Here is a 130,333-nt window from a genome sequence, read left to right as displayed (position 1 = left end):
TACAACAATTTTGGAGTAGTCGGCGGATGCTCCAGAAAGCGCAGAACTTCCCATGGGCAGGAGAGACGGTCAGCGCTCACATTACTAAGAGGTAAGGACTCCTCTTGTCTCTCTGACTGATTGGGAAATCTCTGCTCCCTGTGAGAATCGCCCGAGATGACGGAGTAAACGTGAGTTCCAGAATTCCTCTGACCCGGGGAAGACACCGGTGTATGTAATGGGTGGTTTGCTGTAAGCCCAGAAGTTGGTCTGTTAGGCGGTGATTCGCGGTATTGTGTACAGGCGTTCGAAACTGGTGTATGCCTTAATTGCTAGTGGAGTTTACCGCGAAGTTCAGGACTGGTGTGGGCCTTAATTGCGCCCGGGGTTCTGAAGCCGAGTGGTGCATTAAATGCACGGAATTCAGGACTGGTGTGGGCCTTAATTGCGCCTGGAGTTCTGAGGCTCAGGATCGGTGTGGGCCTTAATTGCGCCCGAGGTTCTGAAGCCGAGTGGTACATTAAATGCACGTAATTCAGGACTGGTGTGGGCCTTAATTGCTCCCGGAGTTCTGAGGCTCTGGATTGGTGTGGGCCTTAATTGTGCCCGGAGTTCTGAAGCTGAGTGGTGCATTAAATGCACGTATATACCAGGATTTGTCTGGGCCTTAATTGCGCCCGGGGTCCTGAGATTAGCTACGCCTTGATCGTGCACGGATTGGTGTGGCGTGGTTTTTTGTTTCAAAGGGAACAGGAGAGAAGTAGAAAATATAAATGTATGTTTCTGGGGTTTTCCTTGTTTGTGAATACATATACACACGCATGACACTAACATAAACACACCTCATAATTAAAGAGCAAAGCACTAAGTAGCAGGATCTAAAGGACGCTGAGATCCGAGAATCGCCCTGATTGAGCTCAGTGCTTAAATCCACCCCGGGGCAAAAGCAGCGATGCTGGCGTTCTGGGGATGGTGAATTACTGATCAAGAAAGGGGGTTTTCGAGGTCTCGTTACTTGCCTGTGAACAGTGCTGTGTCCTCTCTAAAGACTCTCTAAAGACTCTGAGAGGCATTTAGATCTGGAGGTAACAGACGTCTTAGCTGAATGAGTGCAGGAATGTGCAGGATATCCAAAGTGAAAGCATCCCCCTACTGTATGAGCTGTTACCTCACACACGACAAAAGTAAACCGAACATGTGTGCTAACTGATGGTTTGAGAAAGTGGTGGAAGGGTCCGTTTATATATCGGAAAAGTGTAAGTTGACGGAAAAGAAGGAGAAAAATATGGGAAAAGCTGAGTTTGTCAGAGGGAGTTTGGGGCGAAGACGCCTGTAAAGAAAGCATATGAGTATTGATTGGCAAAACCACAAGCATGTAGCTGCCACCCTGGTGCACGGCCGGCACCAGTGGTGGCAGATACATGAGAAAAAAAAAGAAATTGGGATGTGACTTCTTAAAAGTGTGTTTACGAGAAAAACAAAAACCCGAAAGAAAAGATACTTTACTCGCTACGAAAGAGTATGAACAAAAGCGAAAAGAGGCAGTGCAGGAGAATCAGAAACTAAAGGAAGAATTAGTTCCTGGTCGCACTGCTCCAGTTTATGTGTTACAACCGTCAACTAAATTATATCCTGCTCTCCCATAGGGGAACAGACAGGCAGGAAATGAAAATAATTGGGATTAAAATTCCCACAGTGACCATATGGAAACAGGGGGTCTGAGTGGGATGACACCTGGTACAAGTGTGATAGAGATGGAACAGGGACTCCCCTCTTAAAGGGAGGACGGCCGCAGACGTGTACTCTCACCCGAAGTGGGAAAGGACTTGATGTAGCGGGGGCTGGCGCTGTTGATGACAGCGTCACTCTAACTGTCTCGCACCCCGTCGAGGGGGTCTGCACTCGCACCTACCTTCCCTGATTCCCCCATACGATCAAATCCAAAACCGGAAGATATTGACTGCTGGGCTAAAATACCGCATCCGAAATTAGGAATGCAGCGAACCTGGAGTGCGTTTCAGGAATTAAAAGGATTCATGTACTGTAGAAGTGAAACAAGAATACAGCACATTGTAGTACGAAGAGAAAAATATATTCTCGATGTGTATGTGTGTTTTATGAATTTGTGTGCCGGCATGTATGTGTGTAACTGTGAGTTTTGGTATACTAAATGACAGTGCGAGTGTGTTTAGCCAGCGGGACTGGCTAGAGACGTAACTAAAGAGACTTGACGAAAATCTATTTAAGGAGATTGGAAAATATAAGAGCGTCTGAAACGTATAAGTACAGTACAGGTGGACGTAAAAGTAGTTCGATAAACAGTTTTTGTATGTATATACAATTAGTTGCAATAGTGGAAACAATTTGGATTTATTCGAATGTCTCGAAACCAGACATGCTGAAACGCTGTAGGTTTAGAATCGAGACTGGGGAGAATAAAGTCTTGTGAGAAGATCTGTTTACCTAACGATTAGATCCTGTAAATCCCTTGTAGCTTCCCTAAGTCTGTCCCAATCCAGTGGATAAAAATGTACTGTTAATGGGGTGTTGGTTTCTCTGTTAGGGGATACTGGAGCACTACTGTCATGCTTGTTTCACTCCTCTGTTCAACAGTGTGCTATAGAGTAATGTATATGGGGAGACGGCAGGAGGCCACAGGAGTATTGGGGCAGCAAGTTTTACTTGCTGAGTACCAGATTTTAACATTCACGTGCACTTATCACGTGAATGTGGGTGGTTTTATCCCAGATCTATTAGGTTGGAATATTATGCATTACAAAGAATGACTATCCAGAACAGGGTATCACGTGGCTTCAACTGACTGTGATCACTCAGTATGTTGATGGTATTCTGAGTGCTTCCCCTGACGAGGAAACCCACAAGTCTGAGCTGCTTCAGGTTTAGAGTGTCTAATATTAAGCAGTTATGATAAGGCCCTTTAGTGTCTAGCATTGTGTAATTTTAACAGGGCCTGGGTGCAATGTTTTTACGGGGTGCGCACAACTTTTAACAGATCTGCTTAAGGGGGGAGTGCAGTACAAGGACAAGATTGCCTTGGTTCCAGCAGCAAAAGCCGCCTGTAATAATTTGAAACAAGCTCTCTTACAGGTGCTGAGACTGGGGTTTCCTCAGATGGATCAACCATTCCTTTGTATGTAAGTGTGGACAAAGGGTTCTGGGTAGCTGTGCTGACGCAGGAGCATGGAGGTAGGCACTATTATACCATTAGATACTGTAGCCAAAGGGTGGGGGACCGTGAAAATTTAAGCAAATGTAATACTGTTTACTGATGGGTCCTCTCTGATGCATGAGGGAGAACAGAGAACAGGCTGAGCCGTTACAACAGAATTCAAGGTGCTAACAATTGGAAAAATGCCCCCCCACTGCCTCAGCGCAGCAAGCCAGTTAAGAGCACTGATGGAAGATTGTAAAAAGAATGATGTTAAAGGGTTACTGTATATGTATATAATGTATGTATTTGTTGCAGGTAGGCCACAATTCTGGTGGCTATGGCGAAATAGGATTCTCTCACAATGGCAAGGACTCCAGTTAAGAATATTGGGCTTGTCTCTGAACTGATTTGTAGTTTTACAGCTGCCGACAGAAGCAGCTGTAGTAAGGTGTAAATAACACAATAAATAAAGAATTCCAGTAACTCAAGGTAACAACCATGCAAATGCAGATGCCAGGCAAGCGACACTGGGAGAGCGGGAGTCTAAGACCCCTGTGAAACCTCTACTGGGGAAAAGGGAGAATTCAGGTTAAGGCCTTTAATAGATGTTTAATAGTGGTTAGAACAAATGTGTAAAGAATGTGGGGTTGTATGATGATGGGATGTGGACTGGCACATACCCAAGTGTATGACAAAGATGATCCCATGGTACGGACTGCCCTGCCCCTTGGATACTGATCTAGGGGCAGACTACACTGGGAAGGTGTGCCAGGCTGTAATTGCCTCACTAGGGGTAAGTTGGAAGTCACATTGCCCCCATCACCCACAGTCTGAAAGACCAACTAAGGAAATATTAACTGAAGGAACACCGTGGGTAGATGCTCTACCAGCAGTCCTGTGCAGTTTGCGGGCTGGAGCAAACGGAACTGTGAGACTGAGCCCATTTGAGATCATCACGGGCAGCCAAAGAAACTCCCTGGAGGCCAAGTTTGGCTAATGGACTGTTGAATTTACTATTACCGTATTGTAGGTTTGTTAACTGAAGCGGTGCACAGGGCTCGTGAACAGGTGCTGGACACTTGGGGACCTCCAGTAGAGGGGAGACACGACCGGATACCTGGCGAGTGGGTGTAGGTGAAGAAGAGATACCCTGCCAGATGTTGCAATCCTGCTGGGAGGGACCATATCAAGTGCCTCTAACTACTGACTGTGCCATCTGAGTGACAAGATGAGATCGCTGGATCCGTGCATCGCACTTTCACCGACCCACGGCACCAGAGACTGAGTGAACAGAAAGAAGGATGTTGTTACCGTTTCTGTGTCTGATGCTTCCTAAGACCAACAGTGAGCTTGTTAGGCCTGAGGAGTGTTAGAACACTCCGGGTGTTGGCAAATCTATCAGCCAAAAAATGATAATCAGAGTCGGGTCAATATTGCTATTCCAAGATCCTGACGATAAATCTCCACATGGCTGAGGTCTGCGTTTGGGTCCTGGAGTAGGACTTTATGTATTTGTAGGATTAGGATTGTTTTATATGTATAATTGCAACTATCACTTGTACAAAAACATCAATAACATCTTGTAACCGTGGAACGCACAATGTCATGGTAATGCATGCCTGTACATCTAAAAAGGAAAGTTCTGCCCTGACATTGTATTTGTAAAAATAGGCAGTCCTGACGTATGCCATATTTTATAAGGGGGAAATGAAGTAAGAGACAAGATGTAAAAAGGATTAACTTAAGTCAGTTCTGCCTGAAAATTAGACTTCTAAGCAACAGGGGTTTATGGCAGGAAAGGGGGTTAACTGATAAGGATTCCAGATGCGAGCTAGGAACCCCCTGGGGGCATAATCTTAAACTGACCATTTGGCCAGGGTCTCTTAACTGGCCAAATACCATGACCCCCCATTACCATAACACCGAATGACGTCCGAAGCAGCAAGGAAGGACTATATAACCTAAAAGTTTATACCGGTACATCGAACAATACTTCAGTTTTGTTGTTTCTTGCGGGAAACAAGACTTCGGCTTTATTGTTCCTTGCATGCAATAAACTCATCTGTTTTACTTCATTTGGGATCCAGAACCTTATTCTTTCTGTTACAACACATACAACCTATGCATAAGACGCAATTCAATTTCACCAATAGTATGGTCAGAGCTGGGCAGTAGCTCTCTCCACCATCACTTCTCTTGAGGTGAAGATATAATTCAGGCGCCGTGCAATACCTGCCGTGTTCCTCCATGTAGCCACCACTGCTCCAGCCGTAACTCAGGAAAAACAATCCACCAGATCAAAACATGTTAACAGCACTCGCAGCTGTTTCACCCCAGCATCTTCCCGGTTACGAAGATCAACATTGAAATCTCCACCAATGACAAGTGTCTTGTTTGTAGCACACAGCAGGTATAGCTCTTTATAAAAATCTGCTCTCAAGGACCTGATTGCAGGGGCATACACAAATAAATATAATATTGTTGTTACCAAAGCAGACATCCACATTCAAGGCCCTTCCAGGCACTATTACATTGCATTCTTCCACAATCATACCATGACTACCAAATAAAATACCCACACCAGACGAATGGACTCCACCCACACTCCACCGAAACCCACCTTTGTCCCATTCACGTGTAAAAGTTGTGACATCCTTATCATTCTTTAAGTGCACCTCCTGTAAGAAGCACACCTCGAAATCCAAGCTTTTCGGGGAATGAAAAACAGCTGCTCTCTTCACTCTCACTTAACCCCCTCACATTAAGAGTAACTATCTTTATCTAGGGAATTAATTAGGTTTTCTCCTCCCATTTGCTAATAATATTCATAGCTGCTATATACACGTCTCTGACTTCAGACTCCTTGTGCCCATACACATATAGTTTAGTGACCTTTCTAGAATTACCCTCACTTTCGAATCTGACTTCCGGAAAAGCTCTTAAAACATTAAGTCCCCCAGCACGATTCAGAAACTTTACGTTTCCATTCATCCATTCACACCTTTTCAAGAAGCTAGAAGATGCTTCTAGCTTCTTTATTATTCTACCTTCTTTTCTGATTACTCCAGCCACACAAACCTCCCTAGCCATGCCTGCATTACTTCTCCACCTTTTCTCAATATCGGACAGAAGAATCTTTTTAGAGCCTATTTCTGCGTCTGTTTTCCCGTACAACAAGAAACGCTGAATCTCTTTCCATACATGCACACATTTATACCGAATCTCCTATAAAATCTCCTGCTCCTCAAAACTAGCTTGCCACAGAACCTTGTTGTTTCTATCATCCCATTTACATATTTCTACAAAATCTCAGGGAAGCTCCAAATCCAGCCAGAAGCTCTCCTCTTCTCCATGCCTCGGATCTGCACTGGCCTCCGACACTTAAGTAAGTATTTTGTCCATTCCCTCATGGGTGTCTTCAGTTTCGGGGACATATGGTGTTCCAAAGTATTCTGAGAAGCCGCTGCCACAAAACTCTTCAGACTCCTCTTCCCTAACCTCTCCTTCTTCTTCTCCCTCAACTGAAGAGAAAAAGGGGTCTAGGGCCTCAGACACTTGCCTGTCACCCCATGGTGGTTCCTCTGAATCTCCGCCTTCTTTGCGGATAGCTCCCCTGGTTCCGCTGATTTTTCTCTTGACTGTTTTCTTGGAGGTAGAAACGCTATCTTCCTCCTCCTCCTCCTCCTCTTCGTCCTCCTCCTCCTCCATTTTTTCCACCCAGCTCTTTCTTTGGGCATGTGGGGCCACGTGCACCGCCTCTTCCACCGCCTGTTTTAAGTAGTCTATTCCAGCCCAGGTGCATCAAAACTGCTTTCCTCCCCTGATTGGCTTGCCTACATCTCCTCATTTATCGTCTGCACACCATTGGCCACTGAAACACCTTCCCCAGCTGACCTCCACTCTGCCTGTGTCTCCCACCTCTCTCATCACATCCTTATGGCCAGTGGACACGGTTTCTGCAACCCCCTGTGGTCTGCTAATAACTGCAGAATAACTACCTGCCCTATTCGGACAGTCTTTGTAAGCATGGCCCTGTTTTTCACACAAATTACATTTAATGTCCTCTGTTCATGTACCTGTAGACGTGATGTGGCAAATAACATCGCACCCCTTACATACTTGGACCATACAATTAAGGGCTATATGACCCTCTTGCCCACAGAGCCTGCACGTGAGGGGCTGGCCTGGATAAAACAGATAACCCTTGTTCGAGCCTATAGTGAAAGATGCCGAAGGATGCAGCAAACCATCACTTGCCTGCGCGTTGAACCGGAATCGCACTCAGTATCTCCTTTTCCTGTTCCAGTACTTCCTTCTATCTAGTAATTTGACCCCTTTGTCCTGCACGTCCACAAAATGCCTAAAGAAGCTCAAAATGTCCTCCTCCACAGTATAAGGGTTAAACATATGAACAGTTAATTGCCACAGTTCTCTCGCAAATAGAGGCTCAATGTAAAAATTCTTAAATGGCTCCTCATTTCGGCATGCATTAACAACTGTTTAAACTTTCATACACCAAACATTAGAAATTAAAGGGAGGTCAAATACCTTTTTTCTGGGAAAATCCTGCAGGCAATAAGTGTCCACTGACCGTACTCCCAGAGCTTTTTCCAGAACCATGTCTTCAAAGGTATCCCTGTAGACAAACTCTTGGATCCCATCTTCCTCTCGCAAGACGAACAGGATGGTGTTCCTCAGCTTCTTCTCCCTGGTGTTCAGTTCGGTCCTCTCTCCATCCTCTTGAAATGGCCGGATCCTTCTCCGCCACATAGAAAAAAAGTTTAAAAAAAACTCCTGCCTAGCCTATAGGCAGGCCTAGGAAAAAGGTCCCTTCACCTTCTCTCCTTCTGACTGATCCCGCAGCCGTGGTCAAGCCATGTGCTGTGATCGCAGCCAAAAGGCAGAGAAGGAATTTTTTTTCTACAAAATATACTTTATTCTGAAAAAACATCTCAAAAGGAAACAATCTCACACAAATTATAAACACTGAATGCAAAAAAATGTTCGGAACAGCGGTGATTGTCCCTTATCGATCCGTGCAAGTGGGGGTGGATTTGCACAATTAAGAGAGTCCCTCCAAACCCTACCACTTGCTATTGTCCATTAGTCTCTGTACAGGGACCAAGTCCTTTCCAGCACTCCCTAGCCGTAGGGAATCCCAATTTGGCGATGTCCTGCTTCATCCTCCTCCTGAGGTCCGCCAGGATCCTTTCCTCCAGCTCCCTCACTCCCCACTTGATGTTGTGCTGGATGAGAGTGTTCCTCGCGTCCCACAGGCCTTTTTTTGAGGGACCGCAGCAGCCACACCAGGAACTGCGTCCCCTTGTCCAATCCGGTTGGTGCCAGCCCCAGCAGAATATACTGGCCACTGAATATAGAGGCCATTTTGGGCCTAGTATCCCACAAAGCCTGCTTCAATTAACATTGGCTGACACCCCACCTTAATCCTCCACCTCACCAAATCACATGACAAAACAATAGATGGACAAAAACACAATCCTTAAAAGCATGCCTCAAAGTCTCCAGAGCACAAACTTCCTCCAACAAAAACTAGGCAGAGATAACTTATGCCTATATAAAACCTCCCGCAAAGGTTATCGTCCACTAAATGAGATCCTTCAAACCATTGTCCAAAAACTTAGGGTGCACAATCCCCCGCTATATTCCACCTTCACAATCACAATACCATGCTCTGCCAAGTCATACAGTTCCCTGTGATCGCCACATACAGCCTTATACATACATGTTGAACACTTCCTCCTCAAGTTCAAGCCCCAAACTAATGAACCAGGGCTTTCTCATCATGTAACATCAAATTGGACCACTCAGTCTCCCCTCATGTAAGCCCTAAATTACAAATGAGAAAAATCAAACCTCACACAACTACTATTCAAAGTCCTACATAATAGAGTAAAGAGCAGACAATCCAGTTCAGGGAATGTCAGACATACCCCTTCCCCCATCTCTTACAGCCTTATACATCACTTCCCTCCTCATGTACCCACAGTCCTCCACCCCCTAGCATAAAATCAAACACCAAATGGGTCGATAGCCACTGAAACGAGAATGTGATGGCTAAAAACATTGACAACGCACCCAACTTCAAAACCTGCACCTTGCCAAAAAATATGTCAACTTCCAGAGGCCTGCTTAATCAAAATTATAGTTTTGAGTAAAAAGCTTTTATGTTTCCTTGTTGGCTATTTGCAAACATCTGAAATTCCTGCTTTTGGCATTTCACAGTCTTCATGCTTAACAGATCATTAGTTCTACCCAACCACTCCCTAGGATACACTGCTCTCTCACCGGGGCACAGACTTTGTCAGCTCAAAGCCCAATGCCCATAAATGTAGTAATAGATAGTAAACCTTTACAATAGATGAATAGTTACAACTTTAGATTAGGTACTGCAGGAGATCTACCACTCATGAATAAATTATATGTAAAGATATAAAATGTTAAAGCTTCCATTCTTTCTGTTAAATTCTTTCAATGTTACAAAGCAGGCAGAAACATGAAATCGTTTAACAGACTGTACAACTCATGAACAACAAACTTTATTATTTAAAAACACATGACCTTAAATATAAATGATCATTTAATGACATTTATAACTATGTGAATGTACATGAACTAATGATCTGTTAAGCATTATATGTTTGTTAATGACTCATTAATGAAAGTTATTATAAAGTGTTACCGATATTTTTAACTGCCAAAATTTTTTAGTTGTGTGGTCCAATGTTAATATTCCCTATCATGTGGTGTAAGAGGACCAGGGGAAGGGTCATTTATAACCGGTATTTCCGTAACGAAACACTGGATATACTAGATATAGACCTGGGCAAGATGGCTGCCAAGGATAACTAGCTGACCCGCTGTTGGAAAAGATCTGTGCGGCGAAACAATGAGACGCAGGTGAGCTGCGTCAGGAAACAGAATATAAATGCCCCAGAAGCGGTGAGCCGGTGTGGAAGCTGAGAGGGTTGGAATTGTGCTGGAAGGTATTAAAGAAGGACAGACTATTGGATACGGTATATGACAAAGATTTACAGATTATGAGTTGGATACGGTGCGGGTTGGTGTGGTTATACGGGCTCGGAAATTTGGATCGTTTAAGGATACTGGTAACGGATTACGGAACGGATTTGGGAAGCATACGGACGAAGGACAAAGAAGATCAGTGTGGTGTGAGTTACATCTTTTACATTTGTTTTCCCCGGGCGATACCACAGTGGTATGAAGTCGGTATTACACTTTTTTTTTGCAAAACTTTATGTATTGTAACGTTTACGGCCGACAGGTACTGTGTAAGAGCCGGTTTGCCAGAGCAGGTGACGTCACCGCCCTTCCCAGTAATAGCAGGACCACAGACCCTGGGCTGTGGAGAGATCTCTGGCTAACCGGGCTGGGTCCCTGTTGAGTGACGTGGGAGTCCCGGGTCGAGCCCCCGACGGTGGGGGGCCGGCCTAATGCGGCAAGGGCGCCCGCCTGAGCCCCTGTTGCGTTACAGTATTTTTAGAAAAGGATAAAGCCATTCTTTTAACGAAATTTCTAGACTTCATATAGTTAAAACGAGCACAAATGTTTTCAAAATATCCACTGTAAATTGCAGAGTTGAAAACTTTTATGGAGATGGTGGAATACGGTGTGTGCTTTGTTTTTATGTTTAGCCACCACTACCATTTACTGTATGTACATTAGGTATGTTATGTATAAGACCATATGGCTTTAAAGCCACTACAATACAGCATGTGTGAAATATTTTTCATGATCAAAATTAAGTTGGAATGTTCTCCTATTCCTTTGCTGAAACTTGGATTACATTGTGGAATATATTATGCTATACTTCTGTTTTTATTTTCAGCTTCCAAATTTTTCCCTTTAGTTGTAAAATTCCATATTAATATTCCAAGGGGATTTGAACATGTGCAGTAGAGAAAAAGAGTAAATGAAGCAATCATTTTACTTACACCTAATGTACCACATGTGACATCTATTGATTGTCTTTGGCCAGTGAACCACACTTCCCTGCTGTACTGCAGTGCTGTGTGGTACCACTAATGCAGTAATAGGAGTGGCTGCATCTATACAGGCTTATGAGTTACAGGTCTGTAGAATGTAGGCCTCTGAGATTTTTTTTTATATGCAGTGTAACATTGTATGATGTGTACATTCTTGCCTTGATTTTATTATTTTTAAATACATCTGTTTGTTTGCCCTAGTTTTCCTTGATTTTGTTGCACATCTGCCTGACCTGCACTAGTGAATGTTCTGAACTTGCAGGACAGAATGAGCCTCAGAATGGAATCAAACCCCAGAGCAAAAGATCTGAGTGACATGGTTCTAGAGGGTCTTCATTAACATTAAGTATTTGGTATAAGCAGCAGAGGAAGTTAAGATGTAATTGGAATTCAAGACTGGACAAACACCTGGCAAATAACTTAATGCAAAATTCTGCATATGGGAAGCAGAATTGCAAAGTACAGAAACATACTTCTATATACAGATGCAGCCATTCAAAATGCGTGGGTGATACCACCTTATTTTGCGGTGCGCTTTACGCAGTCTACTGTGAGTTACCATAAATTCTCCTATAATACTGCAAGTAAAATAATAGTATCCGGAATTTCCGCAAGGTGGAGCTAATAAAGCTCAACCTCTTATGTTTGAGCTGTCGCCATCAAAGTCTTAATGAAGATATTAATGAATGACCTTGGACAAGCTGTAAACTCAAAGTATTTCCCTGGTCCGCATTTTTTTTCATTGACCTTTGTAAAAGTAACACCACAGCATTTTGCAATCATGCATATGTTTCCAATCATGCAAAGTACAGTAATTTGAGTCTCCAATTCACCATGCCTTTCACATGCTCATAAGAGATTGACTTAGGAACATAAACATTACTGTATGCAGACTACTGTGTACAGTATGTATATTTTATGTCTTTACTGTGCCCATTGTAGTATTGAATATTTATATGGAATTTTACCACTGAAGGGAAATCTTAGTAGCTGAGCATAAAAAGAATAGGGGCATACTGTAATGTGTGTGAAGGCCATAAACGATATTATGTTTGGGACTTAAACATACAGTATATGGCTGGTCTCGGTACTTTCAAGAAAACATACACACCAGTATTCCATTTCTCCCTAAACATTTTAAGCCTTGAAGCCTTTAACTAATGTGACACCAGAGCCAACAAGCATACTTTTAGAATTATATTAAAAGGGAATATAATAAGGAATTGTGTATCTAAAGAAATTAATAATGATATAATTATATTCATGTACTGCAACACAAGAATAGTACACGCTGTACATTGTCTGTTGATAATGTTTCTGTAGTGCTTTTTCAACATTCTGCATGTGACCTTGCCGGTGGCGTAGTGGGTTAGGTTCCTGACTCCCACGTCACATGGTCTGTGATCAAATCCCGCTGGAGCCATGAATTTCCTTTAACAAACATTTCTTTGAAAAAATAAAACGTTTCCCTGAGTCGGATATTAAATAAAACCTCACTTGCACCAAACAAACTTATATTTCTAAATATCGCAACATGATTGAATTTAAGTCATTTTAATAATGAATAGACACCTAGGTGTTACAATATAAACACTTATATTGATTTCAATTGCAAATGTGAGTTTAAATGTGTTTTTTATTCACAATCAGACAAATGCAACATAAATTGATATCTTTGTCTTCTAAGTATCTTGCTAAACTTTCAGCATAGCTTTCTCCCTGTTTAGATTTATTTTTCTTGGGGTCAAATGTGGAAAGATTAGATTGTAATCATTTTTATTTTTTAAATACAATTTAGAAAAGTGTAATCTATACTAAAAAGCTGTACACCACCTGCTATAATGATACATATTGTAATACTTTTGAGTTCGGATAGGACAGACACGAGAACTCGGACTTGCGGAGTTAAAGCCTTGATTTTTATATATCACGTTGAAAAGTGGCATCTCAAAGCAAAGTAAATACCCAACACAGATTGTACCCATCTGTCATGCTAATAAAGCACCTTGAATTGGGGGTGGAGGGCGAGCGAGAGAGCCAGGACAGACGGGCAAATAAGATACACTCCAGAGACATTCACAACCGCAACATATCATAAAACGTTTGCACATATAGTTAAGTTGTTACTTGATGTTCAAAGTGCAATGAAATACAATGTTTTTATCCTGTAAGGCGTTTTGAGAAGCCACCTTTAAAAGCGCTAATTCTTATGGAATGTGTTCCGCCGGGGATTCAAAAAACTTTTTAATTGCATATCTAAGGAAATGGCAGTATAACCTTGTTCATGCACAAACAGTGGTATGTTACATTATTAATTTGGATGTCTCCTCTTGCCAGAAAGTTCTAAATTGCTTTTTTTTTTAAATGGCATCCCATAAATAAAGCTGATACCATTTAGACTTATTTTAAACTGTATTACAGCAGCACAATGGACAATGCAACGTAAATTGCAAAAATGCACTTGGAATCTGTCCAAGCCCTACTTTGTCAGGCATCTTCTTTTACTGCAATGGACATAAAAACTCCCTTGCTTTTAACAGAGTGTTTCATAATTTCTAACTACGAAAATTATTTAAACTCGGACACTTATTCAACTAGAGCTCAACATATCACAAGAATCCTCTAGAGCACAGCAAAGACTGTATTAAAAGAATCGCGTATCTAAAGAAATTAAGATATAATTATATTAGTGTACTGCGACAGGGCTGTGTAGGGCTGTTTCACCTCTCTTCATGTGACTCTATTAAAAAGCCATTTAGCAAAGAGGGGATGAGAAGAGTGCCAAACTAGTGTACTTTAGATCTTTTTTTCTGAACCGGGGAGAATCTGATCATGTTTCTCTATAACAATAATAAACATTATTTTACATATCGCCTCTATCATGTATCATATGGGGGGGGGGGGGGAAACGGTTAAAAGGACCAAAGTAAATACCAGACAAACGCAAATGTGTTTTTAATAAAATGCTTTTATTCATTCAGCAGAGAGAGAGACACACCGGTTTTCATTTGACAAAAAGGAATTGTTTTTTTACATTCCTCTTGTCTAATAGGGATGTTTTGTTGGTGGACAGACTGTTTAGACTAGAGGAAAAGAGCGCCTCCTTCTACGAAGCATTTTGTTGATCCGATCACGAATTCTTTTCTATTCGCATGAAGTAAGGGTTGAGAATCTCCGATTCACCATGCTACTAATGGTTTCCCGGAGATTGCAAGGCAAGGCACTTTTGCCTCTGGACCCATTGAAATTTACAGACGTGGTCCACCCCCAGTATCCTTCAAAAGTCACAAGATTTCGAGACACGAGGGCGGCGTAGTGGTCGGCTCTTGCTTTCCCGTCTATGCCGATGCACTGCAAGTACAACCCCCCCCCTCCATCGCCTGAGTGATGGGTCCCAGTTGGATATCTGGGAGAATTATTTGTCCCACTGTGAATTCCGCTCTGTAAACAGTGCTTCCTGGGGGGAGATAGAAGGCGGGGACAGCATCAACCAATTCCTGCGCGGTGGTGAGTGGAGAGGCCGGGATGGAATGTCCTGAGGCTGTGTGTGCTCTGCAGGGGGCAGAGCTTCTGCCAGGCATTGCAACCTGCACGGTGGGGAGAGGCACTTTTCGGGAGACAGATGCTCAACTGTTTGAACATACTGTGTCCTTCCTCTGCATCTTCAGGAGTGTCTCTAGCCTCCCAATCCTCCCCAGTAATGCGTCGTACTGCTGCCGAAAAGTCTCCACACAGGTGCTGCTTCTACAGGTTGGCACCCTGGCCAGTGGCCAAGAGCAGAGACCCACAGCCTGTGGCAAAATAACATAATTCATGTAAGAAATAGTCACACAGTAGTATTCATCAGTCGCGGAACAGACGTCAAAATAAACTTTTCTTTTTATCCATCTTACTACTTTTTTTTTTACTGTCCTGGTGGTAGATTTCGAAGATTGTTTTGCCCGTACAGTGTTTTCTTGAAGAACAGGCTATGGAGAAATATTTAAAATTCAAAACGGCAATAATACCTTGTAATATGCGCTGTAATCGCGTATTTCAGATGAAGTCTGCTGTATTTGCTTACCCTTCGCTCTTTGGAAGCTGGGGCGGCAGAAGCACCCCGTCTCTTCCCGTAAAAGGTCTTGGTCTCCATACTGTACTGTGGTCGCTGTAGTGCAGGTTCGCAGTTTTTTTTTTTGTGATGGGAGCTCACCCAATCCCTTGGTATATTTATGCTATATTCACATGTACGGCTAGAGTGTGTTCATTGTCTTCCAATGAAAGGCGGGTTACTTTTGCCGAAGTCGGGAGACTTTAGAGGCTTGCCACACCCGAACTGTTAAACCAACGCATTAGCATGTCAAAGCCCATTGAGGACCCGGGCGCAATAATTTTGTCCCTTGATTTACTGATCTGCATTAATTACAGAAATCGAGTTCCTGCTCTTTGCAGACGACCTGGTCCTGCTGTCGCCCACAGAACAGAGGCTGCGGCAGAACCTGTCGCTGCTGGAGCAGCACTGTCAGACCTGGGCGCTGACAGTCAATCTGGACAAGACCAGAGTTATGGTTTTCCAGAAAAAAAGCCAGACCTCAGGGAAACGGGTAGAAATTCACACTTAACAACACATTAACAGCTAACAATGGGAGCAGGGCCGGATTAGGCCAGTACCCACTATTGTTAATCATACAGAAAAGAATATTAAAGTATTGCCTTTAGTATTAGCCATACAGAACATTAAAGTGCCTCTTTCCATTCAGCGGGTGTCTGAGCCGCTGTGTCCTATCTTCTGACAGTCGCTGTTGTGAATGTCTGTAGAGTGTATCTTATTTTTAGTACTATATTTTTATATTATTCCCTATTAATCAAACTCTATGTATTGGCTTGTCCCCCCCCTCCCGCTCCTCTCTGTGTACAGTAGAGCCTCCTGTCCTGGATGGTGGAGCCCATACAGCTGTGTCTGGAGAGAATCCAGGGTATCGGCTTCAACCACACGGCTGGGCAGCTTGTTCCCCTCTCTGTACAGTAGAGCCTCCTGTCCAGCCAGTACAGGAGGCTCTACTGTGCACAAAGAGGGGCGGGAGGGGGGAACAAGCTGTCCAGCCATGTGGAATGCTACAGAACCCTAAACGGACAATACACACTAGCTGAATATTTGACCGAGATATCCAGGCACAACTGGATGAGCTCCACCAGTCAGGACAGACAAATAAGATACACCCCACAGACATTCACAACCACGATGTATCATAAAACATTTGCACATATTGTAAAATTACTATTTTTTCAGGAAGTTTAAAAAAACACTTGAATTACTTATCCAGTCTCTCGAAATAATAATTTTTTTCAAGCAATGTCTTTTAATCCAACATTGACAGCCACATCTTAAATCTTGTCATTCAGCTCTTTTTTTTTTTTCTCCATCACCTTAAGGACAGCACATACAAGGGTTAATTGCACAATGCACCGCGCAAAGAAATTTAAAATAGTCTTCTTTAGGTGTGAGGGCAGGAGTGGATCGCAGAAGGCATAATCCGCAAATCAGGAAAACGAAGAACAGGACAGGTGAGACATTTATCCAGAGAGCGAGTGATCGGGGGGAAAAACATCTACTGTATTACTTTGAGATGCCACTTTTAAAGGTGATATGTAAAATGTTTATTCATGTTATAGAGAAACATGATCAGATTTTCCCTGGTTCAGAAAAAAGACGATTAAAATCTGTAATCTTTCCACTTGTATGTCATCGGAAAATACAAGACGTTTCTGCTTTGTGTAAGGATGGTATCAAAAAGTAATCTAAGTGGTGGGAAGCGCTTTACAGGATAAAAACAATAACGCCAATAGTGTTAAGATGGGCAAATGATTTTTTTTTATGGAAATACAAAATGATATAATGTGTTCCGGCTAAGACCTTAACGAGTACAACCCTCCTCTCTGCGGGAGTGCTGGCTGTGACGAATTAAACCGGTTTCACAGGTATTTTCAAAGTAGAAGGGGGTGAGATTTCCAGTGAAAGACACCTCCCCCCTCCAAAGCCGAGGAAGTACAGTACTTACTAGTTAAGAAAGCTAGGCTCCTCAATGAAATCGCTTTAACATGCTAATGCGTTGGTGTAACAGTCCGGGCGTGGCAAGCTTCTAATGTCGACTTGATTGGAAGACCATGAACATATTCTAGCCCTAAATGAATGAATAGCAAACATGGTTTACATAAAATACATTTTTCCAAGAAAATTTAATACGATCTGTAGTTGAAATCTGAGCCTAAAGAAAAAGCATTTTCAGAGCACAATCACGCTGTGTTAATGTAGAAAAAGTGATTAGGTTTATGAGCAATCTAATTACTTATTCGTTTAAAACGCTGTATAAAATAAAGTTTTATTAATTTGCTGGACAGAGCGGTGAACATTATTATGGATAAGACAAAGATAATGATCCTGATCAGTTTAGAAATCTGTGTATGCTGTAAAGTTTTTACTTCTTAAACTTTTAAAATACACGTTTTGAATAGAAAGAAATCCTCTTCCTGGTACAGTATGTATAGCAAACCAGCACGGTTTTTTTTTTTTCTCCAATCAGAGGGGTTAGATGCTCGGTTAAAAGCAAAGGAGATTGTCTATTATAGTGGACATAAAAACAAGAGTTCGCTGGCATTATATCCTAGAAGACCCAGACCGGCACCAGACCGGGAGAATGCCCACAGCATAAAAGAAAATGCCTGATGAACTAGGGATTGGACAGTTTCCAAGTGCTTGTACAATCGATGGAAATGCACAAATAAATGTGCAAAAGAAATAAACAAAATCATGTATTTCTTTCATATTGGGTAGCTAATGTCCTCTCTTTGCTAGTTAGTGGCTGTGTTTCTTCGTTGGGTAGCAACGGGTGACTGTTCTCAGGCGGAAGATGTTAACAGCTAAATTTTTGTTAAACTTTTTTTAAATTAAAAATTATTCTATACAGCAATCGCATATTTGGGTACCGTTTCATTAAAACTTTCATGCTTAAAATGTTTAGGGAGAAATGGAAGACTGGTGTGTATTTTTTCTTTAAGCTACCAAGACCAGCCAAACACAGTACAGTTTACGTACATACAGTAATGTTCCTAAATTAATATCGTCTATGACCTTCAGATGCGTTATGCTCCTCTTCTTTTTATGCTCAGCTACTTAAATTTCCCTTTAGTGGTAAAATTCCATATAAATATTCAAAACGAAGGAGATTAAAATGAGCACAGTGAAGACATTAAATCTTTTCACTACCAACCAATGCGCCACAAGTGCCCCTGTCGGTCATTTTGGCCAGCCAATCGCTTACCGCGGTGGCTTGTGGGTAGATTGCCGTACTGTGGGTTTGTACCGTGCATTTTGAATGGCTGCATCTGTACTTCTCATACCCTTAAGTAACAAAAATAAATAAGCTTCTGGTGCAACCATGAAATTCAGTTTGTCAGCTGTTCGTGCTGACACTGAGAATAAGAGACTTGTGACGTCGGACACATTCAGATACACTTTAATAAGTCATCTTTTGTGTGAATAACTGCAGTCTGCTGCAGGGCAACACCTAACCCTGCCGTGTGCTGATCTGAAAAGGACTAGAGACCTACAGAATGGATAAAGTGATCATACTGGTCTGAATGCCGCTGTGCTGGTAAAAATGTATAACCACTCTAGAACTGTTGGAGAACTTTTTACAATTAGCTCACTTTTATCACTGACACCCTCTCTGTTCGTCCTGGTAATTGGCTGCTTACACTTTTACATAGTGCTGTAACGGAGAGAACTTGTAATGTTCAAGAGACTGATTTTGCTTTGGCACCTACTGGTGAAGATTCAGCTTGAAAGACTCCTTATACAAGACGTGCAAGGAGCTGAGACCTCTGAGCTGTACTGAAGTGTGTGCAGGTCCTGAGCCACACTCAGCTCTGCAGGAAGACCAGAACTGGCATCCAGGCTTCATCATCACAAAGGGAAGTGCTCAGCCTCCTCTTAAAGCCCTCCCACATCTGAAACTCTTTAACACAAACTTTGTTCAGGTGTGATCTCCTAGTAACCCTTACCTCTTAAAGAGGGGATTCCACACCCTGAGCGATATTACAATGTTATTTATTATTGTTGTTAATGACTTGATAAACATAGACCATTTAAAGCTCTAATTAAGGAGGAAGCAGCTTAGAAGCTTTGCTTATTCTTAAAAAAAAAAAAAAGAAATGGGATAAAATCTCTGGCTGTGTTTCTGGCCTGTAGTATCTCAGTCTTGCTCACAGTCTCACATTGGTCACTGATCTCTGATGGGGACCAGCTGATGGCCCATCATAATTCTTTTAATCTCTTACTGGAAGTCAAGCTTAAAACCTTTTTTTTTTTTGTTAAATTTTTGCCCGTGTTGGTGTCTTTTGAAAAAGACCTGTTCATTCTAAAATCTTGATTAATGATTTAACACAGGAAGTCTAATAGTTTTAACTGCCACACTTATACTTTATTAGAGACCAGGACATTTACTCATAAGAACTACTGTGATGTCCTAGTCATAGTGCTGTAAGGCCTGTGACCCCAATAAGAACTAAATGTTTCACCAAATTATCCATTTTGAAGTGAAACTGAGCAAATAGAGGCTTCTATTAGCTATATACTGAGGCTGTACTCAAACCAAAAATTAAAAGCATCTTTAACATTAAGGAGAAGTTAAAATTAATTATAGGAATGTAAACATCAAATTAAACTAACCTTTCACAGCCCTAGAAAATATTCTAATCCAGGAAGGCTTTTTCCTGATAAAAACACTTTATAAATCTGTTTCAGTGCTCAGAGTGGGCTGCGCCACTCTGATCCCCATTAATACTGTAGCGGTCAGTTTTGTCTGCAGCTGCACACATCCTAAACAACAATCGGAAATTTCTTAAATGATTATGGTTTCTAACACTGTGAAACACTCAGAACTCGTTTGTATTCACATTCCTTATTTTAGGTGAATTAATTGTTTCATTAAAATTGTGTGAATTCTGTAGCAATGTCTTACTGTTAGGCTGCTGTGCCAGTGAGGAAGATGTGAAACAGGGGCAAGAGGAAGGCTGGACAAGTCTCTCTTAAACACCCACATCCAGGATTGATAAATAAGCTGCAAATTTACAGACTATAAAATGAAAACAAAGATATAAATGAACACGGCATCACTAATACTCTCACTGCATTACCTGTTACTAAATGACAGATTGCATATCTAGTACCTGTTAGTGTCACTGAGGCAATTTCCAACTGGAATGAATTCCATCAAACATTTTGTAATATCTCTGGAAGTACAGATAGTAGAGATCTAGTCTTGGGCTTAAATTGAAGCTAACCCCTTGGGCATCAAATGTAAACCAAGTTCTAACATCTTACTGTGTCCACTCACCAGACAGAAATATCCAGAAGAAAAAGATGAAGAAACTTTTCTCCAAAGATCAATTTTTCTCGTTGTGGTCCTGGAAAAAAGATGAAATTCCTTGTATATCTTGGCCTAGATACAAAATTGAGACATTATATAAAATTAAACTTTTTTTTTTTATAAAGACAGGACCTGGAATGGTATTGCTCACATACCTGGAAATTTTGTAAAAGCTATTGAAAAAGCTCTAATAGCAATTTCAATTACTATTGAAGATAAGAGAGCCGCCCGGGAAGTGAGATAATGTTTTTTGCAAACTATGCAGTCTAGTGGCTTGATGTAGGCTTTGTGCTCAAATATATATATATATAAAGATGTTGCCTGACCTTGGTCGGCAAGATAAGGGCATGTATTTGGTAAGCTGGCTGTATGGCCAGAACATGAAAAGAACTAACTGTTGTCTAGTCTGCAACTTAAATATAATTAATTGGCATGTGTTGCGGTCTTATTTGTTTAGAATGTGTCATAGTAACTTTTTGTTTTAAGGTATAAAGGACCATCTTCAACTTCTTATTTTAAGTCTGGTGGTTGCAAGCCAGACTTCCATATGCATATGAATAAAGAGACTTCTGCTTCAGACACCTGAACTTTGTCATTTGTTTGACACTACACTATAGAAAGCCTCTAGACACTGCTAGAGAGGCAATACATCTTCAGGCAGTAGAAAAAATCCTACCTAGGGCTAAGGTTCTACCTTCCCTTCTGGTCAGAAACAAAATGAATTACTTCAATTTGATGCCATTAGACCAGCTTTGTCAGAGGTTTCTTCCTTCTTCAGATCAGTAGGTGTCAGTCCCTTTTTGTTTTCAGGTTGGTAGGTTGTGCTGCTGCTTGTGGGTGGGGCTATGCTAATATGTTAACAAATCCATAGATGTGGTCATTGTCAGGCCATTGACAGACGATCAGGGCCCCCGCCAGTGCATCAGGCTGGCAGCAGGTGACGGCAGGAGTGGAGGCCAGGTGGCCACCTGCTGTAGAGAAGCCATCAGCTGTGCCTTTGCAGGGCTCCAGAGGAAACGGCCTATACTTCAGTCCACTAGTGGGATGCCTGCACCTCATTGCAGGGTAGGCCTTCTGGTTTGTTTTTTGCTTGCTTGTCTGAGTCCTTTTTTGCCATAAGAAATGATTTACAGCATGAAGATCAATTATAAATAATGGGTTCATTAAAAGAAGTATCTTTTTGGATGAAGTACATTTTAGCACACTTGGTTTGGAGCCAGAGGATGTCTACTGCCTTCAGGTTTTTCCAGGTAAAAAGATCTTTGACCTTGCCTTGGTGTCTTCTGCTCAGTGTTCAAGAGTAGGGACTGTTACCACAGCAGAAAAGCATGAACCTCTAAAATGTTTTCATTGAGCCTTTATTTGCAAGAGAGTTTATGCCTCTGATTGTACATCTGTTCAACCTGTTTGTGTTGGAGGAAGATATCTTTAAAAGATTAGTTGATGTACAAGGAACTGTATGATTGGCTTCAATGGAGGCTGTTTGTATTATCTGGGGCAGCCACTTGTGCAGATGTCCCTCTGCTCCACAACATTTTGTTGTAGATTATTCTGCATACCTCTGCAGTGCAGGTTACTTGGTGTCTGCCTGTGCAGAGGCAATCAAATGGAATCTGTGTGTAAAACCTTTGCAGAGGGCAGAAGGTTTTGCAGTTGTAAGCAGCAGGGGCGTTGGCAGACCACAGTCAGGTGAGGCCGTCTTGTCTGCACACTGCAATGCATGTTTCCGCAGCAGAGTAAAAAGAGATGTAGGTACCTGAAGGTTTTTGAGGGAGTGTGAATAGGTGAATAAGTTTCTTAGCCAGGAAGAACTTAGTGTTGAGGAAAAATAATGGAGTATAAGAGAAATGGAAGAGGTTTTAGGTTCGTTTGTGAGCTGGTGGAGGTAAGAGATGTTTATATTGGATGATCTGCATATGGTGGGGAAATGAAGGAAAGTAGTCAATAAAAGAAGTGAAGAACTTAACATTGAAAGTAAAGAACAGCTGTTTAGCTACCTGTGGACTTTGGATTTTTCTGTATTTATTGCAGGAGGTGAGGTTTTTACTTGTGAAAGGGAGGATCAAGATCAGTATATGAGGGGCTCGCTCATCTGGAGTGGGGGTTTTATTTGGGAATTTTGACCTGATAAATGATGCCAGGTAGAGGTACCTGGGAGTGTTTAACACTTCCATTTGCTATGGAAACGGATGTTTCGGACTAGTGTGCATGTATGCTCCGGCTGTTGTGAGAGCAGACTTCTACAAAGATTTACACTTGGTTTGTATTGCTAATAAGTTAGTAATTTACAGAGTGAGATATTCATGTGGATTTGAGGGACAAAGATGATGCAGGAACAAGGCAGCTTGGCATTTTTTGTGGCAGTTTTATAGACTGCTTTTAGAGCCATGGGTGAGAAGGTCAGTTCTGCTTGGAGAAATGCAAAGGGTGCTGTAAAGCGTCTGGATTGTGTGTTTGTATCCCAAGAGGTGAAGGCAGGAGGAGCCTCTGTTCTGCGGGTCTTGTTCTCCGATCGTGACAAGGTAGAGGTTGATGTGCATGTACTTGGGAGAAAATTTGGAGCAGGTTATTGGAAGTTGAACCCTGAGATTTTGAAGGAGACCAATGACATAGACCTCATGAAGTTAGTTGAATAGCAAAAGTAGATGAGGAACTGAAGGAGTTTTCTGGAAAACATTACAATGCCAATCCCAGAGGAGCACAAAAGAGACTTGAGAAACCTTTTTCATTTAGAGGTGCTGAGAGCAGCTCTGGCAGGAATAGTCAGGTAAAGTGCTGGCTATTGATGGGCTGCCTACAGAGTTTTTCCAAGTGTTCTGGGACCTATTGGGACCGATACTGTTGCAGGTTATGGGGACATATTCTTTGTGAAAAACAAATGGGGGACCCTGTGTGAAGGTGTGGTAACCTTGCCTTTTAAAAAGGGACAGACAACTGACTTGAGAAACTGGAGACCATTGACAATGCTTTGTACAGATTATAAGAATAGCTAAGGTGTTGGTAAACCGTTTGAAAGAAATCGGGCTTGTGGGGTGAAAGGAAGAAAGATCAGTTGGACTTTGCAATAGTGAGGGATGTGATGGTGTGGCCAGAGCAAAGGGGTTTCCTTTTTAATGTTGGTAAATCTAGATCTGGAGGAAGCATTTTATAAGGTCTCAAGGTTTTTTGTGGCAACTGATGGAGTGAAGGGCGGTTTAGGTGTAACGTTTTATGCGGGAGTTGGTAGCAGAGAATGAATGGGTGCACAGATGCACTATTGAAACTGGAGAACTGTGAAGGTTCAATATGAGTTTTGGGTGTTTTCTATGGGACAAGGAGCAGCTCAACATAATTGGTGATGGAGATCAGAAAAGATGTGGATTAGTTTGGAGTTATGGGAGAAGAGCATTTGTCCTTTGCTGGGAAGGTTCTAATATTAAAGGTGGATATCCTACTGGTGTTGGTTTATTTGGTTGCTGTGTATCCAAGATACTGTAGATATTTGACAAGAGATTTCCCCACACAAATATTAAATATGAATACAGATCCAGCCATTCAAAACGCTCGGAGTCTGCTGCATTAAAACGCGGTAGGCGTGGCACATCACAACGCGTGTTAGGATAATAGTATCCTGAATCACTTTGTAAAACTGGCAGGTGGAGCTAATAAAGCTTAACCTTTCATGTACAGCATTTGAGCTGTCGCCAGAAAATGCAGTATTTCCAGTTCCAGTCACTGCTGAAGGACAATCTTTTGCCAATTAAGAATTTAAGTTGTGTACTCTTTAGACTTTTAATAATTTAAACTGTATTACAGCAAATTAATCCTTAAACATTAACAAGTTGGTATTTTATAAAAACTAGAGTGCTTAGTTGGACAAGAGTATACAACTTTCCACCTTCATTATAAATATTTTAATTATGCAGCATTATTTTATGCATCAAAGTCTTTATGGAAGATATTACTAATAGTATTAATAATGAATGACCTTGGACAAACTGTAAGCTCAAAGTATTAGTGTAACCATCTTCATCAGTTCAACTGTTGCAACACTAAAATACTTTTTTACAAATTACCACACTCTCATTTAAACTGATTGTTTTTTTGCTTCACAGACTGTTAATCCAGAGGAAAAGAGCGCCTCTTTGAAGCATTTAGTTGATCTGATCACATTTGTTTCCAATCGTACAAAGTAAGTTTTGAGAATCTCCAATTCGCCATGCCGATAATGGTTTCCCGGAGACTGCAAGACAAGGCACTTTTGCCTCTGGACCCATTGAAATTTATGCATGTGGTCCACTCCCAGCAAATCTCAAGAGACACAAGATTACAAAACGCAAGAGTGGCGTAGCGGTCGGCTCTGGCTTTCCCAGCTATTCCGATGCACTGCACAAACACTCTCCTTCTCTTGACTGATGGGCAACAGTTGGATATCTGGGAGAACTATACGTTGCATTGGCATGTGTGAATTCTGCTGTGTAGATGGTGCTTCCTGAGGGGAGATGGACAACAGGGACAGCATCAGCCAATTCCTGGGTGGTGGTGAGCAGAGAGGCTGGGATGGAGTGTCCTGATGCGGTGTGTGCTCTGCTGGGGGCAGAGGGCTGTGGAGATGCGCCTTCCGCCAGGTACAGCAACCTGTGCAGCGGGGAGAGGCACTTATCAGGAGGTGAAGGTCTGTTCGGAGACGGCTGACCTAGCATTTGACTGCCTGATCATACGTTCTGATTTCTGCATCTTGAGGAGTGTCTTCAACCTCCCACCCTTCCCAGTAATGAGTCGTACTGCTCCCGCTGTTGCAGAAAAGTCTTCACACTGGTGCTGCTTCTACAGGTTGGCACCCTGGCCAGTGGCCAAGAGCAGAGACCCACAGTCTGGCAAAATAATGTGTAAGAAATGTCATCCAGCAATATTCAGCAGTTGTGGAACAGATGTCATAAACTTGTTTTCATCCATCTTACTGCTATCTTTTTTTTTTTTTTTTTACCGTCCTGGTAGTCTTTGAAGATCATTTCGTGTGTGTGTAGTGTTTTCCTGAAGAACAGGCTGTGTAGAAATATTTCTAATAGAATGTTTAAATCAATACTGCAATATTACCTTGTAATATGCACTAAAATAGCATATTTCAGATGAAGCCCGCTGTATTTGCTTCACCCCTTCACACTTTGCAATCCGAGGCAGCTGAAGCAACACGTCTCTTCCCACGAAGTCTGTGTCCATACTATGGCTTTTGTAGTGCAGGCTCACGGATTTTTTTTTGTAATGGGAACTCAAATTAATCAAATCCGTTGGTGTATTTATATAATATTCTCGTGTACAAGTAGAATAGTTGAACCTTCCAATGAAAGACTGGCAGGAGACAGTGGGAACTCGCCACACCTGGACTGTTAACTCGATCAACCTTTTTTTAATAGCCTTGCAAATAAGCTCACACTGTAGGATATGCACTTGATGCTGCAGAGCTGTCACATTTTACTGTCCATGTCAAACTAGTTGCTTTCTGTTGCAGATGCGTTTCCGTAGTGATTTTTTTTTTCCTCCATAGCCTCTGCTTTATTTATACAGACTGCCTGTTCCAGAGACATTTTCATGTCTATTTGGGGAGAGCATGTAGATTCCAAAACACTCTACGGCAACAGAAGTAAGCAATTATCTGCTCAAAAATGAATGTTTTCATGAAATGGTCTGTAAATAAAATTGTTGCAATTTTGTTCCGTCAGTTCTTCCTCCCAGAACTCGCATTGATTTAATCCTAGCTTTGTGCTGGGTTTAGCAGTTTTACGAATGCATTCTTTCAGGGAATGCCATACCATCTCTATTGGATTTAACTCTGGGGATTCAGCTGGAGTTTTCACCTAGTTCACTCCCTCTGCTTTAAGCCTTGCCTTTACTGCTGTGAGTTTTGCATTGTTGTCCTGAAAGAAACAGTGCCTTGATCCAAAGTGCTCCCTAATGTATGGGACAGCATGCTGTTTGACCACGTCTTCCTCGAAGAATTAATGATCCATTATTTCTTCGAAAAGTGGTCCCAGACCTTTTCTAGATATCCCCCTAGATGTGAACCTTCAGTGGATGCTTTGGCTTGTTCACATATCTCCCCTTTTTGTAAAACGACATGGTTGAAAACTGTTCCAGAGCCACTGTTTCATCAGTGAAAAGTACATCATGAAATGCCTCTCCCTGCTCAATCTATTGAAGCGCTTGTTTGAGCCTTTCCTCTTTTTTTACCCCTATCATGGGGCATGTTGGTTTTTTATATCTCCATCTAAGCCCTCTGTGCACTCTTCTTATCGATCTCAACCCACAGCCATCTTTAAACTTGCACCGCTGATAGCTTATTTTCCTCTGTCAGTCTGTTAATGGCTCGCACAGTAGGACTTAAAATCAAGTTATTTAGCTATAAAATTAGTGTGTATTTGTACTTTTCCAAAGTTATATACCTTTGCATCATCCTTGGTTTAGATTCTCTTTGCCTCCTCTCCCCTTGATGGTGTCTCACTGTTTTCGCAAACGGTGATGTCAGCCAAAAGCTGTACAATGTCTCTTGTTGACTTCCCGTTTGTTTTCATCTTCATTATTTGATGTGAGAGTCTTCTTGATTTTGGCCATAGTCGGTCTTCTTACCAGAGCTATAGTGCAGTATGTTGTCTGTCCCGAAAAATGGTACAGATAAACATGTACTATACTGACTACCTAATATCTGGGAAACATTTCTTTCCTCAACTCAAGCACAGTATAAATTCCTGAAAATTAACACAATACACCAGGAAATGTGATGGATGCATTAGGAAGTCAATGCAATTCTATTAAAGCTGGGTGTGACTTTTTTTAGCAGCAGGCAGATCAGGCAAAAACTATCCCTGACATAGTTAACAGGGCTTAGCCACTTGTAAGAGCAAGGTGACTTTCTGCTTTCTAAACCATTTTCTAGCTTAAGTCATGCAATGTAATTTCACGTACATTATGATATTCTGCTCTTCAATAAACTGAGAAGAGCTGTGTCATGGACAAACTTAATGTCCACCTGTGTTTGCTTATGCAGTCATTGGTGTACAAAGTGCACAACAGAGGGGACAAGACAGCCCTGTGATGATCCAATTGAAGTGTAGCCAATGACAGATAAGCACTTTCCCAATTTGACCTGTTGGGAAGTTTAGTACCCACCTTGTCAGGTTTTCATTCACACTGAAGGGCTTTGAGAGTTTCTGTGCAAGCACCGGTGGTTGTATTGCGTTGAAAGCAGAGAAGTTGGCTAATAAAATCCTTACAAAGGTACCTGGCTGGTCCAGATGTTGATGACCAGATTTAACAATGTGTGTATTGCATCATCTACTCCCCTCCTTTCCCAGTATGCAAACTGCAGGGGGTCCATGAGGGGCTTGTGTGCTGTGTGAGGTGTTGCTTCACTATTCTCTCAAGAGTTTTCTTTGGGAGAGATGTAAGGCCTACGGGCCTTAACTACATTTTTAGGAATAGGAATAATGATCGATTCTTCCGCAGAGAGGGAATGATCTGTAAGCTTAAGGACATCTGGAAGGGAAAATTTAAAAATATTACAAAGCTGGTCTGCACAAGATTGTAGGACCCTACCACACACTATCTGGACCTGCACTTTTCCTAAAGTCTATGTACCTTTGCTCTGTCAATAAAGAAAACCCCTTCATATATAAGGTGACTAGCACTATGAACTGAGGTGGTTGTAGATTTCAACTCAAAGTGGGTATAAAACGCATTTAGGTCATTGGCCAGCTGTTGCCCATCCGTGCCATTTAAGAGGTATAGTGCTGTCACTACACTTCTGAGGGAAATGGCACTGAAACCAAACTATTAACATCTGGTCACTATTAATGATATTAATAACTTAATTTCAAACTATTTTGTTCAGGGTTGTTTTCATGACCTTTGCTTCTGAAACTCCTATTTTTGAGCAGGGATGCTCCAGATGTCAATAACTCTGCCAACAAATGACTGAGCCTTCAAACTACAGGCATTTTAAAGGCTGCAATTATTGAAAATGTCCACAGATTTTATTTAAACTATCTAGTACCTGGTTGCTGTTACACCATGGAAAACCAGGGACTGAAGTGGACAGATTTCACAGATGTCTGCTCTTCCTGTGTCAGTTACAAGTTATGCACAATACTGGTTAAAACCTGCCAAGGCACCCACATGCAGTAAAGCGGTGACCCCCCAAAACCCAAAGCATAACAGCATTATAAATCCCAAATAGACACTGTGCAGCATAACTTTCCCTGCCCCCTTCACAAAATGAAATAATCGCAGTTCTCAAAGCCTGTGAAAAGCATTGCTGGAAGTAGTGCTGGCAAGCAATAAACAAACAGTTCAGTCTTTAAGCCAGGCTGGTTGTGGAGAAGGGGCTATGGGCTGCTCTCCCACAGGAACCGATGGCTCTACCAGGACGTCCATCGCGCCTGGGGGGTCCAGGGGCATTTGTAGCTCTTGGCCAGTGTGACCTATCAGAGAGGAAGGTGGTGGGACCCAGCAGCTCTGTGACCTGTGAAGGAAAAGACCAAAAAGACTGGAGCTTGTCCTGCCGATTGGGCCTTCGGATCTGGACCCAATCCTGGACAGTGATCCCACGTGGCTTCACCCTGTGTAATCTGTCATACTGCCTTCTCATGTGATGCTGGTGTCTGGTCTCCCTGCTGTGGGTGCGCATTGGAGGGATTAGACCTGGGTACACTCCTGTCCAGGGGCATTTGTAGCTCACTGCTGAGCATAACAAAGGCTGAAGTGTTGCCAGTCTTGGCATGCTGTGTGGGCCTGTAGTGAAGGAGAGTGCAGAGCGGTGTGGCTGAGAAGGAACAGCCCTCGGAGAGGTGGGCTCTGAGGCTGTTTTTGAGAGTGTGGTTCAGGCGTTCCACACCCCTGTTCCCATTTGGGTTGTAGAAAGCCATGTGAAGATGTCGAATGCCTCGGTCAGCCAAGAAACCCACTCTAGACAAACTGTGCCCATTGTCAGTTGTGGTGATGGTTGGCAGCCCCCAGCAGGCAAAGACAGATTCCAGGAAGTCTGTGACAGCTTGAGTAGTGACTGATCATGTGGAGGCTACTTCTGCTCATTTTGAATGGAAGTCATAGGCCACTTTGAGGATGTGCTGATGGGGCAGGAAACCACGCAGCTCCCCACAGATGTCCAGCTGGAGGTGATCCCAGGGCTTGGCCGGCCAGTCTAGGGGAGGAGGCCTTCCTGTTTACCTGCTAAGGAAGCAGGCCTTGCGGTTTCTGACCAGTGCCTCTATATCCTGGTTGATTCCTGGCCACCACACCAGATTCTGGCACTATTGCTTGACCATAACGGTGGCCAGGTGTGCCATCTGGAGAGCATGTGCTTGGAGATGAGCTGGAACAACTGTGTAGGTCCCCTGTGCAACACAGGAGTTGTTCCAGCAAAAGCTCATCTTTGAGAAGGAAGGGAGAGAGACCATGGTCTGGAGTGGAGTGTAGAGCATTTGGATGAGGTCAGGTTGAGTGCGTCTGATTCAGGACCTCCAGGAAGGTTAGGAAAGGAGCGGGACAGTAGATCTGCAACTACCTTCTTGTGTCCTGGAGTGAACTTCAGTGCAACATTGTATTGCTGGAGTCCGAGTGGCAGCACGGTGAGGGCCTAGTTGTCTGTCCCCAATGTGAATCTACAACCATACAAATACATGTCACTTCTCACATGCCCAGACCTCTTGCTCCCCCCAAAGAGTACTTCTGTTTTGCTGGACTGAGAGCCTGGTAGGTGTCGTGAGTGATGAAGGTGGGGCTGGGGAGGTCAAAGTGTGCCAGGACAGGCAGTGAGGTGAGCTGAGCCTTCAGGAGATGGACGGCTTCAGAGCAAGCATGAGTCCAAACCCAAGGGGCATTCTTCTGCAGCTGATGAAGCGGAGCTGTAGTGGCTGAGTAGTGTGGCAGAAACTGGAGATGGTAGGTTGCTTCTTGCGCTGTCTATAGAGAATCCGAGGAAGGAAGTGACATGTGCTGGTGTGGTAAGCTCTGGGATGCACTGAATGGCCTCAATGTTGGTCTGCAGCTGGGTGAGGCTGGCACCTGCAAGATGAAAACCCACAAACTTGGTGTTCAGCAGAAAACATTTTCTCTCTGTAGAGGGTGAGGTGGTTGTGGTGATGCACCTTGAACACCCAGTGGAGGCACTCATCATGGCTGGCACGGGTTAGGCCACAAACCACAATGTCATCTTGACATTCCAGTGAAGTAAGCGATGTCCACTTTTTGGAAACAGATCTCAATCTGAAGGGTACCCTTGTTTAGCGGAAGACGGCTGTCAAGTTATGGTTGTCAGGATGGAGAGGAATCTGGAGGTATCCCTGATGAAGATTGAACTTCGTAAATACCGTGAAACCAGAGAACTGTGGGGAGGAGGTACTTGGCTGGTATGACGGCTTTGTTCACTGCCTTCAGGTCCACGCAGACTCGCAAGCCCCAGACTTCTTCGCAACCACCAGATTGGACACGTGTTTTCTCAGCCAAGGCCATGGAACACTGCAGGCCACTGGGACTGCCACGGAGGAATGATGGTGAAAATGGCTGAGCCACTGTTGTCAAGCAGAGAGAACCTGAGGTGTGTGAAAGGTACAGTCCCAGGAAGTTGGTGCCATGGCAAGACATGTGAAAATTAAAGGCAGAGATAGACCTGGAGCCAAAGTGTGCCAATAAGAACTGTGAACTGTGGTAGGAGCAGGGGATGGCGAAGCTGAAGAGGAGTGCTGCAGGGGGACTGGTGCTGAACGGCAGACTTCAGCAAAGTGATTATACTTGCAGCATGGTTGACATGGATGCCCTGGTGACATGAGAGGGTGAACCTCGATTCCTGCATTGGCTGGGAGGAGACTCGTGCAGCACGTCTGCATCTTGTGTGTGTCTGGGCTGCACGACTGCTGCTCCACATTGGCAGGCAGTGAGTGCGGGAGAAGAAGGGATGAACGCTAGTGAAGAGGACAAGGCAGCCGTGGCCTCCGTTTGAAACGCTATTTGAATAGCCTTGTTAAGCGCTTGGTCATCTAGTGCTGCGAACAATCTTTCTGACTTTCGCGTCATTTGTGTGCTCCACTGGCTGCTCTCTTATGAACTCGCCCTGCATCATGCCAAATTGGCAAGAGAAGGCCAGGGCGTGCAAGTCTGCAACAAACCGATGCACAGACTCACCCAGCTGCTGTTTGTGCTGTCTGAAGAGAATGACACTCTGGGGGCAGTGAAGTGTGTTTTCAGAAGCTCCATGGCTTCAGTTGCATGTTGCAGAAGAGCTGAAAATGTGCTGTCCCTCTGTCCCTAGCCAGTGTGCTATGGTTGCCTTTTTTTTTCCCAGGGTGACCGGCATGATTCTGAGTCAAGTGTCCCCCAGTGAGTCTCAAGAGTCCACCCAGTGAGTCCAGAGCACTGGCAAGGAATGGGGGAGGTGGTGGGAGTGAAAGCACTATCCTCGTCGCCAATGTTGCACTGCGGAAAACCAGGGACTGAGGTGGACAGATTTCACAGGCGTCTGCTCTTTATTGTGCATAACTCGTAACTGACACAGAAGGGGAAAAACCCGCCATGGCACCCAAGTGCCTTAAAGTGGTAGCCCCCAAAACCCAAAGCACAACCACGTTGTAAACCCCAAACAGATGCCGTGTGTGACATAAGTTGCATTTTTAGGAACCTTAGTTTGAATAAAGCAGGTCCCATGTGTCTAAATTACATTGCATGAGTTTAAAATCCATAAATGGGTTTAGTTAAAAACATTTATGCATGGGGAAAAATGGTTGATTTCTTCCATGCAATCAGCTTAGTCTTAGTAATTTTTTTTTTAGTTAAACATTTGCATTTTGTAAATGCAACATGCATACAGGGGAAAAAAAATAACCTTTTTTACAGGTTTAGTGGATCAGTAGGTTGCTGACAAAATACCGCCCACTACTGTAAAGACCACTCTGCAGCTTCTCTTTAAAAAAAATAGAAAAGTTTAATTGATTGAAATACCACAACTATTCTTGATTTGCATTTTTTCTGCATGTCGCACTTAGTTCAATATTTTATTTACATCTAATTAAAAATGGGAGGGAATGTTATGCCAGTCAGCACATTCTCCCACCAGGGGGAAAGGGAAAAAAGCTGATGGTGCTTGTCATTTGTCTCCTTCACTCGGCCCAAGCCGCCCATTCAAAAGGGTGCAGTGTGTTAACACAAACTCTCCTTAGCAGAGCAGCTTGTAAGAGCAAGGTGTCTTTCTGCTCACTTAAAGCTTTCTTATATAAACCCCTATTTTTGAGACGGTTCAGGTGGGTAGCTGTGTCAGCATGCATAGGGTGCTTTGACACGGCATCAGCCGTGGAGCCTTCTTCAGGTGTGAGAAGGACAGGTTAGTATGCAACGGTAATGTAGCAGGAGAACAAAAGCTGGGAGAGGAGGAGCGAGAGGCAGGAGCAGGGGACAGACCGAGTGGCCAATCAGACAGTGTGAAGTCAGGTCAGGTGAAGAGAGGTTTGAAATGGTCCATGGTAAAAATGTAGCAGTCGGGCCTCTGAAACTGGGTGGGTGGGGGAGTTGATTTATGAGGGAAGATCTTCAACCAGCAGTCTCATAAGGCTGCTGAGATTGGCCGAGATGTATTTAGTTGGACAGTAGCATGCTAATACGATGGGGTGTCTGATTGGTGGATTTTGGTTAGTCTGCAAAACAACTGACCATGTACTGTTTAGCTTTCAGTGTTTTGTGTATATTCCAATCGCAATGGGGGAAGGGAATGTGAGGGTATGGTTAGTCTGCAATTGAATTGGGGCTCTGTTCTTCACACCTGAAACATTTTCTCCAAAAGCATTTTTCTTCCCTCTTTGGTTGATCTTTTAAAGCCTATGCATCCTGACAAAGCTCCCTACGTGAGTTCTGTTCTTGACTGAGAATGCTTTAGAGAACTTTACAACCAATTTTATTTTCTTTATGATTGAAATGCAATGACAAATTAAACCTATTATGATGTTTATATTAGTGTTTTAAATTTTCACTTACTTAAATTAAGTGTCAGATGTGAAGGAGAGCTCCAGTAAATGTAGTTTATCACCTTCTGAAATGCTTCCAGTTTAGCAGGATTTGTGTGATAAGCTTATTGTTTAATGTGGGTGACATTACCCACATCTATATCTGTCCACCACAAGTGTTTAATAAAATGGAGCGCCCTCCATTAAATTTAGGAACTGTATGACTTTCTGTTTCAACTAAATGAGTGGAGTACAAAACCAGATCAGTCAGTATCTTGGAGTTTAATTAGTGAGCGCTTTGGTCTAAAATTGTCAGCATCTAGACGATGGACACTTACAGAGTCACTGGCTCAGTTAAATGTGCAGCACTTCAATGTGTGGTACAATGCAGTTTCATCCTGCATTCAGGGAAGAATTTTACAACCCCCAGATTAAGGAAGACGTGTTGCTGTGGAAACCACACCTGACCAGAATAAGTGGAGGAACAGCAGGTGTACAGGTGGTTTAGTAGGGGGAAGATCCAGCAGGACCTGAGATTTGCGGTCGTCTCAGTGGTGAGAGGACAAATACAGGGGCTCTGCTGTGAGAGCCGGGTTGAAGCAGGACAGTAGCAGGTGTGAGAAACTACTAGTTGGGGCAATGTTAGAAGGGTGTGCCGCTGTGTACAGTATAAGTGAGCAAAGACTTGATTAGCAGCTGTAGAAACCCCATGAGGGGCTGGAGAAGAACGACAATCCCGGAGGGGTTTGTGTGTAATAGTCTGTGTCACAGGGAGGGCAGGAGGGGTGCCCAAGTGAGTCCTTTTAAAACTAAATGATGGCTCAGCCACAATTGCACTTAGGTGCAAAGATGATGGTATATTATGACAATGCTCCCCACAGACTATTTATATATAGCAAAACAAAAAAAACAAAGTTGAACTAGTACACACACAAAAAACCCTTCTCTAAGAAAGGTCAGGAGTTCTAGCACACTTAGGTTCTATCAGCTCCACACTGTACCGATAGCGAGACTAAAAACCCCGTTAGATCTCTCCCCCCTTCCTAAATAGGTACCATATAGCCCTGCCCCCTTGGATTGTACCACTGTTACAAAATTATGGAGCTGCATTTCACTCCAGATAAACTAATTTCCCTAACATGGGATTTCCTTCTTTCTTTTAAAGAATAGTGTAAACAGAATGTACAAAAAAACACCAACCCTGAATATATTTCACTTTTTAACCTCCTGTAAAAATGGTACTTCCTTTACTGTAAGATGTGCGCATGCACCACTCCACGTTGACATTATAAAGCCGAGCTGAAAACGGGTATTGAGTTTGGACCCAAGAGGCCACCATACCAGGAAGTCGGACAGCAAGACGGAAGAGACAAACAGACATAGCGTGCTCTCACACAGATAAGTACAAATGAAGAGAAACCGAGTTTGTTTGTGTCTCTTCAGGTAACAGAAACTTCTTTTGAAATAAGAGGAGATAATGTATTGCGTGTATGAAAATAAGCCCCGAGTGTGCACCCTCATGAGCTAGCTATCCAACAGGAAAGTGTATGCGAAGTCGTGTGTAACTAAAAATGGATAACGAGTGTCTTGTAATGTACTGTCTGCGGACGGTGACAGAGATCCCTCTGTCACAGTCTGTGAGGAACAGAGTAAAAAAAATGTCCATCTGCCAGGAGACTGGAAGAAATGGAGCTTTGAGGTTTAAAGGGACAGCATCCCGCTAAAGTGCGGAAAGGGCTGTCTTGTCCGCTGTATGAGTGAGTTGTGAGTTAATTGAGTTAGTGTGTTGACCAGAGTGGGTTGTGTGGTAGAGGGACCCTCCCCTTGGCAATACGTTGGTATCAGGGAAGCAAGTGGGGTCAATCTACCTGCACTCTCTGGGAGATGGTACAGTGAGGTATGCTGGCAGCTGCGAGCTCACAACCTAAGGGTGCGCGAGTGAAATGCCAGAAACGTGTGTTAGAGAGGGACAGTTTTGGGTCTTGGCACAGTGTGTAGTGCAAAAGAGACTCGGTGATGTAGGTAGTGTTTGTGTAGGAGAGGACATCAGGGCTGAAGGTGGACCTGGGAGTTCGAGGCACTGGTTGAGTGTGAAATAGTGACCTAATGGAGTAGGAGCAGGGGGCTCTTTGTTGGGGGGGGGGGGTGTGGTCTGGGAGCAGGAGGTTCTTAGCAGTGAGGACAACAGGATGAACTTGGTGAACCTGAGACTCTGAAGGTAAAGGGCCCAGAAGTAACCGAATGTGGAGTCGTGTATCCTGTTACCCTGATGAGGGGGTCAGTGTGATCACCACTCTCGGAGGAGAGTGTGTAAGAAAGGAAAGGAACCTAAAAGATTATAAAGGGGCGTGACAGGTGAATGGGAGCCTGACCACACCCACTGTGGTGTCTACTTCCCCCATGGCACCACAAATGTTAGGGTACAGTTTCAGCATTGATAAACTGTTCTCCGATTACTGGCAAAATAACCCTTCTTCCCTCTGTTGTAACAGACAAAAACGTTCTGGCTCCCGAGATGAAGTTTGAACAGATGAGTTTTATTGCATGTAAGGAACAATAAAACCTAAGTATTGTTCCAAGTACCAGTACGAAACTTCCAGTCTATATAGCACTTTTCTGCCACTTCTGACGTAGTTAGTTTCCATGGTAATGGGGGGGAGGTCATAGTGTTCGGGCAGGTCAGCCTTTGGCCAAATGGTCAGTGTTAGGTTTCCTTCCTTGGGGTTCCTAATCGGTTATCCCCCTTTCCTGCCATAACTCTAAGCCTGGAATGTCTTGTCACAAGACGTCCAGTCCTTGTGTAGAAAGGACTGTTAATCCCTTCTTCACATCTTATCTTTCTTCACCTCCTTTGTTTAACTTAAAGATTTCCGTGAAAAAATCCACAATCATGAAACACTCTTATTCATCCAGACCCCACCTTATTTTTTCTCACTCCTTCACTAGGGGATGAAGGAGATGTGAACATAGAACATTAAGAAATAACAGTAGTTGATTTAATCACTGGGACCTGTTCCCTGGGGGCAGATATAGGGCAACAGGACAACTGGGGGTGACAGGTATTGGTTAATTTCTGTCATTTACCAAAACATATTATAATAGTGAGTCCCTGAAAAGAAAGCAAGCAGAACTACCTTGCCATAATGTTAAAAGTAAACCTAACTAACTCCTGGCCAGAAAATAAGTGGCAGAGCCAAAGGAAGGTGGCAAAAGGATAAAATGTTATTCCTTTTTGTGAAGTACAGGATATAAGCTTTATAGTAAAACTAGCACATTAAAGCCACAACTCACTGTAAGTTGCCCAGTTAGTCTTTGATGCATAAAGATGGATAGATACTTTATTGATCCCGTGAGGGAAATTGCAGTGCAACAGCAGCTTAACACACACAACACAGCCACAGTGTAACGAATTATATAATAATAATACAATACAAGAGTTACTCACAGTCCGGACACACAAGAGGAAACTAGAACAGTACACAGAAAATCGTATCACACGTATGAATATAAATATAGATGTGACGATAGATATAAATATACAGTGCCTTGCGAAAGTATTCGGCCCCCTTGAACTTTTCAACCTTTTGCCACATTTCAGGCTTCAAACATAAAGATATAAATTTTTTATTTTATGTGAAGAATCACCAACAAGTGGGACACAATTGTGAAGTGGAACGAAATCTATTGGATTTTTGAAACTTTTTTAACTAATAAAAAAATGAAAAGTGGGGCGTGCAAAATTATTCGGCCCCCTTTCGTTAATACTTTGTAGAGCCACCTTTTGCTGCGATTACAGCTGCAAGTCGCTTGGGGTATGTCTCTATCAGTTTTGCACATCGAGAGACTGAAATTCTTGCCCATTCTTCCTTGCAAAACAGCTCGAGCTCAGTGAGGTTGGATGGAGAGCGTTTGTGAACAGCAGTTTTCAGCTCTTTCCACAGATTCTCGATTGGATTCAGGTCTGGACTTTGACTTGGCCATTCAAACACCTGGATACGTTTATTTGTGAACCATTCCTTTGTAGATTTTGCTGTATGTTTGGGATCATTGTCTTGTTGGAAGATAAATCTCCGTCCCAGTTTCAGGTCTTTTGCAGACTCCAACAGGTTTTCATCCAGAATGGTCCTGTATTTGGCTGCATCCATCTTCCCCTCAATTTTAACCATCTTCCCTGTCCCTGCTGAAGAAAAGCAGGCCCAAACCATGATGCTGCCACCACCATGTTTGACAGTGGGGATGGTGTAATAATAATAATAATGTTTCTTTATTAGCCCTATACAATTTCTTGCATTAGGAATGCGTCTTTTCGCATACCCCAGCTTTTCTCCAGGGAGACAGACACAGAGACAGGGAGAGAAGCTTGGGGTCAGAGCGCAGGGTCTGCCATTGTACGGCGCCCCTGGAGCAGTTGGGGTTAAGGGCCTTGCTCAGGGGCCCAACGGAGTAGAATTCCTCTGCCGGCCGTGGGATTTGAACCGGCAACCTTCCGGTCATAGGCGCAGATCCTTAGCCACGGAGCCACCGCTCTGTGTTGAGGGTGATGAGCTGTGTTGCTTTTACGCCAAACATATCGTTTTGCATTGTGGCCAAAAAGTTCCATTTTGGTTTCATCTGACCAGAGCACCTTCTTCCACATGTTTGGGGTGTCTCCCAGGTGGCTTGTGGCAAACTTTAGACGAGACTTTTTATGGCTATCTCTGAGAAATGGCTTTCTTCTTGCCACTCTTCCATAAAGGCCAGATTTGTGCAGTGTAAGACTGATTGTTGTCCTATGGACAGACTCTCCCACCTCAGCTGTAGTTCTCTGCAGTTCAACCAGAGTGATCATGGGATCAGTCTTCTCCTTGTCTGAGCTGAAAGTTTAGAGGGACGGCCAGGTCTTGGTAGATTTGCAGTGGTCTGATACTCCTTCCATTTCAAGATGATCGCTTGCACAGTGCTCCTTGTAATGTTTGAAGTTTGGGAAATCTTTTTGTATCCAAATCCGGCTTTAAACTTCTCCACAACAGTATTACGGACCTGCCTGGTGTGTTCCTTGGCCTTCATGATGCTCTCTGCGCTTTCAACAGAACCTTGAGACTATCACAGAGCAGGTGCATTTATACAGAGACTTGATTACACACAGGTGGATTCTATTTATCACCATCAGTCATTTAGGACAACATTGGATCATTCAGAGATCCTCGCTGAACTTCTGGAGTGAGTTTGCTGCACTGAAAGTAAAGGGGCCGAATAATTTTGCACGCCCCACTTTTCATTTTTTTATTAGTTAAAGTTTCAAAAATCCAATAGATTTCGTTCCACTTCACAATTGTGTCCCACTTGTTGGTGATTCTTCACATAAAATAAAAAATTTATATCTTTATGTTTGAAGCCTGAAATGTGGCAAAAGGTTGAAAAGTTCAAGGGGGCCGAATACTTTCGCAAGGCACTGTAGATATAAATATAAATGTATTGCACAGGTCCCTGGCATATATTGCACAAAAGTGGTTGTAAACGGGGAAAAAGAAAGAGAACGGATGTAGCAGTAGATGTGTATATGCGTTTAGTCCAGAAACAGGTCACTGTTGCTGTTGCCTCTGCCAAGACGCAAGGTGGATGCGTTGTACAGTCTTATGGCAGACGGCAAGAATGACCTCCTGTAGCGCTCCCTGTCGCACCGTGGATGAATCGGTCTATTGCTGAACGTGCTCTTCGTTCCTGTAAGCCTGTCATAGAGGGGATGGGAGAAGTTGTCCATGATGGCCTCTAGTTTGGACATCATTCTCCTCTCAGCCACTACCTCCAAGGGGTCCAGGTCAGACCCAATGACAGAGCTTGCTCTCCTGATGAGCTTGTTCAGCCTTTTGGAATCTACTGCTCTAATCCCAGAGCCCCAGCACACCACTGCATAGAAAATGGCACTCGCTACCACCGACTGATAAAACGTGTAGCATCTTACTACACACATTGAAGGACCTGAGCCTCCTCAAGAAATAGTCGGCTCTGTCCGTTCTTATAGATGGCCTCGATGTTCTTAGACCATTCCAGTCTATCGTCGATGTGCACTCCCAGGTACTTGTACGAGTCCACGCCACTCCCATGGATGTAGACAGGAGTAGGTTTGACCTTTTTCCTCCTGAAATCTACCACCAGTTCCTTTGTCTTTGTAACATTCAGTTACAAGTGGTTCACCCCACACCACTCCTCAAAGCTGCTGACCAGTCCTCTGTACTCCTCCTCCTGCTCACCCTTGATACATCCCACAATTGCAGAGTCATCTGAGAACTTCTGCAGGTGGCATGACTTTGAGTTGTACTTAAAGTCCGAAGTATAGAGGGTGAAGAGGAATGGAGAAAGAACTGTCCCTTGAGGTGCCCCTGTGTTACTCACTACCAGTTCAGACACAGTTCTGAAGTCTCACAGACTGTGGTCTGCCCGTCAGGTAGTCAGTGATCCACGAGGTCATGGAGGCATCGACTTGCATCTCCTCCAGCTTCCTCCTTAGAAGTAAGGGCTGGATGGTATTGAAGGCACTGGAGAAGTCGAAAAACATGATCCTTACAGTGTTGCCAGCCCTGTCCAGGTGTGAGTAGGCCCTTTGCAGCATGTAGATGATCGCATCCTCCACACCAACACTGGGCTGGTAGGCAAACTGTAGGGTGTCCAGTGATGAGCTGACCAGGGGTCAACAGCCCAGATGCATCCCGTTTCAAATCCTAAATATTTGAAATGGGATGCAAAATAAAGTATTTACTTTATATTGTTTAACATGCGTAATACACTTAATTATTAAAAGTCTAAGCAGTATATTCTGTAACTGGGGGGATCCCTCAGCATTGACTAGGATTTGAAACGGGATGCATCTGGGCTGTTGTCAGAAAGCTGTACATGAGACATTAAGCTTTCCCATCTCCACCTGGTGGTTTTGCAAGGTATTGTACCCTATTAAAAAAATGAAGTATCATTCAGTATGTGTGACAGTTTACTGCAGCATCCCTCACACATTTTGAATGGCTGGATCTGCATTACTGCTAAAAACAGTAGCATTTTGAAATCGGACATTTACATCAACAAAAACAATCAGTATTGTTCTGGATGTGTCTGTCACTGTGGGAGCTGGTAGTTCAGCTCATAAGCCAGGTGCAGATGAGATTTTGGAGCTGCTGGATTTCTCCCAGCTTGGGGCTGCTGGTCTGGCCAGAGCTGCAGTATAGCTTTGTGGGAGGGGCTCGGTCCGGCTCTGCTGTTGTGCTGGGTGGGGGATGTGGGGTGGGGCACTGGTTCTGGTCCCGTTCGGTCGTTGGTTTGGGTTGGAGGGTGGTGCTGGTTCTGTTCTTTGGGTGTTGGGACGTTCCTCTGGTAGTCCTTCTGTTTTCTCTGGGTTGCTGTTTGGGTGTCTACCCAGCGTGGTGTCTTTCAGGGTTTTAGTGAAGAGTCCGATGGTCTGTTTGTTTTTGAGGTTTATGGTCGTATAAGTGCTGGAGTCCAAGGGTGCGGTGATGGGCTAGGTAGACCTTTGGGAGCAGGGTGCAGCACCATGAAATCTCAGCGTTGATTTTCTGGATGGTGTGGTACTGCTTGTCCTGTCTCGGCAGCAGGGTGGAGATGACTATTCGGGTGCTTGGGAGCTCCTGTATGGCCCCCTGCCACTCTCCTGATGGACTGGGCCACCTGCTCCCTCGGGATCCTCAGGTCATTGGTGCCAGTGTGGATGATGTGCCGTGGGGCTCCCAGGACCGACCTGGACAGCGGCTGCAGGGCCTTTTCTGTCATCGGACACCAGAGCTTTGCTGTTTTTAATCCTTCGAAGAACCTGTGCTCATCGATGTACCTCCCGTTGGAGTTGATGAGAAGGGCTACTTCCGTGCATCTACCTCTGGTGTCCAGTCTGCTGGAGGGGTGCTGTGCTGGCGGGGGGGGGGTGCAGTGTGTTGGGTGGGGCGATCTCTGGGGCTGGGTGTGTGTGTAGGTCACCCTGAGTGTTCGGCAAGGTGGATGTGCTTTTGGGCAGTGGTGTTGTGAGGGGCTTGGGGGTACAGTGGGTGTTATGTTAGTTTTGGTGGGGGTACTGGGTAGGTGGGAGTTGGTTGTGGGGGTGGGTGTTGTGTGTACTGAGCCTCAGGGCTGTTCTTTGGGGGTCTTGCTTGTCCTCTGTACTAGCTGCAGCTCCTCTCTTGACTGTAGCTTACTGTTGTCCTGCAGCAACTCTTCCATCTGTACCCTGAGCTATTTGTTGGAGGTTTTGCATTCGTTCCCGTGTTTAACCTAGTCTCTTAGCTGTTGTGCTGTCTGCCCCTCTGTGAGTCTCCCCAGCATCAGTTCCTTGAACTCGAAGTCCAAAGCAGAGTGTTTCCCTCTCAGGAGGCAAGCGGTGCTGTGGTCACAGGGGGGTTTGGTGTGGGCCGTGTGTGTCTGGGTGGTGTGTTTCAGTGTTGCCGAGGGCTACACTCTTGCTAGGCTGTTCTGTAGCTGTGTTCATGGACTCAGTCAGGTGGAGCTGAACTCTCCAGTGCTGTGGGTATCAGGCTGCTGGGTCTCTCTCCTGTTTCTGGGGGTGTTTTCAGGTCCATTAACTTTTCCTCCAGAGTGGCCTCACTGCCCTGTATGACTTTACCATTGTGGTAAGTGTTGACGGTCAGGACAGTGTCTTCTACCTCGCTGCCGCCCCCTATGGAGATTTGCCTACCTTTGCTGATGCCCCTTCTGGTGGTATTTGTATAAGTCTTGCTTATACAAATACAGCTGTGTGCCAGGCATTCGGATGCTCGGTAAAAAAGAGCAGGTTGGTTTTTTTTTCTCCTGCCTGGCAGTAATCAGCGATAAGGGTTTTGCATTGTTTCCTGGTCTTAATGGTTTTTGTGTCCTCAGGGTACTGGAGTACTGTGCTGAGGGGGCAGGGCTGCTCCAGTGGGGCTGTGTTCTGCTCTGTACTCATCTTGCTTCTTTTAAATACAATGGGCCCAGGTGAGAAGAGCAAACGGACAGCCTGGTGCGAGTGTTTTGAATACAATCAGCCCCACTGTTGCTTGGGAACAGGTTCTTCAGCTTTGGCCTTTTGAGTTTTATGTGCCCAAGTGGTGTTTTGTTTAAACTTTAAGGTAAACTTTTTTCTCAACTTTCTTTTATTTAGAAAAAACAGGGCTTACCAGTTGCTAGTGCTGGTGGCTGGGTTTTTGGCTTCTCTTGATGCTGCTTTTTTCCCCTGTTTCCTTTAGTGTACTTTCTTTTTCTTGTCTCCTTATCCTTATTTCCTTGTTTTAATTATTCCTTTTTTCTTTGTTCCTTTTCATCTCTGAGGATTTTTCTTTGGGGTTTTCCTCCGGTTGGTCTTCAGTTTTTCAGATGTTTGCTTTGTTTATTTTTTTAAATGACAAATTATTTCTTTACTACTTTAGTTTTTGTTTGTAGCCTTATTCCTAGACTACTTGTTCAGTTCCAGAAAACAATCTCAGAAATTAGGAGCTCATCTTCTGTGCTGCCTCCATCTGTGGTTCTCTCTCACTGCTTGCTTTTTCTGACCTTCCGATGCGGGGGGTCAGTCCTGCTTCTCTTCTCCCCCTTCCCCTTTCCCTTCTTAGTGGGTGTTTCCAGGGCCCTTCCTCCAGTGGGTTATCTTGTAGCTCTGCTGCGGCTGGAGGTGTGGCCTCAGTTTCTGTTCTCTGGAGGGGATGGGTGGGCTCTTTGTTCATGCCTTCCTCCGTCTTGTGACTGGTTTTGGCTGGCTGTCTTTTACCACCTGTCCAAATGAAGGTCTGCTTACCTTGCACTGGCGGAGGAGGTGTCCCTCAGCACCACATCCATTGCACGTCTTGGCAGCCTGGCAGTTTTTTGTTATGTGCCCTTCCTTCTTGCAATTGTGGCTTATGATGTCACAGGTGTTGTCCTTGGGGTAATAGAAGTACCCCCTGTTGGCTCAGAGGCTGAAACGCGCTGGAATTCTTTGACACCCTGTAGGTCCTCCCTCAGGAGGACTCGGTACTGGCATTTGCCAGTCCTGATGCCAAATCTGTTACAGTTCTGTTGGTACATAGGGCATGTACATGTGCACTGTGATGGTGTTCTGGTTTTCAGGCTCCGGCCTGAAATCGGAGAAACCAGGTTGCTAACCCATTTCCCTGATCCTCTTTGTCACCTTGTATGAGGTGTACGAGGCCGCGAAAGCCTTCAAGTACTTCTCTGCCTTGTTGCCCTGTATGCAGTAGGAATCCCCGGCTACCAGCTGGAAAATTCCCCTCAGGAAGGTCATGAAGAAAACCTCCCTGGTTGGCATTGCTTCTTCTGCCTTCGTCCATTGGAAGCAGATCAGGTTCCTCTTGTTCGCCATCTCTTGCTCCTGGAACAGAAGGGGGAAAGAAAGAGGCCCAGTGGGGGAGGGTAGAAGTGTGAGCTGCTGAAGGAGCAGCAAGGGAGACCTGGCCTTTGTCCCTGTGGACTAAGCCTGGCTAGGTGCAGGTGCAGCAGGAAGCTTTCATTCCTCTCGAGGAGGTAGAGGACTTCTGCCGGCAAGCCATACACAGTCCTGGCCAAGAGGCAGGAGAGGAAGAGAGAAAAGGGGGCTGATAAAGCTTCTGAGTCTCGAAGAGAGCGAGTGCTGCGGGCAGGCCATGAGCACCTACGCGCAGCCAAAGGAGAGAGGAAAGGAAACCAATAGATTCTACCTAGCTCAGCTGCTGCTTGGCCTTAACCCCCTAGGCTCAATCTAGAGCAATACCAGCTTAAGAACTTGATCTTAGCCAAAAGGCTGAGAAGCGATGCCCGACGCGGCCTTGGGCCCACGTGTGGGTGTCCGGTTGGTGCACAGCAGCGCAGGCCGACGCCTCTGGAGCCCAGAACTCGTGCAGCTGCCGGCCTCCCTGCAGCCAGCAGCTGGCCGCCTGGACTTCACTCCCCCCCTCCCTTGCCAACCCGCTTGCTCTGCCAGTCCAGGGTGTGGGCCCTGCTCTTTATTTTCTAATCATATTCAACCTTCCACATTATATCGGAACACAAACAGCAACACAAACTGATTCTGCCTCTGGGCCATCCCCTGCTCCTTTCTTCCCTGTCTGCCCTTCCTTGACAATACTTGCGTAACTCCTGACTTGTCCATCTCCCTCTCCTTCTGATGTTGCATCTTAGAATACATCGCCCTGGCTAGGCTCGGATGAGCTCATTAGCCCTACAGAACTGGGTGGACTTCTGCTCTCTGGGAAATCTGGACGCTCATCTGCCCTTGCCTGACTCAGCTCTTCCCCCTTCTTGTGTTCCAGCGGGTCTCGCTGACACATTTTAAATGGGCTGCCCTCTCCCGATGGCCTTTTTGTGTGCTCCCAAGTACCTGGTGCAGATGGTCCCTCCCCTTGTCCAGGGGGCAGTCTTGCTCCAGTATCTTCTGTCACCTGCTCACTCGCTTCTGAGCCTGTTTCTGCGTCCTCCTCCGTCGCCTCGGCGTCCGATGACTCCGTGACTTCTTCCCTTCTACTGGGGGCTGCTTCCCCTCACCTGCCCTCTGCCTTTTCTGGTGCTTCTTCCTTTCCAGAAATGAGAAATCCTCCTCCTCTGCTACCTCCATCTGTGTGGGTTTCACTTTTGGGCCTTTCCCTGCCCCTTTCTTCCCCGTCTTAATGTTCGCATAGCTTTGTATTTGCCCGTCTTCCACTCTTGCCACATTGCCACCCTCCTGGTCTTCCTCCTTGGCCTGTGCCTTGCCTGCATCATACCCATCCCTTCCAGCTGCTTCCACCACTGTGGCCTGTTTGTCTTGCGGTGCTTCATCCTCTTCACTGTCCTCCCCCGCTAGTTTTGCACAGTCCAGATATGCCTTGTTATACTCGGGGTTCCTTCGATTGTAGGCCCAGTACAGGTGCCCAGTAGCCCCACACAAGGAACATGCATGGTCATGACACTTCAGACACTCCAGAGCCGGGCATTCGGTTTCCTGATGCCCCACCTCATGGCATTTGCGGCAGAATGGCGGCTGATCCTGATAGTATAGGAACCCCTGTCTGTACCGATCCCAAAGGTCACCAGGGGGTGCCCAACTCTGGCCTTGGGCCCATGTGTTGAACAAGACTGTCTTCAAATTCATCCCATCCAGACATCTGTCTTCAGCTTCCATTGGTACTGTAAAGTCCATCGCAGGTTGGGGATCTCTCTGCTCCTCCTCGCTGCACCAGAATCCATAGCCATCGTAAGGCAGCCGAAGCAGCCTACTCACCGAAGTGCATGTTCTGGTGTCAAATCAGTCTGCAATCCAAAATCCAAGGCGTGGTCCTTGTGAAAATCCAGGAAATCCAACCAGTAATCCAGCGATTACCTAATCTTTAGGTAAAAAGGCCTCGACGCAATGCCCATCGCCAGCCTTGGGCCCATGCTTGGGCATCCAGCTGGCGCACAGCAGCGTAGGCCGGCCACCCGGACTCTGTTCCCTTGCTTGCTCGCCTGCCTGCCAGTCCCAGGCGGGGGCTCTGTTCTTTGATCTTCTGGTAACAGCCTGACCACAACCGCAGTCGAGGAGGGCGCCAGCCAGCTAGTTTCCTTAGCTTAGGCCCTTCCCACCAGCAGCAGCTGTGCTGACCAAGCCGCAAGGTGAAAGCAGACCGTCGACACCTGTGGACCAAAGGAAGGGGTACCCCCGTCTTGGTAGGGACATATACAAACCTGCCTCCCTAAAAAAAAAAGAGAGGGAGAATGCACAGGCGTTCAAAAGGGGCCTGCCTGCTTGCCGAGAAAGTCAAGATGCGAGAGTGCACAGAGGGAGGATGGGAACGGGGAGAGAGAGACTCAAAGAAGGAGCTCCAGTCCACCTCGCTTGCTTACTGGCTGGCTACGTCTCTTTCTACCTATAAGAGAAGGTAGTACACCGTTCCTGGAGACACTGCAATAATGGGCCGATGCATGAAGAGGATGGAGCAAGCTCCTGATCTAGAATATCGATCTTCACTACCATCAGGTAAGTGACCTCTTTTGAAATAAACCCAACTTCTGATTCACTTTCCATAATCTGTTGTCCTAATTAAGTCTTGCAGAATTTATGGTGTAATATTGAATCCCCAACACTTTCATTGGACCCACTGTTAACAAGTCCACCTGTCATATCCACTCTGTTCTTCCATGTTCCAAAGAACTTAATTCTACTCTTATTCAAGACAATTCCCCTACCCACTGAAAATTTATCCATAATACGCAGAACTCTCCCCAAACTTCCTTCTGTACATAAAACAATTATATTTCATCCGCATATGCTGTGACTTCTGCAGAAACAGGGGTCTCAGCTCCCCCAAAAACCTCATGGGACATAGTGCCCAGCCACCATTCCCGGTGTCACCTTATCAGCAGGCAGAGAAGTCATCTGGATGCTCTGCTTTCACCCCCCCAGGCTTCACCTGGAGTGATTTCGGCGGTAGTTTGAGGATCTTCTCTTACCACGACGTTCCTGCTGCATCCTGGCTTCTGGTCTCTCTCCACTCATCCTCCTTGTCACCTTTCTTTCTCTTGACTGTCCCCAGAGCTGCGGTAAGCCACATACTATGTTCACATCCAAAACACTGAGAAATGATACTTCCATTTTTTTGTGAAAATGGAAAAACCAAAAAGTTATCCATTACAAACTTCAACAAATTATCCAAAAATGTCATACATAACCATCACAAGAAGCCAATACCTCTTAAAGCAATACCTAACCCCTTCGACCACTCCCTAGCAGCATGATATCTCTATTTCCGTACATCTCTATTTGTGATCTGACGTCATGCAATACTCTCTGATAGATGCCATGTACCATCCTTGCTTTCCCCTTTTGGATCAAAATGTTCCATGCATCCCATACCTCTGATTTGACCATGCTTATGAGCAACCATAGAAATAAATGAATGCTACCAGGCCTAGAGCCTCCCTTTATCCCACCCTGCTCCATTTGTCTAATCATGTCCATGCGTTTGACGTACTCATATTTGCCCCCAGATGTTACCTGGCTTGGCCAAAACCTCGCCATGTACCTCCTCTTCCTGGTCCAGATGACCTCTTGGTCAAGGACCTTCTTTCCTTCACCCTGGCCATCGAACCTTTTCAGGAAGGTGATTGTCGGGCTCTGGCACACGGGGGTTAAACGTGAACTCTGACCTGTCACGGTTCACGAGCAAACAATTGTTCAATCGCAAATCTTGCTAGGGGCTCCATATCCCACCTTGCCTCAGCCCTATTCCACATCTTCTGACACTCCGGTTCAGATGTCAATGTAAGGTCGAAGATGTTCTTGCCTTGGAAGTCCTGGACGCACAGAATATCGGTCTTCTTGATATCTAGCACTTCATACACGATCTTCCGTTCGAAGTTTCCCCTGACCATCCACTCTTTCTGGTTTTCCTGTTTCTTCAATACGAAGCACACCATGTGCCTCATCTGCCTTTCACAGGACATAAGGCATCCGGTCGAAAAAGGCAACTCGGCAGCAACGACTGCGGCTATCTCGGAACCCCACCTTCACCCCCTGAGCTTAACTCAGAGTGATTCCAGTGGTGGCTCGTCATTCCTGGACACCACTATCTCCTCTGGAAATCCTACTCCTTGTTGCCTTCTTTGAAAAAGGTATCCCCTCCAAAAGGTTTTTCTGCCTCTTCTCCTCCTTTGCCCTTATAGTCCTCTGGGAAAGTCCTCTGACCACGGTCAGGCCACGCACCAGAGGATCTTGGCTGTCGCAGTATCCACAAACCCAGTTGCTGATGTACCGTACTCAACTTATGTCTGCCAACAAACTGAGCCAATACCAGCATCGAATAGAACACCTAAGATTTTCAGAGGGCCATCACATACAACCAGGCCACCGGAATTTTTATCATGCACACTCCATTCCCCAAAGTATTTAACAGGACTTTTCTGTTTATTTTAGATCCTGAATCCTGGGAGAATGAATTCACAACCTTCAGGGCAGCAGCTAAGCTGTAAGTACTGCTAAGGAAGAGGGTAATATCATTGGCGTACAATAAGATTTTTCAAGTGTCTACCACAGCTCCCGGGGATAAGAACCCCATCTATTCTCGGGTCACCTCTGATCATGGCAGCAAGGGGCTCAATGAAGAGGACATACAATAAAGGCGATAGGGGGCAGCCTTGCTGAACCCTGGCTTCCTGCTTCACGCCTTTCCCTAGATAACTGTTGACACAAGCTCTACTCTGTACCTTAAAATATAATAGCTGGACAAAAGATGAGCATGGGATCAAAACCAAAGCTGGCCAACATGGAAAATAAAGTGGTGATCAACCCTGTCAAAGGCTTTTTCTGGTCGAGTCCTATGATAACTATGGGGATCCTCCGCCCATGCAATTACATCCCTTACCAGCTGCAAGTTTTTCGTACAACTACGACCAGGAATACTGTAGGCCTGAACTCGACCTATCATGTCACCTAGAACCTTTTGCATCCTATTAGCTATGCACTTTGACACTATCTTATAGCTGATGGTAAGCATTGTGAGGGCATTGTGTGTCTCCAATTTGCTAAATTAGCAGTGTCCACTTTCTTAAACAGGAGTACCAATACTCTCATCTCCATTGACTCGCTCAACTCGCCCAAAAGGAAGGCTTCGTTGTAGACATCCAACAAGACTGGACCTAATAGATCCCAAAAGGAAACATAAAATTCCTTTGACAACCCGTCTAACCCTGGCACTTTCCCATTCTTCCTACCTTTAAGGGCAGATTCCATCTCCGTTAAAGAAACGGATAGACAAGTCTCCCATTTTGGGTGGTTTAGGTAAACCACTACAGAATTCTGAAGTTGCTGACCTTATTTCCCGTCTTTGAAACAACAAAGCATAATAGGATTCAACTGTATCAATCAGGTTTTCAAGCAATCTTACAAGCTTCATAATTCAGAAATTACCCTCTTTTCCTGTTGCTGCCTCACTTGACTGAAGTACGCAGAGCATGTCTCCTTCTCTCTATATTCGTCTTGAAGACGATGCGGGTACTTTCTCGCCTCTTGGATGTAAAAGTCTTTCAGTCTGGCTCTTGCTAGAGCTGCACCGATTACATCAAAACCTTTCCCCTTATTAAACAGAACATAGCACTCTAAGTTGCGCTGCAGTCTATGGTGTTCTTTTCTTTTCAGGCGGCTTTTATATTTCCTGTAAGCTATGGTAAAGGCCTTGATTTTAACCTTAAGGTCATCCCACCATGCTCTTAAATTTGTGTAGAGTGGTTTCAGATCAAACCAATTCTTGATCAGACCTCTTATTGCCAATATGGACACATTCAGTTTCCAATACCCAGGCCCGACAGAGGGGTTATCGTCCTCTATCTTTAACCAAAGCATAGTGGTCAGTGAGAAAAGGGACAATTCCCACATCTACTACTCAGGAGCTCTCCATGTTACCCCAGAAATCTTGGGGGGGGGGGGGGGGGAGGATCCTAAAGCCATCTGCCAGATTGAAATGTTTCAGCAGATCCAACAAAGCAGTGGTGGAGTCAACATTAGTCCCCACAAAGAAAAGTAAAATGATTAGTTACCCACAGAGGTTCAAGTGAGGCAAAAATCTTTCCTTTCAATTCTCTGCGTAGGGGCATAAATACAAATTTATATTTCTTGTCATATCTATCCACGTCTAGCACCAGCAACTTTCCAGGTATTCCCTCAAAGCTGTTCACCACACAAAAGCTATTTTCATTTAATAAGATACCCACAGCTGCAGAGTGCGCACTCCCAATTCCCCCATATTGATTGCCCACCATAAAAAAGATTTTATTCAGCACTGTCCCGTACATGCACTTCATACAGAAAAAGAATTGAACGCCGAAGGCTACGTAGGGATTGTAAAAAGTCAATCTTTTAGTGCGATTCCTCAGGCCTCTAACATTATCTGAACATACGGTAAAGGTCATGTGACCATATTGTTGTCACTAGCAGCCTGGGATCCTGCTAAGGGTATCTCATTTGGAAGCATGTCCACTGTTAAGTCTGGACCATAATAGTCAGGACCCTGTTCTAGTGAGGAAAAAGAGTCCACCAAAAAACCCCGAGATGTCCTGATCTCTGCTGCACGATGACCATTGGTAGTTGGCGCCTAGTGGGGTCACTCTCTGTTCTCTTGGGGCCTCCCTGCTCAATCTCCATATTGAGCGTGGGATCTTCTAACTTAGTTTAGTCTTCATTAGTCGAGATTACTTCTTGCTCCTGTTCTCGCTTTCTGCTTTTCTTTTTCTTCCTAGGACCCATCTCTCCTCTCCCCTTGTCCTCAGAAGAGTGGTCTACACGGGGTCTTTGGAGACCGGGTTCTTGCCTTGCACCTGTCCTTGGCGTATGTCTGTTACGGATTTAGGGGCAACTGGGAGATCCTCTTCTACGTCTACAGATGGCGCTGGGTCGATGTTCTCTGGCACTCCAGACTCCTGCAGTGATGTCCCCTCATCCATCAGGTAACTCGTATCCTTAACTGAGTCTTCCGCTTGTTCAGATGTCTGCTGACTCCCCAATTACAACTGCGTGTGCATAGTCGGTCTTAATGGCCAGAATTCTCTCAGGGTTCTGGGAGTAACAATTCTTCTAAGTGTGGCCTTCTTTGCCACAGAGTACATGTAACCTCTCTTATAGTATCTCATTAGATGCCCAAGTTCATTACAATTGCAGCATCTTACCTTAGTGCAAGTATCTGCAGTGTGGCCAGTCTCAGGCACCTTCTGCAAGTTTTGGGTTGACCAGCATAGAAAAGGTAGCCACGGTCAGATCCAAGGGCAAAGGTTGCATGGGGGTGACAGAAGCCATCTAAAGAAGAGGGATCATGACAAAGTGTCACTGTGTACTGTCTTCAGCCTGTCCATACGCCCAACCGGTCCACCACCTTGGTACAGTTGGAAACGACGACCATATAGCGGCTTAGGAACAAAACGATGTCATTCTTCACAAAGTGACCACGTGACAGGCTTTAGCCCAAAGACCTTCAATATCGTAATGTATAAGGGGAACATCTCTTGCCCTCTCTCTGCAACAACGCCAAACTGTAAAATAGTAGGATTCCTCGGCAAACGAAATATCTACAGATTTGGACGTAGTATACCCATGGACACAGTAAGTCTTTCACTGACGGCTCAAGACCCTTCCACAACACCGAGTTGATAAAAGAAATCCTGTCAGGCCCATTCAGAGTCAGCTCTTCCCTCAACTTGAACCTAACAGTATGCGGCAGCCCATAATTTGGCCAGCTGTGTTGACCTCCAAAGAACAAAAATCCAAAGTCGAGAGTAAAAACTTCCAAAGAAGGCTTCTCACCCCTCGATGTCCTGTCTTCCTTGTAGGCAGCCCTGGCTTCACCAAACTGGTAACTTTGCCAAACTGAAGGCTGACGCAAAGGGGAGTTGGCAGACTTTTTCCCTGGGGGATGAGACACTTGCATTTGAGATAATTGGGAGGTTTTCCAAAAGATGGCAATATGGAAATTCAGTCTCCTGTTGCTATTTGCATGTCATGTGAATGGATGAAAGACATTCTCTTTCTCCGTGATGATAAAATATTACACATGCAGTATATATAGAATGAAAGGAAGAAATGTGAAAAGGGATATAATTCATAAGACACATAAGCACTCCTTATCCATGTTATTGTAACCAAATGATTCATATGCATAAGCATAGACAAACCTGAAAAAGACTTATTGTATCAAGTAAAGAATTTTAAATGTGAGGTATTGTGTGTTTGTCAGCAGGCTCAGGCTGACACTTGCATTTGCGTCAGCCTTCAGTTTGGCAAAGTTACAGCATGCCAGCTGAATACTATATGATTTGACAGAACTTTTAACACCCAATGATTTAAAAAGGCAGCCATTTCTAACCTCATTTCAATTCCTTTCCAACAGGCCACTCATCTTTAGGCAGGAAATAACACCTGAGCCTGCTGACATAAAAGTATTGTGAATGGCTTGTATCTAAGGCAACAAGAATATGGTCATTTTGCATTTTCTTGCTTCACAGTAGTGTTTGGTTTAAAAAATCATTGCTATTGTGCTTTATTCCACAGTTTTGTTATACAGTCAATTTAATTAAAGAATACATTTCATTTAGACCATACATTCCATATTAAGCCAATGTGAGCATTGCTATAACAAGCAAATTTGTCAGGAGTGAATTAAATCAGTGAGTCTAATTTTTTTTTTTTTGATATAGTATGTTAAGGGCACTAGAAAAGTATGTGAATCTTGTATTTTAAGTAACTACTAACTACCAAGTGAGCCAAATAACCACCTCTTATTTACCACCTCTTATGTACATAAAAATTTAGAATAAAAGATACTGATGAACCACTGCAACGTGAAAATACAGAACAGTATTCACCTTTCGTCTATTCCATTATTCGTTTCACAAGACTGGAATTAATTTTGCCAAAGTTCATAACACTGACAAATCATCTAGTTTCTCACAATTTTTCAGACCTTGTTTTCACATTATGGTACTTTAAAGCTTGCAATCATGGCTTTGAAGTAGCAATTCATATTTGTACATACACAACTTACTTCACACATTCAAAGCAAAAAAATAAAAAGATAGGTAATCAACAGAAAAGAAAAATGGGAAAGTCAAGATTGCATAAGTATTCCAAGCCTTTTGGTTGTCAAAACTAATTTAATTCAGGTGCACAACAATACCGATTAGTTTAGTTGCTTCTGTCTGTGTGTAACAATATTGGTTTACATGATTTCAGAATAAGTGCACCGATCTCCATAAGGTCCCTCAGTCAGGCAGTGAATTTAATTGAAAATTGGAAACACAGCTTTTGTTTTTGTATTTCATCTGCTAATGAAGCTTGCTTTCTGTTTAAAAGTATGGTAATTAAAAACCATTAATACTTTCATTGGAGTTTGAATAAAGTTGGTTTTCTCTTTTGGCTAGACTTGACTATTTAGCCATGAGATATACAATAGATTGTCATTAAACAACCTTATGTTTATTAATCTTCCTTGTTATGCACAGTGAGAATGATAATGTAATGAGAATTAATTGAATCACAGAGTGCTCATAAATTGTGCTAGGAAGAAAACAGATAGGTGTTCTGAAAGGTCACATATAAACAGGTTTTCGATGGACAGAATGATAGATTAACATACTGTAGAGGAAAATAGTATTGCATCGTTGATATGAGGACTTTTGAAACCAAATTTCCCAAATTTAATATGTGCTTTTCTATATTGGTACAGTAGGACTAATAGGTTCTAGTAAAAACTTACAGTATTCAGAATTGGTAATGGTTAGAAATACCATTTTATGATAAGGGACTCTGGTCGTTATCCTAAACGAAAAGCAACTCAGTTCATACTATGGTATATTTCGCTTTGCTTGGTAAAATTTGCAGGGTCACTTGTTCTCAATATTTATAGATATCCATCAATACCACATCAATCAACGCTATTATCAGTTCAGGGAAAGATATTCTGCTTGCAATATGCATGAAGGTGTGGCTTTTAACAGCAATTGTAACAGTTCTTATCTGTTACTAAAGAGTGGAAATATTCTATTGTAACAAGGAAAGGAAGTAGATAGATTACATAGGTTTTTATATAATACATGCACTTAATTTATTGTCCTCATATGGCTGTTTATTTTCATTATGAGAGCTTGCTTTGTTAGAATTAGCTTGCTAATTCCAACTGAAACTTTTTTCCTCAAATTCCATATATTACAAATCCAAGCAGTTCTCATGGCCAGATTCAAATTTTTTTTCTTAATTTTTATGGGTATGCGGGCACCTTTTCAAGGGCATTTTGTGAAATAAAATTTGTAATCAGTGTTCAATAAATGTAATGTTAAGATTGAGTTTTTGTGAAATCCCTCAGGGACAGGACAGTGTCTTTCTGGGATATTGATTAGGCAGAGCTGCAGCAGGAGATGCTTGTCAGCTCTCCTTAACTCAGTAATGCTGTACCTCCATCTGTATTATTCTTTATCTTTTTCTACCAACCTCGTCAAGAACACACCGTCATGTTAAGTGGGGAAAAAAAAATAACAGAGACACTGCCTTAAACCCTAGAAAATGACAAGTTTTAATTTTAGTGTTTAGTTTATAAGCTTGTTATTTTAGTTGGTTTTGTTACATAACTAATTTGGGTGTCTCCTCTTGCCAGAAAGCGTTAAATTGCATTTTGAGTGTGGTTTTTGACTTTTTCAAAATTGCAGCCAATAAATAAAGCCATATGGATGTTTTTTTTATACACGTTATTTCACACGTTAGTTAAAGACTTCGATGCTTAAAATGTTTAGGAAGAAATGGAATACCGGTGTGTATTTGTTCTTTAAAGTACCGAGACCAGCCATATACAGTTAACATACTGTAATACTGTATGTTTATGTTCCAAAATTTAATATCGTTTATGGCCTTCACACATGTTATGCTCCTATTTGTTTTATGTTCAGCTACTAAAATTTCCCTTCAGTGGTAAAATTCCATTTAAATATTCAATACTTAAACGGGCACGGTAAAGACATGCTTGTTGACTCCGGTATCACGTTAGTTAAAGACTTCGATGCTTAAAATGTTTAGGGAGAAATGGAATACTGATGTGTATTTTTTATTTAAAGTACCAAGACCAGCCATATACTGTATGTTTAAGTTCCAAAATTAATATTGTTTATGGCCTTCACACGCGTTGCAGTATGCTCCTATTCTTTTTATGCTCATGCACTAAGATTTCCCTTCAGTGGTAAAATTCCATATAAATATTCAATACTTAAACGGGCACAGTAAAGACATTAAATATACATACTGTATACAGTACAGTTTGCATACGGTAATATGTTTGTTCCTAAATCAATCTTTTATGAGCATGTGAAAGGCATGGTGAATCGATTCTAAAAAATTACTGTACTTTGCATGATTGGAAACAAATGTGTGATTGCGAAATGCTGTGGTGTTACTTTTACAAAGACGGTCAATGAAAAAAGAATGTGGACTAGGGCAATACTTTGAGTTTACACTTACAGCTTGTCCAAGGTCATTCATTATTAATACTATTAGTAATATCTTCGTTAAAGACTTTGATGACGACAGCTCAAACATGAGAGGTTGAGCTTTATTAGCTCCACCTTGTGGAAATTCCAGATACTATTATTTTGCTTGACGTATTATAGGAGAATTTACGGTAACTAGCGGTATTTACTGGTAACTCGCGGTAGACTGCGTACAGCGCACCGGAAAATAATGCGGTATCACCCGCGCATGTTGAATGGCTGCATCTGTACTTTGTGAGAAAAGTGATAGTTTTAACCTTTTCTGCAATTATTACCAGAGTAAACAAAGCATACTTTTAGAATTTGATTAATAGGGAGAATAATATGGAATGGTTTATCTAAAGAAATTAAAAATAATATAATTATATTAATGTACTGTAGCTCAAACAATAGTATAAGACTTTCAATGAATATGTATGCTTCTGTTTCACTGCTCCCCATGTGATTACGTCTGTGGTATGATAGCTTAAGTATGTGCCTCATAAGCCTGAGGTCCATGGCTCAAGCCCTGTTGTCACCATCAGTTTTCTTTTAACAAATAAACATTTCTTTGAAAAACAAAAATAGCAAAAATTATGGACACTATATTGACACTTTTTATATTTCTAAGTATCCCAACATGTTTGAAGCTAAGTCACTTATTAATAACGAATAATTTCAAACCGCTACTGATAATAAATATTATCGACACTATTGAATTTGTTGGTATTTCTAAATATCACAAAACGTATTTTAAAGACCTCGACTTGTAAAAATGTTCACAGCCTCTACATAAAACTATCAGTGAGAGAATTATTTTTGTAAACCAAGTTTTTCATAGATGCGTAATGATGCACTACTGGAACACTGTGGGACCGCTGTGTACACATGTACACACATTGCAGTCTCCAATTACCCAGACTGTAAGCATGGGAATAAAGTTTTGTTTGATTTCTGAAACCCTTTCTTTATTTCCTGTTTTCACTCAGCAGGAAAATTCATATTTACTCAACAGCTTTTTAAAAACAGCACCCATGATCAAATCATGATGTTCATGATTTTTTTACACAGAAGCCTGACACAGCTATATTTGGCTAGTGTGTATTGTCGGTTTAGGGTTCTGTAGCATTCCAGTTTGTACTTGCAAGAATAGTGATTATAAACATTAAAAAACATACTTGCTTTATACTGTCCAACTGAACAATCTTGCTTTTATAAAATACCAACTTTTTCATGTTTAATGTGTAAGATGCTATAATACGGTTTAAAATGATTAAAAGTCTTAACAGTATCAACTTGAATTCTTATCTCTATTGATATAACTATCAAGTGGTATTAAATACAACTTTTTAGTATAGATAACACTTTTCTAAAATTTATTTAAAAAATAATTACAATCTAATCTTCCCACGTTTCTTCCCAAGAGGAAGTACAATACGCTCCGGCTTTGTTTAGCGATGGTATGAAAAATAAATCTAAATGGTGAGAAAGCTATGCTGAAAGTTGATTAATGGACTTTGAAGACAAAGATAACGATTTACTTTGCATTTTCAATAAAGGCATTTAATTAAACATGCGTTTGTCATTAAATCAAAATGGGGATAATGGGGACTCTATTTCTCTATTATCAAAACTCGTTCAATTGTGGGTCTTTTGGAAACATTTTGACATGTTCCTTGTAACTACATTGTTGTCGATAAAATGAAATGCTTGGAGTTTGTAATGTAGGGATTTCTATATTTCTTTATCTAGAGTGGTTTCATTAGAGACAAAGGCTAATCCGTGTTGCCTGCTGTCCTGAGGCTAGCTTGTCTGTGTGGAGACACACACCTCGGGATGGTTACGTCACTGCCTTGCATATGAATTCTTTCATATGGAAACATTTTGACGCTGCATTCAACAATCTTAGGAATAACACAAAACAGCCTGTTTTTTTTTTTTGCTTTACAAATCACGCCCAAGAAAGTGAAGTCACATTAACTAGCAAAGAGAGGACATTAGCTAGCCAATATGATAAAGGAATAAATTACTTGTATTTAATTTCTTTAGCATTCTTTCATTTAATTGAACATTGCAAAAATAAAAATGCATAGTTTTGCTTACAGTTCAGATGGGAAGTAGGTGAAGTTCTTTCATTTCAATAATAGCTTTCACAGAATTAATGGACTGCTGCCGTTTGAATTCTAAATAGTCTTTTTTGCAGGGGAGTTGATTGGAGTGGAGTACCTGTACAGTCGGGCTGGAGAAGTTCAAGACTATAGAGCAGTAATTGAGAAGCTGGAGGCCGATTCTGATCTGTTTGATGAAGGTTTTGATGACTGAGGAATTTCTGGACCTGGCCGTCCTGCTGCTGCATCAGTCTTTCCTGGAATAATAACACCCCTCACCATTCCCTCCCAGGCTGAGAGCAGAACTGCAATGGAGACTTCAACTCGGGAAGTATGTTTACTATAGAACAGTTTTCAATTAATTTTTGACAGTTTCTGTTGATGTGTGTGGTATTACCATGAACAATGAACACTGTGTATTCTATAGTTTTTAGTTGCACACACATCAATTAAGAAACCCATGCAGCAACTGATGACCTGGCAGCACTGTAAGAGACCCTTTCCTGCTTCACCACCCGAACTAATGGATACAGGGCTAAAGCAAGTTGCAGCAAATCATTCGCTGAAGTGACATCTGCTGAAGACCCCATTGCCAAGGATGTAAGTGCACATATAGCATTTCCTTCCACTTCCACTTGATTAACTAGATACATTTTAACACGTAAATAAAAACTGGGATCAATTGCTCCCTTACCTAATGTTTGCTATTCGAGAAGTACCGCAGGCCTCAACTGGGTTCTCCATTTGAGTTACTATATGCTCGGAGACCCCAGGGCTTATTAGATCTGGTCAAAGAGTCTTGGGAGCATCAACCTTAAACATTAGACTGTCATTGAACATTTGGAGAAGGCCCAGATGCAACAAAAGCAGATTTATAATAGGGGAGCTATTGTGCGGGAATTTCAGCCAGCGGACAAAGTAGTACTATTAGTCCCGACCTCAGAAATTAAATTCCCGGCCACCTGGCAGGGGCCTTATGAGGTGGTGGAAAAAGTAGGTCCGGTCACCTATAAAGTTAAGCAACCTGACAAACGACGACCGCATCAGATCTACCATGTGAATTTTAGAGATGGCATGGTGCAGAAGTTCTACTCACCCATTTCTCCCCTGACCCTTTGGAAGATGAAACTGGTACTGTCGCCGTGGGGGACCTGGCTCCGTCGCAGAAGCAGGAATTACAAGAGCTCCTATCGCAAAACAAATTGTTTTTTTCCCGAAGACCTGGTCGAACTCGCCTCATACGACTAATAAGATTATCACAGAACCAGGAAAAAGGGTAAGACAGCCCCCCTATCGAATTCCTGAAGCCAAAAGGAAATTAAGGAAGAGGTAGAAAAAATATTAAAAATGTGAATAGAAGAATCCCATAGCAAGTGGGCTAGTCCATTAGTTTTGATACCCAAACCGGACGGAACTATTAGGTTCTGTAATTTAAAAAGATTAAATGAGATCTTGCTATTTGATGCATACCCTATGCCCCGTATAGATGAGCTAATAGAGCGATTAGGTAACACCCGATACATCAGTATGCTAGATCTTACGAAGGGATATTGGCAAATACCCCTAACCAAAGAAGCTAAAGCCAAGACTGCTTTTGCCACCCTGGAGGGGTTATACCAGTACCAGGTCCTTCCGTTTGGTTTACACAGCGCTCCTGCTACGTTTCAGAGATTAATGGACAGAATACTCAGACCTCATCCATATTTTGCAGCTGCCTACTTAGATGTAATTCATAGCACGACATGGGAACAACACTTACAACACCTGGATGTAGTAATTGAAGATTTGAGAGAAGCAGGATTAACAGCTAATCTAAACAAATGTTGTCTAGGGACCCAGGAAGCCAATTATCTTGTCGATACAATTGGGAGAGGAATGATCATGCCACAAGAACAGAAGGTGCAGTTAATTAGAATCTCGCCTAAACCTTCTACAAAGAAGAAAATACGAACATTTTTGGGATTGGCGAGTTACTATCGCCATTTAATTTCAGGATTTGCCTCCATTGCTGCCCCAATAGAAAAGAATGTCTCGCGATAAAATGGGCCCTGGATTATTTAAGATATTATTTATTGGGAAGACGATTTATATTGTATACAGATCATCCTCCACTAACCTGGTTGTTTAGAAATATGGACAAAAAGGATCGAATTACACGATGGGGCCTTAGGCTCCAGAGGTTTCAGTTCCGAACGGTTTATAGACCCGGGAAGAAACAAGGTAATGTCTAGCCCTCTCACAAATGCATTTCTTTTTTTCTAGACAACCTGAGGACGGGGCTGGTGTCAGGGGGAGGGTCATCCAGGATATGTATTTCAGGAACGACCTGCTCAGTATACTTGACTTTGTCATCCACGTTGGATGATTTCACTGACTTTGTGTGAATTCGCTCATTGGTGTTGCAGCCTTGGCCTGGAACGTCTAGCTGGTTTGTAAGCAACCGTTACACCATTACACTGTTCTGTGGTGTCTGGGTCCGATTCAGAAGTCTTTTTTTTTTACATGCCAAGACAAAATTTGCACCCTGCCCTTTGGGATCAATAAAGCTTTATCTGTTATAGTGGTCGCTGTTTCCATATCCCGTTTGACAGGGAGATGCCGTGGGGGCAGGGTGGTCAGATCTGTCAGAAGGAGTGAGGGGATGTTTGAGGTTATCAAGTAGTTGAGTAGAGGAGTTTATGGCCATATGGACAAGAACGGTGGACCTCGTATTCGTGTGATCTCTCAGGACGTAAACAGTACAGCAGATGACACCACACAATGTAGGCAGTGCATGGCGACAAACTGTAATAAACCAGAACAATATGTAGTACTGAAAGAACACATTGTAGACCATGTAGAAAGTGTGTGGTGCAGATGTGTGTTGAGTCTGAGGCTGTTACGAGCACAGTCAGCACCAATTGACCCTAATTATTCGATCTGCGTTCCAAACCCTCTGCTCACTCCAAACCGACACTCAGTATGAGGAATCTTTCCGTCTCCTGAGCTCTCAGTACTTATGACCTTCAACATCTTGCTTGCCTATCGGCGACCCACTGCGGAATGGGCATACAGTCTGGGGAGATCACCCGGATTCTTGTAAATACTTCCCCGATTTTGCACCCCTGTTATACTTGTACTCAACTGCCACCCTATCCCTGTGTAACGACCCAACAGAGCCCAGTGTGTTGCTCTCTGGCGCTCGCTGATTCTCTCTCACTCTGCTGGCGCATGAGCACAGGGGTGCTGTGCTGGCTGTGCCGAAAAATAAAGCACCGTTTCTCAGCCAACGAGGGTCTGAGTCACTGTGTCCGTCCTCGCCGAACCCAAAAATACTGGTGTCGGAAGCAAGAGAATGGACAATGAGCAGCCGTTGATGTCAGACTCAAGAGAAGCGCCGGTACCCCCAGCAGTCGAGCGACCCCCTGAAGCGCTTTTTGGGGGCGAGCAGCAGCCGTCAGGGGCCGGAACGGTTCCTCAGCGCCACCAGTGGTCACAGCCCTCATCAGGGCTATCCAACGGCGGCCCTCTCGGCAGAGGGACCCTTTCCCATGTCTCCTCAGTCTATGTGGTGGGAAGGAGATGCCAGACCAGCAGGGTCCAGCCGGCGCTGGTGCAACTGAGCTGATGGGGCAAACGGCTGGTCTCAGGTGGAGTTGGCAGGCCACTTGGCCACTGTCCTGGAGGGGAAGGCCTTCCAGGCGCTGCTGGATATACCCGGGGACCAGCAGTACAACTACGCGGCGTTGGCGTCGGCCCTCCGGAGGCGTTTTGACGGGAGAGGCTGGGGGCCCCCGTCCTGGCCTTCCCGGATCCGACGCTGCCCTGTGTGCTGGATACAGACGCCAGTGAGACGGGGGTGGGCGCAGTGCTAGCACAGGAGGGGCCAGACGGGGAGAGGGTCGTCGCATACTTTAGCCGGGCGCTCGATAAGGCCGCTAGGAATTATTGCGTCACCTGGAGGGAGCACTGCTAGAGCACCACAACTTCTTCAACACTCGTTAGTTTGAGTCTTTGTTTAAGCTGTAAGTTAGTTTTACTTCTTAATTAAACATTTGAAACACTAATTTTGTAATCTTAACATGCATTCCGTACAGAAATAAAATAGTTTTCTACAGTTGTTAAGCAGATTAGCAGGTAACTGACAAAGTAGATCACTGTCCACCACTGCCCAGTGATAGAACTTTAATATAAACAAGATCTAGTACCTGGTGCAGTTTTTACAAAACTTTTAATCAATCGAATTCCAGGTGCGAGTTCATAAAGCCTGAATTACGTACTATGCATGTCTGTGAAACACCTCATCTACTATAAAGCTTTCAGTGCCTTGTGTATATTCTAATCTCAGCGTGGGCAGCGTGTAGGGACAGTTTTAGGCTGCAATTGAATTGGTGATCTGTATTCTTCACACCTGAAACATTGTTTTCTCTGAAAGCATTTTCTTCCCTGTTTAGCTGATCTTTTGCTGCCAACACCTTTTAACTGTGACTATATCCACGATATAGCACAGCCTCCCTTTAGGGAGGAAATGGAATACTGGTGTGTATTTTTTTCTTTAAACTACCAATACAAGCCATATAAAGTTTACATAATATATTTATGTTCCTAATTTAATATTGTTTATGAGCATGTGAAAGTCATGGTGAATCGGATTCTCAAAACTTACTTTGTATGATTGGAAACGAATACGTGATCGGATCAACGAAATGCTGTGAAGTTACTTTTTGTCAATGAAAAAAATAGTCTACGTTTACAAAGACGGTTACAAAGAAAGTGGACCACGGTAATACTTTGAGCTTACAGCCTGTCCAAGGTCATTCATTATAAATACTATTAGTAATATCTTCCGTAAAGACTTTGATGCATAAAATATTCCTGCATAATTAAAATATTTATGATAAAGGCGGTAGGTTGTGTACTTTTGTCCAACTAAGCAATCGTGCTTTTATAAAATATACCAAATTTTTAATGTTTAATGCTGTAATACAGTTTAAAATTAAGTCTAGAGAGTATACAACTTAAATTCTTAATTGGATAAAGATTGTCCCTCAGCAGTGATTGGGATTCAAAACCGGCGTTTTCTTGTGACAGCTCAAATGTTGAACATGAGGTTAAGGTTTATTAGCTCCTCCTGGCGGTTTTACACGGTGTTTCCGGATACTATTATCATAGCTGCGGTATTATGTGGCATATAACGATATGGCGTGATGTGATGCGACACGCCCGCTGCGTTGTACTGCAGCATACCTTGCTCGTTTTGAATGGCTGCATCTGTATCTCACATATTCAATGTCACATATCTCCGAAAATTCAAAAATGTTCACATGTCCACAAATGTTGTGAAATATACCCAAATGATCAATAACATCCCCAAAAGGTGTCCAAATATTCCACAAAGTTACCAAACATAACATGTCCCCAAATCTTTCAAAATGTCTCTGAATTGTATCCAAATTTAATTCCACGTTTTCCAAATGATTTATAAACACTCGTTAAAGTTCCCAAAAGATTCTGAATTGTAGCTGAATGTTCCAAAATGTCCATAAATATAATCAAATATTCCGACACGTCTCAAATGTTCAGTAACATTCCCAAATGTCACAAAGTGTTCCATAGTGTTGCCAAAAGGACACAAATTCCGTAATTATACCAATCATTCTCAAGAGGTTCCCCAACTTATCTATAACATTCCAAAATATTCCCCAAGAACTGTAATGTACTCAGATGAGCCCTAGAGGTTCCCAAATGTTGCAAAATGTAACCAAATACGTAGATAGTTACAAAGAAAGTGGAGTACAATCCTAATTTGATCCTTAAATATTTTATATCTGCAATTCCAAATCATATTCCCTATTAAAATGATTCTAAAAAGTATGCAGTTTTTTACTGCGCTCATGAGCACAAGTATTTATAGAAAAGGTTAAAATATAGCTTTTTTTTTAAAGTATATAAGCTTAATACAGTCAGAGCGAGCACATCTATTATCGCCCTGCTCCCCACCTCACAACCTCCGCTCTTCAAATTCTGCCCTCCTTACTGTCCCCCAAGCCCGTCTACATTGTATGGGCGACAGGGCCTTCTCCTGTTATCCCCCCAAGCTCTGGAACTCTTTGCCCAAGGATATCAGAGTCACCTTCTCTAAACTCCTTCAAATCCAGACTCAAAACCCTCTTTTTCAGAAAAGCCTTTACTTAACTGTTTCCATTCTTCACCCCTCTGCTCTTGTTAGTACCACCTTCCACGGTCTCCTCTATTGTTATTGTTGTATTGTTGAAATTGTTATTGTGTCTTATCTTGTGTATTCTTATTTATTGTTATTGTCATCCTGTAAAGCGCTTTGAGAAGCCACCTTTAAAGGCGCTATATAAAATAAAGTTTATTATAAAAACTTTTCAAAATAACCACAATACAGTAAGTACCTGAGTGAAATACTCTAATGCATAAAATGTTTATGAAGAAAGTGGAATACTATTGTGTATTTTTGCTTTTTATTAAGCAGATTCAAACATGCCCAGTAAAGAGATTAAATGAAGCAATCATTTCACTAACAACTAATGCACCACAAGTGCCACCTGTCGGTCATTTTGGCCAGCCAGTCACGTACTGGGTAACCCGCAGATGATTTGCCAGGGTTCAGGATTGGCTACATCTGTATTAGGTAGAACAATATTTACTTCTTACTGTGGGCCACTGAAATACACGGGTAAGATTAACTTTAACTTGTAACAACACAAGGATGTTTTCAGGAGGTTTTATTACCATTTTGAAAGGAGCAAAGACATTTGCAAAAATAAAAATGCATAGTTTTGCCTACAGTTCAGATGGGAAGTAGGTGAAGTTCTTTCATTTCAATAATAGCTTTCACAGAATTAATGGACTGCTGCCGTCTGAATTCTAAATAGTCTCTTTTTTGTAGGGGAGCTGATTGGAGTGGAGTACCTGTACAGTTGGGCTGGAGAAGTTCTTCAAGACTATAGAGCAGTAATTGAGAAGCTGGAGGCCGATTCTGATCTGTTTGTTGATGAAGGTTTTGATGACTCTGAGGAATTTCTGGACCTGGCCGTCCTGCTCCTGCATCAGTCTTTCCTGGAATAATAACACCCCTCACCATTCCCTCCCAGGCTGAGAGCAGAACTGCAATGGAGACTTCAACTCAGGAATGTATGTTTACTATAGAACAGTTTTCAATTGATTTCTGACAGTTTCAGTTGATGTGTGTGGTATTATCAAGAACAATGAACACTGTGTATTCTATAATTTTTAGTCGCACACGCATCAATTAAGAAACCCATGCAGCAACTGATGACCTGGCAGCACTGTAAGAGACCCTTTCCTGCTTCACCACCCGAACTAATGGATACAGGGCTAAAGCAAGTTGCAGCAAATCATTCGCTGAAGTGACACCATCTGCTGAAGACCCCATTGCCAAGGATGTAAGTGCACATATAGCATTTCCTTCCACTTCCACCTGATTAATTAGATTAACTAGATACATTTTAACATGTAAATAAAAATTGGGATCAATTGCTCCCTTATCTAATGTTTGCTACACTTACAACACCTGGATGCAGTAACTGAAGATTTGAGAGAAGCAGGATTAACAGCTAATCCAAACAAATGTTGTCTAGGGACCCAGGAAGCCAATTATCTCGTCTATACGATTGGGAGAGGAATGATCATGCCACAAGAACAGAAGGTGCAGTTAATTAGAATCTGGCCTAAACCTTCTACAAAGAAGCAAATACGAACATTTTTGGGATTGGCGAGTTACTATCGCCGTTTCATTTCAGGATTTGCCTCCATTGCCACCCCAATAGAAAATGTCTCGCGATAAAATGGGCCCTGGATTATTTAAGATACTATTTATTGGGAAGACGATTTATATTGTATACAGATCATCCTCCACTAACCTGGTTGTTAAGAAATATGGACAAAAAGGATCGAATTACACGATGGGGCCTTAGGCTCCAGAGGTTTCAGTTCCGAACGGTTTATAGACCCGGGAAGAAACAAGGTAATGTCGATGCCCTCTCACGAATGCATTTCTTTTTTTCCAGACAGCCTGAGGACGGGGCTGGTGTCAGGGGGAGGGTCATCCAGGATATGCATTTCAGGAACGACCTGCTCAGTATACTTGACTTTGTCATCCACGTTGGATGATTTCACTGACTTTGTGTGAATTCGCTCATTGGTGTTGCAGGCTTGGCCTGGAACGTCTAGCTGGTTTGTAAGCAACCGTTACACCATTACACTGTTCTGTGGTGTCTGGGTCCGATTCAGAAGTATTTTTTTTTTTACATGCCAAGACATAATTCGCACCCTGCCCTTTGGGATCAATAAAGCTTTATCTGTTATGGTGGTCGCTGTTTCCATATCCCGTTTGACGGGGAGATGCCGTGGGGGCAGGGTGGTCAGATCTGTCAGAAGGAGTGAGGGGATGTTTGAGGTTATCAAGTAGTTGAGTAGAGGAGTTTATGGCCATATGGACAAGAACATTGGACCTCGTATTCGTGTGATCTCTCAGGACGTAAACAGTACAGCAGATGACACCTCACAGTGTAGGCAGTGCATGGTGACAAACTGTAATAAATCTGAAAACCAGAACAATATGTAGTACTGAAAGAAAACACATTGTAGACCATGTAGAAAGTGTGTGGTGCAGATGTGTATGGAGGCTGTTACGAGTACAGTCAGCACCAATTGACCCTAATTATTCGATCTGCGTTCCACACCCTGTCCCTCACTATTCAAACCCTCTGCTCACTCCAAACCGACACTCGGTATGAGGAATCTTTCCGTCTCCTGAGCTCTCAGTACTTATGACCTTCAACATCTTGCTTGCCTATCGGCGACCCACTGCGGAATGGGCATACAGTCTGGGGAGATCACCTGGATTCTTGTAAATACTTCCCTGATTTTGCACCCCTGTTATACTTGTACTCAACTGCCACCCTATCCCTGTGTAACGACCCAACAGAGCCCAGTGTGTTGCTCTCTCTGGCGCTCGCTGGGGTGCTGTGCTGGCTGTGCCGAAAAATAAAGCGCCGTTTCTCAGCCAACGAGGGTCTGAGTCACTGTCCGTCCTCGCCGAACCCAAAAATACTGGTGTCAGAAGCAAGAGACTGGACAATGAGCAGCCGTTGATGTCAGACTCAAGAGAAGCGCCGGTACCCCCAGCAGCTGAGCGACCCCCTAAAGCACCTTTTGGGGGCGAGCAGCAGCCGTCAGGGGCCACAGCCCTCATCAGGGCTATCCAATGGCGGCCCTCTCGGCAGAGGGACCCTTCCCATGTCTCCTCAGTCTATGTGGTGGGAAGGAGATGCCAGACCAGCAGGGTCCAGCCGGCGCTGGTGCAACTGAGCTGATGGGGCAAACGGCTGGTCTCAGGTGGAGTTGGCAGGCCACTTGGCCACTGTCCTGGAGGGGAAGGCCTTCCAGGCGCTGCTGGATATACCCGGGGACCAGCAGTACAACTACGCGGCGTTGGCGTCGGCCCTCCGGAGGCGTTTTGACGGGAGAGGCTGGGGGCCCCCGTCCTGGCCTTCCCGGATCCGACGCTGCCCTGTGTGCTGGATACAGACGCCACTGAGACGGGGGTGGGCACAGTGCTAGCACAGGAGGGGCAAGACGGGGAGAGGGTCGTCACGCACATTAGCTGGGCGCTCGATAAGGCCGCTAGGAATTGTTGCGTCACCTGGAGGGAGCTGCTGGCTGTAGTCTCGGCGGTCCGCCACTTCAAGCCCCATCTGTTCGAGACCCAGTTTAAACTGGGGACAGACCATGCGTCCCTCACCTAGCTGCTCAATTTCAAGGAGCCAGAGGGTCAAATGGATTGAGTCCGTGCAGGAGTATGACTTCACGGTCATCTACCATATGCGAGGGACTATAACCTGGCCTCAAGTCCTAGAAGTTACCATTTTTAACATCGCTATCAAGCAGAAAAGGGTTATTAAGGTGATAAGTATACTTTTGAATTCAAGACAGTGGCTGCATTCATTTAGGGCTGCATCTTTTTTAACAAACGCAAGCTGAGCTTACTGTGACTAAAACGTACTACAAAAACTTAAGAGAATGTTTTGCAAAAACTGAAAGAATGTACTGTAAGATCAGAAAACCGAATGTTACAAAGGAAGATACAGGATGACTAAGTATTATAAAAATCAGATTTAATTAGAGGCTTACAACATAAAATTACTTCACTTACAACCCCCACAATAAAATACAGTATATTCTACCATTAGCCAGCATAGAACTGAAGCACAAAGCAAATGCAAATTATTTATTCTCTTACATGGGTGCATACAAAAGAAAAGCTTTTGTTTGTTCCCATAAGTTATATTTAAACTATAAAGAAAAAAAGCAGAAAATAACTAGATAAAACAAGCTTTCTGTGCAGCAAGGTTTGATGGTCTATGCAGGCAGAAATACTGAAAATCTGATGATACTCTGAAAAAGATAAGAAAAGCATTTGTAATATTCTTTTGAACAAAACCCTGTTTCAAGTCTTTGCTGCACTTGGGAACCATCACTATTTAATATAAACCAAAATAATCTTTTTAATTGCATTTCTACAAAAAAACTGATTTTTACAGCAATATTTAAAATCTTTTAAATGCAGTTGATAGAAATTGATTTAACAAATTTCACATCTTTCAACAGAACTCAAAATATTTTAAATTACATTTTAAGACATGTTTATGTATTATTCCTGAGTTAAATATTTGAATCAGTACCGGATATAAAACACATTAAAAATCAAATTAAAGCCAATAATGACGTGTTTAAATTGTTTTGAAGTGCCATTGTTATAAATTTACTAAATCAGGAACATTCCAACAGTGTACAATTAAAAACCATGATAGTTTAATCAAATTGACCACGCAATTCCTAAAACTAGTAGCAATAATACAGTTCAAGACAGTATTTCGACAAAAAAAAACTTTAGTTCACTTCAAAAGATACTTTACTTTTAGTACAAATTAAGCAACCGGAAGTAGATTACAAAATTTGTTCGTGTTGTTTGAAAGCTGCAGTATTTAAAGAAAAATGTTTGCTTTGGATGTTAATGCTTTTAAAACTTTTAAAATCCTGTTTAACTGTAGGTCACGTTTTTTTTAAATGTGGTTTTATGAAAGAACTGGAAAAAAGACAACCGTCATATTTAGAGGGAGACGCTTCATTTTCTGAGGCGAAAACCTTCCACATAAACTGGGATCACTTCAGAAAAAAAACGTCCGAAAATTCTCTAGATGAACGGTAAAATTTGCTACATTAGAAAATATATCTTTAAACAAATAACTGTATGTGCCATAAAAGGCAATTTAGTGGAAGAATTAAAAAAGTTTTGGATTTAAACCGAATCCTGAATAAAAATAACGATCTGTCTCCAAGTAACCCAATCACATATAAACATACTTTAAATCGTGGGAAAAATAACGCTAAACGTGTTTGTGCCCCTTCTCTTAATCCCATGATGTATTTGAGTTTTACAAGCTCTGGTCTGGAATCAATACTTTTAGACACTCGGGTATGGCAGAGACAGCCCGGTGTGAGGACAGCCCTATAAGAAATTTACCATGGTACATTTATGGTACCAGTACTATGGTACGGTACCCTGGAATTTTTGACAGTACCATAGTACATGTACCATGGTAGATGTACCATGGTACTTATACTGTATACCATGGTACTCTTAAGGTACATTGAGTATGTGGTACGCTGAAACCTGTTTTATCCTATGATGTTTTGACAGAAGTATGGTACAAGTATGTAGGGGTACCATGGTACATAACCCTAGTTATTAAAATATGATTGATAGATAAATAGGCCCACTTTATTCACCCTGAAGAAGATTGCAGAGAAACAAGAAAGCCAACATAAAACGTACAGGCTATTTAAAACATTTTAGGTTCTGGAATGAAACACAAAATTCATTAACCGGTTAACTCCAAATGTATTAATATGTGCATCAATACAGAATATGATCATAACAGTACAAATACAACAACAACAACAATAATAATAATTTCACAGCTGAAGTTAAAGGGAGCAGGACATTTAAATGGAGACTGGCTCGTGTTCATGATACTGGTTCTGCTGGCCCACACCACACTGACCTTTCAGGATCTTTGCTGCATTAGGTAGCTTCTGTCTCATAAAGGCTCTGATTTCTGCTTGGGTCTTCTCGGGGAACACAGCCTTTACTTCAGCTAATGAGAGAAAGAGAGCAGAAAAATATTATTTACCTGAACAAAACAGCCTAAACGATGATTTCAGAATATAACCTAAGCCATCAATACTCACCAATTATAGCTTCAGCCTCCTCTCGGGACAGGGGTGGCCTTGTTTCACCGTTGACAAAGAGCCCAGGACACAGTGAGGTGCCATTATGCCGTAGTGTACAAGCCACGCATCAGATTATTTGTGTATTTTGCTGCAGTTGCCTGAGAACAGCGATCCCTCAATGTGATGAGCTGGACATTTTATAGAGAAAGACAACATTTGGAGAACAGCCGTAAGGAAACAATTGAGCTACCTGTGTGCTTGCTTGTAGTACATGTGTGCTCCTTCTGCTCAATTATAAACCATTAGAACTGCAAATGGCTTTACACATACCCGAAAGTTCACTAAAAATGAGCCTATGTTAGGACTAAGTAGCGTTAACCTAGAGCTGTGGATACAAAGTAACGTTAGGTGTTACCTAATTACTGACTCTTAAGAGCACTTACCTCCTGTTGCAAGGACAGTGGCAGCGTGAGCCGTCTTCTTGCTGCTTTTAGGGTTTATCCACCACACCACGTATTTTCTGTTGTGGTCACCCGGATAATATTCTCCCTCTAGCATGTTTAGCTTGCCCACATCTGTGGCACCATCATTAAAATCAAAAAGTCCATACATATTGTTATGCTTCTGTAGGTACAAAGATGCTGGCTGTCACAGTAAATGTCAGTGATGTCAATTACTACTTGATCACGAGAGAACAGTTTAAATATTGACGCCAGTGTGTGAGTTCTGTACGTGTGGCTCTCTCGTTTTCGCTGGGAAGAAGTTTAAAAAAACGTATGCACACATGGCAAAATTAAAAAATCTATAAACAGTATCTGACATATGACAAACAGTGTGAAGTTCCAAGGACTACAAAGCTGCATTGAGCAGGAGCAGCACGTCACAAAACTCAAACCCAAAGGCTCTATGTGTCTTCAATATGGCGACAGTCAATCATCATTATCTTTTTAGAGAGGTTCATGACAATTTTTACAGATCATTCATTTGTATGTGTTTTGTCTACCACACTTTGCATTCTTGCAAAAGCTACAGTACGGTTCCCCCGTCTTTCAAAATTAAACGACCTTGGTGAAAAAGTGCATTTGATCTGACAAAAATTACATTAATTACATTAAAAAATACACATTACAAAATAAAAATGTTTTTATATTATTTTTAAAATTTTTCATATATATATATTTTCTAATATTTTAAAATTGGAGCAAAACTTCCCATAAGAAATTGATGGTACCAGTATTATGGTATGGTACCCTGGTATTTTTGACAGTACCATAGTACGTGTACCATGGTACTTTTAAGGTGCAGTGTGGTACGTTGAAACCTATTTTGTTTTGACAGCAGTATGGTACAAGTGTGGTACATTTAGGGGTACCATGGTACATAACACTAATTATTAAAATGTATCTATGATTGATAGATAAATAGACATAGGCCTACTGTATTCATTCTGAAGAACATTGCGGAGAAAATAGAAAGCCAAAATTAAATGTTCAGGCTATTTAAAACATTTTAGGTTTTGGAATGAAACACACGATTTATTAACCGGTTAACTCCAAATGTATTGATACATGCATTAAAAAAAACGTACGGAAATTCTCTAAATGAATGGTAAAATATTCCAAACGGAATAAAAAATACTTTAAAGTAAATATCTGGATGTGCGATTAGAGTGAATTTAGTGGACGAATTAAAAAAAGGTTTTGGATTCAAACAGAATCCAGAATAAAAATACCGCTCTGTCACCAAGTAACCCAATCGTATATAAACATACTTTAAATCGGGAAAAAATAACATGCTAAATGTGTTTGTGTCCTTTCTCCTAATCATCCCATTTTGTATCACAGTGAATGATACAACAATGATAACGTTTAATTTCCATTCTTGCAAAACCTACAGATGCAGCCATTCAAAGTGCGCAGTACAGACACGTACCGGAGGTAATTGGCTACGGCGTCGTGCATCGTGACGCGCGATGACACAAAATACCGCGGTGCGTGATTGGTTGACCGACAGGGCCACTCGTGGTCCGTTGATCTGTCGTAGAAAGACTTACTGTAAACGTCTTTACTGTGCCCATTATAGATATTGAATTTTACCACTGAAGGGAAATCTTAGTAGTATAAAAAGAATAGGAGCATACTGTAACGCGTGTGAAGGCCATAAACGATATTAATTTTGGAACATAAACATACAGTATATAGCTGGTCTTGGTACTTTAAAGAAAAAAAAACACCAGTATTCCATTTCTCCTTAAACATTGTAAGCTTCGAAGTCTTTAACTAACGTGATACCGGAGTCAACAAGCATACTTTTAGAATTTGATTAAAAGGGAATATAATATGGAATCGCGTATCTCAAGAATTTAATAACGGTATGATTATATCCGTGTACTGCGACAGGGCTGTGTAGGGCTGTTTCGCCTGCCTGTTCGTGCGAGCTGTCTTGTAGCCTACTGGTCTAGGTGCGTGACTACCAACTGGCAGGTTGTGTGTTCGAATCCAGCTGGTGCTGGACTTTTCATTTTTATTTATTTATTTTTTAATCGCGTAACATAAACATATTACCGTATGCAAACTGTACTGTATACAGTATGTATATGTATATTTAATGTCTTAACTGTGCCCGTTTAAGTATTGAATATTCATATCTAATTTTACCACTGAAGGGAAATCAAAGATTACACGTGTACAGAACCGTGAAATATTCTCTGTGGGATTTGGAAGTGTTGTATCACAGTGAATGTACTATGACACCTGCATAAAAACCTCTGAAATAGCGAATAATAACATTTAATTTGCATTCTTGCAAAACCCACAGTACGGTTCCCGTCTTTCGGGGGAACCGAAATGAAAGTAAAAAAACAAAGTTAAATCTTATTTTTTATTACATTACAAAATAAAAATGTTTCTAAAAATGTTATTTTAAAATTGGAACAAAACTTCCCATTAGAAAAATTGTACCATGGTACATTTATTGTACCAGTACTATGGTATGGTCCCTGGTATTTTTGACAGTACCATAGTACATGTACCATGGTAGAAGTACCGTTGAGTATGTGGTACGTTGAAACCTATTTTATCCTATGATGTTTTGACAGCGGTATGGTATAAGTATGGTACTTGTAGGGGTACCATGGTACATAAAACTAGTGTTATGCCCCAACGAGCTCCAGCACTGCTGCATTATCTCCACCAATTGCCAATGTGCATTCCGCACATGCTGGAGACTCATTGGGGCCATCCTCAACAAGATCAGGCCGGGGCTATCAGGCCAATTAGGGAACATCGCCCGTTTCAACACCTTGTTGGGCCTGGCGTAACAGAATGTCTGAGCCACTAAAGTCTAGAGCCAGGAGGCGGCAGAAGAAATTAGGACACAGCGCCGCTGATGCAGCACAATACCTCAGAACCCTGCTCCAGGAAATTCTTCCAGAGGCTTCACGGTTCACTCCTTCCACCTCTTCCATGGATACGATACCCTCTGCCTCAAGCCCTGGGCCTCCCCAGTTGCCAACCCAGCCTACAGGTCAGTGCTCACCTCAGGTGGTCTCAGCCTTTCCTCAGCGGCAGGTTCCTGGTTTTCAGATGCCGGGACCTCAGCCTCAGTCACACACTCGGAACCCGGGTCTCAGTTTTTTACCCCAGGGGGATTTGCTTCCCAGCCTCAGCCCCAGATTCCAGCTCAGACGCTGCCTCAGTCTCAGGATACAGGTCAGTGGCCATCTCTGACCAAGATTGCCACCTCCGAGCCCTTTCTCTGGGGCTCCAGACCAGTGTCGAGGCTTCCTCATGCAATGTGAGATGGCCATGTCTCTGCAGCCCTCGGCATTTCCGAGTGATGCCTCTCGGTTAGCCTTTATTTTTTCCTCTGCTCTTGGGAAGAGCTCCTGGCTATAAAGCTGGTACTGGAGGAGTGGAGGCATCTACTGGAAGGTGCTAAATACCCCTAACTCATGTTCACAGACCATAAGAATCTTGAGTATATTCGCCAAGCCAAGAGGCTAAGTCCGTGACAGGCACGCCGGGCACTCTTTTTCTCGCGTTTTGACTTCTCAGTTTCCTACAGACCTGGGAGTAAGAACGGAAAAGCGGATGCCCTGTCTCGAATGTTTCTACCTGAACACCTTCCAGAGCAACCCAAAACCATCATCCCGGTGGAGAAAGTAATAGGAGTTACCCTCCAACACGTGGAAAAGACTGTTAGGTACTCCATGGCACCACCCCTCCTCCTGAAACTCCACCAGGTAAAGTTTTTGTACCTCCACAGGCCAGGACGGAGGTACTGAAATGGGGGCACTCATCTAGGGTGGCTGGACACCCTGGGGTCAAACGGACGTTGGAACTCATCCAACGGAAGTTCTGGTGGCCTTCAATGCGCCTGGGCGTGCAGACCCTCATCTCCAACTGCACTCCTGCCAGATGTCGAAGGACCCCAGGCAAGCCCTAGCTGGACTCCTCCAATCCCTCCCACCCCTGTCCATGGATTTCATCACAGACCTTCCTAGATCCCGAGGACAGTCAGTCGTCCAAACAGTAGTGGATTGATTCTCCAAGGCAGCTCATTTTATCCCGCTTCTCGGATGGCGGACATTTTTATTAAGGAGATCTTCCGGCTAAACGGATTCCCTAACAACATCATCTCAGATCAGGACTGACCTGTCATCCAGATACCACCCGCAAACGAATGGACAAACAGAACGGGCGAACCAGGACTTGGAAACCTACGTCAGGTGCCACATCTGCCCTGGGCTGAGTTCTCGCTCAACAGCCTGGTATCTTGTACCTCCAGCAACCTTATTTACTGTATCTCTTGCAGTAAATGCCCAGCCATCTACATTGGAGAAACAGGAAGGAGACTCGGAGACCGCTTCAGAGAACAATGTCAGGGCTGTGAAAATTAAAGATATCTCCAAGCCCATTGTTTCTCATTTCACTTCTGAGAGCCATGACCACTCTAATCTCTCCGTCTGTGTTCTCAAAGATGGTTTTCCGAACTCATACATCAGAAAGACTACCAAAACCAAAATTATCCTGCAGCTACTGTAGAATCACACCTTCCCCCTTCTTCTAAATTTTCTCCATTCATTGGAAGTGATCTGGGTGATCAGGAATTGTCCTGAGGGGCCTTAAATGAGTGTGGTGTTAGATGTGTACTTGCAGGTGATACAGCGAGCTCTGTTGCAAGGGAAAGTGCCTAGTGTGGATGGTTGCTGAGGGTGGTCAAGGGAGCTGTGAACAAGAAGGCTGCGCAGATTAGGTGATTGGCGATAAGAGATGATGGGGTGGTCAGAAAAGAGGACCCCAGTGGAGGGATCATCCTGTAGGACGGAAAAGTTGTCGTTAATAGTCCTGGGGATAGGAAGTGTCTTGGGGTGGGGTGTACTGCATACATACAATATACTGTAGCCGAGTGTGGTAGATAAAACACATACAAATGAATGACCTGTAAAAATTGTCATGAACCTCTCTAAAAAGATACTGATGTTTTACTGTCGCCATATTGCAGACACACAGAGCCTGAGCACTGGTTCACACCTACCTCACAGGTTGGAACTGGGCTACAGAAACGGGTCTCAAAGATAATTATTGTAAGGTTTTCACTTAATAAATCATTTACAAACAAAAGAACATGGAAATATAAATAAGCTGCGTGATACAGATTTGTAGTTCTCTGTCATATGACAGATCTGGTTTAATTTTGTTTTACTTTTTGGCTACATTTTTGGCTACATTTTTGTAACTTGTTCCTGGTGTAAACGAGAGAGCTGCGCATATAGAAGTCACGTGCTGGCGTCAGTATTTTAGATGTAGCTAGCTAACAGCTAACGTTACTTTGTGTCCTCAGCTCTAGGTTAACGCTTCTTAGTCCCAACATAATTTTTAGTGAACTTTCGGGTTCTTCAAACATTGCTAACTTAGAGGAAATGGACCCACGTTAGTAAGGTTAAGCAGTAGTTGTCGATAATTATTGTAACTATTTTAATCAATTTCTAGCTTGAATAGAGTTCGCTACTGATCATTTCCTGTAACGTTAGCTAACTCTTTAGACTGCGACCCCTTAGTAGTAGTTTAAGGTTCATTGTGTAGGGTTAAGTGAGTTACAGAGTGTCGTCTCCTACAGATGACAAGGCTGAACACATTGAAATAAGGAACAGGCTGATAAGTACAAAGGAGACATCAGAGGAATTCGGAAAAAGACATCGTATTAATAAGAGAAAAGTGTTTCTAACAATGAGTCCACCGATGTACACTACGTAAAAAAAACACTTAACCTTAACTTAACGTCACCTACCACTTTATTAGGAACACCTACACTCACTGGCCACTTCATTAGGTAGGCAGATGAGCTAGAGTCTCTAACTGTGTACCTACAAGGTGTTTTTAATAGGTAGGTGTTTCTAATAAAGAGGTCAGTGAGCGTAAATCTAATGGCCTAATTCCAGTTTTGTTCTAGGAGTGCACCATCAACAAAGAAACAAATAAAGCCCACATCGAACTCTTTTCAGAACCATCCTGCAGAAGTACATATGCAGCCATACCAACCCGTACCGCGGGCAAATCCCTACATCATAGCGCGTCACAACGCGTCATACAGCAGTACGTGATTGGCTGGCAAAAATAACCGACAGGGGCACTTGTGGTGCGTTGGTCGGTCGTGGAAAGATTTAATCATTTAATCTCTTTACTGTGCATGTTTTAATCCGCTTAGTATTGAATATTTATATGGAATTTTACCACTAAAAGGACATTTTAGTAGCTGAGCATAAAAAGAAAAAGAGCATAACGCATCTAAAGGTCATAAACGATATTAATTTAGGAACATAAACATATTATGTAAACTGTATATTGCTGGTCTTTTTTCATTTCATTTCTCCCTAAACATTTTAAGCATCAGTCTTACATGTGGTTATTTCAAAAACGTTTTTACGTGCTCCTTGCTTCCTTTGTGGTGACCCAGTGGCCTAATGGATAAGGCATCAGCCTCCGGAGCTGGGGATTGTGGGTTCGAGTCCCATCTGGGTCGTGTGGGATCACATTTTTATGGCCAGCAGCCATATCACTCTGCAACTCACAACTAGTAACCCACTGAAGCTAAGCAGGTGTGAGCCTGGTCAGTACCTGGATGAGAGACCTCCTGGGAAAAACTAAGGTTGCTGCTGGAAGAGGTGTTAGTGGGGCCAGCAGGGGGTGCTCACCCTGCAGTCTATGTGGGTCCTAATGCCCCGGTATAGTGATGGGGACACTATACTGTAAACAGGCGCCGTCCTTCGGATGAGATGTAAAACCGAGGGACTGACTCTCTGTGGTCATTAAAAATCCCAGGGCATTTCTCGAAAAGAGTAGGGGTGTAACCCCTGTGTCCTGGCCAAATTTCCCATTGGCCCTTACCAATCATGGCTTCCTAATAATCCCCATCGATGAATTCTATGAATTGGATTCATTACTCTGCTCTCCTCCCCACTGATAGCTGATGTGTGGTGAGCGTTGTGGCGCACAATGGCTGCCGTCGCATCTTCCAGGTGGGGCTGCACACTGGTGGTGGTGGAGGGGAGTCCCCATTACCTGTAAAGCGCTTTGAGTGGAGTGTCCAGAAAAGCACTATATATAAGTATAAGCAATTATTATTATTCCGACCATGCTACTGTATGTTTATACAGTATTGTGAGAAAAGTGATAGTTTTAAGCTTTTCTGCGAATACGCTCGATATCGTAGTAAACAGAAGCATACTTTTAGAATTTTATTAATAGCGTACCAGCTACCAGTACACTGCACCGTGCCTGGCCACCACTGCATCACACAGCTGCCAGCGTACCTCACCGTGCCCGGCCACCACTACTTCACACCACACAGCTGCCCGGCCACCACTGCGTCACACCACACAGCTGCCAGCGTACCTATTAAATATGGGTCAATATTTAATATATTTTATGAGCACGTGAAAGGCATGGTGAATCCGAGATTCTCAAGAATTACTTTGCATGATTGGAAACAAATACGTGATTGGATCAACTAAATGCTGTGGTGTTACTTTTTGTCAATGAAAAAAAGTATTTTCGTTTACAAAGACAGTTACAAAGAATGTAGACCAGGGTAATACTTTGAGTTTACAGCTTGTCCAAGGTCATTCATTATTAATACTATTAGTAATATCTTCTAGACTTTGATGGCGACAGCTCAAACATGAGAGGTTGAGCTTTATTAGCTCCACCTTGCGGTTATTCTGGATACTATTATCTTTCTTGCAGTATTATGCGGTAACACGTGTTATACCGGGACATGCCCACCTCGTTTTACCACGGTATAACCCGCTCATTTTGAATGGCTGCATCTATATAAAGAAAGTCAACATCAGGTGATTGAATTGACCATAGGCTACATAATTGGTGAGAAATATTATGTTATTGTAATGGTCATTTGTCACAGGCCACTGAGTTAAGGCATATATTTTACCTAACAGGCCTGTGAACAAAAGAAGGATGAAGAGGAAGAAAACCTGATGGTGCAAAGTCTTAAAGTCAAAATAAAACAGCTTAATATGAACCTCAGACAGGCATGTTTAGAAGTATGTTTAGAAGTATGTTACTTTTTCATTTGTTTATTCAGAATCATATACAGTGGTGTGAAAAAGTGTTTGCCCCCTTCCTGATTTCTTTTTTTTTGCATGTTTGTCACACTGAAATGTTTCAGATAATCAAACAAACTGAAATATTAGACAAAGATAACACAAGTAAACACAAAATGCAGTTTTTAAATGAAGGTTTTTATTATTAAGGGAAATAAAATCCAAACCTACATGGCCCTGTGTGAAAAAGTGATTGCCCCCTAAACCTAATAACTGGTTGGGCCACCCTTAGCAGCAACAACTGCAATCAAGCGTTTGCGATAACTGGCAATAAGTCTTTTACAGTGCTTTTGGAATTTTGGCCAACTCATCTTTGCAGAATTGTTTTAATTCAGTCACATTGGAGGGTTTTCGAGCCTTGACCCCTTTTTTAAGGTCATGCCACAACATCTCAATCGGATTCAGGTCAATGGGACACACACCTTCCAAAAAGTTCAACTTTTGTCTCGTCAGTCCACAGAGTATTTTCCCAAAAGTCTTGGGGATCATCAAGATGTTTTCTGGCAAAACTGAGACAAGCCTTTATGTTCTTTTTGCTCAGCAGTGGTTTTCGTCTTGGAACTCTGCCATGCAGGCCATTTTTGCCCAGTCTCTTTCTTATGGTGGAGTCATGAACACTGACCTTAACTGAGGCAAGTGAAGCCTGCAGTTCTTTGAATGTTGTTGTGGGGTTTTTTTGTGACCTCTTGGATGAGTCATCGCTGCGCTCTTGAGGTAATTTTGGTCGGCAGGCCACTCCTGGGAAAGTTCACCACTGTTCCATGTTTTCGCCATTTGTGGATAATGGCTCTCACTGTGGTTTGCTGGAGTCCCAAAGCTTTAGAAATGGCTTTATAACCTTTTCCAGACTGATAAATCTCAATTACTCTGTTTCTCAGTCGTTCCTGAATTTCTTTGGCTCACAGCATGATGTCTAGCTTTTGAGGATCTTTTGGTCTACTTCACTTTGTCAGGCAGGTCCTATTTAAGTGATTTCTTGATTGAGAACAGGTGTGGCAGTAATCAGGCCTGGGTGTGGCTAGAGAAATTGAACTCAGCTTTCCAAAGATGTGATAAACCACAGTTGATTTATGTTTTAACAGGGGGGACAATCACTTTTTCACACAGGGCCATGTAGGTTTGGATTTTTTTTCCCTTAGTAATAAAAACCTTCATTTAAAAACTGCATTTTGTGTTTACTTGTGTTATCTTTGTCTAATATTTCAATTTGTTTGATGATCTGAAACATTTCAGTGTGACAAACATGCAAAAAAATAAGAAATCAGGAAGGGGGCAAACACTTTTTCACACCACTGTACGGTCGTAACCGAACCGAAAAAAAACAGAACGAAATATTTTAAGAAATAATATAAAAACATTTTTATTTTGTTATGTGTATTTTTTAATGTAATAAAAAATCATATTGAACATGAACGTTTTTACTTTCATTTAGTCAGATCAAATGCACTTTTTCACCAAGGTCGTTTAATTTTGAAAGACGGGGGAACCGTACTGTAGCTTTTGCAAGAATGCAAATTAAACGTTATTATTCGCTATTTCAGAGGTTTTTATGCAGGTGTCATAGTACATTCACTGTGACACAACACTTCCAAATCCCACAGAGAATATTTTACAGATGCAGCCATTCAAAATGGGTGAGGTATTTCGCGGCATACCCCGGTGGGCGTGTCACAGTATCACGCAGTATCACGCGGTATCACGTGTGTCACGTGTGTCACGTGACTAACTATCCGGCGTCGCCTTGTAAAACCGCCAGGGGGAGCTTAACCTCTCATGTACAGCATTTGAGCCTTTAATTTGGAACTGTGTATTACAGCATGTTAATCATCAGTCATTAAAATGTTGGTATATATTATGAAAGCAAGATTGCTCAGTTGGACAGAAGTACACAACCTACCTTTATCAGAAATATTTATGCATCAAAGCCTTTACTGAAGATATTACTAATAGTATTAATAATGGATGACTTTGGACAAGCTGTATACTCAAAGTATAATTTCTTTAGCACATTTGTACAAGCACTTGGAATCTGTCCAAGCCATACTTTGTCAGGCATTTTGTTTTACTTCAACGGGGCATAAAAACTTCCTTGCTTTTAACAGGGCGTTTCATAATTTCTAGCTACGAAAATGATTTAAAATGCGACACCTATCATTCAACTAGAGCTTAAAATATCACAAGGAAAAATACACACCGGTATTCCATTTCTCCCTAAACATTGTAAGCTTCGAAGTCTTTAACTAACGTGAAACCGGAGTCAACAAGCATACTTTTAGAATTTGATTAAAAGGGAATATAATATGGAATCGCATATCTCAATAATTTAATAACGGTATGATTATATCCGTGTACATAATGGTGGTGCTGGACCTTCCAGTTTTATTTATTTATTTTTTAATCGCGTAACATAAACATATTACCGTATGCAAACTGTACTGTATACAATATGTATATGTATATTTAATGTCTTAACTGTGCCCGTTTAAGTATTGAATATTCATATCTAATTTTACCACTGAAGGGAAATCTTAACATAAACATACAGTATATGGCTGGTCTCGGTACTTTAAAGAAAAAAATACGCACCAGTATTCCATTTCTCCCTAAACATTGTAAGCTTCGAATGAAACCACTAAATAAAGACATAAATATAGAAATCTTAAGATTTGTTTTATTTAATGTTGGTAGCAGGATGAACTGTCAGAGTGTATATTTTGTCGCAAAGTTGCTACAAGATGTTAACAGTGAAAAAGGTATTTAGAAATGAGTTATTTCAAGATGAAAAAGAAAACATACACGAAACATGGTTTCATTACGACCAGAATCGTTCTTGAGATATTTTTAACTTGATTTACAGTATTTGAGAGGTATGTCTTAACACCGATACTACAGTGCTTAAGTACTGCTCACGTATATGTTTCTAGGTTTATATTATGCATTTCATACGGTCAAATTACTTTTGAGCAACTAATAAGAAGCGCGAAACGGTATGCGTTTTACTTTCGTTTTGTGCTGGGACCCGTGGATTGATTAGAGATATCAAGTACATACAAGTCATTTTTTAAATGTTGTAGTTCGTCTTGAAAAAATGTTACGAGTACATCATCTATCAACAATTACACAGGTTCTGTTTCCATATTGCGGATTTTGGTTAGGTACAGTATTATCAAATCCACTGGCGCTGTGTGTTACTTTACTGAGTCCCAATCTGTGATTGAAACCTGTAAAACCGGTTTAATTCGTCACAGCCAGCACTCTTCAGGTGTGAGGGTCTTCTGCTCAGAATGAAACGCTAAAATGTTTGTGTATATTCTAATGGTAGTGGGGGCAGGGTGTGTGGGAACAGGTTTGTTCTTCACACCTGAAACATTTTCTCTGAAAGGATTTTCTTTGAAGTTTAACCGATCTTGTTACAGCATGTTACAGTTTACTATTATTAACCATATTAATTTTAAGTGCTTAATGTAAAATCTTGTAAAAATATATTTTCATTGTTCAAATATACATTAATATACATTAAGTCTGACTATCATATAATAAGTTAAATACAAAACTAAAGAAAAAATAGGGTTAAATATAATTCAAAATATTTTGCTAACAATGTTAACTGTTTATGAATAATAAAATGTATTAACTAAGGAGTAGGATGGCACAGTTGTTAGTATGTTTTTTGTTTTGTTTCTTTTTCATAAATACAACAGTAGTACCTGATGTCTCAGTGGCTTTCAAAATTAAATTATGCATGCAAACCTGTGAACTAGAAAGATAACTAAGATTTTAATACTAATTAAATGACCGCGGGCACTTCCCACCCCCCCCCCCTACATTCTCAGAGTAGAACAGACTAACCTTCTAATGAAAGACGGTCCACCCCCCACGGACAGGAAAAGTGCCCACAGGCACTTAAACTTAATATGGTCAGTAACGGTAAACAGTAACATGTTAAGAAGGAGCACGTACAAACGTTTTCGAAATAACCACATGTAAGACTCTGATCCTAAAAATGTTTAGGGAGAAAGTGGAATACTGGTGTGCTTCCAGAAGAATCAGTATGGCTCAGAGATTAAATAAAACTTCACAGACATTAACGAAGAGCATAACGCGTGTACTGTATACACTGCAAGTACAACCCAACTCTCTGCAGGAGTGCTGGCTGTGACGAATTGAACCGGTTTCACGGGTATTTTCAAAGTAGGAGGCGAGATTTCCAGCGAAAGACACCCCCCCCCCCCCCCTCAAAAACCCAGTAAATACAGTACTTACTAGTTAAAGGCTAGGCTCTCGACTACGGCGAAAGGAACCCTTCTTTCATTAGAAGACAATGAACATATTTTAGCCCTGAATGAATTAATAGCAAACATGGTTTACATAAAAGACATTTTTCCAAGAAAGTTTAGCCTTTGTCACTAATGAAACCACTAAATAAAGACATAAATATAAAAATCTTAAGATTTTTAAAATACATGACTTTGCTAAAATTTATTTGAAAATAAAAACAATTACAACCGCCAGGGGAGAGAGAGAACAGGGGAGGGATGTTGGTTTTGCATAAGGGGCGGGGCTATGGAAAGTAGGTATGTTTGGGAATGTGTAGTTACATGTTCTGGCTGTTTGTGAATTATCGTTGTTGAGTATGGAGTGTTGAGGTATTGATTTTGTGTAATGCTTTATGTTGAAAATTGAGGTGGATTTTGTTTATGATAAACAGGATAAACTGGGATGGGAGGAAGGTTTGGTTTTGCATAAGGGGCGGGATTATGATAATTGGATGACTTTGCGAGTGTAAAATGGTTTGATTATTTGATTTTGTATTGTGGTTGTTATCTATGTTTTTGGTTGGTATTATGTTTATATCGTTGTTTTTGTTGGTTGGTTGTTATTATGGTTATTAATAATACGATCTATAGTTGAAATCTGAGCCTAAATAAAAAGAAAAAGCAAGTGATTAGGTTTATGAGCAATCTAATTACTTATTCGTTTAAAAAGCTATATAAAATAAAGTTTATTATTAATTTGCTGGACAGAGCGGTGAACATTATTATGCATGAGACAAAGATAACGATCCTGATCAGTTTAGAAATCTGTGTACGCTGTAAGGTTTTTACTTCTTAAACTTTTAAAATACACGTTTTGAATGGAAAGAATCCTCTTCCTGGTATAGCACACCAGCACGTCTTTTTTCTCCAATCAGAGGGGTGTCAGATGGTGTCAGCCAATCACCATTCTGCGTTGGGTAGCAACGGGTGACTGTTCTCAGGCGGAAGATGTAAGCAGCTTAATGTTCGTGTTAAATATGTTTTTTAAATTCAATTAAACGGGCACAGTTAAGACATTAAATATACATATACATACTGTATACAGTACAGTTTGCATACGGTAATATGTTTATGTTACGCGATTAAAAAATAAATAAATAAAAATGAAAAGTCCAGTACCAGCTGGATTCGAACACCCAACCTACCAGCTGGTGGTCACACACCTAGACCAGTAGGCTACAAGAGAGCTCACATGATCAGGCAGGCGAAACAGCCCTACATAGCTCTGCCGCAGTACACGGATATAATCATACCGTTATTAAATTATTGAGATACGCGATTCCATATTATATTCCCTTTTAATCAAATTCTAAAAGTATGCTTGTTGACTCCGGTATCACGTTAGTTAAAGACTTCGAAGCTTACAATGTTTAGGGAGAAATGGAATACTGGTGCGTATTTTTTTCTTTAAAGTACCAAGACCAGCCATATACTGTATGTTTACGTTCCAAAATTAATATCGTTTATGGCCTTCACACGCGTTACAGTATGCTCCTATTCTTTTTATGCTCAGCTACTAAGATTTCCCTTCAGTGGTAAAATTCAATATCTACAACGGGCACAGTAAAGACGTTTACAGTACAGTAAGTCTTTCTACGACAGACCAACGGACCACGAGTGCCCCTGTCGGTCAACCAATCACGCACCGCGGTATCGCGTGTCATCTTACCTGCGGTATCTGTACTGCGGTGTCTTTACCGCGCACTTTGAATGGCTGCATCTGTACGGTTCTGTACACGTGTAATCCTTGCACCTATACTGTATCAGTACAGCTGTACAGCACATTCCCGGTTTGTTTTGCGGGGGTATCAGGAGACGACTCAAATTAATGGAGACTCTATAATACTGATGTTAAAGGGTGATTTAAGAACGCAAGTGAAAAAAACACTGTGTTCTGCCGTGTTGGCAGAAAGGTTCAGTTCAGAGATAAACGAGACCTCGGACCTTGTAAAACTCAAGTACATCATGGGGTGATTAGGAGAAAGGACACAAACACGTTTAGCTTGTTATTTTTTACGATTTAAAGTACTGTATGTTTATATATGGCGTCACGTCTGTGTATCTTGGAGACAGATCGGTATTTTTATTCTGGATTCTGTTTGAATCCAAAATTTTTAATTTTAATTCATCCACTAAATTCACTATAATCGCACATCCAGATATTTATTTTAAAAGTATTTTTTATTCAGTTTGGAATCTTTTACCGTTCATTTAGAGAATTTCCGTACTGTAACGCTTATGGCCGACAGGCACTGTGTAAGAGCCGGCGTACCAGAGCAGGTGACGTCACCGCCCTTCCCTGTGATAGCAGGACTACAGCTACTGGGCTGTGGAGAGATCTCTCTTTAGCTCACGGGGCTGGGTCGCTGCAGAGTGACGCGGGAGTCCCAGCTTCAAGTCCCCGATGGTGAGGGGCCGACCTAATGCGGCAAGGGCGCCCGCCTGAGCCCCCGTTGCCTTACAGTACATTTTTTTTCTGAAGTGATCCCAGTTTATTTGTGGAAGGTGTTTCCTCGCCTCAGAAATGAAGCGTCTCTCTCTAAATCTCCTCCCCACTGATAGCTGATGTGTGGTGAGCGTTCTGGCGCACTATGGCTGCCGTGGCAACATCCAGGTGGGGCTTCACATGCACATTGGTGGTGGTGGAGGGGATCCCCATTACCTGTAAAGCGCTTTGAGTGGAGTGTCCAGAAAAGCGCTATATAAGTGTAAGCAATTATTATTATCATTATTATTATTATTATAAATATGTGACGGTTGTCTTTTTTCAGTTCTTTTACAAAACCACGGTTATAAAAAGCGCGACCTACAGTTAAATGAGATTTTAAAATACGTTTTTAAAAGCATTAACATCCAAAGCGAACATTTTTCTTTAAATACTGCAGCTTTCAAACAAAAAGCTGCAGTAATCTGCATTTAGTAGACATTTTGTAATCTACTTCCGGGTGCTTAACTGATACTAAAAATAAAGTATATTTTAACTTAAAAATTTAAAATTTAAAGTGAAGTAAAGGACTTTTTCAGAGCTGCTTATACTTTGTCTAAATAAATACAGTTTTGAACTGTATTATTGCTACTAGTGGTAGAAATTAAGGGAAGCGTTTTCCTTCAATATATCGTTAATGATTAAAACACTTTATAGAGACGTGGTTAATTTGATTAAACTATTACGTTTTTAATTTCTTAATTATACACTGTTGGAATGGTCCTGTTTTAGTAAATATACAAATAGTAAATAATATATTGTTAAATATTTGTTTTATATCGGGTACTGATTCAAGACTATCAAGACTACCACTCTGGAATAATACATCAACACGTATTAAAATGTAATTTAAAATATTTAGTTCTGTGGAAAGATGTGCGTTTTGTTTTTGTATTTGTTAAATCACAATTTCTATAAGCTGCATTTCAAAGAATATTGCTGTAAAAATCATTTATTTAAAGAAATGAAATAAAAAGATTATTTTCCTTTATATTGAGAAGTGATGGCTCCCAAGTGCAGAGAGGACTTGAAACAGGGTTTTGTACAAAATAATATTACAAATGCTTTTTCATATCTCTTTCAGACTAACATCAGATTTGCAGTATTTCTGCCTGCATAGACATCAGACCTTGCTGCACAGAAAGCTTTAGTTTTATATAATTATTTTCTGCTTCTTGCTTTCAGCAACAGGGGAAGCACAACTGGGCATTTGTTGACAACATACTGAAAGTTAAATACCCAGGTAGACATTTGTTTTGATGGAGGGAGTAAAGAAAAAAATATTTAAGAGATCTGTAAAAAAGATTTGCTATCCAAGGTCTTGGCTTTAAATTGTATTTAAAACTTAAAATCCAAGATTTGATTAAAAAAACTTCACTTTGTTATAGGATTGGATTATATTAGCAGTGTTTACTTTTCAGTGCCCAGTCAGGGGGTGGTGTGGGTTGGCAGTGGGACAGCCTTTCCCCTGCAGGCTTCTGTCAATCAATCAATCAAGGTTTATTTATCAAATGCACAACAATACAGCATGCAGCAGTAGTTGAGGGTGTAACGAATACGAATCCCTGTGTATACCAGGGATCTCAGCCTCCCGGGCTGGGGGAGGTCTACTTTAGCTCAGATGGCAAGTTCGCTGCTGTGTGATTCCGGAGACCTGGGTTCAAGCCTAGGCAGGAGCAGCGAGGGTGGAAACCCCAAGAACCGTTACAATGCCGTTACCAGAGTAACGGAGACACGTGATGCTTACAGTACTCAATTGAACACATACCCCTGCACAGTGGAATGTTAATAAGATCCTATTGGTTATAAATCCATTTCTTTTCAGGGCAACTAAAATATCGCTCACCTCTACAGTTCAGAAGGTATGGACTGAGGTTTGCGATGATTAAGTAGTGCAGTGTGCCCAATACAATGAAAACTGTGTGTCCATGTAGCCATTACGGGTGATTTGCTAAGGAGCTACAGGTTGGCTGTTTAGCAGTCTTATTGCCTGGAGGTAGAAGCTGTTCCGTAGTCTGTTGGACTTGGACCGAATGCTTTGGTACCGTTTACCAGACGGTAGGAGGGAAAACAGTTTCTGACTGGGATGACTGGGGCCCTTGAGATGACTGGGGACCTCATTTAGAGTGTAAATAGGAAAACAACACAGTATTTACCGTTACAACTCTCTGCAGCAGTTTGTTGTTTTTTAAATTAACTGGCAGCAACTAAGAGAAACCGCTATCTAAGAGGCAGCGCCATCTACTGGACGTGGCATAACAGACAGCTATTCACCACCAGGTCACACATAGATGCTTTATTTATCCCGTGAGGGAAATTGCAGTGCAACAGCAGCTTAACACAGCAACAGTGTAATGAATGATACAATAATAATACAATACAATCAGTACAGTGAGAAGTGCACTAAGAAGAGTTACTGACAGTCCAGAACACACAAAGAACAATCCAGAACACTACAGTACACAAAACAGTCGTATTGCACAATATGAATATAAATATAAATGTATTGCACATGTCTCTGGTATATATTGCCCAAAAACAGTTGTAAAAAGAACAGATGTATCAGTTTACTGTTCAGTCCAGAAACAGCTCCCTGTCAATGTTGCCTCTGCCAATTGTACATCTACATGAACTCAAGCCTCTCCCAGACCCTGAGAGGACTTCAGCCCGGTGAAGCTCACTGAGGCGTCCTCTCAGCTGCAGCAGGTGAAGACCACGGCCTGGATGGGCCGCCTGCACACCAGACACACCTTGCTGACGCAGGAGTAGCAGGCCATGAGGTGGGCAGAGCAGCTGTGGGCGAAGAGGCCGTCCTTGGGGCAGATCTGGTAGATGACGCAGAGCTCAGGGGCGCTCGGGGTGAGACGTGTGGCCAGGCGGCTCTCAGGAAGCTGCTCCTGACCGAAAGTCTAGTTTCCCCTCCCAATCATCACTGCGCCACGCTGCCACAGCCCTGAGAAGAGATCCTGCTCTCCCACCCTCCCTCTCCTCACTGTCTCCTCACTGCACAGCCCTGAGCACAGCTCCTGCTCTCCCACCCTCCCTCTCCTCACTGTCTCCTCACTGCACAGCCCTGAGCACAGCTCCTGCTCTCCCACCCTCCCTCTCCTCACTGCGCAGCCCTGAGAGAAGCTCCTGCTCTTCCACCCTCCCTCTCCTCACTGTCTCCTCACTGCTCAGCCCTGAGCAGAGCTCCTGCTCTCCTGCCCCTCCCTCTCCTCACTGAGAGGAGCTCCTGCTCTTCCGCCCTCCCTCTCCTCACTGTGCGGCCCTGAGCAGAGCTCCTGCTCTCCCACCCTCCCTCTCCTCACTGTCTCCTCACTGCACAGCCCTGAGCAGAGCTCCTGCTCTCCCACCCTCCCTCTCCTCTTGTCTCCTCACTGCACAGCCCTGAGCAGAGCTCTTGGTCTCCTGCCCTCCCTCTCCTCACTGAGAGGAGCTCCTGCTCTCCCGCGCTCCCTCTCCTCACTGCGCGGCCCTGAGCAGAGCTCCTGCTCTCCCGCCCCTCCCTCTCCTCACTGAGCGGAGTGAATATAAAACAGGATTCAGATAGATTCTCTGAAGCAAAGATAATGTTGAGAGGAAATTTTAATACTGTACCTAATGAGTCCTTAGATAGATGGCCCTGAAGTAAGACACAAGATGTAAAAAGGGTTAACTTAAGTCAGTTCTGCCTGAAAATTAGACTTCTAAGCAACAGGGGTTTATGGAAGGAAAGGGGGTTAACTGATAAGGATTCCAGATGCGAGCTAGGAACCCCCTGGGGGCATAATCTTAAACTGACCATTTGGCCAGGGTCTTTTAACTTGCCAAATACCATGACCCCCTCCCCTTACCATAACACCGAATGACATCTGAAGCAGCAAGCAAGGACTATATAACCTAAAAGTTTGTACTGGCACATGGAACAATACTTCGGTTTTGTTGTTTCTTGCGGGAAACAAGACTTCCGCTTTATTGTTCCTTGCATGCAATAAACTCATCTGTTTTACTTCATCTCGGGATCCAGAACCTTATTCTTTCTGTTACAACAAATTTGGCATAGTCGGCGAATGCTCCAGAAAGCGCAGAACTTCCCATGGGCAAGAGAGACGGTCAGCGCTCACATTACTAAGAGGTAAGGACTCCTCTTTTTTTAAAAAAAAAGTCCTGACTCTCTCTGACCGATTGGGAAATCTCTGCTCCCTGCGAGAATCGCCTGAGATGACGGAGTAAACATGAGTTCCTGGATACCTCTGGCCCAGGGAAGACACCGGTGTATGTAATGGGTGGTTTGCTGTAAGCCCAGAATTTGGTCTGGCAGGCGGTGATTCGCGGTATTGTTTACAGGCGTTCGAAACTGGCGTATGCCTTAATTGCGCATGGAGTTTTTGAACAGGTTTTGGACCTTTACCGCGAAGTTCAGGACTGGTGTGGGCCTTAATTGCGCCCGGAGTTCTTAAGTTCAGGATTGGTGTGGGCCTTAATTGCGCCCGGGGTTCTGAAGCTGAGTGGTGCATTAAATGCACGAATAATCCAGGATTGGTGTGGGCCTTCATTGCGCCCGGGGTCCTGAGATTAGCTACGCCTTGATCATGCATGGATTGGTTTGGCGTGGTTTTTTGTTTTAAAGGGAACAGGAGAGAAGTAGAAGATATAAATGTATGTTTTTGGTTTTTTCCTTGTTTGTGAATAGATATACACACGCACGACACTAACATAAACACACCTCATAAAAAAAGAGCAAAGCACTAAGTAGCAGGATCTAAAGGACGCTGAGATCCAAGAATCGCCCTGATTGAGCTCAGTCCACCCTGGGGCAAAAGCAGCGATGCTGGCGTTCTGGGGATGGTGAATTACTGATCAAGGAAGGGGGTTTTCGAGGTCTCATTCCTTGCCTGTGAACAGTGCGGTGTAAGTCCTCTCTAAAGGCTCTGAGAGGCATTTAGATCTGGAGGTAACAGACGCCCTTAGTTGAATGAGTGCAGGAATGCACAGGATTTTCAAGTAAAAGGATCCCCCTACTGTATGAACTGTTACCTCACACACGACAAAAGTAAACTCTTAAAGAGACCGAACATGTGTGCTAACTGATGGTTTGAGAAAGTGGTGGAAGGGTCCGTTTATATATCGGAAAAGTGTAAGTTGACAGAAAAGAAGGAGAAAAGTATGGGAAAAGCTGAGTTTGTCAGAGGGAGTTTGGGGCGAAGACGCCTGTAAAGAAAGCATATGAGTATTGATTGGCAAAAGCACAAGCATGTAGCTGCCACCCTGGTGCACGGCCGGCACCAGTGATGGCAGATACATGAGAAAAAAACGAAATTGAGATGTGACTCCTAAAAAGTGTGTTTATGAGAAAAACAAAAACCAGAAAGAAAAGATACTTTACTCGCTACGAAAGAGTATGAACAAAAGCGAAAAGAGGCAGTGGAGGAGAATCAGAAACTAAAGGAAGAATTAGTTCCTGGTCGCACTGCTCCAGTTTATGTGTTACAACCGTCAACTAAATTATATCCTGCTCTCCCATAGGGGAACAGACAGGCAGGAAATGAAAATAATTGGGATTCAAATTCCCACAGTGACCATATGGAGATGGGGGGTCTGAGTGGGATGACACCTGGTACGAGTGTGATAGAGACTGAACACAGACCTGTACTCTCACCCGAAGAGGGAAAGGACTTGATGTAGCGGGGGCTGGCGCTGTTGATGACAGCGTCACTCTAACTGTCTCGCACCCCGTCGAGGGGGTCCGCACTCGCACCTACCTTCCCTGATTCCCCCATATGATCAAATCCAAAACCGGAAGATATTGACCGGTGGGCTAAAGAAGTACCGCATCTGAAATTAGGAATGCAGCGAACCTGGAGTGCGCTTCAGGAATTAAAAGGATTCATGTAGAAGTGAAACAAGAATACAGCACATTGTAGTACAAAGAGAAAAATATATTCTCCATGTGTATGTGTGTTTTATGAATTTGTGTGCCGGCATGTATGTGTGTAACTGTGAGTTTTGGTATACTAAATGACGGTGCGAGTGTGTTTAGCCAGTGGGACTGGCTAGAGACGTAACTAAAGAGACTTGACGAAAATCAACTTAAGGAGATTGGAAAATATAAGAGCGTCTGAAACGTATAAGAACAGTACAGGTGGACGTAAAAGGAGTTAGATAAACAGTTTTTGTATGTACAGATGCAGCCATTCAAAATGGGTAGGGTATTTCGTGGTAAACCCCGGTGGGCGTGTCGCAGTATCACACAGTATCACGGGGTAAATCGCGTCATTTGAATTCATGCCGGAAAGTATCCGGCATCACCTTGTAAAACCGCCAGGAGCCAATAAAGCTTAACCTCTCATTTACAGCATTTGAGCTTTTACATTTAAACTGTGTTTTACAGCATGTTAATCATCAGTCATTAAAAAGTTGGTATATTTTATGAAAGCAAGATTGCTCAGTTGGACAAAAGTACACAATCTACCTTTATCAGAAATATTTATGCATCAAAGCCTTTACAGAAGATATTACTAATAGTATTAATAATGAATGACTTTGGACAAGCTGAAAACTCAAATTTCTTTAGCACATTTGTACAAGCACTTGGAATCTGTCCAAGCCCTACTTTGTCAGGCATTTTCTTTTACTGCAACGGACATAAAAACTCCCTTGCTTTTAACAGAGCGTTTTATAATTTCTAACTACGAAAATTATTTAAACTGCGACACTTATCATTCAACCAGAGCTCAAAATATCACAAGGATCCTCAAGAGCACAGCAAAGACTGTATTAAAAGATACTTGTATCAGATACACGAGAATCCAGGCTTTTTTATCAACGCTTTCTTTTCCGTATACCAGACATTATAGTACCACTTCAGAAGGGTGTCAGCCAGTCAGACTCCAGGAATCGGTACTTTAAAGAAAAAATACACACTGGTATTCCATTTCTCCCTAAACATTTTAAGCATTGAAGTCTTAAAAAAGTGGTAGTTTTAAGCTTTTCTGCTAATATAATATGGAATCGCGTATCTAAAGAAATTAATAACGATATGATTATATTTGTGTACTGCGACATTTCTTTGAAAAAATAGAATAGCAATATTATGGACAATGAATTGACTTTTATATTTCTAAATATCACAACATGATCGAATTTAAGTCATTTTAATAATGAATAGTCACCTATGCATTACAATATAAACATTTATATTGATTTAAATCACGTTTTGATTTAAATCGCAAACGTGTGTTTAAATATATATGTGTTTTTTTATTCACAATCAGACAAATGCAACATAAATTGATATCTTTATCTTCTAAGTATCTTAATAAACTTTCAGCATAGCTTTCTCCCCGTTTGGATTTATTTTTCTTGGGATCTTGGGATCAAACGTGGAAAGATTAGATTGTTATCGTTTTTATTTTTTAAATACATTTTAGAAAAGTGTAATCTATACTAAAAAGCTGTACACCACCTGCTATAAAGATACATATTGTAATACTTTCGGGCTCGGATTTCTGCTTGTTTACTCCGGTATCACATTAGTTAAAAACTTCGAAGCTTAAAATGTTTAGGGAGAAATGTAATACTGGTGTGTATTTTTTATTTAAAGTACCAAGACCAGCCATATACTGTATGTTTATGTTCCAAAATTAATATCGTTTATGGCCTTCACACGCGTTACAGTATGCTCCTATTCTTTTTATGCTCAGGTACTATTTCCCTTCAGTGGTAAAATTCCATATGAATATTCAATGCTAAAACGGGCACAGTAAAGACATTTACTGTAAATCTTTCTATGACCGACCAACGGACCACGAGTGCCCCTGTCAGTCAACCAATCACGTACCGCGGTATTTTGCGTCATCACAGCATCACGATGCACGACGCCGTAGCCAATTACCTCCGGTACGTGTCTGTACCGCACACTTTGAATGGCTGCATCTGTATATACAATTTGTTGTAATAGTGGAAACAAGTTGGATTTATGCGAATGTCTCGAAACCAGACATTATGTATATGTAATGTATATGGGGAGACGGCAGGAGCCCACAGGAGTATTGGGGCAACAATACTTGCTGAGTACCAGATTTTAACATTCACGTGCACTTATCACGCGAATGTGGGTGGTTTTATCCCAGATCTATTGGGTTGCAATATTATGCATTACAAAGAATGACTATCCAGAACAGGGTATCACGTGGCTTCAACTGACTGTGATCACTCAGTATGTTGATGATATTCTGAGTGCTTCCCCTGACGAGGAAACCCACAAGTCTGAGTTGCTTCAGGTTTAGAGTGTCTAATAGTAAGCAGTTATGATAAGGTGGGGGACTGTGAAAATTTAAGAAAATGTAATACTGTTTACTGATGGGTCCTCTCTGATGCATGAGGGAGAACAGAGAACAGGCTGAGCTGTTACAACAGAATTCGAGGTGCTAACAATCGGAAAAATGCCCCTCCACTGCCTCAGCGCAGCAAGCCAGTTAAGAGCACTGATGGAAGATTGTAAAAAGAATGATGTTAAAGGGTTACCGTATATGTATATAATGTATGTATTTGTTGCAGGTAGGCCACAATTCTGGTGGCTATGGTGAAATAGGATTCTCTCACAATGGCAAGGACTCCAGTTAAGAATACTGGCCTTGTCTCTGAACTGATTTGTAGTTTTACAGCTGCCGACAGAAGCAGCTTGAGTAAGGTGTAAATAACACAATAAATAAAGAATTCCAGTAACTCAAGGTAACAACCATGCAGATGCAGATGCCAGACGAGCGGCACTGGGAGAGCGGGAGTCTGAGACCCCTGTGAATCCTCTATTGGGGAAAAGGGAGAATTCAGGTTGAGGCCTTTAATAGATGTTTAATAGTGGTTAGGACAAATGTGTAAAGAATGTGGGGTTGTATGATGATGGGATCTGGGCTGGCGCATACCCAAGTGTATGAAAAAGATGATCCCATGGTACGGACTGCCTTGCCTCTTGGATACTGATCTAGGGGCAGACTACACTGGGAAGGTGTGCCAGGCTGGTACGTTGAAAGTCACATTGCCCCCATTACCCACAGTCTGAAAGACCAACTAAGGAAATATCAACTGAAGGAACACCGTGGGTAGATGCTCTACCTGCGGTCCTGTGCGGTTTGTGGGCTGAGCCCATTTGAGATCATCACGGACAGCCAAAGAATCTCCCTAGAAGCCAAGTTTGGCTAACGCACTGATGAATTAACTAACTCTCTATTAAAGTATTGTAGGTTTGTTAACTGAAGCGGTGCACAGGGCTTGGGAAAAGGTGCTGGATGCTTGGGGTCCTCCAGTAGAGGAGAGACACGACCAGATACCTGGAGAGTTGGTGTAGTTGAAGAAGAGATACCCTGCCAGACGTTGCAATCCTGCTGGGAGGGACCATACAGATGCAGCCATTCAAAGTGTGCGGTACAGACACGTACCGCAGGTAAGATGGCACGGGGTACCGCGGTGCGTGATTGGTTGACCGACAGGGGCACTCGTGGTCCGTTGGTCTGTCGTAGAAAGACTTACTGTAAACGTCTTTACTGTGCCCGTTGTAGATATTGAATTTTACCACTGAAGGGAAATCTTAGTAGCTGAGCATAAAAAGAATAGGAGCATACTGTAACGCGTGTGAAGGCCATAAACGATATTAATTTTGGAACGTAAACATACAGTATATAGCTGGTCTTGGTACTTTAAAGAAAAAAATACACACCAGTATTCCATTTCTCCCTAAACATTGTAAGCTTCGAAGTCTTTAACTAACGTGATACCGGAGTCAACAAGCATACTTTTAGAATTTGATTAAAAGGGAATATAATATGGAATCGCGTATCTCAAGAATTTAATAACGGTATGATTATATCCGTGTACTGCGGCAGGGCTGTGTAGGGCTGTTTCGCCTGCCTGTTCATGCGAGCTGTCTTGTAGCCTACTGGTCTAGGTGAGTGACTACCAACTGGCAGGTTGTGTGTTTGAATCCAGCTGGTGCTGGACCTTTGGGTTTTATTTATTTATTTTTTAATCGCGTAACATAAACATATTACCGTAAGCAAACTGTACTGTATACAATATGTATATGTATATTTAATGTCTTAACTGTGCCCGTTTAAGTATTGAATATTCATATCTAATTTTACCACTGAAGGGAAATCTTAACATAAACATACAGTATATGGCTGGTCTTGGTACTTTAAAGAAAAAAATACACACCAGTATTCCATTTCTCCCTAAACATTGTAAGCTTCGAAGTCTTTAACTAACGTGATACCGGAGTCAACAAGCATACTTTTAGAATTTGATTAAAAGGGAATATAATATGGAATCGCGTATCTCAAGAAATTAATAACGATATAATTATATTCATGTTGCAAAAGAACTGCAACGGACATAAAAACTCCCTTGCTTTTAACAGAGCGTTCCATAATTTCTAACTACGAAAATGCCAGGTGAAAGGATTTGTAAACATATTTTGTTAAAGCAAGTCAGTTTTTTCCGCAACACATAAAATACATTTTTCCAAGAAAGTTTAGCCTTTGTCACTAATGAAACCACTAAATAAAGACATAAATATAGAAATCTTAAGATTTGTTTTATTTAATGTTGGTAGCAGGATGAACTGTCAGAGTGTATATTTTGTCGCAAAGTTGCTGCAAGATGTTAACAGTGAAAAAGGTATTTAGAAATGAGTTATTTCAAGATGAAAAAGAAAACATACACGGAATATTGTTTCATTATGACCAGAATCGGTCTTGAGATATTTTTAACTTGATTTACAGTATTTGAGAGGTATGTCTTAACACCGATACTACAGTGCTTAAGTATTGCTCACGTATATGTTTCTAGGTTTATATTATGCATTTCATACGGTCAAATTACTTTTGAGCAACTAATAAGAAGCGCGAAACGGTATGCGTTTTACTTTCGTTTTGTGCTGGGACCCGTGGATTGATTAGAGATATCAAGTACATACAAGTCATTTTTTTAATTTTGTAGTTCGTCTTGAAAAAATGTTACGAGTACATCATCTATCAACAATTACACAGGTTCTGTTTCCATATTGCGGATTTTGGTTCGGTATTATCAAATCCAGTGGCGCTGTGTGTTAGTTTACTGAGTCCCATGTCACATAGTCTGTGATTAAAACCTGTAAAACCGGTTTAATTCGTCACAGCCAGCACTCTTCAGGTGTGAGGGTCTTCTGCTCAGAATGAAACACTAAAATGTTTGTGTATATTCTAATGGTAGTGGGGGCAGGGTGTGTGGGAACAGGTTTGGTTGAAATTGCATTGGAGATCGATGTTCTTCACACCTGAAACATTTTCTCTGAAAGCATTTGCTTCGCAGTTTAACCGATCTTGTTACAGCATGTTACAGTTTACTATTATTAACCATATTAATTAAGTGCTTAATGTAAAATCTTGTAAAAATATATTTTCATTGTTCAAATATACATTAAGTCTGACTATCATATAATAAGTTAAATACAAAACTAAAGAAAAAATAGGGTTAAATATAATTCAAAATAACAATGTTAACTGTTTATGAATAATAAAATGTATTAACTAAGGAGTAGGATGGCAAAGTTGTTAGTATGTTTTTTGTTTTGTTTCTTTTTCATAAATACAACAGTAGTACCTGATGTCTCAGTGGCTTTCAAAATTAAATTATGCAATAAATAACCACATGTAAGACTCTGATGCTTAAAATGTTTAGGGAGAAAGTGGAATACTGGTGTGTATTTTTTCTTTAAACTACCAATACCAGCCATATACAGTCTGTAACGTAGGGATTTCTATATGTCTTTATTTAGTGGTTACATTAGTGACAAAGGCTAAACTTTTAGCTTCAGTAACGTGTACATATCTCCCCTTTTTATAAAATGACATGGTTGAAAACTGTTCCAGAGCCACTGTTGTTTCATCAGTGAAAAGTACATCATGAAATGCCTCTCCCTGTTCAATCCACTGGAAAAAAGAAAAGGAGCATAAAGCTTGTGATGGTCATAAACGATATTCATTTAGGAGCAGCATCAGAGGTATGTTTTTAACTGCACTGCATTGGAGAGAATACCATAGTGTGTTTTTTTTTACTCCCTGGCGGAAACTGGCTTCTAGAAGAATCAGTATGGCTCAGAGATTAAATAAAACTTCACTCGCACCAAACAAATGTATATTTCTAAATATCACAACATGATCGAATTTAAGTCATTTTAATAACAATGAATAGTCACCTATGCGTTACAATATAAACATTTATATTGATTTAAATCGCATTTAAATCACCTTTATTTAAAACCCATAAATAAAGCTGATACTGTTTAGACTTTCAATTATTTAAAACTGTATTAAAGCAGCACGATACACAATGCAACGTAAATCGCTATCTTTGTCTTCTGTGTAATAATGTTCACCTCTCTGTCCAGCAAATTTACAATTGTAATAATAATTAACTTTATTGTATATGGCGCCTTTAAAGGTGGCTCCTCAAAGCGCTTTACAGGTTAAAAACAATACTGTTAGGCTGGGAAAACGATTTTTTTTTAAGAAATACAAAATGAGATATAATGATATGTTCCGGCTTAGACATTAACGAAGAGCATAACGCGTGTACTGTATACACTGCAAGTACAACCCCCCTCTCTGCAGGAGTGCTGGCTGTGACGAATTGAACCGGTTTCACAGGTATTTTCAAAGTAGGAGGCGAGATTTCCAGCAAAAGACACCTCCCCCCCCTCAAAAACCCAGTAAGTACAGTACTTACTAGTTAAAGGCTAGGCTCCCGACTACGGCGAAAGGAACCCTTCTTTCATTAGAAGACAATGAACATATTTTAGCCCTGAATGAATTAATAGCAAACATGGTTTACATAAAATACATTTTTCCAAGAAAGTTTAGCCTTTGTCACTAATGAAACCACTAAATAAAGACATAAATATAAAAATCTTAAGATTTTTAAAATACATGACTTTGCTAAAATTTATTTGAAAATAAAAACAATTACAACCGCCAGGGGAGAGAGAGAACAGGGGAGGGATGTTGGTTTTGCATAAGGGGCGGGGCTATGGAAATTAGGTCTGTTTGGGAATGTGTAGTTACATGTTCTGGCTGTTTGTGAATTATCGTTGTTGAGTATGGAGTGTTGAGGTATTGATTTTGTGTAATGCTTTATGTTGAAAATTGAGGTGGATTTTGTTTATGATAAACAGGATAAACTGGGATGGGAGGAAGGTTTGGTTTTGCGTAAGGGGCGGGATTATGATAATTGGAGGACTTTGCGAGAGTAAAATGGTTTGATATATTTGATTTTGTATTGTGGTTGTTATCTATGTTTTTGTTGGTATTATGTTTATATGGTTGTTTTTGTTGGTTGGTTGTTATTATGGTTATTAATAATACGATCTATAGTTGAAATCTGAGCCTAAGTAAAAAGAAAAAGCAAGTGATTAGGTTTATGAGCAATCTAATTACTTATTCGTTAAAAACGCTATATAAAATAAATTTTATTATTAATTTGCTGGACAGAGCGGTGAACATTATTATGCATAAGACAAAGATAACGATCCTGAACAGTTTAGAAATCTGTGTACACTGTAAGGTTTTTACTTCTTAAACTTTTAAAATACACGTTTTGAATAGAAAGAAATCCTCTTCCTGGTACAGTATGTATAGCAAACCAGCACGTCTTTTTTCTCCAATCAGAGGGGTGTCAGATGGTGTCAGCCAATCACCATTCTGCGTTGGGTAGCAACGGGTGACTGTTCTCAGGCGGAAGATGTAAACAGCTTAATGTTCGTGTTAAATAATTTTTTTAAATTCAATTAAACGGGCACAGTTAAGACATTAAATATACATATACATACTGTATACAGTACAGTTTGCATACGGTAATATGTTTATGTTACGCGATTAAAAAATAAATAAATAAAAATGAAAGTTCCAGCACCAGCTGGATTTGAACACACAACCTGCCAGTTGGTAGTCACGCACCTAGACCAGTAAGCTACAAGACAGCTCGCATGATCAGGCAGGCGAAACAGCCCTACACAGCCCTGCCGCAGTACACGGATATAATCATACCGTTATTAAATTCCTGAGATACGCGATTCCATATTATATTCCCTTTTAATCAAATTCTAAAGGTATGCTTGTTGACTCCGGTATCACGTTAGTTAAAGACTTCGAAGCTTACAATGTTTAGGGAGAAATGGAATACTGGTGTGTATTTTTTTCTTTAAAGTACCAAGACCAGCCATATACTGTATGTTTATGTTCCAAAATTAATATCGTTTATGGCCTTCACAGGTGTTGCAGTATGCTCCTATTCTTTTTATGCTCAGCTACTAAGATTTCCCTTCAGTGGTAAAATTCCATATAAATATTCAATACTAAAACGGGAACGGTGAAGACATTTAAATCTTTCTACGTCCGACCAATGCACCATGAGTGCCCCTGTCGGTCAACCAATCATGTACCACGGTATTTTTCGTCAACGCCGTAGCCAATTACCTCCAGTCTGTGTCTGTACCTCACACTTTGAATGGCTGCATCTGTAATGCTTACAGTACTCAATTGAACACATACCCCTGCACAGTGGAATGTTAATAAGATCCTATTGGTTATAAATCCATTTCTTTTCAGGGCAACTAAAATATCGCTCACCTCTACAGTTCAGAAGGTATGGCCTGAGAGGTTTGTGATGATGACATCACCAACTACTGTACCAAAGTGACAGAACAGCCATCAGCAAAGGTCTCCAGCCCGGCTGCAGAACCAACATAACAAACATGAACAGTGCAACACAAATAAAACTGTTTACACAGAGCGAGTCAGGATGTGGTGAAGGTTCATATTTTTTCTACATGTCCACATCTTCATGTTTATTTTTGCTATTATACAGAATGCTCCAGTAAAGAACTGCCAGACCCAGACTGTTGTCCGGCTGTTCAGTTTTCACGTCGGTCTAACGGATGTCTGAATAAAAGCCCAATGCAAAAGACTAACGTGCAGTTGGGCTCCCTGCAATGCTGGAGGATGTCTCTATCGAAGCCCCTGGATGTCGGCCTGAAGGTGCCACTGCAGCGCCGGTTTTTGAGACGAGGAACTTCCCGGGAGGCAACTTCCTCTGCTCTCTCCCCCCGGCGCAGTGCATCTTCTCCTGGGCCTCTCTTGGGAAGCCGAGGGCTCTACATGGGGTCAGGTGCTCGAGTCTCTTGGGTTCGCAGCAGGAACTTCGACTCCTGGAAGCTGCCCGCCAGCTCCTGACTCTGCTCCTCTTGCTCGAGGACACGATTGGTCCTCATCCATGGCACTGTAAGCCTCCAAGGCCTTGCCTGTAAGCAGAGGCCCTAGCCGACAGGCCCACTCCTTCTCTGGCCACTTCCAGGTTCTGGCCATGCGCTCAAATCGCAGGAGATAGTTTTCAATGTCCTCACCTTGCTGGTAGGGGGTGAAGAAAGATGTGAAGACGGGGGTTTGAATTTAATCTTTTCTGTAGGGGGTTTAGACTTCCAAGTCACAAGCAGGGGTTTATGGCAGGAAAGGGGGTTAACTGATAAGGATTGCAGATGCCAGCTAGGAACCCCCCTGGGTGTAATGTTAAACTGACCATTTGCCCAGAACATCATAAACTGGCCAAATACCATGAACCCCCCTCTTTACCATCAGACCGAGTGACGTCAGAAACGGAGAAGAAAACTGTATATAACCCAAAAGTTTGTAACAATACGGGGAACAATACTTCGGTTTTGTTGTTTCTTGCGGGAAACAAGACTTCGGCTTTATTGTTCCTTGCATGCAATAAACTCATCTGTTTCACTTCATCTCGGGATCAAGAACCTTATTTCTTCTGTTACAACAGGGGGCATCTTAGGCTCTTTACAGAACATGCCCTCTGCTGAAGCACGTGTAGCAGACATGGGTGTTGAGCTTGGTGGACCCAGGTCCCGACCTGATGTCACTGTAGTGCGTTGTTGTGGTACTGGTGTTCGAAGAGCAAGCCATAGACTTTCTGCTGTCTCCATGTTTCCAGGTGTCGCTCCCTGAGCCTGCGATGCCGGTACAATCCTGGGTGCAATTAAGATCTCCTGAAGGGAGGTTTTAAGTCCATGTAATTCTTCAAACAATCCCTCCTCTCTCTTTTGTTGCCCAGACAGAAAGGGCAGGAGTGGTGCCCAAGTGAGTCCTTGCAATTGCACTTAGGTGCAAAGATGATAGTATATTATGACAATGCTCCCCACAAACAATTATATATAACAAAACAAAAAAAACAACAAAATGGAACTAGCACACACATACACAAAACAAACCCTTTCTCTAAGAAAGAGATCAGGAGTTCTACCACACTTACGTCCTATCAGCTCCACACTGTAGCAATAGCAAGACTAAGCCCCGTTAGATCTCTCCCCCCTCCTAAATAGGTACCATATAGCCCTGCCCCCTTGGACTGTACCACTGTTACAAAATTATGGAGCTGCATTTCACCCCAGATAAACTAATTTCCCTAACATGGGAATTCCTTCTTTCTTTTAAAGAATAGTGTAAACAGAATGTACAAAAGAAAAATACCAACCCTGAATACATTTAACTTATTTTTAACCTCCTGTGAAAATGGTACTTTCTTTACCGGAAGATGTGCGCATGCACCACTCCATGTTGACATTATAAAGCCAGGCTGAAAACGGGTATTGGGTTTGGACCCCTGAGGCCACCATACCCGGATGTCGGACAGCAACACGGAAGAGACAAAAAAAACAGACAGAGCGCTCTCTCACACAGATAAGTACAAATAAAGAGAAACAGAGTTTGTGTTTGTGTCTCTTCAGGTAACAGAAACTGATTTTGAAATAAGAGGTGATAATGTATTGCGTGTATGGAAATAGGAAACTGCTAGCCAAGCCCCGGGTGTGCACCCTCATGAGCTAGCTAGCCGACAGGAAAGTGTATGCGAGATCGGATGTAACTTAAGATGGATAATGAGTGTCGTGTAATGTACTGTCTGCGGACGGTGACAGAGTTCTCTCTGTCACACAAACGAACATGCAAATATAAGTAGCAGAAAAATAAATAAGTATACACTTACATATATAGCATAAATAACAATTATGTTCCTAAAATAAAAATATATATTTAAAATCTGTTTAAAAAAATAAGACCTACTTCCATTTTAGAGTATGACATTTGTACATAAAATGTACATACAATTTTAATAAAAATGTGCTCTTATAATAATTATTAGAAGAAGTTATCATGACTTTTAACATCTAAAGAACCACCTAAAAAACACCTTACATCCTCATTTGCAGTTTGTAGGACTGACTCTCCAAATCTAAGCACTTTTTGGAGAGCAAAAAAATACTTGAAGATTTGTGATGCTACAGCTTGTGTTGCACTGAAAAATCCTCGTATGCAAATGCTGAATTGGCCCACAGGAGGCCCCAGTCCCTGACACTTTGTGTGAGATGTGTTAGTAAGTGACAGTTATATGAGCAGTGTTCAATGCCATAAAGACCTGTAACCTGAGCTACAAACTGTATAAGGCACAACTCAGCACAATTGAGCTCTTCATCAGTGACAGTTTGGGACAAAAGTATATGCAGTGCGCAGGCAAGAAGCATCCAGTGGTTACAACATTGCCTGGGTAAAGAATTTCTCAAGATGATGGGTGAATACAGGAGAAGAAAAGCTCGCCATTCAGATGCTTTCCAAAGATTTCTATCTGAAAGAGGCCTTGGGTTTCTATGAACCTCATTTGGAGGATGGATTTCACACTTATTTTGATCTATTTCTGTTCGTGTGGAAGGTGTCAGATGGAAGGGTGAATTGGAAACAAACCAGAGGTTAACAGACTGTCTGACAGGCCCAAGACATACAGAGTGCATGTAATTTGGTACAAAGCCTCCGATTTCATCAAATGATGGTACCAAAACGAGGGGGCTTGGACCTTTTACACCCATGTCAGCTTGGCCTTTATTCCTCTCTGGGACCAGTTCAGCCAGCCACATGTCAGCTTGGCCATTATTCCTCTTTGTGACCAGTTCAGCCAGTCGCATTATATCTTCCATGTGTCTCGATTCTGACTCCTACTCTAGACAGTAAATCTAGTGAATACCCTGCCTTTAGCAACTATCTGACCTTGGTGATAGCAAATCCCACAATCAAATGTGCCATTTAACTGTTTAAAGTTCTGAACCATGGCCCGTGCTACTGTATCATACACACATACCTGGACTTTTACTCTTCTCCTATGTAGTAAAACATTTCTGTCTTCCTAAGTAAACCCAGCACTACCTAACTTCTGCATCTCAGAGATAATGGGGGTAAAATATGTGTCAACTCTAGATTTATGTCTGGCAAACCATACTGTGTGCAATACAACATTTTTACATCTATCAAAGGCAGCTCATTAATGGTGAACAAAATGGGCCAGATAGGAATGTGTGATGATTTGAAAACAGGGGACCCATCACAGTTGAATGATACTGTAATGTTCTCAACAACATCTGTAAATTTCGCCTGCTCTTTGTAACCACAGAATGTATTAATCTCTGTGGAGTGGAAGTGCTTCCTGATCTTTGTATGAACTGATATCAGAATGAATACCTGAGCTGATTTGTGAGGGGCATGAATAAGAAGTAACTGGCTGATTTCAGTAGGCTTTCCTTATGAAATCTCATTTGACAGTCGATCACACTGGGCACCAGGATTAACACCAAGGCAACGATGACATTCAGGACAATAGTAGTGGTCTTGGTGTAACGAAGCGTCTTCAGGACCCTATGCAGACGACACAATCTGAGAAAAGTGAGGAAAACACAGGGAAAAAAGCATGCAGGGGTCAGGAATGAAAACGGGGGTGTGTCCCTGGTGCGCAGGTGTTCTGGGGGGTGTATCCAAGGCAAACTGTCCAAAAGGGAAATCCAAGACGAGACAAATGTCCAGAGCCTGGCGGTCCATCTGAGACGAAGACAAATGGGATTAAAAACCGGAGCGGGATCCGGTGGAGGTTCGGGGGGAACAAGGGGGGAATGGGACCAGACGCTCCAGGTCCCGGACTCGCCTGGTACGGGAACCAATGCAGAGCCTGGAACAGAGTGAGCGTCTGGCTGTTAAGATGGGCTGGAACAGGGGGCAGGTGCACAAAATCAACTCAGCAGTGAAAGAGCCAGAGCAACCTAAAGGGGGAGGGACTACAATCATGACACTTGGGCTTTGTCATTCAAATAAAAAAACTGCTTGTCTAGAAACCTTTATATTTTTATACATCCTGGCATAATATACTTTAACAGCTCAAGTAGATCTTTTGTAGCTGCTATTGACAATTTGTCTCAAGATATATGCCATCATACTGTATTAGGAGTGCACCCATGGTCAGATATGACCCAGTGTAGATCTTTTTGTCCGGATTGAAAGAGGCATCAAACAAGTTTTCCTGTTGGGACATGACAGACTTTTATATCCTTGCATGCAGAGAACAGTCTATAGACCAAACTAAAAAAAACAAGTATAATAGAATTGTCCAGATGGAGCCACACAAAACACCTAACAGGGTATACTGTATTACTGGTAGCTGGCAGCACAAACTGAACTATGATGGAGGTTTAGGTGACAATGATATAATTGTCCCACTTGAGATCCTGTGTTATTTCAGAATACACCTGTATGTCATCATTATGAAAATCATCCTCAGCAGTTGGGGTCTCATCAGATTCTTCTCCAATTAGCTGCAATGTTCAACACATTTATCAATCATGCCAGTATTTTTTCTAATAATGGCATGACTTGGATTGTGACTCGGGGTATGTTCTTAGAGAAACATATTTTTTGTTATTTTGGGGTTGTAATTTACACACCTGTAAGTCGTCATTATGAAAATCATCCTCCTCATTTGGGGTCTCATCAGATTCCTTACCACTTAGCTGCAATATTAAACAAATTTTTTAGTTATATCAAAATCTTCTCCACTAAAACACGACTTATATTGTGATTGGGCTATGTAGTTAGTGAAACTCAGTTCAAAGCTTTTTCTTTTTTTAGGATTGAAATATACACACCTGCATGTTGTCATTTTCAATCACATTGTCTGAGTCTTCTTCACTGTGCTGCAGTTTGAGACAAATGTCTAATTATTAACAAATCAGCAAACTACATATGCCAGCAACATAATTAACACTAGGTTAAACTTCAGGAATGTACAGTGTATCCATACAGTAGATTTTAGATTATGTTAACAAAGTTAAATCTTTCTTCTAACTCTTTAGACTGCGACCCCTTAGTAGTAGTCTAAGGTTCATTGTATAGGGTTAAGTGAGTTACAGAGTGTCATATCCTAAGGCTGAACTCATTGAAATAAGGAACAGGCTGACAAGTACAGAGGAGACGTCAAAGAAATTCAGAAAAGGACATTGTATTAAGTATTTAACAATGAGTCCACTGAGGTTTGCCAAGTTCCAAAAAACACTTAACATTAACTTAACCGACCACTTTATTAGAAACACCTACCTTGAACCTACACTCACTGGCCACTTAATTAGGCAGGCCTACATCTACAGTACCTTATAGGTGTATAGCTTTTATTTATTTGAGATGTAATCATTTTCTTGTATTTGGTTGTCATTGCGTGACCTGAACAACTGTAGTTAAACTAGGAAGAACAACTATGTCACAATGTAACTTTCATCCCAAAAAAGCCTAGTGACCCATTTAAAGGCAGAGTTCAGCATCATATATGGTCATATCAGGCAATTAAAAATGAGCTGTTATGAATATTTCTGTAGCCTGCCATGCCAGCAATTGTTTGGGACTTACTTGGCCGGTGTGACATTAATTTACTGTAATTATCCCTCAAATGTAATTTCAGATTTGCCTGAGATGGTGTCTTCATTGAAGAATTTAATTTCATCTCTCCTGGCTCCCCTAACTTCAGATCTTTTCCAGGAACAACATCCCCGAACTCCTTCTACCACCAAACACATTTGCAGTTCTAATGCTTTATAATTGAGCAGAAGGTGCACACATGTACTACAAGTAAGCACACAGGTAGCTCAATTGTTTCCTCACACCTGTTCTCCAAATGTTGTCTTTCTCTATAACATCTACAGCTCATCACATTGAGGGATCGCTGTTCCCGGGCAACTGCAGCAAAATACACAAATAATAATAATTGCTTACACTTACATAGCGCTTTTCTGGACACTCCACTCAAAGTGCATTACAGGTAATGGGGACTCCCCTCCACCACCACCAGTGTGCAGCCCCACCTTTAATGCAACGGCAACCATAGTGCACCAGAATGCTCACCACACATCAGCTATCAGTGGGGAGGAGAGCAGAGTAATGAAGCCAGTTCATAGATGGGGATTATTAGGAAGCCATGATTGGTAAGGGCCAATGGGAAATGGGGCAAGGACACCGGGTTACACCCCTACTCTTTTCGAGAAACGCCCTGGGATTTTTAATAACCACAAAGAGTCAGGACCTCGGTTTTACAGCTCATCCGAAGGACGGCACTTGTTTACAGTATAGTGTCCCCGTCACTATACTGGAGCATTAGGACCCACATGGACTGCAAGGTGAGCGCCCCCTGCTGGCCCCACTAACACCTTTCTTCTTTCTCTTTTTTATTCAGTTTGAAATATTTTACCGTTCATTTAGAGAATTTCCATACGTTTTTTTTTCTGAAGTGATCCCAGTTTATTTGTGGAAGATTTTTCCTCGCCTCAGAAATGAAGCTTTTCTGAGGCGTTTCTCTCTAAATATGTGAAGGTTTTGTTTTTTTCCAGTTTTTTTACAAAACCACGGTTTTAAAAAGCGCGACCTGCATTTAAACAGGATTTTAAAAGAAGTTTTTAAAAGCATTAATATCCAAAGCGAATATTTTTCTTTAAATACTGTAGCTTTCAAACAACACTAACACATTTTGTAGTCTACTTCCGGGTGCTTAACTGATACTAAAAATAAAGTATATTTTAACTTTAAAATTTAAAGTGAACTAAACTAAAGGACTTTTTCAGAGCAGCCTATTCTTTGTCTAAATAAATACAGGCTTGAACTGTATTATTGCTACTAGTGGTAAGAATTAAGGGAAAAGTTTTCCTTCAATATATCATTAATGAGTAAAACACTTTATAGAGACATGGTTAATTTGATTAAACTATTACATTTTTAAAATTAATAGTGATTTCTTAATTATATACTGTTGGAATGCTCCTGTTTTAGTTAAGATACAAACATTAAATAATATAATATATTGTTGAATATATGTTTTATATCGGGTACTGATTCAAATATTTCACTTGATCTGGAATAATTTGAAATATTATGAGTTCTGTGGAAAGATGTGCATTTTGTTTTTGTATTTGTTAAATCACAATTTCTATCAAATGCATTTCAAAGAATATTGCTGTAAAAATATATATATATTTTAAAATGCAATAAAAAGATTATTTTGCTTTATATTGAGAAGTGATGGCTCCCAAGTGCAGAGAGGACTTGAAACAGGGTTTTGTACAAAAGAATATTACAAATGCTTTTCCATATCTCTTTCAGACTAACATCAGATTTGCAGTATTTCTGCCTGCATAGACTACCGGACCTTGCTGCACACTAAGCTTTAGTTTTATCTCGTTATTTTCTGCTTCGTACTTTCAGCAACAGGGGAAGCAGAACTGGGCATTTGTTGACATCCTGTTGAAGAAAACTCAGTCTTCACTCAGGTTAGGAGATTGTCAAACAGAGATCTTTAATACAATCAGCTGAAGGGGAGCATATCGCAGAGAAAGGGTTTCCCCTAGCACTCAAGACATGCTCACTGGACTGAAGTTACACTTTCCTTTTTATACATTAAAAGTAGGCAAGACTTTAACATATCAAAGGAACATACAGAGGTCAGAAGTCAAACAAACAGGACAGGAAGATGCCATTTGGTATCCTGCAATCTGTTTAATTTCTCTCTTGTTGAATGTGTGTGAGGAATCACAGGCTTTAGTTTGCACCTAAGACAGTGGTCTTAGGTGCGAACAGAAAACCTTTCCCGCGCATAGTCACTGTCTTGACTTTTTGACTCGGTCTTCCAAACTTCCCCCTTTTGTACTTTAAAGCACAACCATCCGACTTTATTGTTTCTGTTGTCTACATTATAATTGTTCCTGTTGTCTGCGTTGTGTTTGTCCATTGTACTGTGTATGTCCGAGAGATCAGCTAAATTAATAATTCTAAAGTAGATGTACATATGGTATAAAAACTATTCTACTACTCTACAACTCTTTAAGTGCCTATCTGCATCAGCCTGTCAATTTCCTCTTCTTGTCTCCTTTGTTCTTAACATTTAATTAACATTGCATTTACATCTGTGTTAGACATCTGGGCTTGGATTTTTTTTGATGTGCAAGTACAACAACATTTATGACTGAAAGGCAAACATATACTCCAATTACACAGCCCAATAAGAGCAATAATCCCTGCAATATAAAGGCACCTAGAATTCCTAATGCACCACTGACCCTGCCCCATAGGGTCCATCCTGGGGTTTCGTGTAGCTTCGCAGCTTCCTTGCGAAATCGGAGATTTCTTCTGAGCTGTCTGGATTGTAAGTACAGTGCTCAGAGCCTATGAGGGTGCAGGTCCCTCCTTTTGCAGCTAATATAAAGTCGAGGGCCATCCGATTTTGGAGAACCATGGTTTGCATTGCTACCAGCTCGGCAGACAGTTTGTCGAGGGCTTCTACAGTGTCATTGCTGACACGTTCCAGGATACTTTCGAGGAGCCAAATTTCCTTCATGGCCCTTCCAACCACGTACATGGGGAACAGAACAGCTGTCAGCCGGTCTCCTTCGGAGATGGCCCGTTTGATTTGGTTATCATAGTGCTCAAAAGGGATAACAGTAGAATGCCGCATTGCTGGGGTAATGTATCCTATGTAGCATGACCCTACCCAGTCAGGTGGAAGCCAGGGATATGCTCAATGCCCACAAATTAAATAAGTCCCATTGTAACTTCGCATTCCAGAGGACTTGAAAGTACAACCTCTGCTGAAGTACTGGGCTGCATAAAAACTGAGGAAGGGTTGGTGCGGTAGTCTATCTTTATGGAACATTTTGATAACAACTAAGGGAACTATTTCCCATATAGACAGTGCCATTGTTAGCATAACAGAGAAGCCCTTCAGCTTTGTAAGCCTATTTTAATTCAATTCAACTTTATTGTCATTAAACTTACACAGGTGCATAGTATAATGAAAAGTGTTTCTCATTAGTCACTCAGGTGCAGTATATAAATAGGACAGAAGATAAGACAATAGACAGTAACACGTAATAACAGTAACATGTAATAATAGCAATAACAGTAACATGTAATAACATAACAGATGCAGCCATTCAAAATGCACGGGCTATACCGCATTATTTTCCGGTACGCTGTACGCAGTCTACCGCAAGCTACCGGTAAATACTGCGAGTTACCGGTAAATACCGCTAGTTACCGTAAATTCTCCTATAATACGACAAGCAAAATAATAGTATCCAGAATTTCCGCAAAGTGGAGCTAATAAAGCTCAACCTCTCATGTTTGAGCTGTCGCCATCAAAGTCTTTAACGAAAATATTACTAATAGTATTAATAATGAATGACCTTGGACAAGCTGTAAGTGTAAACTCAAAGTATTGCCCTGGTCAACATTCTTTTTTTCATTGACCGTCTATGTAAAAGTAACACCACAGCATTTCGCAATCACGCATTTGTTTCCAATCATGCAAAGTACAGTGATTCACCTTGCCTTTCACATGCTCATAAAAGAGATTGATTTAGGAACATAAACATATTACAGTATGCAAACTGTACTGTATACAGTATGTATATGTATATTTAATGTCTTAACTGTGCCCGTTTAAGTATTGAATATTCATATCTAATTTTACCACTGAAGGGAAATCTTAGTAGCTGAGCATAAAAAGAATAGGAGCATACTGCACCGCGTGTGAAGGCCATAAACGATATTAATTTTGGAACATTAATATGGCTGGTCTCGGTACTTTAAAGAAAAAATACACACCAGTATTCCATTTCTCCCTAAACATTTTAAGCTTCGAAGTCTTTAACGTGATACCGGAGTCAACAAGCATACTTTTAGAATTTGATTAAAAGGGAATATAATATGGAATCGCGTATCTAAAGAATTTAATAACGGTATGATTATATTCGTGTGCTGCAACAGGGCTGTGTAGGGCTGTTTCGCCTGCCTGTTCATGCGAGCTGTCTTGTAGCGTACTGGTCTAGGTGCGTGACTAACAACGCACAGGTTGTGTGTTCGAGTCCAGCTAGTGCTGGACTCTTCTTTTAACAAACATTTCTTCGAAAAAATAGAATAGCGATATTATGGACAATCAATTGACTTTTATATTTCAAAATATCACAACATGATCGATTCTAAGTCATTTTTGATAACAATGAATAGTCACCTTCTTCCCTTCTGGCGGCGGTTCCTGCTTCTATTGTGTGTGTGTGTGCAACAGAGTAAATTTTTATAGAGAAATGGAGGCTGGACAGTATGCGTTACAATATAAACATTTATATTGATTTAAATCGTGTTCTGATTTAAATCGCAAACGCGTGTTTAATTATGTGTTTTTTAATCATAATCAGGCTAATGCATTTCTACATTTTCTGTATGAACCAGCTTAGAGGTTCATACAGAAAGACAGCTTGTGTTTAAATTGAGTGTAAGATGATTTATGTTTCTAAAGTCATGGTCAGCATTTATTATTGTACTGTGCTGTAAACTTTTTCTGTGCCTAGTCACATTATTTTATAGCGTTTTTATTGCGTTATTAAATCCGGTGGCTCTGTGTGTTAGTTTCCTGACTCCCATGTCACATGGTCTGTGATTGAATCCCATGGAACTATGACTTTATTTTTCAACAAACATTTCTTTGAAAAAATGAAACGTTTCCCTTGGTCAGAGATTAAATAAAACCTCACTCGCACCAAACAAATTTATATTTCTAAATATCACGACATGATCGAATTTAAGTCTTTTTAATAACAATGAATAGTCACCTACAGATGCAGCCATTCAAAATGGGTGAGGTATTTCGCGGCATACCCCGGTGGGCGTGTCGCGGTGTCACGCGGTATCACGTGGTGTCACGTATCATTTGACGCTCTGCCGGAAACTATCCGGCGTCGCCTTGTAAAACCGCCAGGGGGAGCTTAACCTCTCATTTACAGCATTTGAGCATTTAATTTTGAACTGTGTATTACAGCATATTAATCATCAGTCATTAAAGTTTTGGTATATTTTATGAAAGCAAGATTGCTCAGTTGGACAAAAGTACACAACCTACATTTATCAGAAATATTTATGCATCAATGCCCTTACTGTAGATATTACTAATAGTATTAATAATGGATGACTTTGGACAAGCTGTATACTCAAAGTATAATTTCTTTAGCACATTTGTACAAGCACTTGGAATCTGTCCAAGCCATACTTTGTCAGGCATTTTGTTTTACTTCAATGGGCATAAAAACTTCCTTGCTTTTGACAGGGCGTTTCATAATTTCTAACTACGAAAATGATTTAAAATGCGACACTTATCATTCAACTAGAGCTTAAAATATCACAAGGATCCTCAAGAGCACAGCAAAGAGTGTATTAAAAGACACATGTATTTATCAACGCTTTCTTTTCCGTATACCAGATTTTATGGAACCACTTCAGAGGGGTGTCAGCCAGTCAGATTCCAGGAATCGGCACTTTAAAGGAAAAATACACACCGGTATTCCATTTCTCCCTAACGATTTTAAGCATCGAAGTATTTAACTAGCATGTGAAATAGCGTGTGAAAAAGTGGTAGTTTTAAACGTTTCTGCTAATATAATATGGAATCGTGTATCTAAAGAATTCGTGTGCTGCGACAGGGCTGTGTAGGGCTGTTTCGCCTGCCTGTTCATGCGAGCTGTCTTGTAGCCTACTGCTCTAAGTGCGTGACTACCAACTGGCAGGTTGTGTGTTCGAATCCAGCTGGTGCTAGACTTTTCATTTTTATTTATTTATTTTTTAATCACGTAACATAAACATATTACCGTATGCAAACTGTACTGTATACAGTATGTATATGTATATTTAATGTCTTAACTGTGCCCGTTTAAGTATTGAATATTCATATCTAATTTTACCACTGAAGGGAAATCTTAGTAGCTGAGCATAAAAAGAATAGGAGCATACTGCAACGCGTGTGAAGGCCATAAACGATATTAATTTTGGAACATAAACATACAGTATATGGCTGGTCTCGGTACTTTAAAGAAAACATACACACCAGTATTCCATTTCTCCCTAAACATTTTAAGCATCGAAGTCTTTAACTAACGCGATACCGGAGTCAACAAGCATACTTTTAGAATTTGATTAAAAGGGAATATAATATGGAATCGCGTATCTCAAGAAATTAATAACGATATAATTATATTCATGTTGCAAAAGAACTGCAACGGACATAAAAACTCCCTTGCTTTTAACAGAGCGTTCCATAATTTCTAACTACGAAAATGCCAGGTGAAAGGATTTGTAAACATATTTTGTTAAAGCAAGTCAGTTTTTTCCGCAACACATAAAATACATTTTTCCAAGAAAGTTTAGCCTTTGTCACTAATGAAACCACTAAATAAAGACATAAATATAGAAATCTTAAGATTTGTTGTTGGTAGCAGGATGAACTGTCAGAGTGTATATTTTGTCGCAGAGTTGCTGCAAGATGTTAACAGTGAAAAAGGTATTTAGAAATTAGTTATTTCAAGATGAAAAAGAAAACATACACGAAACATGGTTTCATTATGACCAGAATCGGTCTTGAGATATTTTTAACTTGATTTACAGTATCTGAGAGGTATGTCTTAACACCGATACTACAGTGCTTAAGTACTGCTCACGTATATGTTTCTAGGTTTATATTATGCATTTCATACTGTCAAATTACTTTTGAGCAACTAATAAGAAGCGCGAAACGGTATGCGTTTTAGTTTCGTTTTGTGCTGGGACCCGTGGATTGATTAGAGATATCAAGTACATACAAGTCATTTTTTAAATGTTGTAGTTCGTCTTGAAAAAATGTTCCGAGTACATCATCTATCAACAATTACACAGGTTCTGTTTCCATATTGCGGATTTTGGTTACGTAATATTATTTTCTAGATTTCACGTTGTGAATATATGATTTGGGCAAACAGAGCCGCAAAGAAGTACATTATTGGTTGTTGTTTTTTTTTTTTAGTTTTATCTAGAACAAGCGATGCCGGTGGATGGTCTGTGATTGAAACCTGTAAAACCGGTTTAATTCGTCACAGCCAGCACTCTTCAGGTGTTTCCACCCCCTCTACATTCTCAGAGTAGAACAGACTAACCTTCTAATGAAAGACGGTCCACCCCCCACGGACAGGAAAAGTGGCACAGGCACTTAAACTTAATATGGTCAGTAACAGTAAACAGTAAAATGCTCAGAAGGAGCACGTACAAACATTTCCGAAATAACCACATGTAAGACTCTGATGCTTAAAATGTTTAGGGAGAAAGTGGAATACTGGTGTGAATTTTTTCTTTAAACTACCAATACCAGCCATATACAGTCTGTAATGTAGGGATTTCTATATGTCTTTATTTAGTGGTTACATTAGTGACAAAGGCTAAACTTTTAGCTTCAGTAACGTGTACATATCTCCCCTTTTTATAAAACGACATGGTTGAAAACTGTTCCAGAGCCACTGTTGTTTCAGCAGTGAAAAGTACATCATGAAATGCCTCTCCCTGTTCAATCCACTGGAAAAAAGAAAAGGAGCATAAAGCTTCTGATGGTCATAAACGATATTCATTTAGGAGCAGCATCAGAGGTATGTTTTTAACTGCATTGCATGGGAGAGAGAATACCATAGTGTGTTTTTTTTTTACTCCCTGGCTCAGAGATTAAATAAAACTTCACTCACACCAAACAAATGTATATTTCTAAATATCACACCATGATCGAATTTAAGTCATTTTAATAACAATGAATAGTAACCTATGCGTTACAATATAAACATTTATATTGATTTAAATCGCGTTTAAATCACCTTTATTTAAAACCCATAAATAAAGCTGATACTGTTTAGACTTTTAATTATTTAAAACTGTATTAAAGCAGCACGATACACAATGCAACGTAAATAGCTATCTTTGTCTTCTGTGTAATAATGTTCACCTCTCTGTCCAGCAAATTTACAATAGTAATAATAATGAACTTTGTTGTAACTTTGGCGCCTTTAAAGGTGGCACCTCAAAGCGCTTTACAGGTTAAAAGCAATACTGTTAGGCTGGGAAAACGATTTTTTTTAAGAAATACAAAATGAGATATAATGATATGTTCCGGCTTAGACATTAACGAATAGCATAACGCGTGTACTGTATACACTGCAAGTACAACCCCCCTCTCTGCAGGAGTGCTGGCTGTGACGAATTGAACCGGTTTCACGGGTATTTTCAAAGTAGGAGGCGAGATTTCCAGCAAAAGACACCTCCCCCCCCTCAAAAACCCAGTAAGTACAGTACTTACTAGTTAAAGGCTAGGCTCCTCAATGAAATCGCTTTAACATGCTAATGTGTTGGTGTAACAGTCCGGGCGTGGCAAGCTCCTAATTTCAACCCGACTACGGCAGGAGGAACCCTTCTTTCATTAGAAGACAATGAACATATTTTAGCCCTGAATGAATTAATAGCAAACATGGTTTACATAAAAGACATTTTTCCAAGAAAGTTTAGCCTTTGTCACTAATGAAACCACTAAATAAAGACATAAATATAAAAATCTTAAGATTTTTAAAATACATGACTTTGCTAAAATTTATTTGAAAATAAAAACAATTACAACCGCCAGGGGAAAGAGAGAACAGGGGAGGGATGTTGGTTTTGCATAAGGGGTGGGGCTATGGAAATTAGGTATGTTTGGGAATGTGTAGTTACATGTTCTGGCTGTTTGTGAATTATCGTTGTTGAGTATGGAGTGTTGAGGTATTGACTTTGTGTAATGCTTTATGTTGAAAATTGAGGTGGATTTTGTTTATGATAAACATGATAAACTTCATGATTCATGATGAAGGTTTGGTTTTGCATAAGGGGCGGGATTATGATAATTGGAGGACTTTGCAAGAGTAAAATGGTTTGATATATTTGATTTTGTATTGTGGTTGTTATCTATGTTTTTGTTGGTATTATGTTTATATGCTTGTTTTTGTTGGTTGGTTGTTATTATGGTTATTAATAATACGATCTATAGTTGAAATCTGAGCCTAAATAAAAAGAAAAAGCAAGTGATTAGGTTTATGAGCAATCTAATTACTTATTCGTTTAAAACGCTATATAAAATAAAGTTTATTATTAATTTGCTGGACAGAGCGGTGAACATTATTATGCATAAGACAAAGATAACGATCCTGATCAGTTTAGAAATCTGTGTATGCTGTAAGGTTTTTACTTCTTAAACTTTTAAAATACACGTTTTGAATAGAAAGAAATCCTCTTCCTGGTACAGGATGTACATGTATAGCAAACCAGCACGTCTTTTTTCTCCAATCAGAGGGGTGTCAGATGGTGTCAGCCAATCACCATTCTGAAGCCCTACCATAATCTCTGGTATGGGGAGACCCCAGAATTCTGTCCCATAGTTTAGATAGATGATAGATACTTTTATTGATCCCGTGAGGGAAATAAAGTAAATCATTTTCATTTTAGGAAATTATTAAACGCTCGATTAAAAGCAAAGGAGATTGTCTCTTATAGTGGACATAAAAACAAGAGTTCGCTGGCATTATATCCTAGAATACACAGACCGGCGCCAGACCGGTAAAATGCCTGATGAACTAGGGATTGGACAGTTTCCAAGTGCTTGTACAATCGATGGAAATGTTCAAATAAATGTGCAAAAGAAATTAACAAAATAATCATTTATTTCTTTATCATATTGGGTAGCTAATGTCCTCTCTTTGCTAGTTAGTGGCTGTGTTTCTGCGTTGGGTAGCAACGGGTGACTGTTCTCAGGCGGAAGATGTAAACAGCTTAATGTTCGTGTTAAATAATTTTTTTAAATTAAAATTCATTCTATACAGCAATCGCATATTTGGGTACCGTTTCATAAAACTTTCATGCTTAAAATGTTTAGGGAGAAATGGAAGACTGGTGTGTATTTTTTCTTTAAACTACCAAGACCAGCCATACACAGTACAGTTTACATACATACAGTAATGTTTATGTTCCTAAATTAATATCGTTTATGACCTTCAGATGCGTTATGCTCCTCCTCTTTTTATGCTCAGCTACTAAAATTTCCCTTTAGTGGTAAAATCCATATAAATATTCAAAACTAAGCGGATTAAAATGTGCACAGTAAAGACATTAAATGATTAAATCTTTGCACTACCAACCAAGGCACCACGAGTGCCCCTGTCGGTCATTTTGGCCAGCCAATCACTTACCGCGGTGCCCTACGGTGCCCCGCGGGTTGGTTACTGTACCGCGGGTTTTTACCGCTCATTTTGAATGGCTGCATCTGTATGCGTTACAAAATATACATTTATATTGATTTGAATCGCGTTTTGATTTAAATCGTAAACGCGTGTTTAAATATATGTGTTTAAAGGCGATATACTGTATAAAAGCGCTGATTCCTATGGAGTGTGTTCCGCCGGGGATTCAAAAAAATTATTTTAAATAGGCTGATAAAGCTTAGACTACTGTAACTGTATTCTAGCCTGTATTACAACAGAACATTGGACAATGCAACGTAAATTGCAAAAATGCACTTGGAATCCAAGCCCTCCTACAAAAATTATTTAAACTGCGACACTGATCATTCATCTCTAAATAAACTTTATTTTATATAGCGTTTTAAGCGAGGTTATTAGGTTATTAGTTAGGTTATTAATAGGTTATTAGATTGCTCATAAACCTAATCGCTTTTTCTACATAAACACAGCGTGATTGCTCTCTGAAAATGCTTTTCCTTAAAGCGATTCTATTGAGGGAGTAGCCCAGCTACCACTTAACACTGTACTTCCTACTTTGAATACCTGTGAGACCGGTTTAATTCGTCACAGCCAGCACTCCGGGAGGGAGGGGGTTGAGTAGTGGAGGCAGGCGAGATTTCCAGCGAAAGACACCTCCCCCTCAAAAACCCAGTAAGCAGTAATGCTTTAAGTCGAAAATCGAGGTAGATTTTGAGGATGATAAAGAGGGTAAACTGGGATGGGAGGAGGGTTTGGTTTTGCATAAGGGGCAGAAGATTTCCCTTGTAAGGATGGTATCAAAAGCAATCTTAAGTGGTGAGAAAGCTATGCTCAATGTATTTAAGGGAGTTAAAAGTAAAAGGAGATGCTTCATATTGGTTGACTAATTTTAAAAACTAAGTTATAAATGCAGACGCTCCCTCGGTGCGCTGCTCTGGTACGCCGGCTCTTACACAGTGCCTGTCGGCAGTAAGCGTTACAATATACATACCCAACACTGCTTGTACCCATCTGTCATGCAAATAAAACACCTTGAATTGAATTGAGGGGAGAGGGGGGGAATACTAAAGCCAATACTGGCTCAATACCCTCAATGGGCTTTGACGTGCTAATGCGTTGGTTTAACAGTCCGGGTGTGGCAAGCTTCCAATGTCAACTCGACTCGATTGGAAGACAATGAACGTATTTTAGCCCTAAATGAATTAATACATAATTTTAATACATAAAATACATTTTTCCAAGAAAGTTTATAATAATACGATCTATAGTTGAAATCTGAGCCTACTGTAAATATAAAGGAAAAGCATTTTCAGAGATCAATCACGCTGTGTTTATGTAGAAAAAGCAATTAGGTTTATGAGCAATCCAATAACCTATTCGCTTAAAACGCTATATAAAATAAAGTTTATTTAGAGATGAATGATCAGTGTCGCAGTTTAAATAATTTTTGTAGGAGGGCTTGGATTCCAAGTGCATTTTTGCAATTTACGTTGCATTGTCCAATGTTCTGTTGTAATACAGGCTAGAATACAGTTACAGTAGTCTAAGCTTTATCAGCCTATTTAAAATATTTTTTTTGAATCCCCGGCGGAACACACTCCATAGGAATCAGCGCTTTTATACAGTATATCGCCTTTAAACACATATATTTAAACACGCGTTTACGATTTAAATCAAAACGCGATTCAAATCAATATTAATGTATATTTTGTAACGTATAGGTGACTATTCATTGTTATTAAAAAGACTTAAATTCGATCATGTCGTGATATTTAGAAATATAAATTTGTTTGGTGCGAGTGAGGTTTTATTTAATCTCTGACCAAGGGAAACGTTTCATTTTTTCAAAGAAATGTTTGTTAAAAAATAAAGTCATAGTTCCATGGGATTCAATCACAGACCATGTGACATGGGAGTCAGGAAACTAACACACAGCGCCACCGGATTTAATAACGCAATAAAAACGCTATTAAATAATGTGACTAGGCACAGAACAAGTTTACAGCACAGTACAATAATAAATGCTGACCATGACTTTAGAAGCATAAATTACCTTACACTCAATTTAAACACAAGCTGTCTTTCTGTATGAACCTCTAAGCTGGTTCATACAGAAAATGTAGAAATGCATTAGCCTGATTATGATTAAAAAACACATAATTAAACACGCGTTTGCGATTTAAATCAGAACACGATTTAAATCAATATAAATGTTTATATTGTAACGCATACTGTCCAGGCTCCATTTCTCTATAAAAATGTACTCTGTTGCACACACACACACACAATAGAAGCAGGAGCCACTGTCAGAAGGGAAGAAGGTGACTATTCATTGTTATCAAAAATGACTTAGAATCGATCATGTTGTGATATTTTGAAATATAAAAGTCAATTGATTGTCCATAATATCGCTATTCTATTTTTTCGAAGAAATGTTTGTTAAAAGAAAAGTCCAGCACCAGCTGGATTCGAACGCACAACCTGTGCGTTGTTAGTCACGCACCTAGAGCAGTAGGCCACAAGACAGCTCGCATGAACAGGCAGGCGAAACAGCCCTGTCGCAGCACACGAATATAATCATACTGTTATTAAATTCTTTAGATACGCGATTCCATATTATATTCCCTTTTAATCAAATTCTAAAAGTATGCTTGTTGACTCCGGTATCACGTTAGTTAAAGACTTCGAAGCTTAAAATGTTTAGGGAGAAATGGAATACTGGTGTGTATTTTTTTCTTTAAAGTACCAAGACCAGCTATATACTGTATGTTTATGTTCCAAACTTAATATCGTTTATGACTTTTAGATGCATTATGCTCCTCTTTTTTTTATGCTCAGCTACTAAAATTTCCCTTTAGTGGTAAAATTCCATATAAATATTCAAAACTAAGCGGATTGAAATGTGCACAGTAAAGACATTAAATTATTAAATCTTTTCACTACCAACCAATGCACCACGAGTGCCCCTGTCGGTCATTTTGCCCAGCCAATCACTTACCGCGGTGCCCTGTGGGCTGGTTACTGTACCGCGGGTTTTTACCGCTCATTTTGAATGGCTGCATCTGTAGGTGTATTTTCTTCAGCCTTCTCAGGAAGTACAGCCACTGTTGTGCCTTCTTGATGAGACTGGAGGTGTTCAGTGTCCATGTAAGGTCCTTAGAGATGTGAACGCCTAGGAATTTGAAGTTATTCACCATCTCCACCACAGACCCTTCTATTTAGATGGGGGAGTGAACTTTTCCTTGTCTTCTGAAGTCAACAATCAGCTCTTTGGTTTTGCTGATGTTGAGACATAGGTTGTTGGTTCGGCACCAGTCTGCGAGTTGTTTTATCTCCTCCCTGTAGGCAGTCTCATCATTGTCAGTGATCAGGCCCACGACTGTGGTATCGTCAGCATACTTGATGATGGTGTTTGTGCTGAACTTAGCAATACAGTCGTGGGTGAACATGGAGTAAAGCAGTGGGCTGAACACACAGCCTTGAGGGGCACCGGTGTTAAGGGTGAGTGTGTTGGAGGTGAGGTTGCCAATCCTGACAGTCTGGGGTCTGATAGTGAGGAAGTCTAGGATCCAGCTGCAGAGGGTTGTATCTAAACCAAGAGCCCTGAGTTTGGTAGAAAGTTTTATGGGTATGATGGTGTTAAATGCTGAGCTAAAGTCAATGAACAGCATTCTTGTATAGGTGTTCCTTTTATCCAGGTCGGTTAGTGTGGTGTGTAAAGCTATAGAGATTGCATACAGTATATCTCTCTATATATATATCTGTATATGAGCCCGGAACATCATTAGTTCTTTGTGTGACATTATAGGGAGGTTTATACCATCCTCCAAAAGTGACATTAGTACTGTACACAGAATACTTGCAGCCACTGGGATACCATATTTTTGATTTCTCATCAGGTTGCCAATTAACTGTTTTTCAGTTGTCACACATATCATTCCAAGTAAAGGGAACTGGTGCCATTGGGGATACCTGCTCCAGAATTATGTGGGACGTGGGAACAAACCCAGCATCTTGATTTATTCAATGATTTTGCATACAGGTGTGATAATTTAATCTTATATGTTTTCTTTACGCCTGTAAAGAAAGCATATAAGAATTGGCAAAATCACAAGGATGTAGCTGCCACCCATGTGCACGGCCGACACCAGTGGTGGCAGATACATGAGAGAAAAATTGGGATGTGATTACTTAAGACTGTGTTTACGGGGAAAAAAAAACAAAATAAATGAAAGAAAATATACTTTTACTCGCTACGAAAGTGTATGAACAAAAGTGAAAAGAGGCAGTGAAGGAGAATCAGAAACTAAAGGAAGAATTAGTTCCTGGTCGCACTGCACTAGTTAATGTGTTACAACCATCAACTAAATTATATCCTGCTCTCCCACAGGGGAACAGACAGGCAGGAAATGAAAATAATTGGGATCAATTCCCACAGTGACCATATGGAGACGGGAGGTCTGAGTGGGATGACACCTGGTACGAGTGTGATAGAGACGGAACACAGACCTGTACTCTCACCCGAAGAAGGAAAGGACTTGATGTAGCGGGGGCTGGCGCTGTTGATGACAGCGTCACTCTAACTGTCTCGCACCCCGTCGAGGGGGTCCGCACTCGCACCTACCTTCCCTGATTCCCCCATACGATCGAATCCAAAACCGGAAAATATGGACCGTTGGGCTAAAGAAGTACCGCATCCAAAATTAGGAATGCAGCAAACCTGAGGTGCACTTCAGGAATTAAAAGGATTCAGAAGTTAAACAAAATAGAGCGCATTGTGGTACGAAGAGAAAAATATATTCTGGATGGGCATGTGTGTTTTATGAATTTGTGTGCTGGCATGTACAGATGCAGCCATTCAAAGTGCGCGGTAAAGACACCGCAGTACAGATACCGCAGGTAAGATGACACGCGATACCGCGGTGCGTGATTGGTTGACCGACAGGGGCACTCGTGGTCCGTTGGTCTGTCGTAGAAAGACTTACTGTACTGTAAACGTCTTTACTGTGCCCGTTGTAGATATTGAATTTTACCACTGAAGGGAAATCTTAGTAGCTGAGCATAAAAAGAATAGGAGCATACTGTAACGCGTGTGAAGGCCATAAACGATATTAATTTTGGAACGTAAACATACAGTATATGGCTGGTCTTGGTACTTTAAAGAAAAAAATACGCACCAGTATTCCATTTCTCCCTAAACATTGTAAGCTTCGAAGTCTTTAACTAACGTGATACCGGAGTCAACAAGCATACTTTTAGAATTTGATTAAAAGGGAATATAATATGGAATCGCGTATCTCAATAATTTAATAACGGTATGATTATATCCGTGTACTGCGGCAGAGCTATGTAGGGCTGTTTCGCCTGCCTGATCATGTGAGCTCCCTTGTAGCCTACTGGTCTAGGTGCGTGACCACCAGCTGGTAGGTTGGGTGTTCGAATCCAGCTGGTACTGGACTTCTCATTTTTATTTATTTATTTTTTAATCGCGTAACATAAACATATTACCGTATGCAAACTGTACTGTATACAGTATGTATATGTATATTTAATGTCTTAACTGTGCCCGTTTAATTGAATTTAAAAAACATATTTAACACGAACATTAAGCTGCTTACATCTTCCGCCTGAGAACAGTCACCCGTTGCTACCCAACGCAGAATGGTGATTGGCTGACACCATCTGACACCCCTCTGATTGGAGAAAAAAGACGTGCTGGTGTGCTATACCAGGAAGAGGATTTCTTTCCATTCAAAACGTGTATTTTAAAAGTTTAAGAAGTAAAAACCTTACAGCGTACACAGATTTCTAAACTGATCAGGATCGTTATCTTTGTCTCATGCATAATAATGTTCACCGCTCTGTCCAGCAAATTAATAATAAACTTTATTTTATATAGCTTTTTAAACGAATAAGTAATTAGATTGCTCATAAACCTAATCACTTGCTTTTTCTTTTTATTTAGGCTCAGATTTCAACTATAGATCGTATTATTAATAACCATAATAACAACCAACCAACAAAAACAACCATATAAACATAATACCAACCAAAAACATAGATAACAACCACAATACAAAATCAAATAATCAAACCATTTTACACTCGCAAAGTCATCCAATTATCATAATCCCGCCCCTTATGCAAAACCAAACCTTCCTCCCATCCCAGTTTATCCTGTTTATCATAAACAAAATCCACCTCAATTTTCAACATAAAGCATTACACAAAATCAATACCTCAACACTCCATACTCAACAACGATAATTCACAAACAGCCAGAACATGTAACTACACATTCCCAAACATACCTACTTTCCATAGCCCCGCCCCTTATGCAAAACCAACATCCCTCCCCTGTTCTCTCTCTCCCCTGGCGGTTGTAATTGTTTTTATTTTCAAATAAATTTTAGCAAAGTCATGTATTTTAAAAATCTTAAGATTTTTCTATTTATGTCTTTATTTAGTGGTTTCATTAGTGACAAAGGCTAAACTTTCTTGGAAAAATGTCTTTTATGTAAACCATGTTTGCTATTAATTCATTCAGGGCTAAAATATGTTCATTGTCTTCTAATGAAAGAAGGGTTCCTTTCGCCGTAGTCGAGAGCCTAGCCTTTAACTAGTAAGTACTGTATTTACTGGGTTTTTGAGGGGGGGGGGGGTGTCTTTCGCTGGAAATCTCGCCTCCTACTTTGAAAATACCCGTGAAACCGGTTCAATTCGTCACAGCCAGCACTCCTGCAGAGAGTTGGGTTGTACTTGCAGTGTATACAGTACACGCGTTATGCTCTTCGTTAATGTCTGTGAAGTTTTATTTAATCTCTGAGCCATACTGATTCTTCTGGAAGCACACCAGTATTCCACTTTCTCCCTAAACATTTTTAGGATCAGAGTCTTACATGTGGTTATTTCGAAAACGTTTGTACGTGCTCCTTCTTACCATGTTACTGTTTACCGTTACTGACCATATTAAGTTTAAGTGCCTGTGGGCACTTTTACTGTCCGTGGGGGGTGGACCGTCTTTCATTAGAAGGTTAGTCTGTTCTACTTTGAGAATGTAGGGGGGGGGGGGGTGGGAAGTGCCCGCGGTCATTTAATTAGTATTAAAATCTTAGTTATCTTTCTAGTTCACAGGTTTGCATGCATAATTTAATTTTGAAAGCCACTGAGACATCAGGTACTACTGTTGTATTTATGAAAAAGAAACAAAACAAAAAACATACTAACAACTGTGCCATCCTACTCCTTAGTTAATACATTTTATTATTCATAAACAGTTAACATTGTTAGCAAAATATTTTGAATTATATTTAACCCTATTTTTTCTTTAGTTTTGTATTTAACTTATTATATGATAGTCAGACTTAATGTATATTAATGTATATTTGAACAATGAAAATATATTTTTACAAGATTTTACATTAAGCACTTAAAATGAATATGGTTAATAATAGTAAACTGTAACATGCTGTAACAAGATCGGTTAAACTTCGAAGAAAATCCTTTCAGAGAAAATGTTTCAGGTGTGAAGAACAAACCTGTTCCCACACACCCTGCCCCCACTACCATTAGAATATACACAAACATTTTAGCGTTTCATTCAGAAGACCCTCACACCTGAAGAGTGCTGGCTGTGACGAATTAAACCGGTTTTACAGGTTTCAATCACAGATTGGGACTCAGTAAAGTAACACACAGCGCCAGTGGATTTGATAATACTGTACCTAACCAAAATCCGCAATATGGAAACAGAACCTGTGTAATTGTTGATAGATGATGTACTCGTAACATTTTTTCAAGACGAACTACAACATTTAAAAAATGACTTGTATGTACTTGATATCTCTAATCAATCCACGGGTCCCAGCACAAAACGAAAGTAAAACGCATACCGTTTCGCGCTTCTTATTAGTTGCTCAAAAGTAATTTGACCGTATGAAATGCATAATATAAACCTAGAAACATATACGTGAGCAGTACTTAAGCACTGTAGTATCGGTGTTAAGACATACCTCTCAAATACTGTAAATCAAGTTAAAAATATCTCAAGAACGATTCTGGTCGTAATGAAACCATGTTTCGTGTATGTTTTCTTTTTCATCTTGAAATAACTCATTTCTAAATACCTTTTTCACTGTTAACATCTTGTAGCAACTTTGCGACAAAATATACACTCTGACAGTTCATCCTGCTACCAACATTAAATAAAACAAATCTTAAGATTTCTATATTTATGTCTTTATTTAGTGGTTTCATTCGAAGCTTACAATGTTTAGGGAGAAATGGAATACTGGTGCGTATTTTTTTCTTTAAAGTACCGAGACCAGCCATATACTGTATGTTTATGTTAAGATTTCCCTTCAGTGGTAAAATTAGATATGAATATTCAATACTTAAACGGGCACAGTTAAGATTGTATACAGTACAGTTTGCATACGGTAATATGTTTATGTTACGCGATTAAAAAATAAATAAATAAAACTGGAAGGTCCAGCACCACCATTATGTTTATATGGTTGTTTTTGTTGGTTGGTTGTTATTATGGTTATTAATAATACGATCTATAGTTGAAATCTGAGCCTAAATAAAAAGAAAAAGCAAGTGATTAGGTTTATGAGCAATCTAATTTCTTATTCGTTTAAAACGCTATATAAAATAAAGTTTATTATTAATTTGCTGGACAGAGCGGTGAACATTATTATGCATAAGACAAAGATAACGATCCTGATCAGTTTAGAAATCTGTGTACGCTGTAAGGTTTTTACTTCTTAAACTTTTAAAATACACGTTTTGAATGGAAAGAAATCCTCTTCCTGGTATAGCACACCAGCACGTCTTTTTTCTCCAATCAGAGGGGTGTCAGATGGTGTCAGCCAATCACCATTCTGCGTTGGGTAGCAACGGGTGACTGTTCTCAGGCGGAAGATGTAAGCAGCTTAATGTTCGTGTTAAATATGTTTTTTAAATTCAATTAAACGGGCACAGTTAAGACATTAAATATACATATACATACTGTATACAGTACAGTTTGCATACGGTAATATGTTTATGTTACGCGATTAAAAAATAAATAAATAAAAATGAAAATGAAAAGTCCAGAACCAGCTGGATTCGAACACCCAACCTACCAGCTGGTGGTCACGCACCTAGACCAGTAGGCTACAAGGGAGCTCACATGATCAGGCAGGCGAAACAGCCCTACATAGCTCTGCCGCAGTACACGGATATAATCATACCGTTATTAAATTATTGAGATATGCGATTCCATATTATATTCCCTTTTAATCAAATTCTAAAAGTATGCTTGTTGACTCCGGTTTCACGTTAGTTAAAGACTTCGAAGCTTACAATGTTTAGGGAGAAATGGAATACCGGTGTGTATTTTTCCTTGTGATATTTTAAGCTCTAGTTGAATGATAGGTGTCGCATTTTAAATCATTTTCGTAGCTAGAAATTATGAAACGCCCTGTTAAAAGCAAGGAAGTTTTTATGCCCCGTTGAAGTAAAACAAAATGCCTGACAAAGTATGGCTTGGACAGATTCCAAGTGCTTGTACAAATGTGCTAAAGAAATTATACTTTGAGTATACAGCTTGTCCAAAGTCATCCATTATTAATACTATTAGTAATATCTTCAGTAAAGGCTTTGATGCATAAATATTTCTGATAAAGGTAGGTTGTGTACTTCTGTCCAACTGAGCAATCTTGCTTTCATAATATATACCAACATTTTAATGACTGATGATTAACATGCTGTAATACACAGTTCCAAATTAAAGGCTCAAATGCTGTACATGAGAGGTTAAGCTCCCCCTGGCGGTTTTACAAGGCGACGCCGGATAGTTAGTCACGTGACACACGTGACACACGTGATACCGCGTGATACTGCGTGATACTGTGACACGCCCACCGGGGTATGCCGCGAAATACCTCACCCATTTTGAATGGCTGCATCTGTATGTGTGTAACTGTGAGTTTTGGTATACTAAATGATGGTGCGAGTGCGTTTAGCCAGCGGGACTGGCTAGAGACGTAACTAAAGAGACTTGACAAAAATCAACTCAAAGAGATTGGAAAATATGAGAACGTCTGAAACTTATAAGTACAGTACAGGTGGACTTAAATAGGAGTTAGATAAAGTTTTTGTATTTATATACAATTAGTTGAAATAGGTGAACCAAAAGTTGAATTTTTTTGAATGGCTTGAAACCAGATACTGCAGAAGGATGCAGGATGAAGGAAGCAGGGGCCTGCCCTGTGGTTCAACTGACAGGGAAGAATGGTGAAAAATTAATCACCCTGCTAAGAGCTCTGTCTGGGGAGAATAAACAGTCTTGTGAGAGATCTGTTTACCTAAAGATTAGATCCTGTTAATCCCTTGTAGCCTCCCTAAGTCTATCCCAGTCCAGTGCATAAAAGGAGTTAAACCTAAAGTGTACTGTTAATGGTGTGTTGGTTTCTCTGTTATGGGATACTGGAGCACTACTGTCATGCTTGTCTCACTTCACTGTTCAACAGTGTGCTGTAGAGTAATATATATGGGGAGACGGCAGGAGGCCACAGGAGTATTGAGGCAGCAAGTTTTACTTGCAGAGTACCAGATTTTAACATTCACGTGTACTTATTGCACAAATGTGGGTGGTTTTATCCCAGATCTATTGGATTGAGATGTTATGCAGCATTACAAGGAATGACTATCCAGAACAGGGTATCACGTGGCTTCAACTGACTGTGATCACTCAGTATGTTGATGGTATTCTGAGTGCTTCCCCTGATGAGAAAACCCTGAGTTGCTTCAGGTTTAGACTGTCTAATCTTAAGCAGTTATGATAAGGTCCTTTTGTGTCTAGCAGTGTGTAATTTTAACAGGGCCTGGGTGCAATGTTTTTACGGGGTGAGCACAACTTTTAACAGATCTGCTTAAGGGGGGAGTGCAGTACAAGGACAAGATTGCCTTGGTTCCAGCAGCAAAAGCCACCTGTTATAATTTGAAACAAGCTCTCTTACAGGTGCTGAGACTGGGGTTTCCTCAGATGGATCAACCATTCCTTTGTATGTAAGTGTGGACAAAGGGTTCTGGGCAGCTGTGCTGACGCAGGAGCATGGAGGTAGGCACTATTATACCATTAGATACTGTAGCCAAAAGGTGGGGGACCGTGAACATTTAAGAAAATGTAATACTGTTTACTGATGGGTCCTCTCTGGTGCATGAGGGAGAACAGAGAACAGGCTGAGCTGTTACAACAAAATTCGAGGTGCTAACGACCGGAAAATGCCCCTCCACTGCCTCAGTGCAGCAAGCCAGTTTAGAGCCCTGATGGAAGATTGTAAAAAGAAAGACGTTAAAGGGTTACTGTATATGTATATAATGTATGTATTTGTTGCATGTAGGCCACAATTCTGGATGGCTATGGAGAAATAGGATTCTCTCACAACGGCAGGGACTCCAGTTAAGAATACTGGGCTTGTCTCTGAACTGATTTGTAGTTTTACAGCTGCCGAATGAAGTAGCTGCAGTAAGGTGTAAATAACACAATAAATAAAGAATTCCGGTAACTCAAGGTAACAACCCTGCAGATGCAGATGCCAGGGAAGCGACACTGGGAGAGCAGGAGTCTGAGACCCCTGTGAAATCTCTACTGTAGAAAAGGGAGAATTCAGGTTGAGGCCTCTGATAGATGTGGTTAGAAAAAAATGTGAAAAGAATGTGGGGTTGTATGATGATGGGGTGTGGGGCCGTCAGCACACCAGATGCCCTGCATGTTCTCACAGCCCAATGACATCTTGTAGCCAGAAATACATGCTGGCAGATACACAGGAGTATGGCAAAGATGATCCCGTGGTGCAGACTGCTCTGCCCCTTGGATGCTCTAGGGGCATACTACACTGGGAAAGTGTGCCAGGCTGTAATCGCCTCACTAGGGGTGAGGTGGAAGTAACATTGCCCCCATCACCCACAGTCTTAAAGAACAACAAGGGAAATATCAACCGAAGGAACACCGTGGGTTGATGCTCTACCTGCGGTCCTGTGCAGTTTGCGGGCTGGAGCAAACGGAACTGAGAGACTGAGCCCATTTGAGATCATCACGGGCAGCCAAAGAAACTCCCTGGAGGCCAAGTCTGGCTAACAGACTGTTGAATTTACTAACTCTCTATTACAGTATTGTAGATTTGTTAACTGAAGCGGTGCACAGGTCTCGTGAACAGGTGCTGGACTCTTGGGGACCTCTGGTAGAGGGGAGACACGACCGGATACCTGGCGAGTGGGTGTAGGTAAAGAAGAGATGCCCTGCCAGACGTTGCAATCCTGCTGGGAGGGAATATCAAGTACCACTAACTACTGACTGTGCCATCTAAGTGACAGGATGAGATCGCTGGTCCCATGCATCGCACTTTCACTTTCAAGCCACGACACCAGAGACTGAGTGAACAGAAGGAAGGATGTTGTTACCATTTCTGTGTCTGATGCTTCCTAAGGTGGACCAACAGTGTGCTTGTTAGCCCTGAGGAGCATTACTGGGGATATGGTATCAATACATTTCGGGTGTTGGCATATCTATCAGCCAAAAAATGATAATCAGAGTTGGGTCAATATTGCTATTCCAAGATCCTGACGATAGATCTCCACATGGCTGAGGTCTGCGTTTGGGTCCTGGGGTAGGACTTTATTTATTTGTAGGATTAGGATTGTTTTATGTGTATAAATGTAACTATCACTTGTACGAAAACATTAATCACATCTTGTTGTAACCGAGGAACGCACAATGTCATGGCAATGCATGCCTGCTCACCTAGAAAGGACAAATCTGCCCTGATATTGTATGTGTAAAAAATAGACAGTACTGATGTATGCCATATTTTAAAAGGGGGGAAAGAAGAAAGATGTGAAGACGGGTTTAAATTAAATCCTTTTCTGTATGAGGTTTAGACTTCTAAACGACAAGCTGGAGTTTATGGCAGGAAAGGGGGTTAACTGATAAGGATTCCAGATGTGAGCTAAGAACCCCCGGGGATGTAATCTCTTAACTGGCCAAATATAAAATAAAATAAATTTGTATTTTTCCTATTAAAGTTTGTTGCTGGTTATTATCAAGCTGAGCCAGAGAAACAAGAAAACCATGTGAAGTGGGACTTCATGATATTCCATTTATATTTCTTATTTTTAACAATAACCTTATTATATAATTATATGATAATGTATCTATATCAAGTAAACACACACGCAACAACTGAACTTGTCATTAGTGTTTTTTACAAACACATTTAAAAAAATGTCAGTTTATGATTTTATGTTGATGTTGATAAATAGGTTTCAATCCACCCAGTCATCTGTCCATTTTATTAACTGGTTTTTCCAGCTTATGGTCATGGTGGAGCCACAACCTGCAGCAAGGTATGATACACCCTGGATGGCACACCAGTTTTTCTGTAACAAATTTTATAGTCAGTTTCAAAATATCGTTGTTATTTTAATAACTCATTTTCAGACATTAAAGTCACTCTCCGCTTCTATTAGTATAATATTTTTTTTTGTTTTCCTCTGACACATACCAGGTATGTCTCAGCAAA

The 130,333-nt window shown here is 41.5% G+C and overlaps 1 long non-coding RNA gene, 1 other non-coding gene and 1 pseudogene across 9 annotated transcripts; 2 read left to right on the top strand and 1 right to left on the bottom strand.

Annotated features, from left to right (window-relative positions):
- Positions 1–9,970: 9,970 nt before the first annotated feature.
- On the top strand, positions 9,971–66,614 carry LOC148647758 (uncharacterized). Of its 8 annotated transcripts, XR_015926675.1 has the most exons (12): positions 9,971–10,341; positions 31,894–46,454; positions 46,881–47,017; positions 48,390–48,441; positions 50,708–50,914; positions 57,672–57,907; positions 58,004–58,176; positions 58,699–58,852; positions 59,839–60,008; positions 64,472–64,716; positions 64,820–64,988; positions 65,613–66,614. It is a non-coding gene; the product is annotated as an uncharacterized LOC148647758 (long non-coding RNA). The 8 variants fall into 8 exon arrangements; XR_015926677.1 differs by lacking the exon at positions 46,881–47,017 and having other exon boundaries at positions 50,738–50,914; XR_015926680.1 differs by lacking the exon at positions 46,881–47,017 and having other exon boundaries at positions 65,617–66,614.
- A 10,176-nt stretch (positions 66,615–76,790) lies between these two features.
- On the top strand, positions 76,791–76,863 carry trnar-ccg (transfer RNA arginine (anticodon CCG)). The gene has a single exon. It is a non-coding gene; the product is annotated as a tRNA-Arg (tRNA).
- A 23,567-nt stretch (positions 76,864–100,430) lies between these two features.
- Positions 100,431–103,748, bottom strand: LOC148647756 (uncharacterized; annotated as a pseudogene).
- Between the last annotated feature and the right edge of the window lie 26,585 nt (positions 103,749–130,333).

Source organism: Lepisosteus platostomus, chromosome 15 (genome assembly GCF_059453375.1).
Source record: "Lepisosteus platostomus isolate fLepPlt1 chromosome 15, fLepPlt1.hap1, whole genome shotgun sequence".
In the NCBI taxonomy this organism is placed as follows: Eukaryota; Metazoa; Chordata; class Actinopteri; order Semionotiformes; family Lepisosteidae; genus Lepisosteus; species Lepisosteus platostomus.
The sequence above is the reverse complement of the archived record's forward strand: the minus strand, read 5'-3'. Positions and strand labels throughout refer to the sequence as shown.